The 130,705-nt window shown below is 41.1% G+C and overlaps 2 protein-coding genes, 1 non-coding gene and 1 pseudogene across 7 annotated transcripts; all 4 read right to left on the bottom strand.

Moving 5' to 3' along the window:
* Nucleotides 1–8,963: 8,963 nt before the first annotated feature.
* Nucleotides 8,964–9,744, bottom strand: LOC129641766 (40S ribosomal protein S6-like; annotated as a pseudogene).
* A 5,405-nt stretch (nt 9,745–15,149) lies between these two features.
* On the bottom strand, nt 15,150–123,263 carry POC1B (POC1 centriolar protein B). Of its 5 annotated transcripts, none has more exons than XM_055585933.1 (12): nt 123,245–123,263; nt 122,274–122,358; nt 95,542–95,713; nt 88,928–89,107; nt 75,589–75,696; nt 75,347–75,462; nt 74,047–74,180; nt 71,315–71,383; nt 70,532–70,684; nt 51,464–51,544; nt 20,481–20,699; nt 15,150–16,708 (listed from the first exon to the last, which is right to left on the bottom strand). In XM_055585933.1, exons 3-12 carry the CDS (start codon nt 95,685–95,687, stop codon nt 16,604–16,606), a joined length of 1,311 nt encoding a protein of 436 aa, XP_055441908.1. In that variant the 5' UTR covers nt 95,688–95,713; nt 122,274–122,358; nt 123,245–123,263; the 3' UTR covers nt 15,150–16,603. The 5 variants fall into 5 exon arrangements, with proteins under 5 accessions (XP_055441908.1, XP_055441933.1, XP_055441898.1 ...); XM_055585958.1 differs by lacking the exon at nt 123,245–123,263 and adding an exon at nt 123,017–123,214; XM_055585923.1 differs by lacking the exons at nt 51,464–51,544; nt 123,245–123,263 and adding an exon at nt 123,017–123,202.
* LOC129642565 (U6 spliceosomal RNA) lies at nt 33,188–33,290 on the bottom strand. Its single transcript, XR_008709820.1, has one exon. It is a non-coding gene; the product is annotated as a U6 spliceosomal RNA (small nuclear RNA).
* Nucleotides 116,646–122,223, bottom strand: GALNT4 (polypeptide N-acetylgalactosaminyltransferase 4). The gene has a single exon (XM_055585912.1). It carries the CDS (start codon nt 121,691–121,693, stop codon nt 119,945–119,947), a length of 1,749 nt encoding a protein of 582 aa, XP_055441887.1. The 5' UTR covers nt 121,694–122,223; the 3' UTR covers nt 116,646–119,944.
* Nucleotides 123,264–130,705: the final 7,442 nt, after the last annotated feature.

Genomic DNA, 130,705 nt, shown 5'->3' with positions numbered 1-130,705 from the left:
TAAACTTTTTACCCATTTTATTTTACTAACATGAAATCATTTTGAAATATGGCTGATTCACGTTGTTGTACAGCAGAAACTGGGGCTTCCCTGGTGGCTCAGTCGGTAAAGAATCCGCCTGTAATGCACGAGACCTGGATTTGATCCCTGGGTCAGGAAGATCCCTTGGAGAAGAAAACAGCAACCCACTCCAGTACTCTTGCCTGAGGAATCACATGGACAGAGGAGCCTGGTGGGCTATACAGTCCATGGGCTTGCAAAAGAGTTGGACACAACTTAGTGACTAAACCACCACCACATCAGAAACTAAAACAACATTGCAAAGCAAGTTTATTCCAATAAAAAAATAAAAGGAAATGAAACATTCCGAAAAAAAGATAACTTAGAATAAAATTTTAAACACACACACACACGAAATGAATAGGTCCTATTCTCATCCTGATGTGCCCTGGTTTTGAGTCACTGAAAGGAACAGAGGTAGAAGACTAAGACAGACGATTACTTTTCTTAATGACAGACCTTAGAAGCTTCTGTTCAAAGAAGACGTGCAAGTGAAGAGTTTCCTGTTCACAGAAGGCCAGTGTGTACTCTACAGATTGCTCCTCCTCACACTTCTTATTCCAAACCCGGAGTCTGCAGAAGGATGAGGATAAGACCGTAAAAGAAAAGGATTTGTGTCAAAAGCTACTAATGCTAGCCTGACATATCCATCTCCTGTCAACACAGAGCTAGATAAAAAGTACATACTTAGCTGCTATTCAAGAGCCACTGAAAAAAACCTTGAAATAAACAGCATATATCACATTCTATTAGATTTCTCAAAATTTTACATTCTGATTGATGCCTGACATTTACTTTAAAAATGTTCAGTAGTAGTAACCTGAATGAACAAATTTTAAAGTAACCATGAAATAACCGCGACTGTATTAATTACTCTTGAAGCCCTACAGTAACTGTGTTTTTATTTTGATTTTTTTTATTTTTTTTAAATTTTATTTTATTTTTAAGCTTTGCAATATTGTATTAGTTTTGCCAAATATTAATTACTTTTGAAGTAAAACAAGTTTTATTCTCTTTTGGTTAATGATTAACCTCAACATTTTCAAAGTGCCAACTATTTTTTTCACATTTCCTTATATAACATTTTTATATTTTCCTTTTACTTATTATGATCACTCTTTACATTTTTAGGGAGACATTTGGTTCATACTTTCATTATTTTGGCTATATCTCATCTAATTTGACATATCACATATCTACTTGCATTTAAAAATACTCTTCACTACATTTGGGAGTTTACTATCTGGCCTGAATATTATTCAGTTAAGTTTACTTTTTCATGTTTTCTGATTAGTAAATCTGATTTTATGATTTACTCTCTGGATATATGGAATACAGAGTTGTGACTTACTTATGTGTTACAGTATGTGGTCAACATTTGTATTAAATACACTTGGACAAAAAAGCAAACTTGGTTATATTTCAATATAATTTTCACATATATGTTAAATCTACTGTATTAATTTTGTATCACTTTGTGTCATGTGGATTAACTAAATTCTACTTATGAGCTGTTGATATTCCTAATTACATTATGTATTGTATTTCTGCCAATTTTTTCTATTCATGTACTTTATAAACTTAGAAGTTTAAGGTGATTGAGTTATTTTTCCTACAGCTTTGGGTTGTGAAACCTACCTTATTATGAGAAGAATTTCAAGTCAGAGGCTTTATTTTTAATATTAATAGAAACATGCTTGAGATTTGGTCCAAAAGAAAATGCAACTGATGGACTTTGCAAACAAAAAGTAGTTATACACACCCTTTCCACCCCCACTAACCTCTTCCTCTTGGCAAGCCATTGACCTATTTTCCTAGTAAGGCCAGGCTACCATTGTGTTATCTGGCTGAGTCACAGTTGGGGCCTCTAAGGGACAACCTGGCAATTACACTGTGTTCCTAGATTCAATGTACATTCATAAATCCTCTGGTGCATGAAGTCTAAGATCTTGTGACTTGCTAAGGCAGCCTATTGTATAAGCCATCAGGGAAAACGAAGCATATAGTGCATTGATGTAATTCCACTTATCTACTACAGACCTGTTTTTATCATTAAATTTGCTCATGAATTGAGCACAATTATTTGTCAGTAAACTCCAAATATTTAAATTTTTTTCCTTAGCAGCCAAATATTTCTACCCGGGGGCAGACGGTTTATCTTCCAATCCTGTTGTATGGTCTGGATACTCAAGATGGCTGTTCTCTTGCTCTCTGTACACCCCCTGTTCCATCAGTCCCTGCCTCCCCTACACCCCATGCACACGAATATCTTTCCTCTGCCCTAGCTAGTACTTGTTCTAATCCTTAGGCCAGAACGTCTCCATCCACTAGTTTATTAAAAGGAAACATCAGCCCTCGTGATGCTGGTTAAACTGAGGGGGCTGTGAGGGATGTGGCTCAGCTGCTGGTTTCCCTGGTAACTGATAAGCCAATAAGGGGGAATCATCCCCCCTATAAATGGGAGCCTCCTTCTGCCCTGGGTAGCAAAGATGGCTGCCACGTCCTAACTGCTCCAGGACCCCTTGCCTTGGATGTGTAAGCTCCCCTGTCGGATAAATCACTGATGTCTCTGTGGCTGTCTCTGGACTCTTTCTTTAGTCTCCAGGCTGGGCAAGTACAAGGCTTGCAGGGGGCAGGGTGCAGTCCCACAACTGCTGAGCCACAGACACTCCTATGAGTGCATGAGGCAGGCAAATGAGGACAGGGAATGGAAAGTTGTGGAGGTGACCCCAGGGTAGCCATCCTCTGGTACCTGGGACCTGATAATTGAGGGGGTAAACTTGAACCATCTATTCACTAGCATGTGCGGCCCAGTGACAGCTGGGTACCATGAGAGAAGTCTTTCTCTTCCATTGTATTGATATTCCTGCTAACCTCAGTCTCTTTCCAGGTTACAGTAACAGCCCCATGCTCCCGACTGCATGAGGATGACTGGTGAATACAGATGAATGCAAGGACCTGGATTATCTACAGAATACAGGGATACCCACACCCACCACCCCTAGACAATTATAGACACAGGCTTTAGGGATATAAACTCAGGAACAGGCTGGTGAATTGGGTGTTGCCAGTTACCTGGAAGGGTTTGATAGGGGCCCGAGGCAACAGCAAAATAAAAAGAATACCCTTGGGCCTCTAGTCCCAGCTGTGGAAGGGTGCAGAGCAACAACACAGAGTGATGAATAGATGGAACAGTGGCTATGTGCAGTCTATGATGCTTTCCACCAGGTGGAAGACTTTGCAGAAAGCCTGCCTGAGTCCTTGCTGCTGCTGCTAAGTAGCATCAGTCGTGTCCGACTCTGTGCAACCCCAGAGACGGCAGCCCACCAGGCTCCCCTGTCCCTGGGATTCTCCAGGCAAGAACACTAGAGTGGGTTGCCACCTGAGTCCTTGAGCAACACACAAACAAAACACTTGCTGTGAAGTTCAGGAACTGACCGACAAAAACAACATACACTGGCCTTTCCACCTGCCCTACATCCCTACTACTGCTGGGCTAATTGAAAGGATGAGTGGATGACTTAAACAACAGTTGAGATGGAAACCTGCTTTCTCCACATGGGGACTAACTTAAGCCCTATGAACTATATAACTGAACATCCCAGGAACAGTCATCTCTAACCCTATGCCATATGAACCCAGAGGCAACTAGTCAACACAACCTGATTTCAACTGTTGACCACTACTGGTCAGGACGATAGCTCACTTTTGCCCTTGTCACAGGATCTACCCCAGGGGAACACACTATAAGACGGGACTGGAAGGTAGGTCCCCGGTGGCTCGAACAGAATTAGAGAAAGACTTGCAGATTTCACCGGGGCTTCTACCTGGCCCCTCCTAAGGCCACTAAGGTAATTAATCTGGGCCCCCCACTGGAGAAAGGCACCACCACATGAACCCTGTGGGCTGTTGTTAAACTGCCTCCCCAGTACTGGGCACCAATGGTGGGGATGGATAGTGGACAGGCGGAATCATCCTGCAGGCCTAGGGCAAAGTCACAGGCAGGGTTGCTATGATCTCAGAATGCTGTTACTGCTTGCATCTTGCCTAGTGGTCATGATCTTCCCTGTACTGTGCCTGTTCAACATTTTATGTTTCTTCCTTAGTCTGAACAGAGGGAATCTGCTTGTGGACTGGGCGACAACAGTGGCCTCACTGAGAAATGGGCTTGATTGCTGGGTTGACAGCAAGGTACTGCTATCATCCTTTGGACTTCCATGAAAGGGTGATCCAATAAAGCATCTGGCTCCAAAGTCTACCCACCTGTTGGACTCTTGATCCTCTCGCTGCTGTTGTCTGTACTTCATTTGTGGTATTTGGCTGGAGGGCACCTCTACATACCTGATCCCAGGGCTATCAAGGATGAGGGGCAGACCAAGATCATAAGGGTTATGCAGAGAATGAGTAGGGGTGGATGTGGTCAGGCCACTCAGATGACCTTGACTTTCTACATCACCTGCTCCACCAATCCCTGCCTCACCTGCAAAGCCTTGTGTGCACTGATCAGGCAGGTGGCCCCCCTCGATCGTATGCACACCCTCCTTGTTCACCTGTACACCCCCTTTTGTTCACATGCCCCATCTTGGGTCACATGCATGGTTCCCCCTTGATCATGTACACACCCTCTCTTGATCACAGTGTACACCCCCTAAAAATCCTAAGTGTTCACCGTGGCTGGCATTCTGTGTGCCCTCAAGGGGACATGTTATAGATTCAGATCTTGGGCCTACAGCTGCTCTGACATCTGGCTCATAGGTGGGATTTATTTCTTGGGATCCAAAGGTGAATTTGAAACCAGAAATCCAAAAATACTCTCAAAGGAGGCTAACCAGGGTCATTCCTCCAGCCCTTGTCCAGTCCACCTCTTATTGGCAGGAAGTACCCGGAGCTGACCCAGCCCTTTTCCCTCCAGATGAAAGAATGATCCAAAGATGAGGGGCTGAACCCAAAGGTTAAACCCACTCCACTTGCCCTCAGGAATTAAAGTCGTGAAGACTTTGGGTTATCCAATCAGCACAGAGCCTAACTAACGAGCTCTTTCCCGGAGGAATTACTTTCCAGGAACTTGGAGCCTCAACTGTGTCTAGCTGGGGCTCAGCAGGTGAGACTGAATAGAACCCTGGACCCCTGAACTGGGCCTATGCCCTTTGCCGGCTGGTCTGTTGTGAACGTTTAGGGACCTGGAGCCTGCGCAGAAGGGCACTTCCCCTGCATCTTTTGCCAATTACCTTTGCCCACCCTCCTCATGCAGCCTATGCCCCAGCCCGCCTAGCAACTTTATCCTGATCCATCAGTGCCTTCTCTGAGGCAGATCTGAAGCCTGTCCTGTCTCCTCGCCTGGCTTTCTCCAAAGAAACCCTCTCCTCAGTTCTACCGTCTGCATCTGGACTGGCTGTGTATCTGGCAAGATGAACTTGGTTGTTTGGTGACCAGTTTGGAAGCCAGCGGGAGGGCACCCAGAGGGACCTTTGCCTGAGGATTATGGTCCCTGGGGGCATAATAGCCGGTGTATGAGTACCCATGGCCTTGGGTCCCTTTCTTCCAGCCCCACCCTGGAATCCTCCAGGCACCACCCATCACCTGAGCTTGGTTTGGGGTTTGGGTAGGATGACACCTTTTGGTGAGTAACCTCATTATGGAAATGTACCTGGCTCTAGGTTGTTCCATGGAGCTTCCCAGATGGTGCTAGTGGTAAAGAATCTGCCTGCAACTCAGGAGACAGAAGAGACACTGGTTCGATCCCTAGGTTGGGAAGATCCTCTGGAGGAGAGCATGGCAACCCACTCTGGTATTCTCACCTGGAGACTTTCATGGACAGATGAGCCTGGCAGGCTACACTCCATGGGGTTGCAAAGGATCCGACAGGACCGAAGTGGCTTAGCATGCATGTTGGCTGGGTTTGTTCCACAGTCCTGAGTAGATCGTAGTTGGAAGTCCCACTGGCAGATTTTGGAGGCAATAGGAAACATCTTGGCTGCTGAGGTTCTCCATGCCTGGGGGAAAGGCTCGGTTCAGCTATTTGTACTTTTGTTCTGGTCTTCTGTGTCCAGGACCCTCTATATCTGATTGTCTTGTTAAGGATTAGATATCGGGGACTGAGCTTCTTGCTGAGCACAGTAAGGACCCTGAGATTTTGGTACTGCAAGCACCTGGAAGCAAGCCCCTTCAGAATGGTGGTGGTGGTGGTTTAGTCACTTCTGACTCTCAGGACTCCATGGATTGTAGCCCACCAGGCTCCTCTGTCTATGGGATTTCCCAGGCAAGAATACTGGAATGGGTTACCGTTTCCTTCTCCAGAGGGTCTTCACCTAGGAATCAAACCTGCATCTCCTGCATTGCAGGAGGAGTATTTACCACTGAGCCAGTGGGGATTCCCCTCAGAAAGGATGATGTTAATTCAACAACTTGCCATTTCCTCTAACTTGCATTCTCCAAAATTGGGTGACTTTGAGTAAGAACAGAAACGGTATATATCTAACAGAAGCAGAAAATTTTAAGAAAAAGTGGCAAGAATACACAGAAGAAGTAAACAAAAAAGATCTTAACAACTCAGATGACCATGATGGTGTGATCACTCACCAAGAGCCAGACATCCTGGAATGTGAAGTCAAGTGGGCCTTAGGAAGCATCACTACGAACAGAGCTAGTGGAGGTGATGGAATTCCAGCTGAGCTATTTCAAGTCCTACAAGATGATGCTGTAAAAGTGCTGCACTCAATATGCCAGCAAATTTGGAAAACTCAGCAGTGGCTACAGGATTGGAAAAGGTCAGTTTTCAGTCCAATTCCAAAGAAGAGCAATGCCAAAGAATGTTCAAACTACTGCACAATTGCACTCGTCTCACACGTTAGCAAAGTAATGCCCAAAATTCTCCAAGCCAGGCTTCAACAGTACCTGAACCATGAAATCCCAGATGTTCAAGCTGGGTTTGGATACAGATCATTGAAAAAGCAAGAGAGTTCCAGAATAAATCTACTTCTGCTTTATTGACTATGCCAAAGCCTTTGTGACTGTGTGGAAGACAAAAAAACTGTGGAAAATCCTTAAAGAGATGGAATACCAGACCACCTTACCTGCCTCCTGAGAAATCTGTATGCAGGTCAAAAAGCAACAGTTAGAACCAGACATGGAACAATAGATTTGTTCCAAATTGGGAAAGGAGTAGGTCAAAACTGTATATTGTCACCCTGCTCATATAACTTCTATTTAGAGTACATCATGAGAAATGTCGGGCTGGATGAAGCACAAACTGGAATCAAGATTGCCAGGAGAAATATCAATAACTTCAGATATGCAGAAAACACCACCCTTATGGCAGAAAGTCAAAGAGGAACCAAAGAGCCTCTTGATGAAGGTGAAAAAGGAGAGTGAAAAAGCTGACTTAAAACTCAACATTCAAAAAACAAAGATAATGGCATCCAGTCCCATCAGTTCAGTTCAGTTCAGTTCAGTCACTCAGTCATGTCCGACTCTTTGCGACCCCATGAATTGCAGTACACCAGGCCTCCCTGTCCATCACCATCCATCACCAACTCCCGGAGTTCACCCAGACTCACGTCCAACGAGTCAGTGATGCCATCCAGCCATCTCATCCTCTGTCGTCCCCTTCTGCTCCTGCCCCCAATCCCTCCCAGCATCAGAGTCTCTTCCAATGAGTCAACTCTTCGCATGAGGTGGCCAAAGTACTGGAGTTTCAGCTTTAGCATCATTCCTTCCAAAGAACACCCAGGGCTGATCTCCTTTAGAATGGACTGGTTGGATCTCCTTGCAGTTCAAGGGACTCTCAAGAGTCTTCTCCAACACCACAGTTCAAAAGCATCAATTCTTCAGTGCTCAGCTTTTTTCACAGTCCAACTCTCACATGCATACATGACCACTGGAAAAACCATAGCCTTGACTAGACAGAGCTTTGTTGGCAAAGTAATAGCTCTGCTTTTTAATATGCTATCTAGGTTGGCCATAACTTTCAAGGAGTAAGCGTCTTTTAATTTCATGGCTGCAATCACCATCTTCCCATCACTTCATGGCAAATAGATGGGGAAACAATGGAAACAGTGACAAACTTTATTTTGGGGGGGCTCCAAAATCACTGCAGATGGTGACTGCAGCCATGAAATTAAAAGACGCTTGCTCGTTGGAAGGAAAGCTGTGACCAACCTAGACAGTTTATTAAAGAGCAGATACATTACTTTGCTGACAAAGATCTGTCTAGTCAAAGCTATGGTTTTTCCAGTAGTCATGTATGGATGTGAGAGTTGGACTATAAAGAAAGCTGAGCACTGAAGAATTAATGCTGTTGAACTGTGGTATTGCAGAAGACTCTTGAGAGCCCCTTGTACTGCAAGGAGATCCAACCAGTCAATCCTAAAGGAAATCAGTCCTGAATCTTCATTGGAAGGACTGATACTGAAGCTGAAGCTCTAATAATTTGGCCACCTGATGTGAAGAACTGACTCATTTGAAAAGACCCTGATGCTGGGAAACATTGAAGGCAGGAGGAGAAGGGAACGACAGAGTATGAGGTGGTTGGATGGCATCACCAAGTCTATGGACATGAGTTTGAGCAAACTCTGGGAGATAGTGATGGACAGGGAAGCCTGGCATGCTGCAGTCCGTGGGGTCGCAAAGAGTTGAATATGACTGAGCGACCGAACTGAACTGAGTTATGAATCCATGTTGGAGATACTGTTTTAATTCTTGCTGTAAAATGACAGGTTTTAGAATGGGATCGATGTGTTCATAAATGATAACTTGTGCTTTTGGGTTCAAATTTCCCACTTCAGAGTTCAGTTGGGTGACACCACCCATGTGTATCACAGAGAAGCATGCCTTGGAAGAGTAATTCATTTGGGTATGAGATGGAGACATACTGGATTATTATTTTTTTTTTTTTTGGATGTCTGATCTTATTTATTTGTTACTTTTAGAACATCTCATTTTTGACTGGGCTCAGACTTAGAAGTAGAAGCTCTCAGAGAGGACAGCCTCCATCTCTTGGCAATCTGTTCCTGCCATTTTTCTTTGGCTTCCTTCATTCTCTTGGCCAAAAGTTTAGCATATTCTGCAACCTCTTCTTTGTTTTTCTTAGTACGCTGTTTCTTCAGAGCAATACGCCGGACGTTTGTGCTGCAGAACTCGTGGAGTCAGGAGATGCTGAATCTTGGGTGCTTTAGTCCTAAGTTTCTCACCGTCTTTGTTTAGGGGCTTTCGCACAGCATATTGGTGGACATCATCTTCTTTAGAGAGATTGAAAAGTTTGCTGTTTCTGCTAGCTCTTTTGGGACCCAGGCGATGGGGCACTGTAGTATCAGTGAGTCCAGGAATATCCTTCTCCCCTTTTTTCACGATGACCAAATTGAGAACACTCAGATTGGCATCCACAATGCAACCCCATACAGATTTGCGCTTTCTCTCTCCAGTCCTCCTTGGTCTGTAACAGGAATGCCCCTTACTCAGTAGCAGGCGAACTCAGCCATGGGTCAAGACACCCTGCTTCATGGGGAAACCCTGCTTATCGTTCCCGCCACTGATTCGGACCACATAACCCTTCCATTCTTCACCCAGAGAGTCAGCAGCAATATCTGTGGCTACACGCTTCTCGCAGAAAGTACAAAGTTTTCGTTCATCGTCCACTTCATTAAGCTTCTGGCAGCCAGTGACCGGGAAGGAGATGTTCAGCTTCATTCTGAAGCGGCCGACAGCCTCCGAGGCACCATGAAAAAGACCATACTGGATTTTTATAGGCATGTGTGGAGCAAAAAACACATCATTTCTAAGATGTCTTCTCGTCATTCATGACTGCCTTTCCCTATAGCTCCCCTTCTAGGGTCCTGACCCAGAATGCAGAAAGGTGGGTCCCCCTGTGTGTTCCCTTCACTGTAAACCATGAACATGCATATTCTCTGCAGGGTTTGGTCTGGTAAAGGTATCAAAAGGCATCCAGCACGTGGGTGGTCCTGCCTTTAGCATTCTTGCTGACTGTGTATTTTACCAGGAAATCAAGTGTTGAGTGAATAATGATATCAAGTTTGCCTGCCTCTGTGAGAGTAAGAAGAACATGTATCACTTGAGTGGGCTTATCCACTTTGGCTTTCCCATGTTTAACATGCTCTTAGCATCTGTGCGTTTCTGTCTCATCGTCTCTCCCCTTTTTTCCTCCCTCCTCATCTGCCAGAAGTCTTTTGAATCAGTTATGAAAGCTACATGGTAGAGATGGTTTCTGTTCAGGTGCTTACGTGTCTAGAACCTTATGTTTATATGTTTCCATTATAGTATATGATGGTATTTTCAATATTTCCTGCACTTAAAAAATTAATACCAGAATTGCAAACAACTTAGGGGCCTTTTCAGATGGTCATCTTTCACTTAGTGATATACATTTAAGATTCCTCCATATCTTTTGATGACTGGATAGCTCATTTCTTTTTAACAGTGAATAATATTCCATTGTCTGGATGGATCACAGTTTTATTAAACAAATCATCCCTGAAAGACATCTTGTTGGTTTCCAAGTTTTGGCAATTATGAATAAAGATGCTGTAATCATTCATGTGCAGGTTATTGCGTGAGCACATTTTCAATCTATTTAGTTAAACAACCAAAGATAATTGATTGTCAGACTGCACAGTAATTGGTATGTTTATTTTTGTAAGAAACTGTCAAACTGTCTTGCAAAGTGGCTGCCCTATTCTGCATGCTTATCACGGAGCTCCTGTTGCTTCACATGGTTACCAGCTTTGGTTTTCTCAAGGTTTGCATTTTAGCCATTCTAATAGATATGTAGTCTTCTCTCCTTGTTTTAATTTGCAATTTTCTAGTGACCTATGATGTTGAAGATCCTGTTATGTGCTTACTGAGCCTGAATTTACCTTTGGTGTTTTCAATTGGTTTATTTACTTATTTTTTGTTTCACTGGGTCTTTTTTTGCTGCGCGGTCTTCCTCTAGTTGCAGCGAGCAGGGGCTGCTCTCCAGTCACAGTGCGCGGGCTTCTCCGTGCGGTGGCTTCTCTTGTTGCAGAGCACGGGCACCAGAGCTCAGGCTCAGTAGTTGTGGCACATGGGCTTCATTGCCCCGAGGCATGTGGGATCTTCCCGGATCAGGGATCAAACACATGTCCCCTGCATTGGCAGGCAGATTCTCAACCACTGGACCATCAGGGAAGTCCCAGGTTTTTGTTTTTATATTGTTGGGCTTCAATTGTTTTATGCCTATTTTCGATAGGATTCCTTTATCAGATAAGTGCTTTGAAAGTATTTTCAAAGTTCGGATAGGCCAAAGAGACCCTCCTTTTTGGTTCCCGACATTAAAGCACCCCAACAAGTTTGCTCTATTTATCCCAGATCAAAGTTTGGGAGAAAATTACACTGAGATACTTGATGAATAATTACTTGCTGCAACAGTTAGGACTAGTCAAAATCAAGTTAAAAGATTGATAAAAGGGCCTGAGTCTCTTGGCTCAACCCCTCACTGGGGGCCCCAGGACCTTTTATACAAAAACAGATGAATGGTCAGAGATGAAAAGAAAGCTTCTAGGACTCCTTGTAAAATCAAGGCTTTTTTATTCAGTCCTAAGGTAGACTAAAAGGGGCTTCCCTGGTGGTTCAGCAGTAAAGAATCTCCCTGCCAGTTAGGAGACAACGGTTCAATTCCTGGCTCAGGAAGATCCCCTGGAGCAGGAAATGGCACTCCAGTCTTCTTGCCTGGGAAATCCCATGGACAGAGGAGCCTGGTGGACTCCATTCCACAGCATCATAAAAGAGTCAGCCATGACTTAGCAACTGAACAACAATGGAGACTAAAAGCTAAAGGTGTGAAAGTTGGTAGAACTGAGATGAAATTTTATAAAAATCGGTATATTTAAATAGGTTTTATTGAAGCAGGGTTGCCTAAGTATATTGTCGAAAAAACACTTGGTCTTGCTGGGGAATGCTTCCCTGTGCTGTGCTTAGGCACTCAGTCATGTCTGACTCATTGTGACCCCATGGACTACAGCCCACTAGGCTCCTCTGTCCATGGGGATTCTCCAGACACAAATACTGGAGTGGGTCGCCATGCCCTTCTCCAGAATGCTTCCCTTGCTTGGTATTATAAGGCAGGGCATATGAATCTCGGGAAAGACACTAATTAGCATACTAAAGGAAATGGATGGGGTTACCTAAAACTGTGCAATATAAAGTAAAAACTGGGAGCTAATATTTAGGGGCTAACTTAAAAAAAAAAAAGAAACTTTACTCTGGATCTAGCCTTGCACTCTGAAAGAGGGCCTTTGTTGAATGCCTTGTGCAAGCTAAAGGCTTGATAAATTAACCCTGAAATTCTAGAACATATAACTCTTGAATTTCAGTTTAGTTGGAAATCTTCTCACTTATATTAAGAGATCAAATTAAAGAAAATATAGTTGGGTAAAACCAATCTTTTAATATCGTTTGGAGGCACACGGGTTCTTTGGAGATTTAAAAGCAACTATCTTTCTCTCCCCAGGCAAGAATACTGCAAGTTGCCATGCCCTCCTCCAGATCTTCCCAACCCAGGGATCAAACTCAGGTCTCCCTCATCGAGGGCAGATTCTTTACCATCTGAGCCACCAGGGAAGCCCATTTTTCTCTTGCAAATCTCTACAAATCAGAAACTTAGCTATAGCCCATAATGACCTGAGACTGAGCCTAATTAATCAGATAGAACCTGACAACAAGGAGAGAAAAAGTAGAAAAATAGCCTTTAAAAACTCCAACAGTTGGAAAGGCTCCTTTGCCTAGAATCTAATTCATAGCCTCCTTAAGGGTTTATCAAAGACAAGTAAAAATCTTATTTCTTTTCCAAAAGGAGTAAAGCCCTAGTCCCCGGCAAGCAAATTTAACTTATTCCAGCTATTGTTTATGAACTGTTTACGGGCTTCACTGGTGGCTCAGCAGTAAAGAATCTGTCTGCAGTGCAGGAGATGCTGGAGACAGTTTGGATCCCTGGGTTGGGAAGATCCCTTGGAGGAGGGCCTGGCAACCCACTCCAGTATTCTTGCCGGTAGAATCCCACGGAGAGAGGAGCCTGGTGGGCTATATGGGGTCGCAGAGTCGGACACGACTGAAGCGACTCAGCACACAGCACACAAGTTTATATTGTAAGTTTATATTGTTTATAAACTTACTTTATTATAAGTTTATATCTAAGTATGTTGTAACGCCAGATTCATAACTGTTACAGGGAAGCTATGAGATTTCAGAGTATGTCTGTGTAGACTGAATAGCCTATATCACACAGTCTCCAGCCGATCTAGGAGTGAAACTTCCTAGTGCCATGGGACAAAATTGATCACTAAATGCCTTCCAAATGGTTGAATTTATGATTGAGAGACATAGAATGCTGCCAGCATTTCAGTAAACAGAGAATGTTGTGGTCACCGCACCCACCCTCGACTGGGCACCCTGAATTCAGAATGGAGAAAAAATGGGATACTGGTACTAGATGGTTAAGGTGCATATCAAAGGAAGAATTTCAATAAGTCCAGACTCTTGCATCTTCTTATACACAGAAAAGTGCTAAAATTCATTAGCTCGAGATATCTAGTTTTCTTCAACAGTAATCTTTTAATGTTCTGACTACCTAGTTTGTATTTGTTTTGTTATGTTGTTTTATTTGCAAAACTTCTATTTATCCTACTCCTGTCTTACCTCTTTAGAAAAAGTGCCTTAGAGTTATCTGAGAGGCTGTATCTTGGACTTAAATCCTCCGTAAGTGCACTGAATAGAATCTTCTCAACTTTTAGGTTGAGCATTTTTTTTGGATACCTACCTGTTGAGCTCCTCCCATGAACTGTGCTAGTTTGGGAATCTAAAGATGGCCATGCTTACTTTTTGAAGAGGTCAGTTCACAGTGGAAGAGGCAGAACTGGGACGGTGTTGCAATCTTGTTGTACCAGGGCTAGGCAGGGAGTGAATGGAGGGTTACTATTTCACATAGGCTGATTAGGAAGGGCACCTCTGAAAAGGCAACATGTGAGCCGGGCTGGAATGTTATGAGGGACGCCTGGGGACAGGGCTCCAGGCAGAGGACATGGCAAGGCCAGTGCTCTCAGGTGGGAGCCGTTTTGCTTCTACAAAGGGAAGCAAAGAAGCCACTGTGACCAAGTGCAGTGAGTAAGTATGGCCCCCAAGGGGAAGGGGAGGTTTAAAATGAAGGGGTGGGGAGCATATCACCACTATCAGACCTTAGGCTTCTACTCCAAGATGGGAGGCCCTGAAGGGCTTGGAGCCGAAAGAGCCACATGTTTGAACTCCATCTTTTCAAGAACCACTCTGGCCTGCTGTCCAAAGGTGACAGTGGAGACAGTTAAGAGGTACCGCAGTCATTCTGGGAAGAGACAATGATGGTCTGTTTTGGTGGCTGATGGAGGGGTGAGAAATGATCCGGTCTCTCATATCTTCTCATAAGATTTGCTGAAGGAATGGGAGTGGAGTGTAGGATCAAGGATTCAAAGATAACTCCAACCTGAGTGCCTTGAAGGAGAGTTGGAGGTCCGGAGACTAGGGGAGAGAGGAGCTGGCTGGTGGTTGAGGGCACAGTAGGGACTGGCTTTGGGCACATTCAGAGATGGCCTGCCAGGTCTTCCAAGTGGAGATGTTGCTCACGCAGTGAATAGGCAGCTAGGACAAATGAGAGGCTGGAATCTGAAGGAAAGAATCCTCAAAAGCATAAACAAAGGTGTGGGGGAGGGAAAGAGGGTTATAAAATAGCCCTCCTGAAAACGTTTTAAGGCTTTTAAACTTCTGTCATCACTGTTTTCATATCACTTATAATAAAGGTCTATGGCCATAAAAGTGTGTGGCAACACCATGTTGCAGGAAGTGGCTATAGCTGGTCAACAGTTTCTAAACTGTCGGCCTGAGGCCAATAGCACCAAATCTCCTGTGAGCTTGTTAGAGATGCAAATTATTGGGCCCTGCCAGACCAGACCTAGTGAATCATAAGCCCGAGGAAAAGCACCGGAACTGTTTTGACAAGGTCTCTAGGAGGTTGTTACGAAGTTTAAAGTTAAGTGAGCTAGATAAGAAATTTACTATTATTTCTAGATTTTAATCACTTAAAAAGAAACAACTTTTTTAAAAGGTAAAATGTCTTTTATTGTTTGAAGAATAAAAAAGTAAACAAAAATTGGTATGACATTTCATTTCTTAGTCTTCTCAACGAGGTTATAAAATATACAGTGCCACTTAGTCTTATAAACGCGTGAAACGGTCTAGAAGTTCCTACTTAGTATTGTATAAAAAGGCACTTAAAACACACGGGATGATAAAACAAAACCACCTCATAAATACAATTGAAATGGCTTTGAGAAATTTCTCAATATAGACCCGTACGTAAATAGGACTTTTTTCTTTTCCAAAACATAGTATTTTCCCCAGGGTATGCCTGCAGGTATCATAAATGCGGCCTGTCTTCTCCCACCTTCGGTTTTTGATATAGGTTAACAGAAATGCAAGATAAATTCATTTTTTTTCCCAATTTAATCTCTTATTTTGTTTAAGATAAAATTCTTAAATTATAACCAAGATCTTTTAGAATGTTTTACTCATTTTCATTTTGTTTCAAATCACAATTAAAAGAAAGAGGTAGACAATGATGCCAATAAATGTTCTTTTAAAGTCCTTACATTCAGGTACCAAAGTCACCCTAACCATTCCTGAAGCATGTGAACACACACGTGTGTATATTTTTAAGTACTGCTGTTGCATGGTTCTGGGTTTTGAGGATTCTGCACTAATTTAATCTTCATAAACTGATATCACAGGTTTGGATATAACCGAAAACATTCAGTGCCTTCATCTTCGGAAGATACGTGCACTTCACATATTTCTAACTCTTCATTTTCTTTCAGGTTGGTCAAAGAATAAGCAATGTATGCCGTAAATTAAATCAAAATCCCTGCCATATGTCCTGTATGTGCTGTTGCTAATTAAAATAGGTGTATTCTTGCTGTGGAAATTCTGTGGTTTGAGAGTTTGTGAGATCATCTTCTCATCAAATGGCATAGGTAAGAAAGAGTAAATTTTTTAAACTGGGAAATACAAGTCAGATCATTAATTCATTCTCTGCACATAAAATGCTATTTTAGAGGTAAGTGAATTATTTCACCCTAAGGGTATGGTTCACTAAAGAGTACACTAATTGTTGAAGGAATTGCCTGAACATGGTCAATTTGAAACCAAAATGAAATCCAAAGATTTGGTTATTTTCCTGGCAGGATTTGAACTATTAACGAAAATTAACATTTAAAAAATAATATGGGGGGGAAATATAGAGCCACTTGAATGCTTATCACTTTATTACTGGAACCATAAATCGTAATGATTTGAATTAGTCCTAGACATTGATTGGTATGTTTAAACTGGTCCTTAATTATGCCCTTTCTGCCTTTTGTTCTGTTGCTCACCCTTTTAAGAAATGCCATGCCAATTTGCACATGGTTGCGTTGCATGAAGCAGCTGGTACTGCCTTCCTGAGTATATGTACATGTGTTCATTTCTCATGCCTCTGCTCATACTTTTCTGTTCAAATTTTCTGTTGAATTGCATTGAAAAGCTTTTGCTGATTTTCAAGGCAGTCTTTCAGCTTATCCTCTGTCAAAGTCAGTCGCTGCTCCAAGATTGAAACAGTCTGCAAAAAAAGGAGGACAAAGTCATCAGGGCCTGGTGACCTGGTGGTGAGAATGATGGTGATAATCTCTGCACTGATCTTTTTCAGAACTGTAATGCCTACCCTCTTGCCAGGAGGTTGGCTCAGAAATGAGCTCCAGAACTTGCTCTGTTTCTGCACCCCACCACAGGGCAAAGCACTGCCAAGCCGTTTGAGGAAAAGGGAAAAAGAGGAAGCATTTAAGAAAAAAGGAATAAATGATCAAGCCTCTATGGACAATTCTAAAGTCTGATCTTCTAAAGCATCGATGCCAGAGAAGAGACCACATGAGGCATGTTAAATAGTGTCCCAGGTAATGTGGAATGTGGGAAGTGGGACAGAATGCCACGTGCCCCACTACTACTTAAATGGCATCACTGGTCATTCTGCCACAATCAATCCATATGGGCCATATCTATATTACCCTAGACAGCTGGATACCTAGCTTACCTTGAAAATATAATGACTGCCACTCATTTCTGCACCCAGAAGATGACAACAACACCTCACAGAGTTGGTAGGAAGACTGAATGAAATCAGGGATGTAAAATGCTTAAGCTAGTGCCTGGCACAACAGAACTTTACAAATCTTAGCTATTCTAACTCCTTCGGCTAGTGAGTGAGTATTTGACTATACACACACACACACACACACACACACACACAGAGCTACTTTTAAATTGTGATTATCGATTACTTCTTTTTTTTTTAACTTCACTATAAACTTGATTCAGGAAATTGCACACTAAAAAGTATCAATGAATTCTCATGAGAAAAACACCCTTGTGACCAACACCAGGTCAAGAGCTAGTGCCTTGCATGCACCTCCCCCGTAACAGCCACTAACCTGACCACTCTAAGAATAATCTGCATGTTTTTATGGTTTTATCTTTTAAGTATGCATCCCTAGAAACTACAAATTTATCTTACCCATTTAATCTGCAGATTTCCCACTTCCTTGCTTTATTTTCTTTATAATTTGTCTATTTACAGGCTCAGGCCATCTGACCTGTAGATTCCCTACCAGACTGGATTTTAGGGACTGTGTGCTCCAGATACAGTTAAATCTGTTCTTTTACTTTCTGTATTTTATATAAATTGGAAACGGGATTCAAAGGCTTGATAAGACTCAGGCTAGATCCCTCGGTAAATCTATTCTTTCTTTAGAGGGCAATGACATTCTATTTCCATTTATTAGTTGGGATGGTTTACAAAATACACTTCTCACATATTATTTGGTTGCCTGGAAGTACAGTTCATACAGGAAAAGCAGCATAAATTCATGGTTACTTTAGTCAATAAGTTTCAAGATAATGAATTGATTCCCTATCAGTTTCTGACAGTAAGCAGTTGTTCTTTTTTTTTCCCTATTATTTAATAGTTTTTTTCCTTTCATATTCCATACTATAGATCATGACTTGTTATGATTGGCCTGGGAAATAGGCCAATCAAAACTAAAGCTGGCATGAGGTTGAGAGAAAAACTGCCTTTTAAAGGCAAGAGATGTCTGATAAACACAAAGTCACCTCCAGCACAATACTACAATACTGTTAATGATCAAAATTAACAGCAATGCTCATAATACTTTCTAATATTTCTTGGGTGCCTACTATGCTCCAAGCATTTTGCCTGATATTTACATACATTATCATAATGCAAAAATCAAAAGCTTTTGATACTTATATTATCAACACCTATAACACTGGTTAACTCCAGTTACCTACTGTCTGAAAAATTATAATGAGAAAGTGATATTGTTGGGTTGGCCCAAATGCTCATTTGAGTTTTTCTGTAACATCTTATAACTTACAGAAAAGCCCAAACGTTTTGGCCAACCCAAAACAATCTGTACTGAATTATCAACATTGCCACAGGGTTAGGAGATACTCAGTCATCTGTAATTGAAGTGAATCAGAATGTGTTTATTTCACTTGATTCGCCCACAGATTCACACTGTTCCCATTTTGCAAGTGTGCTGTGCCTGCTTTTCACTTCTTTCATATTTGAAGGGTAGTCAGTCCTTCAAAGTTAAAAAAGTAGAGACTTTCAATAAAGTTTAAAGTGATCCATTTAACCTTGAATCAGGGAAAAAGGTGAAATGGGTCACAAAGCTGATAGAGCAGAGGATGGAAAGACCCTCAAGAGAACCTGCCACTCTGTGACAGAGCAAGTGAGGAAGCCAGCAGGTGAGGAGCCAGGGCCCTCGGAAACAGGCCCAAAAACTAAAGCTGGCAGGAGGGTGAGAGAAAAACTGCGTTTTAAAGGCAAGAGGCGTCTGATAAACACAAAGTCACCTCCAGCACAATACTGCAAAGCAAAAATTGGTGATTTTCCTATGATTTTTCACTGAACAAATCTTATGACTCCAAGGTCTCACAAGACTTGTTCCCACAACCTGTCATGACCCATATCCATGTCCCTTAACTCCAAGGTTTGGAGAAGTTATCTAAAGGGTAACATTTTTAATTACTGGCTCTAAACCCAGAAGGGAAAGTTAAAAGACCCATGCCAAAGCCTTGAATTCTCTGGAGATGAGAACTGGACATCTGGACGATTCTTAATGGCCTGGGCGATTATAATGTACAGCCAGGGTTAACTGTACATTAACTTATATGCAAGATAACTTCTATACAAGAGCTATTTCAACTTGAAATATTTGTTCTGGGAAAGTAATCGACATCTCTAGTTCATGTCATATCTTCTTTCTGTATAACTTGGGACAGCATCTGCTCTGACAAATATTAGTGTCCTCATCCTATTTATCAAAGAATGATAAGACTTATTCAAAAGAAACACCAAGGAAAGCTGGAAGGACAACCTTTGATGTATCCATTTTAATACACTGCTTCCATTAAATGACATCTAAATTTCCTGACCAAGAGTTGGAAGACCTTTGGTGTGTTAAGATTCATTGTATTCCTTCTTGGCAAAGGTAAATTGGCATTCAGTAAAGCAATTATCCTTCAATAAAAAAAATAAATTAAAAAAATTGCTTAATGGTAATTAAAAGGGATTAAGCCATTACGTCTTTCCTTTTCATTGTAAAATTATTCATTACAAGCATGACCATATAATGAAATTTAATAAAAGAATGTATACAGTCTGGTAAAAAATAATGAATGCTGAAAGTCATCCTGTGCAGTAAAAAATAAATTAAAATTTAGCATCAATGAAAAAAAAAAAAAAGACTGGGTAATATTCTAAAAGGGGAATGTGAAAACCTCATCTCCAGAACAGAGTGTCCCGTAAGAAGCTTTGAAATGAGGGAAGTTATACATTGGACAGAGGGAATTATCCTCAGAGTGAAAACTAAAAGCATTGCCAATATTTCATTCTAACTAAAATGATTAATCCCAATACATTTTTTCTTTTGGCCTTAAATATTTCTTTGATAATATCCAAAATCTAAATACACTGCATTAGAAAATTCTTAGGGCAAAACATTACTGTCCAGAATCAGATTTATAGCATGAAGTACCACAGTAGCTCTTCACGGTCTCCTCCCCTCCCTTCTGGTCCGCAGATGCCAGATACAGTACAGTGTGTGTATGCACACATGTTTACATATGCATGGGCTCAGGCTTTGCCTCCACAAGATCTAGAGTACCTCAGCAGAGCATGTGTTGCTCTGTTAACTACCACCTTTGGGCTTGCTAAGAAAGAAAGTATCCCTCAGCTGCTCTGCTAGTTTTGCAGCCTGCTGTAACCAGGATTTTGTACATCTTACCTCTAAGTGTGAAACATGCCAACCCACCTGTGTCAAAACATTGAGCTGTTCCATAATATGCTCTAACGCATCAGTCACAGCAAGCGGTATGCTTCTTTGACTCTCAGAAGGGAGGTCGCTTATGTCTTCTGTTTTCTTTTTCAAAATTGTAGGTGAACATTCTGATGACATTAAAGAAGGATTCAAGAAATATCCGCAGATCTCTTCACCCTTGTCTGGCAGAGTTCTAACAGTTGCTTCTGTTGTCTTTGACATCATAGAAAAGATGGGAAGAGTTATATTTTCCAAACTTTAAAAATTATATATTAAATATATATATAGTTTCAATATTCCTCTTTTAAAAGCCCAACTTGCATTTAATTTTCATCTTCAACTACTGCAAATTACAAGAGGAAAAAAAGGCTAAAAAAGAGAATGGAGGAAATTCACAATTTTCCTTGATTTTTTTTCAGTGAAATATAGTTTGTATGTTGTATGTATCTGTCTAAAGGTGTTATACATTTAAACGGGTTGTTAAATGCTGTCTAATTCTTGATTTTAAAAGTCACGTCAATTAAGATAACTATTATTTGATTTCTGAGGGGAGGAGACAAGATGGCAGAATAGAAGGACTTGGGCTTGAGTCCTCTCGTGAAACACCAAAATTACAACAAACTGCTTAAGAACCATTGACAAAAAAGACTAAAACCTATCAAAAAAGATATTCTACACTCAAAGATGAAAAAGAAGACACAGCAAGATGGTAGAAGGGGGTGCTTTCTCAATATAGTCAAATCCCATAACCACTGGGTGGGCAATAATTAAATAATTAAACCACAGAGGTATTCCCATAGGAGGGAGAGTTCTGAGCCTCACTTGAGGTTCCCGAACCTGGGGGTCTGGCATCAGGAGGAGGAGGAGCCTCTGATTTTGAAGAGCTTAAGCACAGGAGCTCCACAGGACTGGGCGAAACAGAGACTCCACTCTTGGAGGGCACCCATAAGATTTCAAATGCACTGCGAGCCAGGGTATGGTAGTGACTCCATAGGAGCCTGGGCCAGGCCTGCCTAAGAGTCTTGGAGGGTCTCCTGGGGAGGTGGGGCTGTGGCTTACTGTAGGGTCAAGGACACTAATGGCAGAGGTACTGGGGAATATTCACTGACATGAGCTCTCCCAGAGGTTGCCATTTTCACACTGAGAACACAGCCAACAGGCTCCAGTGTTGGAACAGCTCATGACAAACAACCAACAAGGTGGGAACGCCTTGGGAACACCTCCCAAGTGGAGGGAGCCCCATCCATCAGTAGACACGCTGCCTAAAGTTGTCCTGAATGTACAGCCACCTCTAAACACACACCATGACACAGCCCTCCCACTGGGAAACCTGCACAAAGCTCTTAGACCAGACACACCCGGCAGGAGGCAGCACCAGAAGCAAGAGGAACTACAATCTTTCAGTTTGTGAAACAGAAATTGCAATCACAGACAGTTAGACAAAGTAAGATGACGGAGAAATATGTTCCAGATGAGGGAACAAAATAAAACCCCAGAAGAACAATTACGCAGAGTGGAGATAGGCAGAGTTCTTAAAAAAGAACTCAGAATAATGATAGTAAAGATGATCCATGTTATCAGAAAAAGAATGGGGGCACAGATCAAGAAGATACAAGAAAATATAAAAAGCTAGAAAATATAAACAACAGTTGAACTATACAATAACTGAAATGAAAAATACACTACATGGAATAAATAGCACAACAAATGAAGCAAAAGAACAAATAAGTGAGCTGAAAGACAGATGGGTGGAAATCACTGCCATGGAACAGAAAAACGAATTAAAAGAAATGAGGACACTCTTAGAACCTCTGAAACAACATTAAATGCACCAACATTCCCCTTATAGGGGTCCTAGAAGAAGAGAGAAAGGGTCTGAAAATATTTGAAGAGATAATAGGTGAAAACTTAACTAACTTGGGAACAGAAACAGTCACACAAGTTCAGGAAGTGCAGAGAGTTCCATATATTAATAGATAAACCCAAGGAGGAACACGCCAGGACTAATACATATTAATTAAACTGACAAAAATACAACTGACACCACAGAAATACAAAGAACCATAAGAGACTACTACAAACAACTGTATGCCAATAAAATGGATAACCTAGAAGAAATGGACAAATTCTTAGAAAGGTACAATCTTCCAAGACTGAATTAGGAAGAGATAGAAAGTATGAACAGACAAATCACAAGTACTGAAAGTGAAACTGTGATTTTAAAAAATCCTAACAAAAGTCCAGGACCAGACGGCATCATAGCTGAAGTCTATCAAATATTTGGAAAACAGGAAACATCTATCCTTCTGAAACGATTCCAAAAAACTGCAAAAGAAGAAACACTCCCACACTTGTTCTATGAGGCTACAATCACCCTGATTCCAAAACCAGACAAATTGTTGAAGTGAAAGTCGCTCAGTCGTGTCCGACTCTTTGCGACCCCATGGACTATTCAGTCCATGGAATTCTCCTGGCCAGAATACTGGAGTGGGTAGCTGTTCTCTTCTCCAGGGGATCTTCCCAACCCAGTGATTGAACCCAAGTCTCCCTCATTGCAGGCGGATTCTTTAGCAGCTGAGCCACCAGGGAAGCAAAACCAGACAAAGATACCACAAATAAAGGAAATTACAGGGCAATATCACTGAACACAGATGCAAAAATTCTCAACAAAATGATAGCAAAGCAAATCCAATGACACGTTTAAAGGATCATATACAATGATCAAGTGGGCTTTATCCTAGGGAGGCAAGGACTTTTCCATGTCTGCAAGTCAATCAGTGTGATATACCACATTAAGAAATTGAATAATAAAAACCACATGATCCTCTCAATAGATGTAGAAAAAGCTTTTGCCAAAACCCAACATCCATTTATGATTAAAAAAAAAAAACCCACAATTCTCCAGGATGTGGGCATGGAAGGAACCTACCTCAACATATTAAAGGCCATATATGACAAACCTACAGCTGACATCATACTCAATGGTGAAAAACTGAAAGCATTTCCTCTAAAATCAAGAACAAGATGAAGATGTCCACTCTTGCCACTTTTATTCAACATAGTTTTGGAAGATCTAGCCATGCCAATCAGGGAAGAAAAAGAAATAAAAGGAATCTAAATTAGAAAAGAAATAAAACAGTCATAGTTTGCAGGTGATATGATAACTGTGTGTGAAGTGTTAGTCACTCAGTCACGTCTGACTCTTTGTGACCCCATGGGCTGTAGCCCACCAGGCTCCTTTGTCCATGGGATTCTCCAGGCAAGAATACTGGAGTGGGTAGCCATTCCTTTCTCCAGGGGATATTCTCAACCCAGGGATTGAACCCGGGTCTCCTGCATTGCAGGAGGATTCTTTACTGTCTGAGCCACCAGGGAAGCCCAACATGATTCTATACGTCGATAATCCTAAAGATGCTACCTGAAACCTACTAGAGTTCATCAGTGAATTTGGTAAAGTTTCAGGATAAAAACTTAACATACAGATATCTCTTCCCTTTCTATACACTAACAAGGAAAGATCAGAAAGAGAAATTAAGGTAACAATCCCATTTACCATTACTTCAAAAAGAATAAAATACCTAGGAATAAACCTACCTAATGAGGCAAAAGACCTGTACCACACTCCAAAAACTTTAGGATGCTGATAAAAGAAACTGCAGATGACAGAAACAGATGGAAAGATATATTATGTTCTTGGACTAGAAGAATTGATATTGTTAAAATGGATATACTACCCAAAGGAATCTCAAGATTTAATATAATCCCTATGAAACTACCAATGGCATTTTTCACAGAACTAGAATAAAAAAAAATTTTTTTTTAATCTGTATGGAAACACATAAGACTCTGAATAGCCAAAGCAATCCTGGGAAAGAAAAATGGAGCTGGAGGAATCAGGCTCCCTGACTTCAGTTTATACTACAAAGCTACAGTAATCAAGACAATATGGTACTGGCACAGACACAGAAATATAGATCAATGGAACAGGACAGATGCCCAGAAATAAACTTATAACCTATGGTCAATTAATCTATGACAAAGAAGGCAAGAATATACAATGGAGAAAAGACAGTCTCTTCAATAAGTGGTGCTGGGGAAACTGGATAGCTACATGTAAAAGAATGAAATTAGAACATTTCTAACAGCATACACTCTCATAAGTCTTTGTGCCACCAGTACAGCACTTATCGCTTCCTGTTCTATTTGTGTTTTCATGTCTATATCCCCTAGCAGATTATGAGGGTTACTCTCTAGGAGACATAACTTGGTCATTTTTCTTCCTAAGGTGCCTAGCATAGAGTGTGAGACACAGACTGGGTTCAACATTTGTTAAACTAAATTCAACTGACTATCCTGCATCTGATGAGCCATCAACAAAATGTAAATATTAATAATTTGACAGTATTTGGAGAGAAGTATAAACTTAAAGTTAAGATAATGCCATTCTCTACTAAAAATTAGTCCTAAATGCCTCCTAAAGGTGTAGTCTCTTCCCAGGTTGCACAGTTGGTAAAGAAGCCACCTGCCAGTGCAGGAGATAAAAGAGATGTGGGTTTGATCCCCGGGCTTGGGAGATCTGCTGGAGAAGGAAATAGCGACCCACTCCAGTATTCTTGCCTGGAAAATTCCACGGACACAGGAGCTTGGTGGGCTACAGTTCATGGGGTCGTAAGGAGTCGGACATGAGCACACACACACACACACACACACACACACACACACAGAGGCACAATGAGGGAGCAATATAAGCATTTATCACTTACCTGAAAATCACTGCTTGATTTTTATCCCCTAAAAGTATATTTGATGGTTTCTGGTGAAATAGTATAAGGATTTTCTGACAAGCATGAACGCAAAAGGAGGCACTTCACATGTAAAGTTAAAGTGAAAGACTCTCAGTCATGTCCGACTCTTTGTAACCCCATGGACTATACAGTCCATGGAATTCTCCAGGACAGAATACTGGAGTGGGTAGCCTTTCCCTTCTCCAGGGGATCTTCCCAACACAGGGATTGAACCCAAGTCTCCCCCATTGCAGGCAGATTCTTTTCCCCTGCACCACCTGGGAAGCCCTAAAATAAGTCAGTTTGAGCTTATAATTAACATTTCTAGTTTTGCTTTAATTCTGTAAGTAGAAAATAAAACAAAGAGAGAACAGTCTATCCAAAAGTGGTCTTGACCCCTCCAGCTAAAGTGAGTTTCCCATCACTGAAGGTTCTAAAATAGACTTGGGATGGTCACTTGTCAGGGATATTGTGAGAAATATACAAACATCAGATCAGGAAATTCAAACTGAATGCCCTTTAAAAGTCCTTTCCATTCCTGACATTCTGAGAGTTTTTAAGTCACTACACGCACACTACTCTCTTATAAAATGCCTGCCTGAAATAGACTAGGAAAACAAAAAATATCTTTTGCCTGGACAAAAATAAAAGCAAAGGCTACTTTTCAAAGAAAGAATGGATCATTTATTTTCAATGAGAACATTCAGAATCAAGATTAGAAACTCCAATTATCTTTATATGGTATCTAAAACAATGAAGATATACCATTTATTCAAACAAGATTGTTTTATTTTAGCACTTATGGGTCTGGAAAATTCTAGATGCCAGAGATATAGGAGTATATTAGTTTCCTACCATGACTTAAATTACCCATAAGTTTAGTGGCTTAAAACAACACAGATTTACTCTCTTAAAGTTCTGAAGGTCCAGATTGATTTTATGGGGCTAAAGTCAGCAGAGTTCCTCACAGAGTTCCTTCTGGCGGTTCTGGAAGGGAATCTATCCTTGCCTTTTCCAGCTCCTTGAGGATGCTGACATTTGTAGCTCTAGGCTCCATCACTCTGATCTCCACTTCTCTACTTCCCATGCCTCCCTCTTCACCCTCTAAGGACCACTGTGATTGCACTGGACCATAATCTAGGATAATCCCCCCATCCCAAGATGCTTAACTTGATCATATTTGCAAAGCCCCTTTGCCATGTGCATGCCTGCTTGCGTGCTCAGTGGCTTCAGTTGTGTCTGACTCTTAGCGGCTCCATGGACCACAGGCTGCCAGGTTCCTCTGTCCATGGGATTCTCCACACAAGAATACTGGAGTGGTTGCCATGCCCTCCTCCAGGGGATCTCCCTACCCAGTGATCGAACTGGCATCTCTTCTGTCTCTTGAATTGGCAGGTAGGTTCTTTACCACTAGCGCCACCTGGGAAACACCTTTGCCATGCAAAGAAACATATTGACAGATGCTGGGGATGAGGACATGGACACCTTTTTAGCCCATTACTCTGCCTAATACAAGAAGTGAATAAACAAAAGAGACCCTGTTGACATGGGGTTATATTCCAGTGGGTAAATATACAGATATGTGATGTAATCTCAGGTAGTAACAAGGGTTATAAAGAAAAATAAAGCTGGGTAAGGTGTTACATTATGATTTAGTGCCACTGATGATGCATTTTTTAATGGGAAGAAAGGTAGAGAATAAATTTTGGGCATGTTAAGTTTGAGATGCTTATGTGATTTCCAAAGGGAAAAGTCATGGATATAACTGGAAATACATGAATCTAGATTTCTGTGGAGAGCCTGGGGCTAAAGATATAAATTTGGGAATTATCAGAATATATATGGGCTTCCCAGATGGTGCTAGTCATAAAGAGTCTGCCTATAATACAGGAGACCCAGGTTTGATCCCTGGGCCAGGAAGATTCCCTGAAGAAAGGAACAGCAACCCACTCCAGTATTCTTGCCTGGGAAATCCCATGGACAGAGGAGACTGGCAGGCTACAGTCGATGGGGTTGCAAAGAGTCGGACACAACTGAAGTGGCTTAGCACGCAGCATAGAACATACATATATTTACTAGTTTTTACAACGGATATAAATGAACAGCCAGGTGAAGAGGTACATAAGGCAAGGTCTGGAAGCGTACCACTTGCAGAAGCTTCTGTTCCCTTGGAGTTGGGGCGTGAGGCATGTGACTCTTTATAGCTATGAGTCTAGGAACCAAACAGAATAACTGCAAAGACTTTAGAAGGCCGGGAAGAAAGGAGCAGGAAAGGTGACTAGCAGCTCATGTGGAAGGAGAGGTGCTGGACTAGCAGCCAAGTAAGGAGAAGGGAGTGGTCACCAAGACCAAGTCCTGTAGAAAGACTGATGTGGCTGACCCACTGGAACCTTGACAGGAGTGGACTGGTGGGGGCAAAAGCTGAACTGGAGTGAATTCAGAAGAGTGAAAAAAAGGAAAATGAAAGCAGGAAGACTGAATGTATGCCTTTCTTTTAAGGAGTTTTGCCAAAAAGGAGAGCAGAGCAATGCAACAGGACTTGGAAACAAATGAGGGGTCAAATGAAGTTTTGCTTTTGAAAGATGAGAACTATATTACAAACGTGCGCTGATGAGAAAGATCAAACAGAAAGAGAGCGCTGATGCCACAGGACAGGGAGGAGGTAACCACTTAGTAAATGGATTGCTAGGCAGTACTGAGCGCTCCTGGAGTTTTGTATGAATAAATTTAAGGGGAAGTCAGTCAGCATGGCTGGCTAGTCAACTTCAGTTGCTTGGGTGTACAGAGTTGGCAGAAAAATTTAATCAGGCTGAAGTTTTTTGGGGTGACTACAATGGAGATAGATGGGAAAACAGTGGAAACAATGTCAGACTTTTTTGGGGGGGCTCCAAAATCACTGCAGATGGTGACTGCAGCCATGAAATTAAAAGATGCTTACTCCTTGGAAGGAAAGTTATGACCAACCTAGATAGCATATTCAAAAGCAGAGACATTACTTTGCCAACAAAGGTTCGTCTAGTCAAGGCTATGGTTTTTCCTGTGGTCATGTATGGATGTGAGATTTGGACTGTGAAGAGGCTGAGCGCCGAAGAATTGATGCTTTTAACTGTGGTGTTGGAGAAAACTCTTGAGAGTCCCTTGGACTACAAGGAGATCCAACCAGTCCATTCTGAAGGAGATCAGCCCTGGGATTTCTTTGGAAGGAATGATGCTAAAGCTGAAACTCCAGTACTTTGGCCACCTCATGTGAAGAGCTGACTCATTGGAAAGGACTCTGATACTGGGAGGGATTGGGGGCAAGAGGAGAAGGGGACGACAGAGGATGAGATGGCTGGATGGCATCACTGACTCGATGGACGTTGAGTCTGGGTGAACTCCGGGAGTTGGTAATGGATGGTGATGGACAGGGAGGCCTGGCGTGCTGCGATTCATGGGGTCGCAAAGAGTCGGACACAACTGAGCGACTGAACTGAACTGAACTGACAATGGAGAGAGAAAGGGGGCAAGGGCGTGGCTAGGATGATGACTATAGAATCTAAGCCCATAAAGAGACGTGCACACAGACACGGAACGTGAGCAATGAAAAGGCAGAGGCTCGGTGGACTGGAGCTCCTTCTGGGGCTGATGAATGATCAAAACTGGAAGACTAGAGGAAGTGGTGGCCAGGGAGTGGGAGGCTTTACACTGAGTTTACCGTCAACACAAAGGATTCAGACAGTTACTGAGTTCATCTGAGAATCCTGACCAGGAGAGGACAGAGGTATTTCAGAAGTGAGTCAGAGTGTTGCTCTGTCTTTGGTTTTTGCCTTGAGATCAAAAGCCAGTGTTAACCAAGGTGTGGATGGGTCAATCAGAGAAACAGAACACAGAGCTATGGAGTCACCCGTGTGGGCTTGTCACAGGGCCACAACACAGGCAGGACTCGTTCTCGGTTTCTAACACTCTTAGGAAGAAAAGGCTGTTCATCCTGAAAGAGAAAACCGCATCCACTTTACATCTGCACAGTGTATTGTACATCCTTGTGAGAACATACTTATCTGATCAAGTCGGATTGATTTAAAAATATTTCTAGGATAGAATCAGAGAATGTCATGTGAAATTTGTGTCTCCCAGACGAAATTCGCTGAGCTGAGAAAGCCTTCTGTTTATCCCTTGGGAAAAATCATACATCTTTTTTTTCTCAAAGAGAGAAAAAAGAGGCTTTGGGGATAACGTTTTACTGAGGGCTTTGATTTCTCTTCTTCAAACCAAATTGGAAATTTCATTTTTGTCAGAAGACTTGAAAAACACCCCTGCCTCAATGCAGCTATCAACTAGAATATCTGAATGATTAATTCGGTGCCCTTGGAAATGACAGCCAAGGCCATAAATCTGTCTGTCTTTGTTTTTAATCTTTACTATCAACTCCAGAGAAGCTTATTAGTTTTGAAGCCATGAATAGGTAGGATAGAGCTAGGAAAAATAAATCTGTGCAAAAATATCCTTCCATGTTTCATGATTAGGCAAACAAAAGCTATGAATCCCTTAAAGGAATATTTGTCTTCAAATGCCCTGTGCTGAGTCTCAAATCGTGCACTGTATCAAATAAATCTTAGTTAATGATAAAGCACTACCCAGAATTATCTAGGGGAGGTGGAGAAAGAGAGCAAGTAGTCCATGAACTAGAATTAGAACTCTCTCTTCTGAGTTAATATAAAACTAAAAATGCTATTCCCAGTATTCTAGATGAATATAAAACCAATAAAACTTTCTGTAAATTCCAAAGAGAAAACACGTAGTTATTACATCTCTTGTAAATCCTGCTGTTATACCCCAAAGGCCTACAGAGTAAGGGATTTATTTTTATTATCTCTTTCCTGTAGACTCAACAAGAACATTTTATGCAAACTGCTGAAATGACTAGGGTAGAAATCAACCATTATTTATAGCGATACCTCACTCTGTTCAAAAAAGGTGTGTGTGTGTGTGTGTGAATCTAAATTTGAGGCAGGTAGTAGCTTATACTGTACAATGATGTACTGCTTTAAGAGATGTTTTACATTCAAGTAAGGCTCACACCTTGCAAAAACTCAAGTTTGATTTGGAAGACCACATTTGGTTTAGTTGCACCCACATCATGTCTCAAAAAAAACCCCATCTGTTCATCTTTCAGAAAGCTGCCCCTTCTCTGTATGCACATCAACCATCCAGTGAAATTAATATAGACATGAATAAGAGATGTAACCTCACTGCAACACTAACATTTCTGAATGAATCTGGAATCCTTCTCTTTTCATCTCATAATAACTGATGTTTTTAAGTTCCAATTTTGCTCTTAAAATTCAATGAAAATACCAAGTGAAGTTAAGTCAAAAAGAGAAAGACAAATACCATGATATCACTTATATGTGGAATCTAAAATATGACATAAACGAACTTATCTGTGAAACAGACTCACAAACATTGAGAACAGCCTTGTGGTTGTCAAGAAGGTGTGGGGGGGAATGGTTCAGGAGTTTGTGGTCAGCAGAAACAAACTCATATATGGAATGGATGAACAAGGTCCTACTGAATACCATAGGGAACTACATTCAGTGTCCTATGATAAACCATAACGGAAACCAATAGGAAAAGGAATGTATATATATGTATAACTGAACCACTATGCTGTACAGCACAAATTACCATAACATTGTAAATCAACTGTAATCAACTTTTAAAGAAATTCAGTGAAAAGGTGTAAGAATAATAAAGCAACCCTCTCCCCAACCTTAAGAAATAAAGCATACTCTACCTCTCCCTCTTAAAGGATGCCACCATCTTGAATATGGTGTCTGTCACCCCAAGCTATGCCCTTTACTTTTATCACATAAGCTGACATCCCTAAATAGCATATTGCTTTTGCATGTATTCAAGCTTCACATAAAACAGTATTATATTAGGTCTCTTTAGTAGTTTCTGTTAACCGATATTGATGGATTTGCTACAGATAAGTCTGCTTCACTTATTTTCATTGCCAAATAGCATTCCACTGATGGATTATTCCATAATTTATGTATCCTTTGTACTGGTAACTAGCATTGAATTCCATAGTAAGCACTCTTATAAATGTGTCCAGTACACAGGAAGGTGAAGTTTCTCTAGAGTCATAGTTTTACCAGATATTCTCCCAAATGGTGGGATCAACCTACTCTTCCCTGAGCAGAAGAAAATCTCCCCTTTTTCTACAAAGTCAAAAATATTTGATAGACATTTTAAACTTTAACAAAATAATGGACAGGAAATGATTTCTCAAAGTTTTAATTTTATTGTGCATTTCTTTGATTACCGGTGACTTGAGCATATTTTACATGTATATTGACCATTCTTCTGCAAATTGCCTATTTAAGTCTTCTGTCCACTGTTTAGTTGGTCTACTTCTCTTTTTTCTAATTAATATTTAAGAGTGCCTCATATAGAGAAGTGCAAATCAGAACTACAGTGAGGTAGGTACCACTTCACACTGGTCAGAATGGCCATCATTTAAAAAAAAAAAAATAGAATTACCATGTAACATAGCAATCCCACTCCTGGACATATATCCAGACAAAACTACTATAATTCAAAAAGATACATGCATACTTACATTCATAGCAGCACAATTCACAATAGCTAAGACAAGGAAGCAACCTAAATGATCTTTCACAGATGAATGGATAAATAAGATGTGGTGCATACACACAATACTATTCAGTCATAAAAGAGAATGGTACAATGCCATTTGCAGCAATAAGGATGCGACTAAAGAATATCATACTAAGTCAGTCAGAAAGAGAAAGACAGATACCATGATATCACTTATATGTGGAATCTGAAATATGACACAAATGAACCTACCTATGAAACAGAAACAGAATTAGGAACAGAGAGAATAGACTTCATAACTGAATCACTCTGCTGTACAGCAGTAATTAACACAACATTTTAATTCAACTACACTTCAATAAAATAAACAAAAAAGTGTTCCTGATATATTATGGATGTAAATACTTTGTTTATATGTGTAATGCATCCCATACTCTGTGGATTGGGTTCACTTTTATTTTACGGGATATATTTTTACAGATGTTTTTGCTTTAAATGTAGTCAAATTTATTAAACTTTTTCTTTTATGACTTGTACATTTTATATTTTGCTTAAGTAATCCTTGCCTACCCAAAATACAAATATGTTCCTCTGTTTTCTTTTAGAAGTGTTCAGGTACGGTTTTTCACACTTAAGGCTTTAACCCATCTGTTATTAATTTTGTTTGTGGTTAAAAGTAAGAACATAATTTTATTTTTTTCCAAATAGCTAGCCGTCCCAGCAACATTTATTAAACAGTCGCTTTAGTGTCTACCTCATCTTCACGGGTCCAGAGAGTCAGGCCTTTCGTATACCAACCATCCACATTTGTGTGGTTCTATGTGTTCCCCACTGTGGACTCTGTCTCACCCTGTAACAATACCGTGTGTGCATGTGTGTGTGTGTGTGTGTGTTAGTCGCTCAGTTGTGTCTGATTTTGCAACCCTGCGAACTGGAGCCCATCAGGATCCTCTGTCCAAAAAATTCTTCAGGCAAGAATACTGGAATGGGTAGCCATTCCCTTCTACAGGTGAATCTTTCTGACCCAGGGATCAAACCTGGGTCTCCTGCATCACAGGCAGATTCTTTACCATCTGAGCCACCAGGGAAGTTCATTCTTAGAGCTTAATGAGTCCCCAACATTCAAAGAGCTTCAAAATTGCCCTGGGTATTTTTGACCCTTTGCTCTTCTGTATATGCCATGAAATCAACTTTCTGGTTTCATTACAAATCTTACTGGGATGTTTATTGGAATTACCTTGAATTTGTAGATTTATTTGGGGAAATCTAACATCTTTATGACCTTGAGCCTCCCTATCTACAAATAAAATATTCCAAAACCCATGGCACATTTAATAAATTCATGTTATCCTCTTGTGGAGGCCACTCTAGTATTTTCTGTATCTTTTCAATTTTAGTATATGTGCTGCAAAAGCAAATACACCACCACCACTTTAGTATCATGGTCATGTACACAGAGGACCAACCAAACCAACAAGCCAAACGTACTCCTCAAATAACTATCCTCATTGTTTTTGAAACATAAAATTACCACAGAATCAAAAGGATTATTTAGAATAAATTTCTGAAAAATTATTTCCTGGGCTTGCTGACTCCCTGAGATAAACAATGCCATCCCTTGACATTTTTTTACAAGCTTATCTACTATTCCTTAAAACTCTTCAAGTGCCAAGTTCAGGAGAAGTAAGCTGTGTGTGAAAAGTCATGTTTTAATTGTACACATAAAATAACTCATGCTTCATGCTTTGCTCACTTGAATAAGACTAGCTTCCTCACTGTGTTTTAATACTATAAAGAAGCAATTTTAAGGCAGGAATTCATCCAATCATTTAACAAAGCTACATTCAGAAAACTGGCAAGCTTTATAGAACATCTTTTAGAGGGCAAATATTGTATTTATTTATGGTTCTACTCACCAGCTAGCATAATGTGAACATTCTAGTATGATTAATGACAACTGTGATTGTAACAGGAATGTATATTCACAGCTGGGTACTGAGAACCACTGTTTTATTTATTATTCATATCATTCAAAAAACAGAGAGTGAGAGCTTTCTGTGTGATCTCAGTATACACAGTGCACTTTATATTAGTTGATTTTAATTTGCATTTGGAAATTAATGAAGTCATTCCTCATCTTCCCCAAAAGGATGCAATTTGTCCCTGTTCTAAATCTCTATAAAAATTCAAATTTTGTTTCTGAAAGGCAATTATCATTTTTCCTTCCATTTCTGCTATTTGTAATACTGTGTAATTATCCATGCTAACATATAATATGGCACCATATGAATGAGGCATCAAGTCACACAGACTTGGGTTTGGTCTTTTCTGTGTACTGACTGTGTGACCTTGGACAAATCCCTTGGCCTCTTTAAGCCTTCATTTCCTCATCTGTAAAATGAAGAAATTTTATTGGGCTATATTATATGGTGGCTGTGAGAATATTGGTAAAGAGTTTAATCTGTAATCTGTGATCAATTACCTATCATTATCAATATTATCATATTGTGTCCTCCCCTGCTTCCACTAAAATCTGAATTGCGCCTTTCTAGAAGACAGAAGGCATACCTCGTCTTCTTTTAGATAGTTGACCATACGGTGAGTACTGCCTGTATAAGGCATACATAAAATAATTAATAAAGTCTGTTGGATTAAAGATAATTTTCTATACATTATATTCAAAGATTAAAAAATCCTCCTATGTCTGGTTTCTCTAATTAATAGGCTATTTAAGGGCTGGTGGCAGTTGAATAAATGAATGTGTGTGTGCTCAGTCATTCAGTCACGTCCAATTTTTTGTGACCCCATGGACTTGTAGCCCACCAGGCTTTTCTGTCGATGGACTTTTCCAGGCAAGAATACTGGAGCAGGTTGCCACTTCCTACTCCAGGGGATCCTCCTGACCCAGGGATCAAACCCATGTCTCTGGCATTCAGGACAGAGAGCTTACAAGTAGAAAATCAATAACAAACACTTCATTATAAATAACCGAAGATGCCATGTATTACTGTTTGATAGACATACTATATTTTTCTTTCCTACATTTTTATATGTTTACAGTGCAGAAAGGTATGGGTGTTTTGCTCCTAATTTTGCTGGTAGAAGAAACTCAGAAACCAAAGGATAACAACCATGACTTGCTAACTAAGAAGGACCTACTGTATAGTACAGAGAACTATACTCAGTAGTTTTAAATAACCTATAAGGGAAAGGAATCTGAAAAAATATATAATATGTAAATATATCACTTTGCTGTACACCAGAAACTAACACAATATCATATATAAACTATACCTCAATTTAAAACATTAATTTTGAAAATGACTGTATTTTTAACAAATTACCATGGGGAACATAGTCCAGGAGAATTCATATTCAAATATATAATAAAATTCAAAAATATTTTTCACGCCATCATGAGTCAAAGAGAATATGAACTAGATTCAGTAACTTTATAAAAAGAGTGGTTAAGAATCATGAAAATTTATTTGCACTAAACACATACCCAGAGGAGTAAGCAGGAAGTTACTTAAAGTTACTTCCTTAAAGAGGAAGCCACGACACCACCAGAGCACGCTGCTACTTATTGCCATTAAATGCAACCCACTTTATCTGCTTTATATTTCAGTTACAGTATTTACCAAATAATCAGCATTATTCAAACAGTTATTCAAACAGTTGTCTAATGATTCCTTCGGATGAATGAGATGAGATTACTGCCGATCATCTATCAAAATCGTTACCGTATTTGGTATGGAGACCCCGGTTAGGGATCATCCCGTGGGACCTTACATCTTACTCAGTTAGAGATTCTTAGATCTGTGATTCTGCCTGGATGCTGCATACCCAAGCCTGGGCTCTCAGTGCCGTTATCTACCGAGGAGCTTCAGACTGGGAGATATTCTATACTCCTGCCTCTCCTCCTTGTCTAATCAGTAAACAGAATTTTAACTCTTTCTCTTCAGGATCTCATGGTTCAGTCTTCTCTTCTTTATTCCCCTCCATGTTACTGCTGGAGATCAAACACCTCCCACCCTGCATGTGGATCACTATTGCCCTTGCCTCCTAATGTTCATGCCTCCAGTCTCACCTCCCTCTAACCTCTCCTTTATCATGTCTCTAGAGTAACTATCCTAAAACCCAAATTTGCTCTTGCCACTCTCCTGCTTAAAATCTTTCAGTGGTCTGCCAAAAATTATTAGGGTGAATCCAAACACCTTCAAATGGTATTCAAGATCATTCATGACCCACCCTCATCTTTTCTCTCCTGACTCATCTCTTGCTATTCCTCAGCCCCAAGAGTCGGCTACTGTTCCCCACAGCCAAGCAGGAATGTTCATGGTTCCCTGAATTTGCCATCCCCTTTCAAGCCTTCTTACCCATACACATACTGAACTGTGTGTTTTCCATAATGGCAGGCAAATCCTTAAAGAATCAGCTCAAATTTCAACCCACTCCGGGAAGTTATCTCTGATTTAAGTTTTCTGTCCCCCACCCTAATTTTCTGGGCTTCTCTGGTATATCAATGGTAAAGAATCCACCTGCCAATGGAGGAGACATGGGTTTGATCCCTGGGTCAGGAAGACCTCCAGAGAAGGAAATGGCAACCCATTCCAGTATTCTTGCCTGGGAAATCACATGGACAGAGACTGGCGGGCTGCAGTCCATGGGGCCGCAAAAAGACACAACTGAGCACACATACTCTAATTTTCTAGCACTTACACACATGCACTGGAGAAGGCAATGACACCCCACTCCAATACTCTTGCCTGGAAGATCCCATGGCCAGAGGAGCCTGGTGGGCTGCAGTCCATGCGGTCGCGAAGAGTCGGACACGACTAAGCGACTTCATTTTCACTTTTCACTTTCCTACGTTGGAGAAGGAAATGGCAACCCACTCCAGTGTTCTTGCCTGGAGAATACCAGGGATGGGGGAGCCTGGTGGGAGGCTGTCTATGGGGTTGCACAGAGTCGGACACGACTGAAGTGACTTAGCAGCAGCACACACATGCACACACTCACACTTCTTATTTAACCACTCTACTGATGTACTCCCATAGCAACTTAGGTATTTATCACTATTACTGGACTGTCTTTCATCTGTGTATTCTCATTGCTTGGTATATAATAGATGCACAACACATATATTGAGTAAAAAATTAATATATTCTAACTGTCTCCTTCTAAATGTTTTCTGAACATTCAGAAAACTAAGATCATGGCGTCTGGTCCCATCACTTCATGGCAAATAGATGGGGAAACAATTGAAACAGTGACAAACTTTATTTTGGGGGCCCCAAAATCACTGCAGATGGTGACTGCAGCCATGAAATTAAAAGACGCTTGCTCCTTGGAAGAAAAGTTATGACCAACCTAGACAGCTTATTAAAAAGCAGAGACACTACTTTGCCAACAAAGGTCCGTCTAGTCAAAGCTATGGTTTTTCCAGTAGTCATGTATGAGTGTGAGATTTGAACTATAAAGAAAGCTGAGTGCCAAAGAATTGATGCTTTTAAACTGTGGTGTTGGAGAAGACTCTTGAGAGTCCCTTGGACAGCAAGGAGATCCAACTAGTCCATGCTAAAGGAAATCAGTCCTGAATATCCAGGAAGGACTGATCCTGAAGCTGAAACTCTAGTACTTTGGCCACCTGATGCAAAGAACTGACTCACTGGAAAAGACCCTAATACTGGGAAAGATTGAAGGTGGGAGGAGAAGGGGAAGACAGAGGATGAGATGGTTGGATGGCATCACTGATGCAATGCACATGAGTTTGAGTAAGCTCCGGGAGTTGGTGATGGACAGGGAAGCCTGGCGCGCTGCAGTCCATGGGGTCGCAAAGAGTCGGACATGACTGAGCTACTGAACTCAACTGAACTGAGCTGTTTCTTTGCTCACCCTGCCCCTCTACTCATTGTTCAACCCACTTCATACTGGCTTGCACTTGTATTAGTCCACTGAAAATGTTTTTCAAAAGGTAACCAAAGACATCTGCTAAATTCGTCATTTTAAAAATTCTTCTCTTAGTTTTCAGCAATGTTGACACTCCCATCTTCTTGGAAACACCCATCTCTTGGTTGCCCGGACACCACATTCTCCCACCCATCCCTTCGCTCCAGCCATCTTTTCAGTTCCTAGAGCATACCAAGGTCCCCAAAAGTCTCTGTGTGTACAATACCCTTGGCCTAGAACATGCCTGTAGTCCTTAATGTCCTCACATCAACTCTTACTGAAGCTTTAGACCAGCACTTCTCAAATTTCAATGTACACACAATGTACACATAACCTGGGGATTGTAACGTGCAGAGTCTGACTCAATAGGCCTGGGATAGAACCCAAGACTCTGCATAGATCTAAGATGCTCCCAGGTGATGACCAAATACACCATGGACCACGTTTTGAATAGCAAGGCTTTATATCTCAGCTCCAACAACTTTTTCAGGGAAACTTTCTCTGATTCTACCTCACTTACACTCCTGACTCAATCAAATGCACAATTCCTACTTTCGCTGTATCATGTAACTTTCCATGATAGCTTTGGCTTATAATAACCTATATCCATCCTCCTCCCCCTCCACCCCCTATTCCTAGCTAGTTCCTGGCATATTCATTTTTTGAAAAATGAATGAACAGTGTCTGTTGAGCCAGCCCCTGACTTAGGCTGAGTCATTCCCTTCAGGACGCTACACACCACAAGGCTCACCACTCTGAGCTCAGCTCCTACAGAAATACAGCTTATCTGTGGTTAGTAGCCTGTAAGATTTTCTATTCCTGCCAAGACTCACTCATCTAGGGTCTGCAGAGCTATGGCAGAAGAGTAATTCCATATGTACTGGTTTTTCTACTCTAACAAGCTGGTTGGCCATATCCTCCATATACACAGGCTACTAGTGCTCCAGATTTTCCTGGGCTAGGTATATAAGAAGCAGAGGAAAAAAAGCAAATCCTGGTTAATGAGGTCCGATCCAAGTCTCCCTCCTCTGTCTTTTGCACTGACAAAAAGTTTCAGTACATTCTGAATTTTTTCCACTCAAAATTCATTGTTAGATTCTCAAAAAATTCATTTTTTTTACATTTAGGAAAATAATTTTGATTAAAAATACTGTAGAAAAAAATTATATAGGTTAATAGCTGGATACAACAGCTACTAGAACACTTACATGAAATAAGTTTTGAAGTGGAATATAATGGAAGAGTTTAATTGCATAAAACATGACAACCAGAAGCATTGCCACTGTTGCCAAGAGAACTGCCTGGAAAAAGTGCCAAAGCAAAACTAAAAATAAACAAATAAAACATAGTTTGAGATAAATCCCAGGAATGTCATTTCTCTCAACTAATAAGTACATAAAAATAGTCATTGCACATAGTAACAGAAATAATAAGACCTTAATGCTTGATTAAAATATTAATCATGTAATACCTTAGGAAAGACTGTTGTTCTTTAAATAAAATGTTTCAAGTATACTTCAGGGAAGAGATAATTTATCTTTAAATAGAAATTTTTTTTTTCCAATTCTGTTTGATGAACCCAGTGGCACCCCACTCCAGTACTCTTGCCTGGAAAATCCCATGGACGGAGGGGCCTGGTGGGCTGCAGTCCATGGGGTCGGTAAGAGTCGGGCACGACTGAGCGACTTCACTTTCACTTTTCACTTTCATGCATTGGAGAAGGAAATGGCAACCCACTCCAGTGATCTTGCCTGGAGAATCCCAGGGATGGGGGAGCCTGGTGGGCTGCCATCTATGGGGTCGCAGAGTCGGACACGACTAAAGTGGCTTAGCAGCAGCAGCAGTATACTCAATTTTCTAAATGGTGATTTTTAAAAAAACATATTATTTGCTTAAAATTTTTCATGTCATTTAATTGTATGTCAGACAGAGGCTGTTTTCCCTGAGTTGGGAGGAAGAAGGTGTGACTCTCTGATAGATGAGTGGCCAAATGTAAAACAGCTATAGCCTTATGGCATTTATAAATCACAGAATATACACAAACTATTTCTTGAAAAAGAAAGAATGAAGTTTTTAAATAGTTTTAACAGCTTGATTTTTTTTTAGTAATTTTATTGTGTACTGAATTTTATAGAGAGTACTCAGAATTTTCTAAAAGTACAAATCTGGAAGACTGAATTTCTTAGTCAAATTCTTCAAAGTTTCAACTGATTTTCCAAAGCACAAAACTGTCTTCACTTTATCTTAAAAGAATGCTTAAAATGAGTAATTATTTTTCATCCTGAAATTTCATTAAATGATTATTATTCCTAAAATGTATTTTTCTGAGTTTAGAATAACATTTACTCTGGTACTTTGTCTAATGCTAAATGTCATTTAACATGAATTTATTTCACATAATATCAACCTTAAAGAATGGGCAAAATAGGGCACAGATTCATTGTACTGAACCTGTAGCGTCAAACAAGAAATTTCCAAGTGAGTTAGGAGATGTCTTTTCACATTTCATCTATGGGGACAAGGTTTACCACTAACAGGACATGATTACTCCCAAAGACAAGATGGGAACTGAGTCTAAGGAGCCGTGAGCGTGGTGGGACTGGATCCCTGTAACTGTGGGTAGTTCTGATCTGAGCAATAGCAGCAGCAAGAGAGAAAGGAAGGTTGGAGGAGACAGTCTGGGTTCTACAAATAGGTGCACAGCTGTACAAGTGCCTCAAATCACTAGAAAGAAGCCCCAATTATTACGGGTTTGAGCAAGCTTTTGAGCCTTGTTCTTAAGATTTCCAGCCCAATGAACAGAATATTTACCAAGAAAACATAGCTCAGTTAAAAAAAAAAGTCAATGGAAAATGATATTCACTTTATAAAATTCACACTGTAACCAAATCTGATGGACACTGACATTATCACTTATCCCACACAGGAAACTATATCTGTATGTATCAGAAAGAATAGCAGTAACACCAAAGAAACCTTAAATACACACAATTCTTGCCACAAAGAATACTCTGCCTTAAAAAAAGAAAGAAAAAAAAAAAAAAAGAAGAAGAAAAAAATTTTAAAAAGTTACAGAGTGAGGTTGAAGACCTCGGAAGGTCCCTGAAGTAAAAGAAAAATAACTACAAAGTCCTGCCAAGGAGGGAAAGCCCAGACTCAGTTTTTGTCAACTGTCATAATGATGTTCTATACAGTAATTTTTTCCATCATCCCAGAATCAAATCCAGAGTCACACACACACATTTAGTTGTAGTTAAACATGGTATGGATATATAATATTCTATCACTTGACATAATATGCTTTTATTTAACTAATACTCTCTTAAAGGATATTTGATTTGTGTCCATTTTTTGTTGCTGTTGTTTTCAGTAACGCTGACATGAATACCCTTTAAGTTTTTTTTCTTTACATCTTATTCTTTATTTAGGATCTTTAGTATGATCATTCAGAGCCCAGCAGGAAAACAGAAACCACAACAGCTATTTTAACAGAGAGAATTTAATATAGGGAACCCAGTTAGGTTTGGAAGTCTGCAAAGGCTAAAAGGGAGCACAGAGGTGAGAAGAAATAGTAAATGCATGAAGCAAGCCCCACTTGGAGCTGAAGGAACAAAGCAAAGAAGCTGGTTTGTTAGAAAGTTAGATACTCAGAGGCCCCTTGCTGAGCTGAGATAGTTTGTTCATAAGGAGGGAAGAGGAATGTTCATTAAAAAGACATTCTGAAAGGAAGAGGAAATGCCTGGCATTCCTTCTCCATCTCTCCTTCAACTTAAAACAAACAAGTAACTCTTACGTGCTTCAGTAAAACAATCCAAACAAATACAGGAGAACTTAAAAGAATTTTGCCACCATAAATGCTGAAACCCACCAAAATTCTGTAGTGATCTATCTGGAAAGCATTTTAAACAGCACATATGATATTAAAGTTGGGCTTTATAGTGACCATCATTATTTCAACTAAAGGAAAAAGAAAATATTGTAGGAATTAGGAAAAAAAAAATAGGGAGTCAAATGATACTAGAACATTCCTCAGTTGTAAAAGTCATTTCAAGTCAATCATAATTTTTAAATTATAGGGGCTGATGGGCTGGCTGGTTTGAAGCAGTTTTCTGTATGCTCGAGGATGTATAACAGCGCACAGAGAATGGTATCTTCTACTGAGGCCTGACTGTCTCAGAAAGGAAAAGCAAGGAGACTGAAAGACATACAGAACTAGGCAAGAACCAGCAGCGAGCATCAGTTGCCAGTTCACTCAGGCCATGGGGATTTAATCTCTTAAGTCCTAATATATTAATAGTTTACATCACCTGACGTCATAAAGCACAAAGAACTGCAGAAAAATCGATTTCAGCAGACTTGTGGACTACCTCCACCAAATAATTAGCTGTCAGATGGCTAAAGAAAGGAGCAAAGGCAACTAGCTTCACCGAATAAGCGGCACCGCATAACTCAAAAGCAGACGGGTGTCCTACACGGAACAGCTGAGAGTGAAGCCTACTATTTCCCACACAACTCTAAGGGACCCCCGCCTGGCGTGTAGCTCCCGCGCAGACCTCCCTCGGGGTCGGCAGGAAGCCAGTTAAGGGCTGGCCGTCCAGGAGACAAGCACTTGGCAGTCGTTTCCTGTGTGAAAAGCCCACTGCTGTCCTGCATTCCTCAGGGCGCGTTTCTCCTCCTCTCAGAGGATGTTGCTCTTCCACAGGAAGAGGAAGGAACCAGTTGTTACTGGATGTGTGGGCTGAGGCTGTCGGGCATTTTCAGCATGCCTCGGTCTCAGCTGTGGGAACGGGGGATGCGGCTTAGATTCCCAGGCCTGGGTCAGCCCCGAGTGCGGCAGTTTAGAAACACAGGAGCTCAGGAAGTTGGAAGGCAGAAATGATACCTGGAATTTTAACACCTCCAGTTCCCAGCAATATGCTCAATTTCTAAAGGAAATTCAAAAAGGTATTTACTCTGTTGGGCTCCCAAAGAGCATGTTTTATAAAATCCTTCTGTAAATTCACTGTCCCTCCATTTCATATAGAGAAGTTTAAGTCCTAAACCACTTTTGTCAACAGGTTATAAAGACCAGTTTTATTGCACAAATTTTAAACTAGGACTAAGCCTAAAATTTTAATTAGTATAAAATTTTTGGTAAAAGGAAACACAATGTAAGCTTTCTCTGTGACCTTGAAACTTGAAGGGAGTGAAGCTCAAATTAGTAAATCCTTAATGGACAGCTAAGTCAAACACTTAGGGACTTATGATTACTATGATTTTTATCAAAAAGTATATTTTATTTGGAGAAAAAAAAGAAAGCCTCTGACCCACATTATTAATCTCCCTTTACAGTGGTACTTAGTAAATCAGCTTTTTAAAAAAGCCACTTTCCTTTAACAGACTAAAAAGTTTTAGTTGGTTGCTTTTTTCCATAATCCCCAAACACATTTTTTTTTCAAAGGTCAGTTATCTCATTTACAACTGTTGGTAGTTCTTATAACATATGGGTCATGATGTACCCAAGCAAGGATGAAACTAATTTGAAAATAGTCTCATTCTCTCTAATGTTTTCTCTAAAATAACTTGTATCTGGAAAAAAAAAGTGTTTTCTATTCTAAAGGGTAAGAGATTTATGGAACTGTATTTTTTCTTATTTACTTCTGTTAGTTACCACGTGTGACTTTTTTTTTTTAATGCTTTGACAATTTAATTACTTTATTTCTTTTAGTTTCAAAGAGTGAGGTTTTAAAATTATTTCTCAACTCTGATAAGATTTCAAGTTTTACTCCTAATATCTAACAGTTACACAACTTTTTGAGACACTGAATTTAAAAAAAAAAAGTATTACTGTATCTCACTTGACATATTCACTATCATTTGAAATTAAGACTAAATGTCTTAATAACATGAGGCTAAATTGTGGAAAGCACCTCTGTGTCAAGTCCAGAGCTGGGTTTTACAAATGTCTGTGTTCATTTTCTTTCAAACACTTAAGAGTGGGGGCAGGAGAAAAATACTGAGGGCCACTGAACCAATGCCTAAAGATCCCATTAAAATGCCTTTTCCTAAAGCTTAGTAAGTACCAACAACAAAAATACAAACTTATTTAGTTTTGGAAATCATATGCACTAAACTAACAAGTCAAATGCTACCTTATAAACTATTGCAAAGTTTAAACACTTAAAAAAGAGCTTCACCTACCCCAAACTTTAGAAGCTGTTTATATGATAATCCAGGAATGTTATCATACAGAAAAGCAGTGTAAGCAGAAGCTTTGTGCAACATGATTTTTACTGGTTTTCCTGGAAAGGTAAATGGGGTATCTGGGGACAAAACGTTGCATATTGCCAATTTACACTTTCCAAATTACAAATTTTAATTTTGAGACTTTTAGGTTTGCATACACTATTCTTTCAAATAAGTCTTTCCAAATCTTTGCTTACACAAGCAGTTAGGAACTGGAATAACTCTGAACTAGTTATGCAATGTTGTCTAGTAACCAGGATGAACTGTTGCCACAACATCCATGGAGATATCCTCTCTGCATTGGCAAGTTTACTCTGTCTGTCCTTTCATTTTATCAATACATCAGTATTTCTCAGATAGCATGCACCATATGACAACCTCCATGAGATTGGATTAACTTTTTTCTTCCTAAAAGTAGGCTGATGTGACCATCTTTCCAGAAGGGGAAATCAATGAACTTTGCTAAAAAATGCAAATCTAAAGGACACCTTGGAAGGAAGAGAGTGTTTCACCATTGTCCTTCTCCAAGTCAAAGAAACAGTACAGTATCTCTTGCTTTGATTCAGCTGATCACTTTCTTGATCCCAGAAAAGAAGATAGGAAAATCAAAGGTCTTTTGTCTCTCAGCAACTCCTCTGGTAGAATGATGCTGAACCGGGAGATAATCTTGGCCACCCGGAGATTACTCAGGGCTGCACCTTACTGTCCCTGGAGACAGGAGACAGGGAATCCCACAGCTGACATCCAATCTGTCAGGAAATCCTCTTGGCTCTGCCTTCAAAATATCAATAGATTCAGAATCAGGTCACTTAAAACCACCTCCTCTATACCCTGGATCAAACGACTACTGCCTTCTGTCTGATGATTTCATTAGCTTCCAAACTGGTCTCTTTGCTCCCCTCCACTTCCTTTTCCCAGTTCTTTGGCCACCTGACGTGAAGAGCTGACTCACTGAAAAAGACCCTGATGCTGGGAAAGATTGAGGGCAAAGAGGAGAATGGGGCGACACAGGATGAGATGGTTGGATGGCATCACCGACCCAATAGATGTGAGTTTAAGCAAACTCCAGGAGACAGGGAAGGACAGGGAAGCCTGGCGTGCTGCAGTCCATGGGGTCGCAAAGAATTGGACCCGACTGAGCTACTAACCACCACCACCACCACCACCACCTTCGCCAGCTGATTTTCAACATAGTGGCCACAGTGAAGCTATTACAGCACTTGCCAATCACGCCTCTTTCTCTGAAGGAAGCCCACCCCCAGACGGTGGATCCTCCTTACTCTCAGTCTGGCCTTCTATCACTGCGCCCACTGGCCTGGAGTTGCCTCCCCACAGATTCTTCTCATTTGTTCACTTCATTCCTTCAGTTCCTTCCACAAACATCACCTTTCACGTGACTCCTGTCCTGACCACACTATCTAAATGCACCCCTCTTCCTCCCTGAGTTCAGTGCTATCTACACCTTTGCATTGTTTCTACTATACTACATGGTCTATTTTTAAAATCTGTGAATTGCTTGTCTCCCCCTCTAAAATATAATGTAGGCTTCCCTGGTACAGGCACCTTTTGTTACTCATGAAATGTGGATTGAGAGCTAAAACTCTGTGTGGGCAGGTACGCTCCTGGCATTCTCCCACATCTGCTAGCCCATGCGTTAGGCAACATCAGAGACTCCAGATGAGACAGACGCCCTTACCTTACTAGGGTACATATCACATTTTCAGTCACTTCTGAGGCATCTACTTATACCTTGCTTTCCCCACCTGGAATGTCCCTATCAAAATTCTATCCATCTCCAGTCAGGTCAAGACCTGGTCAAACGTTTTTTTTTCTTTAAGAGACGTCTTATTTCCTCTAGCCCATTCATGACCTTTTTCTGAATCCTTCTGTTAATAATCTTTCATTTGACAATCGTATACCCTTGGCACCTGGACTTCCAGGTGGCACTAGTGGTAAAGAACCTGCCTGACAGTATAGGAGATGTAAGAGACGTGGGTTCAGTCCCTGGGTCTGGAAGATCCTCTGGAGGAGGGCATGGCAACCCAATCCAGTATTCTTGCCCCAAGAATACCAAAGACAGAGGAGCCTAGTGGGCTATAGTCCATAGGTCATAAAGAGTTGGACACAACTAAAGCAACTTATACTCTCGCCTGGAAAATCCCATGGATGGAGGAGCCTGGTGGGCTGCAGTCCATGGGGTTGCTAAGAGTGGGACACGACTGAGCGATTTCACTTTCACTTCTCACTTTCATGCATTGGAGAAGGAAATGGCAACCCACTCCAGTGTTCTTGCCTGGAGAATCCCAGGGACGGGGGAGCCTGGTGGGCTGCCGTCTATGGGGTCGCACAGAGTCGAACACGACTGAAGCGCCTCAGCAGCAGCAGCAGCAGCAAAGCAACTTAACATGCACTCTTGGCATCTAGTATTTTGAAACCAACACTTATATTGTGTTTTCTCTCTACCTAGGTTATAAGTTTCTTGAGGTCAGGCAGACACCCTGACATCCCGTCTTCAGGATATCACGTGATGCCTCCATGCAGTGTGGCTTTAAATATTTTGACTGATGGAGCAAAAAAAAGAGACTGTAGACTTTGATTTTCTCCTGTAATACAATTGTTGATTCTCAGTTATTTAAGTAAATTTAACCCAGAAACTGTCCCTAATTCTAAAGAAAGGCATATATTATGTTCATACTCTACACAGTTCCCAGAGTGAAAACGAGAAATGCAGTTGTCTGATAAGAGTCCATTGTTTTGATGGTCAATCAATGGAACATGAGCAAGATCGACAATGCTATTGCGGTCATTTGTTGGAAAAAAAAACAATAAAATACATCAAAACCTAGGAATATAGTTTATCTAAAAATAAAAATTTTAGTAATCTTAGTATTTTAAGTAAATTTTGCTTAGTATTTTTAAGAAATGCCACTTTATATAGACAATTGCTCCTTGAAAGAAAAGCTATGACAAACCTAAACAGCATGTTAAAAACCAAAGACATCACGCTTCCCTGGCAGGTCAGTGGCTGGGACTCTGAGCTTCCAATGCAGGGGGTATGAGTTCAATCCCTGGTTAGGGAACTAGAATCCATATGTTGCATTGCACAGCCAAATAAGTAAAATAAATATGTAGTTTTCTTTCTTTCTTTTTTTTTTTTTAAAGCGAGACATCACTTTGGCACAAAGGTCCATATAGTCAAAACTATGGTTTTTCCAGTAGTCATGTACGGATGTGAGGTCTGGACCATAAAAAAGGCTGCTACTGCTAAGTCATTTCAGTCGTGTCTGACTCTGTGCGACCCCATAGACAGCAGCCCACCAGGCTCCCCCGTCCCTGGGATTCTCCAGGCAAGAACACTGGAGTGGGTTGCCATTTCCTTCAATGCATGAAAGTGAAAAGTGAAAGTGAAGTCGCTCAGTCATATCCGACTCCTAGCGACCCCATGGACTGCAGCCTACCAGGCTCCTCTGTCCATGGGATTTTCCAGGCAAGAGTACTGGAGCGGGGTGCCATTGCCTTCTCCAAAGAAGGCTGAGCACCAAAGAACTGATGCTTTCAAATTGTGGTGCTAGAAAAGACTCTCGAGAGTCTCTTGGACAGCAAGGAGATCAAACCAGTCAATCTTAAAGGAAATCAACTCTGAATATTCATGCAAGGACTGACTGATGCTGAAGCTCTAATACTTTGGCCACCTGATGCGAAGAGCTGAGTCATTGGAAAAGACCCTGATGCTGGGAAAGATTGAAGGCAAGAGGAGAAGGGGGTGACAGGATGAGAGGGATGGCTGGCATCACCAACTCAGTGGACGTAAGTTTGAGCAAACTCCAGGAGACGGTGAAGGACAGGGAAGCCTGGTGTGCTGTAGTCCAAGGGGTCACAGAGTTGGACGTAACTGAGTGACTGAACAACAGAGAAATTCCTGTCTTGCTTGCCTAGTGAGGGGAGGGGCTGAGGATGTGGCCACACCACATGTCAATCTAATGTTGAATAGCTCTGTATAATTTTGATGACAAAATCTTGGTCTATTTCTAAAGAATAAATGAAAACATTAAAATACTCAATGAGAATCTTGAACTAAATCTTCAGAAGATCAGTATTTAACAAGTGACAATGTAATTGGAATAAGATTCAGAAGTTTGAGATCATTTTTAAACTATGTCTATGTGACAGCCTTTACAGAAACATTTTTTTTAATCAACAAAGCTTTAAAAATGCAGATTGGGAACAGCTTATTTTGATCCTGAAATATTGTATCGAATTTCCTGCCTGGCATTAGAGACACAAGTGCAAGCCACAAAGATACCAGCTGTTACACTGTATCCCATAATTTCTTCTCTGTTGTAAGAAGGCATCAGAGCACAGATATCAATACACTAAGATCTAGAAATCTGCCTGAATGTAATATTAAATCAAGTCAAAACAGGAACAGAAGCCAATTATTTCTTATATTATAAAAAGTCTGCTTTTATCCTATTAATAAATTTCACAAATTAGGTTTTAAAGAGTAATCTTTTTATATCTCATCTTGTTGCAAATGAATTTCTAAAGAAATGTTCTTCCAGTCTGCAAAAACCAAACAAATCTCTAAAATATATAGTAACCACAATAACAAAAACCACCTTTAAATACGGCTTTTTTTTGGCTTCCAACATTTCTCTGGGTTTTTAAATTATAATCACATACAAAGTTCACACCACACTAGTGCTTTATGCCAGAATAGAAACAAATATCCTTTACAATTATGCTTGACTTGTTGTGCAGAAGCAAAAGAAAAGCAGCCAATATGTAGAGGAGATGACAGATTAAGAAATACCACGAAATTAGTGGGCTTCCCTGGTAACTCAAATTGGTAAAGAATCTGCCTGCAATGCAGGAGACCCAGGTTCAATCCCTGTATTGGGAAGATCCCCTGGAGAGGGAATGGCAACCCACTCCAGTATTCTTGCCTAGAGAATTACATGGACAGAAGAGCCTGGTGGGCTACAGTCCATGGGATTGTATAGAGTTCATGGGATCGCAGAGTCGGATACGACTGAGCATATCACTTTCACTTTTCAGTCTCATGCATTGGAGAAGGAAATGGCAACCCACTCCAGTGTTCTTGCCTGGAGAATTCCAGGGACGGGGGAGCTTGGTGGGCTGCCGTCTATGAGGTCGCACAGAGTCAGACACAACTGAAGTGACTTAGCAGTATAGAGAACAGACTTGTGATGGCCAAGGCAGGGAGATGGATTGGGAGGTTGGGGTTAGCAGATGCAAACTATTATGTGTAGGGTGGATAAAATAACAAGATAAAAACACAGGTTTCTGTGTAACACAGAAACTATATTCCCTGTGATAAACCATGATGGAAAAGAATATTTTTAAAATGTATATATGTATATAACTGAATCACTTCGCTGTACAGCAGAAATTAACACAACATCGTAAATCAACTACTCTTCAATTTGGAAAAAAAAAAGAATTGTCTTCTTGAGGTCCTACCTACTCTGTATTCCTGAGTCAGTTGCTCAGCCGTGTCTGACTCTGTGATCCCATGGACTGTAGCCCACCAGGCTCCTCTGTCCATGGGATTCTCCAGGCAAGAATACTGGAGTGGGTAGCCATTCTGTTTTTCAGGGCATCTTCCTGATCCAGGGATCAAACTGGGGTCTGCAACGCAGGCAGATTCTTTACCCATCTGAGCCACCAGGAAGCCCTGGCATTCCTGAGTTAAGGTCCCATAATGTAGACGCTTGACTCTGATGCTTCTGCAACACCATCCAGGGACAGACAGCCTGCTATCACTTGCTAGCTGGCATTTATGCGCATCTCCATAGCATACTATCGAGAACACCAGGATTCCTCAGATCATGAGGCTTTGCAAAGTTTGAAGGGTACTGGCAAGGAGAGTGAGTCTCAAAGTTCAGACCAAAGACTTTTGATGATCTCTTGTATCTTCTAGGACAGAAATATCCCATTTTAGTCTACCAACTACCTCATAAGAAGGCAGCACATCTCAAAAGCCACCTGTCTTTTGCTCCTCTCACTACTGGGGCAAAAACTCATCAGAATTTATAAATTTCAACACGGGCCTTTTGAGTAATTCATTGAACATTAATGTATTGAGCACCTACTATAAGCTGAGCACTGTGGCAAGAATTTGATGTCTAGTTAATTTTTAATCTCATAAGTAACTTACTAATGCAGGAATGCTCACAGGTTTATTTTATCAACATGAACATTGTAAGAGATAAGACCACAGACCTGCTTGAGGTCCTAGTGCATGCGTGCTAAGTCACTTCAGTCGTGTCCCACTCTTTGTGACCCTATAGACCCTATAGGGCCCATCAAGCTCCTCTGTCCATGGAATTCTCCAGGCAAGAGTACTGGAGTGGGCTGTCATTTCCTCCTCCAGGGGATCTTCCCAACCCAGGGACTGAACCCACATCTCTTATGTGTCCTGTACTGGCAGGTGGGTTCTTTACCACTAGCACTACCTGGAAAGTTACCAACAATTCTTGGGATTCTCTTTGACAACCAGCCCCTAGGTTGACCCTCCAGCTGATTTCCTGTCTCTGGAACTTCTTATGACTGATCTGGGAATCTTTTGTGCATGGAATTCACCCTGAAAAGACCCTTTAGTAAGCAGACTTCTTTCTGACACAGGATAGACTCAGGATAGACTAGTTCTCTGCAGAATTCCTCAACAATAAATACAATTCTTGAGATCTACTGGAAAGTTTATAATATTGTAATGTCAAGAGTTTTTCTTGCTTGTTTTCTTTTTTTGGCCACATATGAATAATTTACCCCCAATATTTAACTATACTGACACTATTTCAGTAGTGTTGCCAAAGACCATGCCATTCCTCCCATTTGTTTTTAGGACTAGTTTTGCTTTAACAGAATTGATGGCAGAAATGATCTGCCTTGCAAAGATTAAGCACACTCAAAGTGAAAGGCTAAAACTCTCAATTTTTTAAGACTTCAGATACACTGATAAATTGTATGTATGCAAATACACCTTAATTTTTGGATTATCCATCAAGAGAGATGAACAAAGGAAAATGACTACCTTTCTTACAGCTTCTAAGGAGAACAGAAGTAAGTTTAGCACCTCTGAAAGGTAATTAGGAAAAAAGGAAATCTGTTCTCTAACAGCACGTGAAATGTCACGTGGACTACCTTAAGAGGAGATGAGACAGCATGGATTCTCCTGCCCTCAAGGTCCTCAAACTACTTTTCTGGAATCTGGTACTGCTCCCCCTGGTGGCAATTTAGACACATTGTAAGTTGACTTTTCATACAAGGTTTTTTCTAAACTGTTAGGCTACTTAAGTCAATTTTACAGTCTTTTCTCCCACACACTTTTTAAGGAAAATGGATTATGCCAAACAATTAAATACCACTTAAATGCCAAAGGAAACTTACTGTGGTAGAATCAAAAGAAAGGATGTCCACAACAGGGGGAGTAGAGGTCTGCAAATCGATTACATCAAGCTTTGGATTAATCTGCATATATACATTAAAAAGGCTAATATTAGATTTTTATACCATAAGAAATTGGATGCCATTTGTAACAATCTAGAGGGTATTTCCTAATATATTCTAAAGTTAAATATATTTGTATATTTGCATGGATACAAAATTTTTAAATATTAGCCTATCAAATCTATCAGTATATAAGAAAAGATCACTGTGACCAAGTTGAATTTATCCCAGGAATAAAAAGTTGCTTTTACATTTGAAAATCAATGGGATTCACCTAGAAAGGGCTATTAAAAATAAAATAAATGACCCACCTTAAAAGATGCAGAAAAAAATCCTAGCCAGTTCAGTAAGACAAGAAAAGGAAATAAAAGCATTAAGATGTAAGAATTGGAACAGAAGAAATAAAAATTGTTATTCATATATAATTATCTATAAAGAAATCACAAAAGAATCTACCACTAAATCATTAAAACTAACAAGAGAGTTTACTAGATCCAAAATTGATACACAAAATCAATTACATGTCTGCACTTTAGTACACAGAAAATGTAAATTTTTAAAAATCATAATTTACAATATTATAAAAATTTAAAAATACATCAGAGAAAAACCAAGATGCATAAGACCTTTATGGAAAAATAAAATCATGTGAAGATATTAGAGAAGTTTATTGAAAGTTATACCATAAAGAGCTCAGAAGCAAAGTCCTATATAAATGAAAAACAAATACAAAATAAAAACGGTGCCACGAATCAGTAGAGGGAGGATGACTTGTACCTGAGACACAGGCTCACTAAACAGATCCCTAACACGTCATAAAAGATGGGCAGCAGATAAATTATAAACCTAAATGGTATGTTAAAACTATAAAGTTAATAGGAGTAAATGTGTAAAAATGTCTTTCTGACATGGGGTAGAGAAGGATATCTTAAACTAAAGCTGCAAAAGTAAAGCCATAAGGCCGAAAAAGGTAAAAATGGGTCCATCTTATTTACACCAATATTAAGGATTTCTGTTTCACAATGGATACCATAAAGTTAATAATCAGATAATGGAACAGGAGGAGATATTATGTTTGAAACTGGAAAAGGACAAATATCTAAAATATATAGGAAAAAACCTACAAATCAATGTGAAAAGAAGTCCTAAGAAAACATCACAGGAAACCTAACAGTTATCTAGACTATGAAGAGATTTTCAGAAACAGTAGTAGTAATTAGAAAAGGGAAGAGTAAAGCAAAATCCCACTTACTACCTATCAGGTTACAAAAGCTAGAAAGCTCAGTGGTGTGCTGACCTTGTTTATAGAGCATTTTTTGTAATGGCAAAAACAAAAACCACAATCTTAGAGAAACTAACACTACATTGTAAATCAACTATCAATAAAATAAATAAATTCAAGAAACAAACCACAATCAGAAATCCCCAAATGTTTATCTACAGTGGAACAGATACATAATCATGGGAATTTCTGTCTTAAATTCATTGGAATCCTATACAGCGGTGAAAATGAATGAAATACAACTATGCATAACAACATATGAAAGCATGAATTCAGAATCCATACATACAAATCTCAGGATTTTAATGTTAAATAAAAAAGCAGGTTGTATAAAAATATACATAGTATGATTCCATTATATAAAGTTTAGAACTGTCCAAAATTAAATAATATCTAATTATTGATTCAAACATATATAGTAAAATTTAAAAGAAAAGCAAGAGAATAATAGAGTCGTGACTACTTTGGAGGAAGATTATTTCAGAATTTTGGGGAAAAAAAAAACAGGAAAGAAACCACAAGGTCACTAATTATTTACACTAAACATTATGAATGCAAAAAAATAAACAAAGGGCAACAAAGATAGCAGAACCTGGTATCAAACAAATGCTACCAACAATCAGAGTACTGGCGAACCTCAGGAAGGGACTGTTGACTGAGAAAGGCTTCCCATGGGGAAAAGAGAGCTTAAGATGACTTCTTTAGAAAAGTTACGAAAACAAAAGCAGAGGGAGAGAGAGAGACGGAGATGAGGTTATGAGCCTCCGCGAGCAGAGGCAGAATGCTGACACAAACTGTTGCACAAGGCGGCCACGAGAGCGGGTGGCAAGGGTCAAACTGTGAGGGGTGAAGGCATCTGGGGAGGCACAGAAAAACTGCAGGCTAAAACGTGCGTTAGAAAGATTATGCTGGCGGGAACATGTCGAGTATCCAGAATAAAGTAGGGATGTAACAGTGAGGAGAACTGCAGCAGTCAGGGGCTGTGGTGATAGGGGCTGAACCCGTGGTTAAGAGGAGTGGAATGATTTCAAAAGCACGTATCATGTTTGCTCGGTACAGCTGTAGCTTTGGAAACATTATGAAGTATTTACATTTATCCAGCCACTTGAGTTACAGGCAGAGGGGTACACACCCAATAATCCCCATACCGCAATAAAGAAGGAATCAGAACCGTACAAGACAATCTGTTTGGCCGCCTAGGTTTTTTCTGGCCACTCCACAGAGCAGAACACACAGCCTCCTTCCCATCAGCTCTGGGTCCAGAGTTGAGGCAAAGATAAGAAACCTGAGGTGGCTTGCTTTCCTTTCAGCGGTGAGCTAGCTGTCCAGAAAGTGCTTGCAGACGCCTTATTTTCTTTTATCTACTGCCACCTAGTGTAGATATGAAATTGTTTACCAGGAAAAATTCAATCTGCTTTTGCCATATGAAACAAGAACTGCTCCAAAAGATGAAATCATATGGAAATGATTAGCGTCTCTCATAGAGAAATCCTTGAGCTTCTACGAGCTGGGAAATTCTTGCTATAACAATATTTTACTGTATCGTGCTACAAGTTGCTGCCACAGTGATTAAGTGAAGCAGGAAAGTCTCACTAAGTAAAAGTTTATAGTCTTTTCCACAAAGAAAATATGCTGAGACAGTGACACTTACAGGTAAGTTCCTTGAGAGCTCATCTCCATGAATATTAACAGCACCTTCTAGCTCTCCATTTTTATTAAAGGAAATAACGCTTCAATAACTATAGTTGCCTTGAAATGGGAATCAGCTGCCTCATGAGAGGCTGAGTTTTCCATCATCGTGCAAGGAATTCATGCATGATGGAGGATTAATACAGGTGCCCTCACAGATTCCATCCCATGCCGAGGTTCTGGACAGTGAGGCATTCATGAGCTAAAAAATTCTGAAGAGCAAGAAGCATGTCCATCCTGTCCATTGTTGCATAATCTAAAGCTACTATGATGTCCAGTATTTGTTAACAGGATGAAATCAAATTTCGATTCTACTGAAGCACTGCATGAAAATAGTTAAAGGTACAGAATGGAACCAGAGTGACTGGTTGCAGTTCTCATGTTGCTGCTTGCTAGCTCTAAGATTTAACTTACATGGACCTCAATTTCTCATAGAATAGAAATGGTGCTTACTTTATAGTTTTTAGGAAGACTTAAAGGGAGAGGGCGATGGCACCCCACTCCAGTACTCTTGTCTGGGGAATCCCATGGACAGAGGAGCCTGGTGGGCTGCAGTCCATGGGGTCACAAAGAGTCAGACATGACTGAGCGACTTCCCTTTCACTTTTCACTTTCATGCATTGGAGAAGGAAGTTGCAACCCACTCCGGTGCTCTTGCCTGGAGAATCCCAGGGACGGGAGAGCCTGGTGGGCTGCCATCTATGAGGTCACACAGAGTCAGACACGACTGAAGTGACAGCAGCCGCAGCAGCAGCTGGGAGACAGTAGAGGACAGAGGAGCCTGGCGTGCTTCAGTCCATAGGGCTGCAAAGAGTTGGATGCAACTTAGAGACTGAACACCACCACTACCAACCCTTCTTATAATATCCTGCAACTCTCCTAGAATAGCTATTTTGAAGCCTTTCTGTCTCCAAGATCTACCATCATCCTTTAGAATGGCTCTATGTCTTCCCATCAAAATGTGCAAAAATGTGGGGAAGAAAAGTGTCAGGCACACACTAAGTTCCTCCTTCAAGAAGGAAAGTTTGGTTTCGTCTGGGGGTTTGGACTATGTAGCCCAGCTCGTGACAGTCTGAAAAAGACGAAGTCAGCATGAATTAGTGACGTGCCATTGCACAATGTGGACAGGGTTAAAATACCTTGTATTAAAAATGAGCTTCTTTCCCACCAAGAAAAGAAAGAAGTTGTTCTTATGTTTTAATTAAGACAGTGTGCCCAGGCCAGGAGCATTAACAAAGGCTCTGCAGTTAGATGAGCAGAAAGGACAGAGGAGGGGTCTGACACAGTGAAGAAGAAGATTTTATGCTTTCTGCCTTTCATGTGACCTTCATCTCTCATTTATTCTAAAAGCAATCTGGCCATCACCCTCTCTATCTGTGTAGGAATTAGTAATTTTTATGTGTAGTCAGCTGGTACCCAAGGTCTAAGACTCCATAAGATTCCACACCTTCAAACAAGTGGTGCCTTTAAAAAGACTGGCAAATGGATGACTTTTGTAAAATGTCAAATAATTTCACTGAGAAGATTGAGATTATGTGATTCAAATCAGCCTAATAGAAAACATAATAAAATACAAAACAGGAATACGGTGTTGCTTCAAACTCAGAAATGAAACCCTTCTGTTACTAAAAAAAGAGGAAGCTGGGGAAATTAGATCATTTAGATGCTATTTATTTCACATTTTCTAATAATATATTTTCAGTCTTTTAATTAGGAATTTTGACCTCAAAAAAAGGGGGTTGCTTGTTTTCAATTATTTCCAAAGTAACATATTACTTTGCCTAAAGCTTTGGAAAAAAAAGTTTAATCCATCAAATTTAGTATTTCAAAGTAAAATTTGCTTATCTTAAATAATACACAGTACAACTTCTATTCTGACTCACACTATTCTAAGTGACATTTAAAAATTAACAGCCTTTTAGCTATGAGAGATTCACAGACATTAGTTTGAAGTCTTTAAAAAATAATTTGATATTTAACAATTATTTATTCATAATGTTAAAGATGTTCTCTGTCCAGAAAACTTTATACCCTTGCTTTACTTTAAGAGATTTTACAGGAAAAAAATGAACAGTTGGTTGTTTTTATGCAGAATCCTATATCACAAAGTCTCTGGCATTTTATGTCACAAAATCTGGATTTTGACAAATGTAAGCCATACTGTATACTTAGTTTAAGCAGGTAATAAATGCAAAGTGCTCAGGTAGTAACTGATATTTAGTAAATGTTCAATACTCACTGGGCATCTAGTAAGAATGAAGCCTTTTGCTAAATATAAAAAATAAAAACAAATTGGAGTTGTAAGAATATCTTTTTGTACAATCTATATACTCTCTCAGGAAATGGCTCTCGTCACTATCCTATATACAAGCCATACTTAAGAATGTTAAATCATAATTACTTGTAACACTTAGGGAAACAGAACATTAGTTCCCCCAACCATCTTCCATAACTAAGAAAAGAGAAAGAAATGGATAATGACTCTATGAATTGGTCTCTGATCTGCTAGTATTAGAAACTGAATTATGTATCCAGACATTCACTTTCTCAGAAGTGCCATTTTCAAAAATTTTCTTGGTAAATAAATGATGGATGACAATTGCTACTGAAACTTTATTTCAATCCCCATTTAGTAAATATGTATGAGTACTTACAGGCTTCCCAGGTGGCTTAGTGGTAAAGCATCCACCTGCCAAGCAAGAGACATGGGTTTGATCCCTGGGTTGGGAAGACTCCCTGGAGAAGGAAATGGCAACCCACTCCAGTATTCTTGCCTGGGAAATCCCATGGACAGAAGAGCCTGGCGGGCTACAGACCACAGGGTCACAAAAAAGTCAGACATGACTCTGAGACTAAACAAGAGCAACAAGTATTTACAGAAAATTTAAACTATACACAAAGGTTGACTTTCTCAAGGCAACAAACATAATCATTCAGTCCCAATGTTCAAGATTCTGCACCAAGTAACTGAGCTGTAACTCCAAGATGAAAAGCCAGTTTTTAATAGATTTTTAAGTGTCTATGTGAAAAATATGGGTATAGAATGGTTCTGCATGGCCTGGGTCATCCTGACCTAGCCATACAAAGCAACCCAGCTAGTTTTACTGCTTTCTGGCTGGACTGCCAGAGCAGAGCTACTGACAGAACTTGTTGACATCTTAAAGAAAGTCTAAGCACTCTTAAGTGGGCTATGGGCTAAGAGTAAATCACAGAGAAAATGGCTTGAGTCCCCAGAGCCGAGGCAGTGTGACATGGAAGTATCACTAGATTAAGGGTAAGGAGACCTGGGCTCAGCCTGCAGCTCTGTCACCTACCACTCTGGAAAGGCAGGTGTCTGAATGGATAAAAGGGCAGCAGCAATGCTGCTGATCAGGCCCAGCCAAGCTACAGAAATACCAGAATGAAAAACACCAAGAGTCCATAAGATCAGCGTGGGTGAAACAAGGAAACTCAAGTTAAAATATATTTCACATATACTTGATGTGAATGCATTTGATCACAGGGGATCAACAAATGCATCTATAATTGTAGAAACTGAAACAAAATGTGATAAACCAGAAATTACAATATATTCTTTCTTTCAAAGAAATAAAAGTGGTAGAACCAAGATGGTGGAAAAGTAGGTGGATGTGGAGTGCATCTCTGTACACAGATGGATCAGGAGTACATCTAGAGATACATCAGTTCTCACAGAACACTGGCTGAATACTAGGAGTCCTTGGCCACAGGAAAGGACTATACAGATCTGTGCGTGACTGGGAGGGATGGAAGGAAGGGGGAGGAGAGCACACAGGACCAGACCTGCTTCTAGGGGTGGGGGAGCTGAAGCAGGGGAGAGACTCCTGCTGTTGGTTCTGGGTTTCTAGGGTTTTTTCCTTTCCTTTTTCTCTGATGTTGTGGTTGTTGTTTTTATTATTATTATTTATATTCAGGCTTTGGGGATTTTTTTTTAAACCATACTTTTTACTTCTTTTATATATTTCTACTTCTACTTTGGCTTTCTGCTACACTGTCTTTTTAAAATTTTGTGTTGTTTTTTGTTTTCTTTTTGGGGTTTGTTTGGCTCTTTTTGGATCTTTTTGTTGTTGTTTTAATATATACAGTTTGTTTTATATATGCTTCTATTTCAAATTTGCTTTTCTGAACTTTTTTTTCTTTTACCATTTTTGTCTTTTTTTCCTTTGCTTTATTCCTCAGTTGGCACTCTGCTTTGGTTCTGCTTTGTTTTGTATTTTAGTTTTTTTTTTTTTTTTCCTCCCAAATCTTCCCACCCTCTCCCTCTCCCACAGAGTCCATAAGACTGTTCTATACATCAGTGTCTCTTTTGCTGTCTCGTACACAGGGTTATTGTTACCATCTTTCTAAATTCCATATATATGCATTAGTATACTGTATTGGTATTTTTCTTTCTGGCTTACTTCACTCTGTATAATAGGCTCCAGTTTCATCCACCTCATTAGGACTGATTCAAATGTATTCTTTTTAATGGCTGAGTAATACTCCATTGTGTATATGTACCACCGCTTTCTTATCCATTCATCTGCTGATGGACATCTAGGTTGCTTCCATGTCCTGGCTATTAGAAACAGTGCTGCGATGAACATTGGGGTACACGTGTCTCTTTCCCTTCTGGTTTCCTCAGTGTGTATGCCCAGCAGTGGGATTGCTGGATCATAAGGCAGTTCTAGTTCCAGTTTTTTAAGGAATCTCCACACTGTTCTCCATAGTGGCTGTACTAGTTTGCATTCCCACCAACAGTGTAAGAGGGTTCCCTTTTCTCCACACCCTCTCCAGCATTTATTATTTGTAGACTTTTGGATCGCAGCCATTCTGACTGGTGTGAAATGGTACCTCATAGTGGTTTTGATTTGCATTTCTCTGATAATGAGTGATGTTGAGCATCTTTGCATGTGTTTGTTAGCCATCTGTATGTCTTCTTTGGAGAAATGTCTATTTAGTTCTTTGGCCCATTTTTTGATTGGGTCATTTATTTTTCTGGAGTTGAGCTGTAGGAGTTGTTTGTATATTCTCGAGATTAGTTGTTTGTCAGTTGCTTCATTTGCTATTATCTTCTCCCATTCTGAAGGCTGTCTTTTCACCTTGCTAATAGTTTCCTTTGATGTGCAGAAGCTTTTAAGGTTAATTAGGTCCCATTTGTTTATTTTTGCTTTTATTTCCAATATTCTGGGAGGTGGGTCATAGAGGATCCTGCTGTGATGTATGTCAGAGAGTGTTTTGCCTATGTTCTCCTCTAGGAGTTTTATAGTTTCTGGTCTTACATTGAGATCTTTAATCCATTTTGAGTTTATTTTTGTGTATGGTGTTAGAAAGTGTTCTAGTTTCATTCTTTTACAAGTGGTTGACCAGATTTCCCAGCACCACTTGTTAAAGAGATTGTCTTTAATCCATTGTATATTCTTGCCTCCTTTGTCAAAGATAAGGTGTCCATATGTACGTGGATTTATCTCTGGGCTTTCTATTTTGTTCCATTGATCTATATTTCTGTCTTTGTGCCAGTACCATACTGTCTTGATAACTGTGGCTTTGTAGTAGAGCCTGAAGTCAGGTAGGTTGATTCCTCCAGTTCCATTCTTCTTTCTCAAGATCGCTTTGGCTATTCGAGGTTTTTTGTATTTCCATACAAATTGTGAAATTACTTGTTCTAGCTCTGTGAAGAATGCTGTTGGTAGCTTGATAGGGATTGCATTGAATCTATAGATTGCTTTGGGTAGTATACTCATTTTCACTATATTGATTCTTCCAATCCATGAACATGGTATATTTCTCCATCTGTTAGTGTCCTCTTTGATTTCTTTCACCAGTGTTTTATAGTTTTCTATATATAGGTCTTTAGTTTCTTTAGGTAGATATATTCCTAAGTATTTCATTCTTTCCGTTGCAATGGTGAATGGAATTGTTTCCTTAATTTCTCTTTCTGTTTTCTCATTATTAGTGTATAGGAATGCAAGGGATTTCTGTGTGTTGGTTTTATATCCTGCAACTTTACTATAGTCATTGATTAGTTCTAGTAATTTTCTGGTGGAGTCTTTAGGGTTTTCTATGTAGAGGATCATGTCATCTGCAAACAGTGAGAGCTTTACTTCTTCTTTTCCAATCTGGATTCCTTTTATTTCTTTTTCTGCTCTGATTGCTGTGGCCAAAACTTCCAAAACTATGTTGAATAGTAATGGTGAAAGTGGGCACCCTTGTCTTGTTCCTGACTTTAGAGGAAATGCTTTCAATTTTTCACCATTGACGATAATGTTTGCTGTGGGTTTGTCATATGTAGCTTTTATGTTGAGGTATGTTCCTTCTATTCCTGCTTTCTGGAGAGTTTTTATCATAAATGGATGTTGAATTTTGTCAAAGGCTTTCTCTGCATCTATTGAGATAATCATATGGTTTTTATTTTTCAATTTGTTAATGTGGTGTATTACATTGATTGATTTGCGGATATTGAAGAATCCTTGCATCCCTGGGATAAACCCCACTTGGTCATGGTGTATGATCTTTTTAATGTGTTGTTGGATTCTGATTGCTAGAATTTTGTTAAGGATTTTTGCATCTATGTTCATCAGTGATATTGGCCTGTAGTTTTCTTTTTTTGTGGGATCTTTGTCAGGTTTTGGTATTAGGGTGATGGTGGCCTCATAGAATGAGTTTGGAAGTTTACCATCCTCTGCAATTTTCTGGAAGAGTTTGAGCAGGATAGGTGTGGGCTCTTCTCTAAATTTTTGGTAGAATGCAGCTATGAAGCCATCTGGACCTGGGCTTTTGTTTGCTGGAAGATTTTTGATTACAGTTTCAATTTCCGTGCTTGTGATGGGTCTGTTAAGATTTTCTATTTCTTCCTGGTCGAGTTTTGGAAAGTTGTACTTTTCTAAGAATTTGTCCATTTCTTCCACATTGTCCATTTTATTGGCATATAATTGTTGATAATACTCTCTTATGATCCTTTGTATTTCTGTGTTGTCTGTTGTGATCTCTCCATTTTCATTTCTAATTTTATTTATTTGATTTTTCTCCCTTTGTTTCTTGATGAGTCTGGCTAATGGTTTGTCAATTTTATTTATCCTTTCAAAGAACCAGCTTTCGGCTTTGTTGATTTTTGCTATGGTCTCTTTTGTTTCTTTTGCATTTATTTCTGCTCTAAGTTTTAAGATTTCTTTCCTTCTACTAACCCTGGGGTTCTTCATTTCTTCCTTTTCTAGTTGCTTTAGGTGTAGAGTTAGGTTATTTATTTGACTTTTTTCTTGTTTCTTGAGGTGTGCCTGTATTGCTATGAACTTTCCCCTTAGGACTGCTTTTACCGTGTCCCACAGGTTTTGGGTTGTTGTGTTTTCATTTTCATTCGTTTCTATGCAAATTTTGATTTCTTTTTTGATTTCTTCTGTGATTTGCTGGTTATTCAGCAGCATGTTGTTCAGCCTCCATATGTTGGAATTTTTAATAGTCTTTCTCTTGTAATTGAGATCTAATCTTACTGCATTGTGGTCAGAAAAGATGCTTGGAATGACTTCTATTTTTTTGAATTTACCAAGGCTAGCTTTATGGCCCAGGATGTGATCTATCCTGGAGAAGGTTCCATGTGCGCTTGAGAAAAAGGTGAAATTCATTGTTTTGGGATGAAATGTCCTATAGATATCAATTAGGTCTAAATGGTCTATTGTATCGTTTAAAGTTTGTGTTTCCTTGTTAATTTTCTGTTTAGTTGATCTATCCATAGGTGTGAGTGGGGTATTAAAGTCTCCCACTATTATTGTGTTATTGTTAATTTCTCCTTTCATACTTGTTAGCATTTGTCTTACATACTGCAGTGCTCCCGTGTTGGGTGCATATATATTTATAATTGTTATATCTTCTTCTTGGATTGATCCTTTGATCATTATGTAGTGACCATCTTTGTCTCTTTTCACAGTCTTTGTTTTAAAGTCTATTTTATCTGATATGAGTATTGCTACTCCTGCTTTCTTTTGGTCCCTATTTGCATGGAAAATCTTTTTCCAGCCCTTCACTTTCAGTCTGTATGTGTCCCCTGTTTTGAAGTGGGTCTCTTGTAGACAACATATGTAGGGGTCTTGTTTTTGTATCCATTCAGCCAGTCTTTGTCTTTTGGTTGGGGCATTCAACCCATTTACGTTTAAGGTAATTACTGATAAGTATGATCCCGTTGCCATTTACTTTATTGTTTTGGGTTCGAATTTATACACCGTTTTTGTGTTTCCTGTCTAGAGAATATCCTTTAGTATTTGTTGGAGAGCTGGTTTGATGGTGCAGAATTCTCTCAGCTTTTGCTTGTCTGAAAGGCTTTTGATTTCTCCTTCATACTTGAATGAGATCCTTGCTGGGTACAATAATCTGGGCTGTAGGTTATTTTCTTTCATCATTTTAAGTATGTCTTGCCATTCCCTCCTGGCTTGAAGAGTTTCTATTGAAAGGTCAGCTGTTATCCTTATGGGTATTCCCTTGTGTGTTATTTGTTGTTTTTCCCTTGCTGCTTTTAATATTTGTTCTTTGTGTTTGATCTTTGTTAATTTGATTAATATGTGTCTTGGGGTGTTTCGCCTTGGGTTTATCCTGTTTGGGACTCTCTGGGTTTCTTGGACTTGGGTGATTATTTCCTTCCCCATTTTAGGGAAGTTTTCAACTATTATCTCCTCAAGTATTTTCTCATGGTCTTTCTTTTTGTCTTCTTCTTCTGGGACCCCTATGATTCGAATGTTGTAGCGTTTAATATTGTCCTGGAGGTCTCTGAGATTGTCCTCATTTCTTTTAATTCGTTTTTCTTTTATCCTCTCTGATTCATTTATTTCTACCATTCTATCTTCTAATTCACTAATCCTATCTTCTGCCTCTGTTATTCTACTATTTGTTGCCTCCAGAGTGTTTTTAATTTCACTTATTGCATTATTCATTATATAGTGACTCTTTTTTATTTCTTCTAAGTCCTTGTTAAACCTTTCTTGCATCTTCTCAATCCTTGCCTCCAGGCTATTTATCTGTGATTCCATTTTAATGTCAAGATTTTGGATCAATTTCACTATCATTATTCGGAATTCTTTATCAGGTAGATTCCCTATCTCTTCCTCTTTTGTTTGGTTTGGTGGGCATTTATCCTGTTCCTTTATCTGCTGGGTATTCCTCTGTCTCTTCATCTTGTTTAAATTGCTGAGTTTGGGGTGTCCTTTCTGTATTCTGGCAGTTTGTGGAGTTCTCTTTATTGTGGTGTTTCCTCACTGTGTGTGGGTTTGTACAGGTGGCTTGTCAAGGTTTCCTGGTTAGGGAAACTTGTGTCGATGTTCTGGTGGATGGAGCTGTATTTCTTCTCTCTCCTTTCGAAGAGTTGGGTTGCTTTTCTGGGTGCCTGATGTCCTCTGCCAGCATTCAGAAGTTGTTTTGTGGAATTTACTCGATGTTTAAATGCTCTTTTGATGAATTTGTGGGAGAGAAAGTGTTCTCCCCGTCCTACTCCTCCGCCATCTTGGCTCCTCCTCGGATCATTTATTTTTGTGTTTCAGTATTTCAGCTGAGTGTTCAGCCGAAGGTCTTGAAATAGCTCATCAGCAAAAGTACTCTGAGTGCTTATACACAGAGACTGGAAACTTCCTTTTCATTTTTTTTGCAGAGGATGAATTTTCAGATTGCTTCTCCAAAGCCAAGCCTTCCTGTTTGGTAGACCCTGTACTATCTGCTCCTGCTCCTGCTTTTTAACAAGCATGAGCGAAAGCAGCTGGTCCCAATCCCCTAGTTTTGTTTTTAATTGGTGGATTTCATTTTTGCTTTCTTTTGTTTGTCCGGTTGCTCTCTTGTAATTTGCTTTCTGTTTTAGTTTCGTGTGTGTGTATGTGTGTTCTTTTGTTTTTGTTTCTGCTTGTCTAATTTTGCTTTTACCATTTGTCTGGAGTTCATTTTTTGTGTTTTTTTTTTAAATCCCCTTTATTGCCATGACAAACGGCTTATGGGGTCTTGGTTCACTAACCAGAAGTTGGGCCTTAGCCTCTGGGTGGGAGTGCTGAGTCCAGGACGCTGGACCACAAGAGTACTCCTGATTTCAAGCAGTATTATCAGTGAGAACTCCCACAAAAGCCTCCATCCAAATCCAAGACCCAGCACCACTCAACTGTCGGCAGCACCCAGTGCTGGGTGCCTCACCCAAAGAATAAGCAAGACAGGAACACAATCCCAAGCAGCAGCAGGCAGGCTGCCCACAGATACCCCAAACACAGCCCTGCCCATCAACAGGAAAAAACTCACTCCCACTGACCAGAATGCGGGCACAAGCCCCTCCCAACACGAAGCTTACACAAGCCACTGGACCAACCTCACCCACCAGGGGCAGAGACTGGAAGCAAGAACTATGACCCTATAGCCTGAGGATAGGAGACCTCAAACACAATGACACAAAATGAAAAGACAGAGAAATATTGTACAGTTGAAGGAACAAGGTAAAAACCCACAAGACCTACAGACAATGGGGCTGCAAAAACAAAGAGGAAATAAGCAAACTACCTGAAAAAGAATTCAGAGTAATGATAGTAAACATGATCCAAAAATCTCAAAAGTGGAAAGGAGAAAATGCAAGATTCTTTTAACACATTTAGCAAGGACCTAGAAGAAATAAAGAATAAATAGTAATGAACAACACAATTACTGAAATTAAAAATACTGTGTATGTTAAGTCGCTTCAGTCATGTCAGACTCTTTGCAGTCCTATGGATTATAGCCCACCAGGCTCCTCTGTCAATGAGATTTTTCAGGCAAGAATACTGGAGTGGGTTGCCATTTCCTTCTCCAGTGTATGAAAGTGGAAAGTGAAAGTGAAGTCACTCAGTCATGTCCGATTCCTAGCGACCCCATGGACTGCAGCCTACCAGGCTCCTCTGTCCATGGGATTTTCCAGGCAAGAGCACTGGAGTGGGGTGCCATTGTCTTCTCCGGACAAGAGACTACTATATGCCAATAAAATGGACAACCTGGAAGAAACAGTCAAATTCTTAGAAAAGTAAAACCTTCTAAGACTCAACCAGGAAGAAATAGAAAATATGAACAGACCAATCACAAGCACTGAAATAGAAACTGTGATAAAAAAAAATCTTCCAACAAACAGAAGCCTAGGGCCAAATGTCTTCACAGGCAAATTCTGTCAAATATTGGAGAAGTGCTAAACCTATCCTTCTCAAACTTTTCCAAAAAACTGCAGAGGGAGGAAAACTCCCAAACTCATTCTAAGAAGCCATCATCACCCTGATATCAATACTGAATATACCACACAAAAAGAAAATTATGGGCCAATATCTCTGATGAACAACCATCCTCAACAAAATACTAGCAAACACAGAATCCAATAACACGTTAAAAGGATCATACACCATGATCAAGTGAGGTTTATCCCAGGGATGCAAGGATTCTTTAACACACACAAATCAATCAATGTGATACACCATATTAACAAATTGAAATATAAAAACCATATGATCATCTCAATAGATGTAGCAAAAGTTCTCAACAAGATTCAATACCCATTTATGATAAAAAATTCTCCAGAAAGTAGGCACAGAAGGAACCTACCTCAACAAAATAAAGGCCATATATGACAAACCCAGAGCAAACATTCTTAATGGTGAAAAAGTGAAAGCATTTCTTCTAAGATCAAGAACAAGACAAGGATGCCGACTCTTGCCACTATTATTGAGTATTGTTTTGGAAGTCCTAGCCATGGCAATCAGAGAAAAAAAGAAAAGAAATAAAAGGAATCCAGACTGGAAAAGAAGTAAAACTCCCACTGTTTGCAAATGACATGATACTATACACAGAACACTTTAAAGATGTCACCAGAAAATTACTAGAGCTAATTGATGAATTTAGTAAAGTCTCACTCCAGTACTCTTGCCTGGAAAATCCCATGGATGGAGGAGCCTGGAAGGCTGCAGTCCATGGGGTCGCTAAGAGTCAGACACGACTGAGCAACTTCCCTTTCACTTTTCACTTTCATGCATTGGAGAAGGAAATGGCGACCCACTCCAGTGTTCTTGCCTGGAGAATCCCAGGGACGGGGGAGCCTGGTGGGCTGCCGTCTATGGGGTCGCACAGAGTTGGACACGACTGAAGCGACTTAGCAGCAGCAGGATACAAAATTAATACACAGAAACCTCTTGCATTCCTATACATTAACAACAAAAAGTCAGAAAGAGAAATTAAGGAAACAATCCTGAAAAGACAACCCTCAGAAGAGGAGAAAATAATTGCAAACAAAGCAACTGACAAAAGATTTATCTCCAAAATAACAGTTATAGCAGCTCAATATCAAAAAAACAACCCAGTCAAAAAACGGGTGGAACACCTAAACAGACATTTCTCCAAAGAAGCCATTTCTCCAAAGATGGCCACCAAACACATGAAAAGATGCTCAACATTGCCCATTATTAGAGAAATGCAAATCAAAACTACAATGAGGTATCACCTCATGATGGTGATATGGGCATCATCAAAAAAATCTACAAACAGTAAATGCTAGCGAGGATGTGGAGAAAAGGGAACCCTCCTGCAATGTTGATGGATATGTAAATTGATACAGCCACTATGGAGAGCTGAATGAAGATTCCTTAAAGCACTAGGAAGAAAACTACCATATGACCCAGCAATTCTACTACTGGGCATATACTCTGAGAAAACCATAATTCAAAAAGACACATGTACCCCAGTGTTCATGGCAGTACTATTTACAATAGCCGGGACATGGAAGCAAGCTAGATGTCCATCAACAGATGAATCAATAAAGAACGTGTGGTACGTATAAACAATGGAACATTATTCAGCCATAAAAGGAAGGAATTGAGTGAGGTGGATGAACCTAGAGCCTGTTGTACAGAGTAAAATCACTCAGAAAGAGGAAAAACAAATATCATATATTAACATACATAAATGGAATCTAAAAAATGGTACTGAGGAACTTATTTTCAGGGCAAAAATAGAGATGCTGACATAGAGAACAGACTGGTGGGTACGGGTGGGGAAGGAGAAGAGGAGGCGCATAGATAAGTGTAGCATTGACATATATATAGTACCATGTGCAAAACAGCCAGTGGGAAGTTCAGCTTGGTGCTCTGTGACAACCTAGAGGGGTGGGATGAGGGAAGTAGGAGGGAGGCTGATTCACATTGTGGTATAGCAGAAACCAACACAACATTGTAAAGCAATTATCCTCCAATTAAAAATGTATAAAATTTATTTTAAAAAATGAATAATGATTTCAGTGCAATACAATCTATTGCATAGAATTAAATTCCATGAGCCATCCTCATGTAAATACATAGATGACTACAGTTCATCAAGCATTCATAGTTGTTTTTAGTGGGAGGTATCCATTTAATCACACTGGTGAAAATGGAACTTTTTACAATCCATTTTGAAGATCTAAAACATATACCACCATGTATTTACACATAGTATGAACTTAATAAATATTGGTAGAGTCTAGGAATATATAATAAAAAAAAGCAAATGATACATTCACTTAATGTTCTGACCTGCCTCCTGAGAAATCTGTATGCAGGTTAAGAAGCAATAGTTAGAACTGGACATGGAACAATTGACTGGTTCCAAACTGGGAAAGGAGTATGTCAGGGCTGTATATTGTCACCCTGCTTGTTTAACTTATAAGAAGAGTACATCATGAGAAATGCTGGACTGGATGAAGCACAAGCTGGAATCAAGATTGCCAGCAGAAATATCAATAACCTCAGATATGCAGATGACACCACCCTTATGGCAGAAAGTGAAGAAGAACTAAACAGCCTCTTGATGAAAGTGAAAGAGGAGAGTGAAAAAGTTGGCTTAAAACTCAACATTCAGAAAACAAAGATCATGGCATCTGGTCCCATCACTTCATGGCAAATAGATGGGAAAACAATGGAAACAGTGACAGACTTTATTTTGGGGGGCTCTGAAATCACTGCAGATGGTGACTGCAGCCATGAAATTAAAAGACACTTGCTTCTTAGAAGAAAAGTTATGATCAACCTAGACAGCATATTAAAAAACAGAGACATTACCTTGCCAACAAAGGTCTGTCTAGTCAAAGCTATGGTTTTTCCAGTAGTCACGTACAGATGTAAGCTGCTGCTGCTGCTGCTAAGTCGCTTCAGTCGTGTCCGACTCTGTGCGACCCCATAGACGGCAGCCCACCAGGCTCCCCTGTCCCTGGGATTCTCCAGGCAAGAACACTGGAGTGGGTTGCCATTTCTTTCTCCAATGCATGAAAGTGAAAAGTGAAAGTGAAGTCACTCAGTCGTGTCCGACTCTTAGCGACCCCATGGACTGCAGCCCACCAGGCTCCTCCGTCCATGGGATTTTCCAGGCAAGAGTACTGGAGTGGGGTGCCACTGCCTTCTCTGATGGATGTAAGAGTTGGACTATAAAGAAAGCTGAGTGCCCAAGAATTGATGCTTTTGAACTATGGTGTTGGAGAAGACTCTTGAGAGTCTCTTGGACAGCAAGGAGATCCAACCAGTCCATCCTAAAGGAAATCAGTCCTGAATATTCATTGGAAGGACTGATACTGAAGCTGAAACTCCAATCCTTTGGCAACCTGATGTCAAGAACTTACTCATCGGTAAAGACCCTGATGCTGGAAAAGATTGAAGGCAGGAGGAGAAGGGGACAACAGAGGATGAGATGGTTGGATGGCATCACTGACTCAATGGACATGACTTTGAGTAAACTCTGGGAGTTGGTGATGGACAGGGAGGCCTGGTGTGCTGCAGTCCATGGGGTTGCAAAGAGTCGGACACCACTAAGTGACTGAACTGAACTGAACGTTCTTATTTTCAACACATTATCCTATTATTACATTTTACAATAAAGTTGAAATAATTGATTAAAGAAAAAGTGAGGAAATGATAATACAATAAATGGCACAAAGATGAGGTAAAGCACAATGGTAAATACTTTATTTAGAAGGTCTGGAAATATGGTTGCAAGTTGAAAAGGACAAAAATCATAGCAAAGAACTGAAAATAAACACTACCATGGAAAAACAAGGGAAGAAATCCCAAAGATGTGGCCAGATTAAACAAAATCTAGAAAACTGTCCAAAGATATCATTTTTTTCTGAAAACTTACACATGAGTGTACACACACACACACACACACACACACACACACAAAAGAAAAAAACCCTGAGACTTACAGAAACAGCTGAGGTAAGAGAAAAGACCAAAACCGACGAAACCTAAGTTAAAGGACCAACAGCGGGTGAGGGACCAGGAACCACGGAAAGGAGTCGAACCACAGCATGAATAATAATCATGAAGTGGCTGGGAACTGCTATTCAGGAATAATATCTGAAAAATTCAAAACATCTACTCTAAAAACAAAGAGAGATTCTGCCAATGATTGGGGAAAAAAATTCAGATGAACAGACAATAGTGATTCCTGATTTCAGCTCTTGCTGAGAGAAAAAAGAACTTAAGAAGAATCATGCAAAATCGAAAGAAATAGACTAATCCCAGCTAAGTATCCAGCAAAGACAAATGTACAGCTAAACAGACAATTATATATATGAAAATATATGTTGGCAAACAGTAAAATGGTCTCAATTACTAGGTGTAATGCTTAAACCTCTTCTTACTGTTCATAAGACTTGCTTCAAGATACCCATTTCAATAATTGCCCTAAAAATTCTTGCCTTTCAGCTGTTCTCATGACAGCTATCACATGAGTTTCCTAAACACATCTAGAACACCAACTAGCTCAGACTTTACCGTCAGAGGCCTTCGATTTGATTCTTCATTTCCCATTATTATTATCACAGTTTTTAAGTTTTATTTCTAAATCTTCAAGCTGCAAATATGAGGCTTTAGCACTTTATATACTACTCAATTTATAGTTTTATTAGTGAATATAATTGTTTCTTAAAGTGCTATTGTTTTAAAGGAGGGCTAGGCTTTATATAATTAAGTGTAATTCCAAGCATATAGTTCGCCAATAGTCCCAAAGTATACACTTACAAATGGCAGGGCAAATACTCAAGTACTCACCTCAACAGTTTCAATTCTTCCCTCATGGGGATGTGGTGTCCTTGGGTAGATATCGAGAAGATGTGGTGGTGAATCAAAGTGCAGTCTTTTGAGGTTTCTTTTACTAACATCTTTGTAATTCAGTTCATCAAAGTTAGTCCTCCATAATAAGACCTATAAAAATTAATCAAGTTGGCAGTTACTGATTTGCAAGTACAAGTAGTAGAAAGAATTTTTAAAAAAATGAACATATAGAATAGGCTCTCAAAATAATTAGGAAGGCTAGATATATTTTCCTACAACATTATATCTCAATACTTTTTAAAAGGGTAATAGGGAGAGATTTCGTATTCTGAATTTTATGTCCACCTTATTCCAGAAATGTGGCTCTGAATGACTTTTGGTCATTTCAAATAAATACAGACGTGTTACAATTTAAATGTACCATACTCAAGAAGTTTAATCAACACTTGAAAAATAAAACACACAGACAATAGATTAGGCAACAATTCAAGTGAAAAGGCCCACACCAATATTAGGCACTCAGTGTTAGTTTTATGTATAAGTAAGTATAAAGATGAGCAAAAGAAAACAACTGCTATTTGAGTTCCACAAATGATCAGAACTGGTACCATTTCAGTTATGAGACAGCCGATTCCCTGGTACTAACAAAAACATAAACTCATTCATAATCATCTGAATATAGACAAACTCAACAAACTAGCTGGTTGTAAAAATCTCAGCTGAAGTCTCAGATCCCATTTCCCCTAATCAAATCAAAGAGGAGCAGAGAGCTTTACAAACCTGTGCATCTGCGCCTCCTGATGTAAACAGCTCTCCACCTTTTGAAAATGAAACAGTGAAGACAGGCCCCTAAGAAATAAAGGGAGATAAAAGGAAAAAAGCATTTGATAACGTGTTTCCGTGGCCAAGAAGGCTGTGAGTACTAATTTTTCATCCTAATTTGTGCAGACTATTTATGCAGTAAGTGTGAGGACATATTCAGCGGCTAGCAACCAAGGCAGGCAAAGAGAATCAAAGAATCAACTCAATTATCTGAAGACATCTATAAACAATACTAACTGAAAAAGAGATACTAATAAAAATGAGAAAACACACGTTTCTTTCCTTTAAAGAAGTTCGTGCATAGGTCAGTGAGTAAGAATTTCTTCTGTTAAGATTTTCTGGCTTTGGAATCTTATTCAACAAATCGCTAGCAGAAGCTGAATGATGGGAATGAGGCTGTACGAAGAGAAGTCATTCCATGAACCCCAACATGCTTCACCAAGTTCTTCACGTGGGCAACAGTGAGCCACTTATGGTTCTGAGAGCAGGACACAGATAGGAGAAGAGCTGTGACTGATGACAACTGATACGACGACTGTGAGAATGATGAGCTGGAGTCTGAATGAACGGTTGGAAGCCACTTAGGAAGCTCCTGCAGTTATCAGGGTGGGAGGTAACAGGAGAGAGAGCGTGGTGAGCAATGGCTGCGGCGCGGGACGACTCGGCACAGTCACAGCATGACCTCTGGGTCAGTTTTAGTCAAGAAGACTCATTTCTCATCTCAGAAATGCTAGTATACTGTTTGTTTTTTTAATAAGTTGGTAATCTATACAATGGAAACAGTGAGAGACTTTATTTTGGGGGGGACTCCAAAATCACTGCAGATGGTGACTGCAGCCATGAAATTAAAAGACGCTTGCTCTTTGGAAGAAAAGCTATGACCAACCTAGACAGCATATTAAAAAGAAGAGACATTACTTTGCCAACAAAGGTCTGTCTAGTCGAGGCTATGGTTTTTCCAGTGGTCATGTATGGATGTGAGAGTTGGACTATAAGGAAAGCTCAGCACCAAAGAATTGATGCTTTTGAACTGTGGTCTTAGAGAAGACTCTTGAGAGTCCCTTGGACTACAAGGAGATCCAACCAGTCCATTCTAAAGGAGATCAGTCCTGAATATTCATTGGGAAGACTGATGCTGAAGCTGAAACTCCAATAATTTGGCCACCTGATGCGAAGAGCTGACTCATTTGAAAAGACCCTGATGTTGGGAAAGATTGAGGGCAGGAGGAGAATGGGATGACAGAGGATGAGAGGGTTGGATGGTATCACTGACTCAATGCACATGAGTTTGAATAAGCTCTGGGAATTGGTGATGGACAAGGAAACCTGGGGTGTTGCGGTCCATGGGGTCGCAAAGAGCCAGACACAACTGAATGAATGAACTGAACTGAATCTATACAAGAAAATCTATGGGGGGAAACCTCTGTATCTTTCACGTAGACCAGCCCACAGTCTAAGGTTATTAACACCTCATAAACACCTTCACCTCCAGACTGTGAAAAATTCCATCTTCATGTATCGTGCTTTTCTCCTAAATTATTTTATTTACCTTTTTTTCCAGTACTCAGTCCTTCTTCCATGGATATTTTAATCCATGGCCACTTTTATTGGTTGTTAATCCAGCCCAATTCCATGGGTACACATATATCTGAGCTGGTTAATTGTCTTATTTCTGCTTCCCTCTAACACAGCTGTGAAACAAATGATAAAGCAAGCAGGAAGTCTGGCAGGATATATGAAGGCAGAAAAAGAAAAGTTTTCCCTTAGACCACAAAGCCCATTCTATTTCTGGATATAAATAGCTTATACTTGGTTAAAAGGAAGTACCTAGTACATCTTATTAAAAAAAAGGAGGGGATGTATTCTAAAAAATTTAGAGAAGTTTGAGCATTTACCCAGAAAGGAAGAATAGTTTTTACACTTGAAAAAGTTTTTCTTTGGTATATTATACATCAGTACGTGCATGTGTGTGTGAGTGAACAGGCTCAATAAATAGCACCCCACTTCCCCACTGGGTTCCTAAACTAATTAAAAAATAAGACAAAGAAATATTATCTTTCTTACTGATGAGGGCTTGTAAAGAGAATATGGCTTCATCTGTGGGCAAACGGGCTTTCTAGAACTGAAATCCAAAGTGAGTCAGACTTGAGTACCCCGTCACAGGCAAGACTGGACAAGGGCTGGCCTCCCACAAGAAATACCAGAGGAAAACCATGAGCACAGGCTCCTAGGAGCTGAAGGTGTTAGGCTCGACTTGTCACATTTCTCCTTCTAAACTCACCCATCAGTTTAGTGGAAAGCGAGAGTGAAAGGGTGTGGAGGCTGAGAGGGTCCGAGCTGGCGCGTGAGCGGAAAGAGTAGAAGTCAGAAAAACACGGATCTGTCGCCATTTAACCAGTCAGATCCACACTACATACTGAGGAAGACAGCAGTGGAGGATATGTTACCGGCCAGTGAAAGAGACATATTGATTTTGACAAAAACTACAATAAATAATATTTTGAAGAGTTGCTTCCAGAGGATGAAAACACAGCCTTGCAAGCAAAAGAAAAAAAAAAATTGTAATAGCAGCAATGTGTAGTACACTTGGAAAAATGTAATAAAATTTTCACATATATAAAGTTTATATTTTAGTTAGTGCCATATGCTACAGCGGGTCAGAGCTAAAGCAAGTATCTTAGGGCTCACACCGTGTGTCCTTGAAGTGTGTATATAAGCCTTCCTTCTAAGAGGTCCAGGATCTTCAGCGTGCCATCTGAAGAAGCAGTGATGAGATAGTTACCCGAAGGATGGAACGACACACAATTAACTCCACCGCTGTGAACTGATTTGTAGAAAATAAAAGCAAAAAGTTCAGAGAATAGTTCGTAATTCTAAAGATGCCCCTTCACCCTACTAGCACCATTAGGTTGAAAGCAAGAATCCATTAGAGGCAATGTCTCCATAGCACCAAAACTCTACATAGCTCACTAAAACAAGCAAGCAGTGTGGCACCAAACAGCTTAAGCTTCCAGTTCATGAGACAGAAAAACTTTACAAATGAGACTCTGTCATGGAAAGATGATCTTATTAACTATGTAACTATAAAATCTTAGGGTATATTACCAATATAAACAACCACTGTCTACCACCAGTTCACGTAAGGTATACATCCTAGCCTTAAACTGAATTTAATAACCAATTAGTTGCTTGGGACAAGGGGCGAAGAGTATGGAGATGTCTTTGGAGAAGGGCAGCCTTGCCAGTTTGAGAATTCATTTCTGGACACCATCCTTCCAACAGGAGGCAGTATAACACAGCGATCAAAAGTTTGTTGATCACTGTACTTTGTAAAAAACGTACTTTGTAAACAGAAAGACCTATGTCAGTGGGAGCAAAATTTTAGCAAGTGACATAGGCTCCTTCAGCCTCAATTTCCTTGTCTTTAAAGTAGAGGTAACATACCTCTGAGGGCTGATGTGAGAATTTAGCACAGTGTCTGCTACATTATGTTTATTAAGGGACGGAAATTTGGATTTAATATAAATCTAATACACATTAAGAAATCAATTCATTTCTCTTTTAACTTCAATAGACAGGCACAGTAGGATGTTGTTTTCTGCCAGTTATAACACCTATTTGTGCTCACATATCTCCTTCTGAGTCAACTTCTATCCTGGATTCTTATACAAAGCAGATAACCAAAGTCTGAAAATCTTACAGTAACCTTTTTTCTTTTCTTTTTCCTTTTTTTCCCACAGCTCTCGCATCCTCCTCCCTTTGCAGGCTGGCACCTACGCCAGCTCCCTTTGCAGGCTGGCACCTACACCAGCTCCCTTTGCAGGCTGGCACCTCCGCCAGCTCCTTGGACCATGCTGCTGATGGCGGCTAACTTTTCTCTAGTCAGTCCATCACATTTAGTAAGAGGGCCAAGCCACACTGAGAAGAATAGCCTCTGCTAGTGTAAGAGAAGCCCGTTGTACAATTCAATTCTGTTATGGAAGTCATTACCTTGATAATGCTGGAGTAACTTGTTCACTCTTATATCCCAGATTTTCACAGTATGGTCAGAACCTGCTGAAGCTATGCATGTACCATTAGGGTTAAAAGCCACAAAATTTGCAAACCTGGGAGAAAGGAATAAGATGGTCTAATATTTCAATTTCTCTTTAATTTCTTTATATGAATTGTAATAATTAAATACCTCCTTAGCAAACTAACCTATATAAATGCAAAAAGAGAAATGGACTTACCCTACAAAATCTGAGAAGTTGTTAACACACTGCTTATTTGTGGTATCCCAGATTTTAATAGTTTTATCCTCACTGCATGATACAATTAGTCTGCCATCAGGTGAAAACCTGGAGAGCATAAGAAAGATCATTCTTGTGGAAGGCTCCTGACAATCACAATCAACTCTACCATGACACACAAGTCAGGCTGTATGTATTAAATGATACCACAGCATGCAGCAGAATCATGTTCTGCCACCAACATCTTTCCAGCTGAAAAGAACACAATGAATGACATTAATAAACCATTAAAAAAGATCATAATATATGATATAGACTAACCAAGTTTCTCTTAACCTTTTATTCTTCTATTTAAATAATTTACTTTTATGGTATCTGTTCTAGGTCTGCACTGCTTCCAAGCCAAATATCTTATGCTTTTTTTTTTTTTAAAGTATTCTCTATTTCTGTCATTTTCTGGTGTTATCCATACGACCCAAGAGAGTCTCTATCACTCATCTAACCAACCCTGCAGTGACGCTCTTTGTAAGAAAACGACTGGTATCTTAAGAATTAAAATTGAATGCTATCAGCAATAGAGGCATCAGTGGCTCAGTCAGTAAAGAATCTGCCTGCAATGTGAGAAACCTGGGTTCAACCCCTGGGTCGGGAAGTCCCCCTGGAGAAGGAAATAACAACCGACTCCAGTATTCTTGCCTGGAGAATTCCATGTACACAGGGGCTACAAAATGTGTCCATGGGGTCACAAAATGTCGAACACAACTGAGTGACTAACTTTATCATTGACAGGTGAACAGATTCCCCAAGCCTGTAACTTCCTGGATGAGGGGAGGCCAGAGAGCTTCAGCGGACTGAAAATAGGACAATTCATTTATACAAAACTGAAGTTCCTTCATGGACTACTATCCACACAGCCCATTAAAAAACAAATGAGAAAATTCTCAGACACCTTGTCTACTGCGTTTATGCTCTCTCTCCCTTTAAGATCCTTTCCAAGGTTGCTTTTCTGCCTTAAGTGCCTTTTTAGAATGGAGACAGAAGAGCAGAAGATCAAAAACAAAGTGAAAACTATTAGGAAACTATGAATACTAATTTTGCTATTAATACTTCAGCAATAGCAAAACCCAAAAAAGACAGATTTAGGTCATAGACTGATTATGTTTCAATTTTATTTGTAGTTTCCCTCTCGGCCCAGATTACTATAAAAGTCATCAACTAAGTAAGGGTGTGGATTATAATTGAAAGCTTTTCTTTTTGTTCTCTGACCATCCCCTCCTCCCAACTCCTGTTCTTAAGGCTGGCCTAAAAATAATTCTTCCTAACAGAAATTTTCAATCTAGAATTTATGAATTCACCATATTTTAAAAAGGACAGAGATAATTAAATTCTACATGAAATAGTCCTTAAAAATTCAAAGAAATAAACTTGCAAGGAAATATCTTCCACACCGGGCAGTTCAGCTTGATTTTATAATAACGTATTAATCTTTTCCTTTAGAAAATATGTAAGGAAGATTCAAATATGAATGACAGTATTATAGAAACGCTCCAAAGAGATGAAACTTATTTTGTATAGATTCTGGAGAAGAAAAACCTATTCAGTATCCCCATGAAAATAACCTTTGCATAAAATTATAAATAATTAGTGCAAGAAATCAAAGTGTGTTTCTTAATATGATATCTTTTAAAAAAATTACTTAATGTGAACATTTTAAATTTTATTTCTAAGAGATGACTCAGTTCTTACATTTTAAGAAAGCAATGATGAAAAATGTAATAAAATGGAAGGATTAGGTGAAAGCAAAGTGCGAAGTACAAATTCACACTATGACATTATTGGCCAAATACTACCACTGCCACAGCCGCCACCACCACCATTCTCATTTATCCTGCCAATATTAACCGCGCAGCTATGTGCCAGAATGGTTCTCAACACTTTACTTATAACTCATTTAATTCTCAAAATAACCCTACCAAACAAGGGCTACTGCTGGCCTCCATTTACAGATGATTAAACCAGGGCACGTAAAGGAAGAGGAACTGCCCGTCACACAGCCGGGAAGACCTGAACTAGGAAGTCTGGCTCCAGAGCCAGTTGCTCAGCCACTCTGTCGAAGACTCTGACAGCAAGGAAAGTTTCTCTTACTGGCCAAAGTAGAGCACAGGAAGTTCTGTGTGGCTTCTTTGTAACCACAGAAAGTTCTAAAGTGGAAGCAAACCACAAGGCCATGCTCTTAGGAGGCTAAGTGCCTGGGTTCTGCTTGACAGGCTGACCACCAGACTATCTTTTAATAAAAGTCTCTGTGTCTGCTGCCATGCCCCATCAGTGCCCTTGAGGAGTTTGTGGGAAAGACATTCATTCATTGACTCATTCAAATATTTACTGAGCACCTGCAGGAACCAGGCATTGGGCACTGACCCGGGTTATAGGAATATCGTGGTGAATGAGATTTCAGGAGGCTTTCATTCTAGGTGGGAGGAAAGGCACACAAATAACATAATTTTAGATAATGGTAAGAAAAAAGTTTTTAACAAAAAGGTGTCCATTAGTCACTAGAAGCGCCCCAGAGAAACTTGTGAATAAGGAAAAGAATGTTACCTTGACTAGCCAAAAATTCATCCTGAGCAGCTGGAATTAAAGCCTGGGAGAAATTTCCCCAGCGATGAAGAAATGAAATGAAGAGAATGTGAACTTCAGATAAGTGGGGAGTGGAGGAGCTGGCTGGGATGAAAGGAGCCAGTGCAGAGAGGATGTTTCTATCTCCAGCTCGGCAGGGCTGAGGCGGGGCTCAGGTACATGCTCTGGACACTGTATTACAACCCCTGCATATACTCTCTGTAGTTTCTTTTTGTCCACGTGTGTATGCTGTCCCTCAGCCATGTCCAATGCTTTGCAGCCCCATGGACTACAGCCCACCAGGTTCCTCTGCCCATGGAATTTTCCAGGCAAGAATACTGGAATGGGGTGCCATTTCCTTCTCCAGGGCATCTTCCCAACCTAAGGATCGAACCCGCATCTCTTGTATCATCTGCACTGGCAGGCAGATTCTTTACCACTAGTGCCCCCAGGAAGCTTTTTTGTCTTTGGAAGGGTTGAAAGTGACAATGGCGATTTGGCCTTCTCCTCCCTTTCATTTTTACTTAGATACATCAGAAATAGTTTCGCACCAATAAAAGAGGCTACTCTTTGCCCTGTCTTTGATCACAAAATGACAGTCCTTTTTTGTGTGTGTGAGGGTTTAAACAATACCTAACAGGGTTATTTGGAGAAGGCAATGGCACCCCACTCCAGTACTCTGGCCTGGAAAATCCCATGGATGGAGGAGCCTGGTAGGCTGCAGTCCATGGAGTCGCTAGGAGTCGGACATGACTGAGCGACTTCACTTTCACTTTTCACTTTCATGCATTGGAGAAGGCAATGGCACCCCACTCCTGTACTCTGGCCTGGAAAATCCCATGGATGGAGGGGCCTGGTGGGCTGCAGTCCATGGAGTCACTAAGAGTCGGACACGACTGAGTGACTTCACTTTCACTTTCATGCGTTGGAGAAGGAAATGGCAACCCACTCCAGTGTTCTTGCCTGGAGAACCCCAGGGGCAGGAGAACTTGGTGGGCTGACGTCTATGGGGTCACACAGAGTTGGACACGACTGAAGTGACTTAGCAGCAGCAGCAGCAGCAACAGGGTTATTAATTTTAAGAATATTAAGAGGATATAAAATTTCTACCAAGACATTAACAAATTTCTAACTCTCTAATTCAGTACCACCCAACCACCTTTTAAGACTTCCAGCAAGTGTGTCACCAAGATGGATATTAGTCAGTGGTGACTAATGGATCACCAGATGTGAACTGTCTGTAAGGCGTATGAGACGTTAACTACTTCTTATTCAATCCCTTAAAATATACTTTGGAGAAAAGGAGGAAATTCTCAAGCTTTTTGCTAGAAAAACTGGTTCACATGTCCTTGAGAGTAGCCCAAGTTATATAACAGGAGTTCCTTAACTTTGAATCTATAGAGTTCCTAAAACTACACGTAAAACTGTAGTCCATAAGCACAGTGATTGAGTTACTTCTTCATCAGTGAGCCAAACAGATCCGTGAACCCTGAGAAGTTTTAAAGTGCGTTCATAAGAAATCAAAATTCTCATTTGGATAATTCTTATCATTAGACTAAATATTCTATAAAAACCACTATATACATGCATGTATCAAATCACCACACTGTACACCTTACCCTTACACATGGTTATATGTCATTATATCTTAATAAAGCTGAGGGGAAAAAACACAAGGGCACACAGTGTCCACCCCTGCCAGACAATTAGCTGCATGGAGGAAGGGCTAGGCCTTCTGAGATGAGAGCTTGTGACTCAACTATCAGCCCTCCATGCAGGAGAAGGAAATAGTTTAATTTGAGAGTTAGATAAGCAACATTTAGGAATTAGTTATGGTCCCTGAGGACCAACCTGGATTTCACAGGCTGAAGGAGATTTACTAAGCATCCAGTATCAGCCACACCCAAGGCTCCAACTGCATGCTGCTGCTAAGTCGCTTCAGTCGTGTCTGACTCTGTGAGACCCCAGAGACGGCAGCCTACCAGGCTCCTCTGTCCCTAGAATTCTCCAGGCAAGAACACTGGAGTGGGTTGCCATTTCCTTCTCCAATGTATGGGAGTGAAAAGTGAAAGTGAAGTCACTCAGTCATGTCCAACTCTTCGAGACCCCATAGACTGCAGCCAGGCTCCCCTGTCTATGGGATTCTCCAAGCAAGAGCACTGGAGTGGGGCGCCATTGCCTTCATCCAATTGCATAGGGGATTAAAAAAAAAGAATTTAAAATAAGGGAGGATAGAAAGGAAATAGTGGAAGAGAAGGAAAGCATGAAGAAAACATAGAAAGAAATATATTCCCCCAAACCAAACTTACATTTCTGGCCCTCAGGGCTCTGAGACCAAAGTAGGCATTGTTCTATGTCCCTTAAGAAACAAATCGTTAGTAAGTGGTACTCTGAAGCCAGCAGCTATTCAATAGGAGGGAAAAGCAGTGAAAAGCAGTGAAAGTAAGACTGCCCGGTGAGTACAGAGTCTGAATTTTAAGGCCATTTCTGCGGCTGCCCAGATATGTAACCTTATGAAGCTCCTAACTAACTACCCGAGCCACTGTTTTCTGTCTGGATAATAAGAGAGTCTGAACTGCATTCAAGCCTAAAACTTTCATGTGGTGGTTTATTTGCTAAGTTAGGTCCAACTCTTGCAAAACATTCATAGACTCATTAAAAAAAAAAAAAAATTGGCAGCCTCAAAGTTTGCTTTGATGGGATTTGGGCTTTACATACTGAAGGTGGAGTTCAAGGCAATAAGCAAAACATTCATGTTTTTTTAAGTGTTGGGCAGCATTAGAAGAGAAACCATCTGTTGATTGCAGTGATAGAATTCATTCCTATAACTGCTGAGAGACAAAAAGCAGATGAAAGAGATGCAAAAAGATTTAGGTGTACTGTGAAACACGCTAATTATTGCTGGATCATTTACCATTTACACGCCCAGACTCCTCTCCTGGGATTTCCACCCGTAAGAACTGCCTAGTAAGCGCTTCCTCTTGGATATGCTGCGGGCACTCTGTACTTGTCCCAGTCTGAACTCATCTTCCTCCCCAAACTCCACTGTTCCTTTTCTCAGTAAATGACTTCTCAAGCCAGAAACCCAGGAATCAAGTGCGATTCCTATGTCTTCCACTCACTCTCACTGTCACATTCCAGTCTATCACCAGACCCTGCTTCTTCAGATCCTAACAGGCCCCACTGAAGTTCCATTCTTCACAATCAAGAACAATCTGTAAATCTTTTTTTTTTTTTAATTAAAACCCTTTGGTGGTTTCACATGTTTTCATGGGAAAAACTGCCTGCAGGATCTGCCCTCCTGTCTCTTCATCATCACCTTACACTTCCTGGCACCACACCCCTCTTCTCTCTGTTCTTACCCCAGGTGTTCCCCCATACACTGTTTGCTTTGCTTCAAACAAGGCTCCCTACTCTTTATCTTGTTTCAAATACTGACTCTTTGTGACCCCATGGACTATACAATCCATAGAATTCTCCAGGCCAGAATACTGGAGTGGGTAGCCGTTTCCTTCTCCAGGGGATCTTCGCAAACCAGGGATCAAACCCAGGTCTCCCGCATTGCAGGTGGATTCTTTACCAGGTGAGCCACAAGGGAAGCCCCTAGTACTGAGTATTCAGTTCAGTTCAGTTGCTCAGTCGTGTCCGACTCTTTTTGACCCCATGAATTGCAGCACTCCAGGCCTCCCTGTCCATCACCAACTCCTGGAGTTCACTCAAACTCATGTCCATGGAGTTGGTGATGCCATCCAGCCATCTCATCCTCTGATGTCCCCTTCTCATCCTGCCCCCAATCCCTCCCAGCATCAGGGTCTTTTCCAGTGAGTCAACTCTTCACATGAGGTGGCCAAAGTATTGGAGTTTCAGCTTCAGCATCACTCCTTACAATGAACACCCAAGAGTGATCTCCTTTAGAATGGACTGGGTGGATCTCCTTGCAGTCCAAGGGACTCTCAGTCTTCTCCAACACCACAGTTCAAAAGCATCAATTCTTCTGTGCTCAGCTTTCCTCACAGTCCAACTCTCACATCCATACATGATCACTGGAAAAACCATAGCCTTGACTAGATGGACCTTTGTTGGCAAAGTAAAGTCTCTGCTTTTTAATATGCTATTTAGGTGGTCATAACTTTCCTTCCAAGGAGTAAGCATCTTTTAATTTCATGGCTGCAGTCACCATCTGCACTGATTTTGGACCCCAGAAAAACAAAGTCTGACACTGCTTCCACTGTTTCCCCGTCTATTTCCCATGAAGTGATGGGCATGATCTTTGTTTTCTGAATGTTGAGCTTTAAGCCAACTTTTTCACTCTCCTCTTTCACTTTCATCAAGAGGCTCTTTAGTTCCTCTTCGCTTTCTGCCAGAAGGGTGGTGTCATCTGCATATCTGAGGTTATTGATATTTCTCCCAGCAATCTTGATTCCAGCTTGTGCTTCTTCCAACCCAGTGTTTCTCATGATGTACTCTGCATATAAGTTAAATAAGCAGGGTGACAATATACAGCCTTGACTTACTCCTTTTCCTATTTGGAACCAGTCTATTGTTCCATGTCCAGTTCTAACTGTTGCTTCCTGATCTGCATATAGGTTTCTCAAGAGGCAGGTCAAGTGGTCTGGGATTCCCATCTCTTTCAGAATTTTCCACAGTTTATTGCCATCCACACAGTCAAAGGCTTTGGCATAGTCAATAAAGCAGAAATAGATGTTTTTCTGGAACTCTCTTGCTTTTTCCATGATCCAGCAGATGTTGGCAATTTGATCTCTGGTTCCTCTGCCTTTTCTAAAACCAGCTTGAACATCTGGAAGTTCACGGTTCACGTATTGCTGAAGCCTGGCTTGGAGAATTTTGAACATTACTTTACTAGCGTGTGAGATGAGTGCAAGTGTGCGGTAGTTTGAGCTTTCTTTGGCATTGCCTTTCTTTGGGATTGGAATGAAAACTGACCTTTTCCAGTCCTGTAGCCACTGCTGAGTTTTCCAAATTTGCTGGCATATTGAGTGCAGCACTTTCGCAGCATCATCTTCCAGGATTTGAAAGAGCTCCACTGGAATTCCATCACCTCCACTAGCTTTGTTTATAGTGATGCTTCCTAAGGCCCACTTGACTTCACATTCCAGGATGTCTGGCTCTAGGTGAGTGCTCACACCATTGTGATTATCTGGGTCATGAAGATCTTTTTTGTACAGTTCTTCTGTGTATTCTTGCCACCTCTTCTTAACATCTTCTGCTTCTGTTAGGTCCATACCATTTCTGTCCTTCACCGAGCCCATCTTTGCCGGAAATGTTCCCTTGGTATCTCTAATTTTCTGGAAGAGATCTCTAGTCTTTCCCATTCTGTTGTTTTCCTCTATTTCTTTGCACTAATTGCTGAGGAAGGCTTTCTCATCTCTTCTTGCTATTCTTTGGAACTCTGCATTCAGATGCTTATATCTTTCCTTTTCTCCTTTGCTTTTCACTTCTCTTCTTTTCACAGCTATTTGGAAGGCCTCCCCAGACAGCCATTTTGCTTTTTTGCATTTCTTTATCTTGGGGATGGCCTTGATCCCTGTCTCCTGTACAATGTCATGAACCTCCGTCCATAGTTCATCAGGCACTCTATCTATCAGATCTAGTCCCTTAAATCTATTTCTCACTTCCACTGTATAATCATAAGGGATTTGATTTAGGTCATACCTGAGTGGTCTAGTGGTTTTCCCTACTTTCTTCAATTTCCGTCTGAATTTGTCAGTAAGGAGTTCATGATCTGAACCACAGTCAGCTCCCAGCCTTGTTTTTGCTGACTGTATAGAGCTTCTCCATCTTTGGCTGCAAAGAATATAATCAATCTGATTTCAGTGTTGACCATGTGGTGATGTCCATGTGTAGAGTCTTCTCTTGTGTTGTTGGAAGATAGGTAAAAAACTTTTCAACGGGATTGGGACTAACTTCATATTATGATCAATGACACGACTGAGCAACTGAGCATGCACACACGCACACAGTCAGTGAAAGCTGATGTGTAAAACTTTTGTTCACTATTTGCACAACATGAATGTACTTAATGTCTCTGAACTATATACTTGAAAATTGGTTAAACGGTAAATTTTATACTATATATAGTTTACCCAAATACAGAAAAGCCTTTGCAATTCACAGGATCAAAGATCACTTGTAACACAACCAAAACCTGAAAATTAAGGTCAGATTTTCCCCGTAAAAATTAATGCTAGAGAAACAATGTTGGAAAAGTTGTTTCGTTGGCCTCTACTTATTTTTGACTTATTTTGAGGATACCATGAAAAAGGTAGAAGAAGAAGAAGAAGGCTGAACGCCAAAGAATTGATGCTTTTGAACTGTGGTGTTGGAGAAGACTCTTGAGAGTCCCTCGGACTGCAAGGAGATCCAACCAGTCCATTCTGAAGGAGATCAGCCCTGGGATTTCTTTGGAAGGAATGATGCTAAAGCTGAAACTCCACTACTCTGGCCACCTCATGCGAAGAGTTGACTCATTGGAAAAGACTCTGATGCTGGGAGGGATTGGGGGCAGGAGGAGAAGGGGACGACAGAGGATGAGATGGCTGGATGGCATCACTGACTTGATGGACGTGAGTCTGGGTGAACTCCGGGAGTTGGTGATCGACAGGGAGGCCTGGTGTGCTGCGATTCATGGGGTTGCAAAGAGTCAGACACGACTGAGCGACTGAATTGAACTGAACTGAACCATAAAAAAATACAAGTTAGCCCACAGCACACATTATTTTTAAATATTGAACTTTTAGAAAAATTCTTGTGCTGCTAAAAATAAGTATTTCTCACCCCCATATGTAGATATTTCAAAGAATACATGTTTTTTTCATTACTCCTTAAACAAATTGCATGTTTAAAAAAGCTGGGAAATATAGTAAGTAAAACAGCCCATAGCACCATCACTCAAACAAAATCATATAATATTGTGTCTATGCAGGAACTTTATCTTTTGTTCATGTATAGATCTTTTATATTATATGTACGAGTTCTGAATATTGCCCCTCTTACCTCAAACACAAACATATTTTCAAGTCACTACTTATGTATCTTCTTTTAATAGCTATATAATCATTTACGTTTATTTAACCAGCTTTCTCTACTTGGAGAACTTGATTATTTCCAAGTTCTCATCATTATAAATTACACTGAAAGCAGTATCTTTAAATACAGATTTTTTTCTTTGAATAAGAATTTGAATAAATCTACTTAGGATAGATTTCCAGTTGTGAACTCACTGTAATAAGGACTCCTGATATACTTTACAAATGGATTTCTAAAAAGACTGTGCTAATTTCTATTTTTAAAGCATGAATATATCTCCCAACAGATAACATATCTTAAAAAAAATATTTCTGTGAATCAAGATGTATGATTGAAACAATAGGTTAGCCTAGAAAACACAGCTGTTCATCTGTTCTTACACTAATGGGCACTACCTCTATGCCACGCGGAGTGAGTCTGGGCTCCAGGGACAAACTCATAGTACGGGGCCCAGAAACAAGGCATTGAATTTAAATTACTTAAGTCAACGACACACTTAAAATTCAAATACTTAAGGGAGAAATAATTGCTCTGTTAACCCTCTACATTCATTTAAATATATTGTCAATGCATTGGAAGGAAAAGCAGTATCACTTAGAGTTTTTCTAATGTTAAGCTGTCTAATTCATCTGTAATTTTTGGAAATGTGTGGTGTGCAATACAGATCTAACTTAAAAGTTTTCCAAATAGAAATCTAATTATCTGAACTACATACATACATTTTAACATATTAAATAACTACTTAATATTATCTTAATATTTTAACAACTATTCATGTACTTCACCACTGATTGGAAATACCATCTTTATCAGAAAACATATGTGGATGGGCACCTGAACTTTCCATGACCCATTTTCCTAATCTGGTACCAGGACTGTCTTATTTTAATTTCTACGGTTTATACTGTGTTCTAGAAGCCGATTACACAAGCTTCTTTCAATTTTTTCTGGTCATTCTTTTCTTGGTTATTCTTGGACATTTAATTTATACATACGAATTTTGAAATCAGCTTGTATAAGTTTCCACTAAATTCCTTTGGCAAAACTTCCCTTTCTGAGTAAGGGTAGTAATGATTATCAGACTTACTCCCCTACTATAAAAAAATCATACAACACAGCAAAATATATGAAGTGATTGTTTTTAGGCACTGGATGAAAGACAGAACAGGGTTGTGAAACTTGAGAGATAGAAAATAAAGGAGATAAGCACCAAATGCATCCCAAATTTCTACCTGGGAGCATTTTTCAGACATGGCTTACAGACACAGAGCCCAAGGAAACAGCTGCAGTCTCACTGGGCAAACAGCAATTAGAATGCAGAACTGTTGAAGGGCTCGAATTTTGAGGGCAGGATTGACAAGAGGACCTGTGAGGAGCAGAAATACCTCCAAATCTGCCCGAGTCTTGAGTCTTTGACCAAATGCAAACCTGATAAGGCTCAGGACAAGAAGGATTCTAAGAAAACAACAGAGGCTGTGAGTCAAACAAAGATTCCTGAGGTTACACAGTACCGAGGCATGTCCAAGTTCTCACCAGATCTGGCTGAACATTCCAGGCATTCAATGGAGGCCCTAGAAAGGCCACTAGTACTAAAGTCCAAGAGTAAAGGCCACTCTAGATCCACCCTAAAAAGTCTACATTCAACACAATCTAGCTAGGCCAGCAGAAACGTAACAGCTTACCAAAACAAAACTCAACACTTTTTAGATGATAGAGTAACTCATACTCTCAAACATTTAGTCATGTTTGAGCATACAATAAAACATTTAAATATAAACAAGCAAAAATTTTGACTCGGATATGACATAAATATTGGAATTAACAGACAAGGACTTTAGAACTATTATTATAAATATGTTCAAGAATTTAAAGGAAACAATGAGCATAACGAGCAAACAAATGGAAAATCTCAGAGAAATGGATAAGCTTATAGTACACTGGACACGGCCAGGAAAAAATACCATTGAACTTGAAAAAAGGGCAATAGAAACAATGCAAATTGAAGCACAAAGAGAATATAAGTTTGAGAAAACGAACAAAGCCTCAATAAATGATGGAGGTTTATTGCAAAAGTCTCCGTAAGGGATAACGATGCTGAAAACGAAGGCAGTGTTGGGGCTGGAGATACAACAGGTATTATGAGTGCATGTGACTGTATGCAGGGACCACTCCCGCTTTTCCAAACTCTGCTTCACTATCACTTCCTATGGAAAGTGCCTTTTAAAAAAAGAGTGACAGGAAATGTTTTAAGGCTCATGTCTCTGTCCCCCTCCTCCTCTCTTCCCATTCCCTTACTAATAATTCTAAGTATGGCTTTATCCCGAAATCACACCATGTAATTAGACAGCAACTTCTGTCTTCCTCTCACAGTTCCACTCTCCTTTGAAAGAATCAGCATCATTTTCAAATCAGTATTTTGAGCACGGTGTCCCTCAGCAGTACAGATTCAAATAAGACTTGGACTATCTCAGGCCAGCCCTCTAAATGCAAAGTCATGCCAGTAGAACAGATCAATCAACAAAAAAGAGCTCAGATCACACTTTAAATAAGGAATTTAAAACAAAAGTGCTTCCCTCCAGGCCAATTTCGATAAGGAAAGAAGATAAATATTAAGTATTGTAGCAGTGTGTCTTAGGAATAGAAGGCTCCCTGGCTGTTAGCAGATGCTAATAACACTTATAATAGCACTTGTCCCAACAGACTGTTGCCAAAGGTTATGGAGTCATTCTTGGTTCTTCTCTTTCTCATCCCATCCAATTAGACACACACTTTTGGTGGTAACTTAACCACAGTAGACCACTGAACAACATGGTGATTAGCAGCACCAACCCTCTGCACAGTGAAAACTCCATGTGGAATTCAGTTTACCCTAGGAATCCAAGGTTCCTCCATACTCACAGTTCTGCATCTGTGGATTTAACCAACCACCCCTGCAGCTCAAACCCACGTTATTCAAGAGTCAACTGAATAAATGATCTAAGATCCAACCACGTCTCAAAATCTCCACAGCCACCACCGTGGACCAAACCGGGATGAGAACTAGTGCAATAGCCCATACTTCCCAGCTCTGTCCTGACTTTTGATGGTCTACTCTCCACATGGTAGTCAGGGAGATCCCACTAAACTGTCAGTCAGAGAGATGAACAGGCTCCAATGGCTCATCTACTCCGCCTGTCCATCAGAGCTATTCCTCTACTCTCCCACACTCTCCACCACCCCTGCCTTCCTGCTCTTCCTCACATGGCCACCCAGCTCCCGCCCGAGGGCTTTCACTCTTGTTTCTTCTATGCAGGACATTCCTTTCCCAAACATCTTCAACTCTCACTCCCTGCCCTCCCTCGGGTCTCTGCCCAAAGGTCACCCTCTGTGGGAGCAATTGCTGAACACCCTATTTAAACCAGCAGCTCTGTTTTTCTCCATAGCACTTACCACCATATCGAGTTTCCTATTTGCTTATTCTCTGTCTCCCCTCCCCAGAACATAAACTTCATGAGAGCAGCAGGTTTTGACCATTTTGTTTATTATTATTCCTGGCACACAATAAACATTTGATGAATTAATAAATAAATGAATGAATGAATTTGCCCTCAATCCCCTTTTCTGGGATTTGGGGGTAAAATTCAGACTACAGCAGGAAAAAACATATGGAAACGTTATGGTGAAACTCTGCACTTACTTGGCACAGCGAACCCAGTGTGTGTGTCGGTACAAGGAATATAAGAAGCGCTGGCGGTACATGTTCCATACTTTGATAGATTTGTCTTCAGAAGCTGAGGCAAGAAACTGGCCATCGGCTGAAAAGTCCACACTTCGAACTGGAGCTGTGTGAGCTTTAAATTCAGAGGATTTCCCTCTCCTGGAAATAAATAGTTTAATATTTATAACATGTGATTTAATTATAATCACGATCTCATCAGTATACAGACTTTGAAACATATACAATAGTTTAACTCATAAAAACTGACAGAAAGTGTGGAAAGGATGTTTTGAACTGCACTCCGCATCACAACCGTTTAAGCCGGTTATGTTCACTGAAGTCACAGCTGATACTTAACAAGAGAGAACCCTGGTGGTCACGACCCAGAAATTCATTTGCTGAGTCTGTTTTAACAGGAAGCTAGGAAATAATATTTTTTTTTTTTGGAAATAATATTTTGAACCAATCTCTACCATGTATTTTAAGTTCCTGTTGTTCCTCTAGAGACCGCAATATACAGTTTAAATAAACTGCAACCTAGCAAAGCTAAGATTTGTTTAAATAAGGAGCTCTAAGGCAGTGTTTTCAACTTTCACATGCAAGTTGTGTGGGCTGGCAGTCTGGGTTGGAAGGAGGAAATGTCCTCTGTGTCATATGCCTCGGCAAAGAACGTCCCTGGGTGATTTGATGCTCCTGTTTTGACCCACAAGCAAGGGGAACTGAGACCCCTGGGGTGTACCTACGACCCTGCTCACCTCTGAGCCCAATCTTACATTCATAAGCAAAACAAAAGATAAATGGTAATAACATACTTCGATTCTCAACACCTTGAAATTTCAGATACCTTCTTTCTTTTTCTTGGCTAGGGTGCGGAAAAGAAAATAGAAAAAAAAAAAAAAAAAAGATGAAAATAATGTGTGGCATTTAAGGAGAAGCAGTGGGAAAACAACTGAAATAATTTGGGGCAGGCCAGTAGATGGAACTGGAGTTAAATGGTGACATTCGGGAAATGCTACTTTGTGTCAGCGTTTCCACTTTCCCAAGGTACTTTCACTTTATACCACATTTAGACTTAGCAATTTTTTCCATTCAGAAAGTCACATTTATACAGGTGATGCCTTATGGGAAAAACTGCCACAAATGTGTTAAAAAGATAAGGCAGCAGAACCGGCAGAAGCCTAGAAGTTACACCCAGCTCCTCCTCTTCCCCAGTATCCAAGGGGTCAGCAGACCTATTTAGTGACAGTGAGATTGCCATCACCTCCTAAGTATCTTCTGAATCCCTTCTCTTCTTTGCATCCCAGCTGTGCTCGTATTAAGGTAGATATACACACCTTCTGTATCCTTCACCTAGATTACTGCAAAAGCCTCTTAACTGGTCTCCCCGCTCTAATCTTTTATCCCCCTCCAGTCACCTACATACTGTGTTTATACACTTGCTAAATGTGTGATTCTAAGCATGTAAATCCCAGTGTAAATGTGTCATAGGCTGCTCTCCAAGAAAAAGTACAATGCCCAAGCTCTTTGGCAAGACCTCCTGCCACTGCACTGACCTTTGTACCCTTAAGACAAGCACACTGCCTCAAATACTTCTCTGGCTTTGTACTTGCTGCTTTCTTAGCCTGACTGCCTCCTCCTACCCTGCCTTTCACCAACCCGGATAGGCTTACTTGTTCTCTATCTGCTGTGTCTATTTTGCTTATTATACAGTAATTTTTGTATAAAATAGACCTGCTTCTCTCCTATTAGGCAGTAATTTTTCTGAGGACAGGAATCATGACTTACTTATCTCTAAAAGACCACCATCTAGCACAACGTCAGGCATGTGAAAAGAGCTCAATATGCTTTGCTGAATTCTGCTGGGAAGAGTCGAAACTTAAATGGTTCTAGATCCATCCTGGCTTTCCCTTCCAGTGGTCTGTAGAAGGCAGAGGCGACTTTGTCATAAATCTCCATCATCTGATATGTGGTATTTCACCACGAATAATGAAAATAATACAGGAGGCAACATTCAGGGACTAGTCCAGTGAGGTTTCTAGGGAATGTTCTATGAGTAGAAGTCAGGAGGCAGCATGGGCTGATTTTCAGCATAAGGCCTACAGTAAACAAAGTAAAGACTTGGCATCTAATGTGACCAGGAAGCCAAGGGTAGTCAGTATCATCAAATCTGCCTTGATCTTTATTGGGCCCTTCACACTTCAGAATGTCTATCCTGTCTGCAGTCTTTGTAACAGCTCCTCCTCTTCGCAATCAGTACAGTTCAGTTCAGTTTAGTCGCTCAGTCATGTCCGACTCTCTGTGACCCCATGAATCACAGCACACAGGTCTCCCTGTCCATCAACAACTCCCGGAGTTCACTCAGACTCAGGTCCATCAAGTTGGTGATGCCATCCAGCCATCTCATCCTCTGTCGTCCCCTTCTCCTCCTGCCCCCAATCCCTCCCAGCATCAGAGTCTCTTCCAATGAGTCAACTCTTCGCATGAGGTGGCCAAAGTATTGGAGTTTCAGCTTTAGCATCAGTCCTTCCAAAGAACACCCAGGGCTGATCTCCTTCAGAATGGACTGGTTAGATCTCCTTGCAGTCCAAGGGACTCTCAAGAGTCTTCTCCAACACCACAGTTCAAAAGCATCAATTCTTCGGCACTCAGCTTTCTTCACAGTCCAACTCTCACATCCATACATGACCACTGGAAAAACCATAGCCTTGACTAGACGGACCTTTGTTGGCAAAGTAATGTCTCTGCTTTTGAATATGCTGTCTAGGTTGCTCATAACTTTCCTTCCAAGGAGTAAGCATCTTTTAATTTCATGGCTGCAATCACCATCTGCACTGATTTTTTGGAGCCCCCCAAAATAAAGTCTGACACTGTTTCCACTGTTTCCCCATCTATTTCCCATGAAGTGATGGGACCAGATGCCATGATCTTTGTTTTCTGAATGTTGAGCTTTAAGCCAACTTTTTCACTCTCCTCTTTCACTTTCATCAAGAGGCTCTTTAGTTCCTCTTCGCTTTCTGCCATAAGGGTGGTGTCATCTGCATATCTGAGGTTACTGATACTTCTCTTAGCAATCTTGATTCCAGTTTGTGCTTCTTCCAGCCCAGTGTTTCTCATGATGTACTACTCTGCATAGAAGTTAAATAAGCAGGGTGACAATATACAGCCTTGACTTACTCCTTTTCCTATCTGGAACCACTCTGTTGTTCCATGTCCAGTTCTAACTGTTGCTTCCTGACCTGCATGTAGGTTTCTCAAGAGGCAGGTCAAGTGGTCTGGGATTCCCATCTCTTTCAGAATTTTCCACAGTTTATTGCCATCCACACAGTCAAAGGCTTTGGCATAGTCAATAAAGCAGAAATAGATGTTTTTCTGGAACTCTCTTGCTTTTTCCATGATCCAGCGGATGTTGGCAATTTGATCTCTGGTTCCTCTGCCTTTTCTAAAACCAGCTTGAACATCTGGAAGTTCACGGTTCACGTATTGCTGAAGCCTGGCTTGGAGAATTTTGAGCATTACTTTACTAGCGTGTGAGATGACTGCAAGTGTGCGGTAGTTTGAGCATTCTTTGGCATTGCCTTTCTTTGGGATTGGAATGAAAACTGACCTTTTCCAGTCCTGTGGCCACTGCTGAGTTTTCCAAATTTGCTGGCATATTGAGTGCAGCACTTTCGCAGCATCATCTTCCAGGATTTGAAAGAGCTCCACTGGAATTCCATCACCTCCACTAGCTTTGTTCATAGTGATGCTTCCTAAGGCCCACTTGACTTCACATTCCAGGATGTCTGGCTCTAGGTGAGTGTTCACATCATTGTGATTATCTGGGTCATGAAGATCTTTTTTGTACAGTTCTTCTGTGTATTCTTGCCACCTCTTCTTAACATCTTCTGCTTCTGTTAGGTCCATACCATTTCTGTCCTTCACCGAGCCCATCTTTGCCGGAAATGTTCCCTTGGTATCTCTAATTTTCTGGAAGAGATCTCTAGTCTTTCTCATTCTATTGTTTTCCTCTATTTCTTTGCACTAATTGCTGAGGAAGGCTTTCTTATCTCTTCTTGCTATTCTTTGGAACTCTGCATTCAGATGCTTATGTTTCCTTTTCTCCTTTGCTTTTCACTTCTCTTCTTTTCACAGCTATTTGGAAGGCCTCCCCAGACAGCCATTTTGCTTTTTTGCATTTCTTTATCTTGGGGATAGTCTTGATCCCTGTCTCCTGTACAATGTCACGAACCTCCGTCCATAGTTCATCAGGCACTGTATCTATCAGATCTAGTCCCTTAAATCTATTTCTCACTTCCACTGTATAATCATAAGGGATTTGATTTAGGTTATACCTGAATGGTCTAGTGGTTTTCCCCACTTTCTTCAATTTAAGCCTGAATTTGGCAATAAGGAGTCCATGACAATAGTTCTTGGCAATAGGCTGGCCCAGCTGATGAATCCAGACCCCGTTCCAACAGGAAGTACATAAGAACCTGAGACAGGAGTGCCCAGTGTTTGTTGTGCTGGTGCTTGGCTGGTTTCTAGCTCCTCACCGGCCTTAACAGAGTCTGTCCACCTCCCACACAGGTACCTGCCCTTTCGGTCCGAATTCTCTTGACTGCCCACTCTGATGAACGCCAGCCACATCTGCCTCCCAGCTCGCTCCTGCTAGCCTTTCTCAGCCTTCCGATCACCAGCTGAGGTCCGTCTGCTCACCTGGCTGCCCACAGCTCCCCTCTCCCCCGAGCACACACACCACTCTTCCCCACCGGCGGCAGAATCCACCAATTTCTCCTCCTTCAAATCTCGAGTTGCAGTCAGGCTACTGTTGTGACTGACTGACCGACAGGGTGTGGCAGGAGGCACCCTGGGCAGGTGCCTTTAAGAAGGCTAGCAGCTTCGGCTTGATTATCCCGGATTGTCCTATGGCTGCCATGCTGCAAGGACGTCCTCTTATGCTGCTGCAGAAAGGGCACGCGGAGGACAAAGGTGCCCAGCCGATAGCCAACACCAAGGCCACCGGCATCTGAGGGAGGCACTGGGCCTGCCAGCCCAGCTGCCAGTGTAATGAAGCTGCGTGATGGCCCACATTAACAGGGCAGTGGGATAAATCGTCCAGACAGCCCCTAAAACTGGGAGAAATGATAGTTACTGTCTTAAGCTACTAAGTTTGGGGACTGTTATGCAGCAACAGATAACTGGTTCATCAGTTTCCTTCTCATTGCCATGATCCACTATTGCCCTGGCCTGCTGAGATATGATTTAGGAAGAGGAACTAGACGTGTCTACACAAGCCTAATTGTGGTGCTTAGATCAGGCAGTGAAAATGAATGATCCATGTGCTTTTAGCTCATCTACCCAGTGCCTTACTCACAGAGCTTTCCCCAAAATAGCAATTGGAGACGGAGGCTGTGCTGGAAACAGCAAACCACTAGTCCAAAATTCTCAAAGTCAAGGCTTTTAAAAATGCTTTCGCTTTTAGACCCTGAGCTAGTCTCTCTTCCTTACAACTCCCTCTTACACTGCTATCCGTAGTGTCAGAACATGTCAACACGTCACTTCTCCTCAGTAGTGTTTCCTGCCTTGAGATAATCTTCAGATTTCTCCATTTGGAGTTTCCTTTAGGCAGTGGCAGGGAAAAAAAGTGCCCACTGGCAGGGAAATGCTTCAGGAACTTTCATTTATTGGGGAGTGCCTGGGGCCATTGAGGCACAAACCACAGATCAAATCCCGCCCCCACAGAGTGAAGGAAAACATTTCTTATTATCTGAGGAGAAGTGATCTGATGTGTACATATCCCAGAAAACAAGGGGGTGAAGGACAGATGAAACAAGACTGATGGAACACTGAAGAACCACTGAACCTGGTGGATGGTTATGGTGGGGAGCTGTCACGCTATCTATTCTATTTTCGCATATGTTTGAAATCTATATAATAATAGTTTAAAAACTTAAAATAATCAAGGCTCAATAACTGCTTAAAATAGATGGACTATCAGCTAAGGTTTGAAAAGGTAGTAGGCTGAAAGTGAAAGTGTTAATTGCTCCGTCATGTCAGACTCTTTACAACCCTGTGGACTGCAGCCCACCAGGCTCGCCTGTCCATGGAACTCTCCAGGCAAGAATACTGGAGTGGGTAGCCATTCCCTTCTCCAGGGGCTCTTCCTGACCCAGGGATCGAACCTGGGTCTCCTGTACTGCAGGCAGATTCTTTATCATCTGAGTCAACATAAACTGTAAAATCTTGGTTAGGCAGTCCGATGTGTATCTCTCTGGGGAGATGATCTAAAGCTTACATGAGACTGATAAAGAGATTGATAAAGAGATTGATAATCACCCTCCCTAACCACCTCTCCCACAAAAACACTTAAGACATTATTAAGCATATTTCCATGGTTAGAAATAATTTTCAAATAGAAGACACAATTATGAGTTCAAGATGAGGAAAAAATGGTATGAAGTAATTTTACCAGGCCAGTACGCCTTGTTTGTGACTTAGACTAAAGATGTACAGGTAACTGGGGGGTTAGGCAACCCAAGAGGGACACAATGCACAGCTCAACCCCAGTTATCTTTTACATTTCTAAACCCACAGCATAGCAGCTGTTCTCTTACTTATCAGGGATCCAGAGTCTAACGGTCCTGTCTCGTGAAGCTGATGCCAGTAAGTTTCCAAGTGGAGAAAACTGCACGCTGGTGATAACATCCTTGTGACCCACGTATCTGAAAGCTCTAGCTTGAGGCCTGAGACTCCACAGCATGAGAAATGTATCCCAAGAGCCGGTAGCTATTAAGAAACAGAAGAACAAAACCACTGTGTGTTAAAATGCAAACATAGGCATGTCTAATTACAATGGGCGGGGTGTCTAATAACAAGACGTCCAGGTAACAGAGAGGCTGGAGGTGGCACGACAGGCCAGGTAATGGCAAAATATTTTAAAAAGAAACCCAAAGCCACATCACTAATCTGCAAGCGTGGCTGTGTCCTATGTAGCCGTACAGCAGGATTAGTGGCCCCTGTATTTGGTTAGGACTCAATGACTATTTACTAAAAAAAGGCAGCTCAGTACAACAGAGACATAGGACTGGGGGTCAGTTCTCTCTCTCTCAGGGTGACTGAGAAAGTAACTTAATCTCTGTGTCATAAGCACTGCATGCTTCTCCTGAGAGGGCTGGAGGAGATAATTTTTTTCAACTGTTCATGCGGAGATAATTTCACAGTTGCAGAACAGTTATATTAACAGTATAATGAACATTAATATACTTTTTACCAGATCCACCTGTTGTTACTATTTTTCCCCCTTTGGTTTATAATTTGCTTGTGGGCCCACTCTCTCTTCTTCTGAAGACAAGCATGCATGTGCACGCATGTGCGTGCGCACACACACACACACACAATTTTTTTCTTAAGCCATTCTGGGGTAAGTAAATTCAACACCATGGCACCTTTATTCCTAAATACTTAAGTGCATATTTCCAAGAATAAAGCTATTCTTCTACATACCAATAACACTGCAATCAACTTCACAAAATTTATCAGTGACAGTACTTTAACCGACCAAATGTTTTCCAGTTTTGTTAACTGACCAGTAATGTCTTTTATAGCTAGATAAGGTAGGCTTAAAACCCACTTTGTGCTCTGTTATGACATCCTACAATTAATAAAAGAATCATGTGTTTCAGACATCACCTTAAGGCTTTAAGAAAAGGAAGACAAATGGAATCAATAGTGGAAATAAATGCCTTTGATCAAGAAGTAAACAAATGAAAGACAGATCTAACTCTTGCCACAAAACCAAATGTTATATATGCATTGAAGTGAAGTGAAGTGAAAGTTGCTCAGTCATATCCGACTCTTTGTGACCCCATGGACTATATAATCCATGGAATTCTCCAGTCCAGAATACTGGAATGGGTAGCCATTCCCTTCTCCAGGGGAATCTTCCCAACTCAGGGATTTAAACCAGGTCTCCTGCATTGCAGGCAGATTCTTTACCAACTGAGCCACCAGGGAAGCCCATTATATATGCCTGTACCCCCAAAATAGCCCCAGTGAGAGAAACCAGGTCAGTGAGAATCATTGTTTATATTATAGAATGTTTAGGGAAAAATACCTTGAAACACAATTAGTATTACTGTTAGAAGAGAAAAAGTCTCTGAAGCTCTGAAAAGCTTCTAAGTTCTTTAGCCATAGATAAAATTCATTTGAACTTGGTCTATACATTGTTTCCATGTAAAACAGTTAAAGTGAGTTTATAAGCTGCATACTACCCCCCTTTTTTTCTTAAAGTACAAAAGCTGATGTTCCATCACAATTCATCAAATTATTAAATAAATCAGGTTCAAATTATTTGTGGCTAATGTGACAAAACAGGGAAAACCATGAATTATCATATGTGTTATATTTAGGACTCGAGTTCTAAGGTATTATACTACAAACAAGAGCTACAAAAGGAAATAAGACACAATTTCTTGGAACTGCAATAGAGTAGGAGATAGTTCATCAGTAATGTCATACATATTCAGAGGACTTTTATATATTATTTATTCTTTTCTTCTTCCAGTTATGAGATATACATCATAAAATGCTTACTGCAATAGATTTAGCAAACATCTATCATCTCACAATTCTTATTAAAGAAATAGAAAAAAAAATTTTCCCTTGTGGTAAGAACTCTTAGGACTTACTTTCTCAGCAATTTTCATATATAGCATTACAGCAGTGTTAATTAATGTTATACATCATGTCTCTTGTACTTATAATGGAAGCTTGTACCTTTTTCCCATTCTTAATGTTATACAGAGTGGTGAGTGGTTCTGTTTAAGGAAAGGACATCCCCATTTAAGCAGAGACTTGAGTGAAATGAGGAGTGATTCAGGCTAAGACATGAAGAAAGAGCACTCCAGGCAGAAGGACTCCACCTGTAAGGGCCCGAGACAGCAATGCACTTGGCAGCCTGAGGAACAGCAAGGAGGCCAGCAAGTCTGCCGAGACAGGGAGAAAAAGACAACCAGGGATGGAAGCCCAGAAGGAAGCAGATGCCAGCAAGGAGCCCTGTGAGTGGTGTGTGTTTAGTTCTAAGCCACTGAAGGATTCTGAACAGGGGCATCTTGTGATTTAAGAAAACTGCCATTTGACAGTGAGAAAAGGATGGGCTAGCCAACAATAATGGTGGGTCAACTGGGTATTCACAATGAGAAGGACAATGTCTCCTATATTTTATACTATACATAAAAATAATTCCATATGGATTACAGATTTAAATGCGATAGGTAGAACAATAAGCATTTAGAAGAGAACTTCAGTTCAGTTCAGTTCAGTCACTCAGTCGTGTCCGACTCTTTGCGACCCCATGAATCCCAGCACACCAGGCCTCCCTGTCCATCACCAACTCCTGGAGTTCACTCAAACTCATGTCCATCGAGTTGGTAATGCCATCCAGCCATCTCATCCTCTGTTGTCCCCTTTTCCTCCTGCCCCCAATCCCTCCCAGCATCAGAGTCTCTTCCAATGAGTCAACTCTTCGCATGAGGTGGCCAAAGTACTGGAGTTTCAGCTTTAGCATTATTCCTTCCAAAGAACACCCAGGGCTGATCTCCTTTAGAATGGACTGGTTGGATCTCCTTGCAGTCCAAGGGACCCTCAAGAGTCTTCTCCAGCACCACAGTTCAAAAGCGTGAACTCTTCGGCGCTCAGCTGTCTTCACAGTCCAACTCTCACATCCATACATGACCACTGGAAAAACCATAGCCTGACTAGATGGATCTTTGTTGGCAAAGTAACGTCTCTGCTTTTGAATATGCTGTCTAGGTTGGTCATAACTTTCCTTCCAAGGAGTAAGCGTCTTTTCATTTCATGTCTGCAGTCACCAGCTGCAGTGATTTTGGAGCCCAGAAAAATAAACTCTGACACTGTTTCCACTGTTTCCCCTTAGGGGAATATATTCATGGCCACTGGGGTAGGCATGACTATTTAAATAACACATGAAAATTACTAAAATACTAAAAGAATGATAATTTATACTACACTAAAATTAAGAAATTTTATTCACTGAAAGCACTAAGAGAATAAAATGGCAAGCCACAGAGAGGAAAAAGATGTTCACAATACAGTTATCCAACATATAACAAAGAATATATAAAGAACCCTACAAGTCAATAAGGAAAGTCAAGAAAACACAGTAGGCAAATAGGCAAGGGGCTTAAATAGGCACTTCATAAGGGAAGATATACAAATGGCTAATAAATGTATAAAAAGGTGCTCAAATCCATTAGTCACAGGAAAGTGCAAATTAAAATGACAATGAGATATTACTACACTCTCATTAGAATGGCTACAATAGAAGACATCAGTTCAGTTCAGTCGCTCAGTCATGTCCGACTTTTTGCGACCCCATGGCCTGCAGATCATCAGGCTTCCCTGTCCATCACCAACTCCCAGAGTTTATTCAAACCGATGTCCATAGAGTTGGTGATGCTATCCAAGCATCTCATCCTAGGCTGCCCCCTTCTCCTCCTGCCCTCAATCTTTCCCAAAATCAGGGTTTTTCTAATGAGTCAGTTCTTCACATCAGGTGGCCAAAGTATCGGAGCTTCAATTTCAGCATCAGTCCTTTTAATGAATATTCAGGACTGATTTCCTCCAGGATTGACCAATTGGCTCTCCATGCAGTCCAAGGGACTCTCTAGAGTCCTCTACAACACCACAATTCAAAACACATCAATTCTTCAGTGCTCAGCTTTCTTTATAGTCCAATTCTCACATCCATACATGACTACTGGGAAAAACCATAGCTTTGACTAGATGGACCATTATCACAAAGTAATGTCTCTGTTTTTTTATTATACTGTCTAGTTTGGTCATAACTTTTCTTCCAAGGAGCAAGCTTCTTTTAATTTCATGGCTGCAGTCACCATCTGCAGTGACTTTGGAGCCCAAGAAATTAAAGTTTCTCACTGTTTCCATTGTTTCCCCATCTATTTGCCATGAAGTGATGGGATCAGATGCCATGATCTCCGTTTTCTGAATGTTGAGCTTTAAGCCAGCTTTTTTACTCTCTTTCACTTTCATCAAGAGGCTCTTTAGTTCTTCTTTGCTTTCTGCCGTAAGGGTGGTGTCATCTGCGTATCTGAGGTTATTGTTATTTCTCCCGGCAATCTTGATTCCAGTTTGTGCTTTATCCAGCCCAGTGCTTCTCATGATGTATTCTGCCTGTAAGTTAGATAGGCAGGGTGACAATATACAGCCGTGACATACTCCTTTCCCTATTTGGAATCAGTCGGTTGTTCCATTTCCAGTTCTAACTGTTGCTTCTTGCCCTGTATACAGATTTTTCAGAAGGCAGATAAGGTGGTTTGGTATTCCCATCTCTTTAAGGATTTTCCACAGTTTGTTGTGATCCATATAGTCAAAGGCTTTGGCATAGTCAATAAAGCAGAAGTTTTTCTGGAACTCTCCTGTTTTTTTGATGATCCAACGGATATTGGCAATTTGATGTCTGGTTCCTCTGGCTTTTCTAAAACCAGCTTGAACATCTGGAAGTTCTCAGCTCACGTACTGTTGAAGCCTCACTTGGAGAATTTTGAGCATTACTTTGCTAATGTATGAGATAAGTGCAACTGTACAGTAGTTTGAACATTCTTTGGCATTGCCTTTCTTTGGGATTGGAATGAAAACTGACCTTTTCCAGTCCTGTGGCCACTGCTGAGTTTTCCAAATTTGTGGCATACTGAGTGCAGCACTTTTGCAGCATCATCTTCCAGGATTTGAAAGAGCTCCACTGGAATTCCATCACCTCCACTGGCTTTGTTCATAGTGATACTTCCTAAGGCCCACTTGACTTTGCATTCCAGAATGTCTGACTCTAGCTGAGTGATCACACCATTGTGGCTATCTGGGTCTTGAAGATCTTTTTTGTATAGTTCTTCTGTGTATTCTTGCCACCTCTTCTTAACATCTTCTGCTTCTGTTAGGTCCATACCATTTCTGTCCTTTATGGAGCCCATCTTTGCATGAAATGTTCCCTTGGTATCTCTAATTTTCTTGAAGAGATCTCTAGTCTTTCTCATTCTATTGTTTTCCTCTACTTCTTTGCATTGATCACTGAGGAAGGCTTTCTTATCTCTCCTTGCTAGTCTTTGGAATTCTGCATTCAAATGGGTGTATCTTTCCTTTTCTCCTTTGCCTTTAGCTTCTCTCCTTTTCTCAGCTATTTGTAAGGCCTCCCCAGACAACCGTTTTGCCTTTTTGTATTTCTTTTTCTTGGGGATGGTCTTGATCACTGCCTCCTGTACAATGTCACAAACTTCCATCTATAGTTCTTGAGGCACTGTATCAGATCCAATCCCTTGAATCTATTTGTCATTTCCATTGTATAATCGTAAAGGATTTGATTTAAGTCATCCCTGAATCGTCTAGTGGTTTTTCCTACTTTCTTCAATTTAAGTCTGAATTTGGCAATAAAGAGTTCATGATCTGAGCCACAGTAAACTCCCAGTCTTGTTTTTGCTGACTATATACAGCTTCTCCATCTTCAGCTGCAAAGAATATAATCAATCTGATTTTGGTATTGACCATCTGGTGATGTCCATGTGTAGAGTCTTCTCTTGTGTTGTTGGAAGAAGGTGTTTGCTATGACCAGTGCATTCTCTTGACAAAACTGTGTTAGCCTTTGCCCTGCTTCATTCTATACTCTAAGGCCAAATTTGCCTGTTACTCCAGGTATCTCTTGACTTCCTACTTTTGCATTCAAGTCCCCTATAATGAAAAGGACATCTTTTTTGGGGTGTTAGTTCTAGAAGATCTTGTAGATCTTCATCGAACCATTCAACTTCAGCATCTTTAGCATTACTGGTTGGAGCATAGACTTGGATTATTGTGATATTGAATGGTTTACCTTGGAAATGAACAGAGATCATTTTGTTATTTTTGAGATTGCATCCAAGTACTGCATTTCAGACTCTTTTGTTAACTATGAGGGTTACTCCATTTCTTCTAAGGGATTCTTGCCCACAGTAGTAGATATAATGGTCATCTGAGTTAAATTCACCAATTCCAGTCCATTTTAGTTCACTGATTCCTAGAATGTCGATGTTCACTCTTAGCATTTCCTGTTTGACCACTTCCAATTTACCGTGATGCATGAACCTAACCTTCCAGGTTCTGATGCAGTATTGCTCTTTACAGCATCAGACTTTACTTCCATTACCAGTCACATCCACAATTGGGTGTTGTTTTTGCTTTGGCTCCATCTCTTCATTCTTTCTGGAGTTATTTCTCCACTGATCTCCAGTAGCATATTGGGCACCTACTGACCTGGGGGGTTCATCTTTCAGTGTCCTATCTTTTTGCCTTTTCATACTATTCATGGGGTTCTCAAGGCAAGAATACTGAAGTGCTTTGCCATTCCCTTGTCCAGTGGATGGTGTTTTGTCAGAACTCTCCACCATGACCTGTCCTTCTTGGGTGGTCCTACATGGCATGGCTCATAGTTTCACTGAGTTAGATAAGGCTGTGCTCCATGTGATCAGAGACTGAGTCAGACCTGCCTTTGAGTGTTTCAGTGTCTCCTGTGGAGGTACGGGTCAGAAATTCTTACACATGTTCAGCAGAAGATATATACAGTAATGTTTATGGAACTACTACTCAAAGAAGACCAAAACTAGAAACCCAATTGCCCATCAAGATAAAACGGATACACAAATTGTGGTATATACATACTGTGTTACCTGTGTAATTAAAATGTACTCATGAAGTTCAAGAAGCAAAACTGATCTAAGGAGTTAGAAGTCAGCATAGAGATTATGTAGGTGGCAGGCAGGGAGGACAGTGGCTAGAAGGGAGATCAAGGGTACTGGCAAACAGGCAAGTCACATTGTGGAGATTCAGCAAGCTGTTCAATGTTGGTACATATCTTATACTTCAAAAAAATGTTTAGACAAAACAAAAAAATCTCAGTCTGGCTGTTGTTTGGAGTGCATACAGAGGGAAAAGGAAATCAGTTTGGAGGCTGTTGCAATAGTCCAGCCAGAAGGAGGTGGTCTGGACCAGGCTGAAGGCTGTGCAAACAGGAGAAGTAGTCAAAACCAAGGTATATTGTAAAGACAGGTCCAAAAGGTTTGCAAACGCACTAGATGTCAGGGGGAAAGGCAGAAAAGAAAACAAAGGTGCCTGGCTGCTGGCCTGGGCACCCAGGTGAATGCTAGAGAAATTTAATGAGATTAAGGCATTTAAGGTATTAAGTGAAATAATACTCATAAGCCAAGCCTGGCACACAGAAAACACTCAGCTGTAGCTATCATTATGGTCGTTTTAGTTTTTGCTACCGTCAGCAGTGGCAGTGTGGATAATACATTAAAGACTAGAAACTGGATGGGGTCACTCAAGCAGTAAGTAGATACAGAAGCGGATGAAGGCACTTAACCTGGAGAGAAGGAAGTGAAAGGAAGGAGCCATTCGTGGAGTAGGAGGGGCCAGGAGACTGCGCTGTCCAGGAATAGAGTGTGTACTCACAGGGGGTGATAGAGCTGTTGTCAAAGGCTTCAAAGAGACTTGGTAAGATCAGGCCTGAACACGACCAGCTACATTTGGGATCCAGTATAAGATATAAACGTGGGGTCTCTTGTAGGAAATCAGTGAAAATGTCAAGACCGGGATGGCAGGGCCTTAAACTAAATGTGTGACTTATGCGACCCCACAGGTCAACTGCCCAAGAAGCCAGCTGTAGGCCCGAGGATCAAAGGCTGGTTTGGCAGCAGAATTGTTTCAGTGGAGTGGTGGGATCAAAGCTGGAACGGTGTGGGTTGAGGAGAAAACGGGAGGGAGGTAGTAGAGAGAGTTAAGACACACAACTGACCCACGAACTCACTGAAGGTTCATAGGGTCCCTAATATTCAATATGACAAGGACCAGGAAAAAACGTTATTACAGGATCAATGTGAAGTGACAATTAACTGGGGCTGGTGGCGGGGGTGGGAGAGACACAGAGCCAGAGGTATAAGAATATGACACAACCAAGATGGTGACACAGGAATTGAGCTTTTACATATTTCCTCAGAAAAGGAAAAGGGCACCTTAACAGTTAGTGTTAGCTGCTCAGTTGTGTCCAACTCTGTGATCCCATGGACGGCAGCCCACCATGCTCTCTGTCCACGGGATTTCTCTAGGCCAGAATACTGGAGTGGGTAGCCATTCCCTTCTCCAGAGGATCTTCCCGACCCAGGGATCGAACCTGGGTCTCCTGCATTGCAGGCAGATTCTTTACTGTCTGAGCCACTACGGAAACCCTTACCCTTAACCAGAGTGGATGCTCAAAAATTGTTAGCTTTAGAGTTGACGGCTACTTACCTGTATTACAGCAATACTTGCTGTTATCAGCATGAGGCCTGCTAAAGAGAAGTGACAGAAAGCAGGATGAACACTTAGTTTAAAGGATGTGGACAGCTAACCCTGAGAGCCAGGTGGCAGTTCCGAGCCCTATTAATGATGAAACACTAGCAGCAGAGATGTCCCACTTAAAACTCTGTGGCTCAGCATACATGCTACATTGTCTTCCAATTTTCGAGAAAACAGAAAAAGGACTAACAATCTACAAAACGCTCACGAATGCATTCTTCTTGGAAACTATGAAAACCGACACTGAATTTCCCTCCTTAGTTCCTTAACCGTGCATGACCCACCAAACCCTAACACCATCATAATAAAAGGTATTTGATTATTGGTATCCGTGCTGTACTGTGTCAACTTGGAATTTGTGTTCATACATTTCCAGTGAACCACACCCTCTATAAACATTACCCCATCATTTAAAATGTCAAAGCTTGTACCTAAGCACCATGTTTGAGATTAACTATCAGAGGGAGGAAGCTAAAAGTTTAATAAGTCTAGCCACTAAAAAAAAATCTTTAAATCCTATTCTATAACAGTAGTCCATTGTTTCAAGAAATCCTCATTAGGACAAAAGAAAGAACAGAGTCCACACTCACCTGGAGCTGACGACAAAGAATATACTAATGGTTTGCTCTCCATAATGTCCAAAAGGGTATCAGTTGTTGTGTTGAATAGCAATAACTTTCTTTAATCAACCCAAGCGCTCTCACTGATTTAACCAAAATCAACTACGGTTAATTAGAGGCTTGCTTTGTGAGGAATACCTTTTCTGGAAACTACGGTATTGCCTCCGGTTTTTTACATTTGTTGTTAAATTCCTTTATCTATTCTGTTGTGCAAGTGTGTATGATACAGAATTCCAATATTACAGGAGTATTTACTGAATTTCCCTCCAGCCCTTGGCCAGCTGGTTCCCCTTCTGGGAGGCATATTTAACACATTTGTTTAAGCACAGAGGAGAGAAGATACTCATTTTCTTGAGTATCCTCCTATGTGCTTAAACAAATGTGGGTGTCTAGCCACATTTTTGTCTGGATTATTTATAATCTTTTCCTCCAGTTTTACTGAGACATAACTGACATACTACACTGTATATTTAAGGTGTACAGCATAATGATTTGACTTACATGCCTCAAATGATTACCACAATAAGTTTAGTGAACACCCATCATCTCATATAGATACAGCAAAGGAATAGGGAAGAAAAGATTTTTCCCCATGATGAGAACTTTTAGGATTTACTCTTAATTTTATATATAATGTTGGTTGGTTGCTCTGTTTTGATCAGTTGCTCAGTCGTGTCCCTATCTTTGTGACCCTATGCACTATAGTCCATCAGGCTCTTCTGTCCATGGGATTTTCTCAGCAAGAATACTGGGGTGGGTTTCCATTTCCTCCTCCAGGGGATCTTCCCAATTCAGGGATCGAACCTGCTTCTCCCACACGGGCAGGTGGACTCGTTACCACTGCACCACTTGGGAAGCCCACATATAACGTACAGCAGTGTTAATTACACGTCTACCCCCCTAGTAGTATGTCTCTTACAGCTGGAGGTTTGTACCTTTTGACCGCTTTCATCCAATTCCTCCTTCTCCTACCACTGCCTCTGGTAATCACAAATTTGGTCTTTTTTTTTTTTTTTGAGTTTGTTTTTTGCTGATGCTTTCTTGTCATTAGATTTAGGATACATATATTTTGACAAGAATGCCACAAAAAGTTACGCTGTGCCCTTATCAGTGCACTGTATTAGGATACATTTGATCTGTTTGTCCCAATATTGGTGAGATTAACTTTCATCATTTGGTGTAGGTAATTTTTGCCTTGTAAAGTCAGTATTTTTTCCCCTTTGTAATTAATAAGTATTTTGTGGGGGAGATAGTTTAAACTATGTAAATATCCTCTTCCTCAATAAACTGTCACCCACTAATTTTAGCATCCTTCAATAATTTTTGAACCCATTATTCTTTAATTTACTAATTAATGTTTAATTAATGAACTAATATTTAATTCGTTCATTTATTATTTTAAGAATCTCTTTTTCTCCATCTACTTATTCAATTGCTCGTTTACATCAGTATGGACTCAGATTATTTTACTCAATGGGCTATTATCCAGATTTATCATTACTTATTCTGATTCTCATATTGTTCCAGATTTGGCTAGGAAGAGCCCCTTAAAGCTCGCCTCTGTGTCCTTCTGATATGTGTCCATCATTCTTTGAATACCTCCTTACTTCCATAATTACAAGGTATTGCAAGATGTACTTTCCCTGCTCCAGCCCTGGTGCAGGTCTTTTTTTCCCCAAGAAGTTCTGATTCCTTTTCATAGAGAATGGCAAACTTAGAAACCAAGATCTGGCAACTATGTTTGCTCATCGCTACTGGGCTTACCAGGTGGCGCTAGGGGTAAAGAACCCGCCTGCCAACACAGGAGACGTAAGAGACATGGGTTTGATCCCTGGGTCGGGAAGATCCCATGGAGGAGAACATGCCAACCCACTCCAGTATTCTTGCCTGGAGAATCCCATGGACACAGGAGCCTGGAGGGCTACAGTCCACAGGGCTGAAAAGAGTCGGACACTACTGAAGCGACTTAGCACGCATGCACAAACTGCTGTGACAGCTGACAGAACTAAGAAATAAGATATAAACAGAAATCTCAGAACTAAGAAATAAGATATAAATAGAAAGCTGTATCTATCCATATGCAGAAATCAAGATAAAGATATTAAGAACCATGTGTTCATGTACTGGTAACTCCCATTTCAATCTAACAGCACAGAGTACATTTCAGCCCTTCGTCTTCTAACATTTATAACTCTCCTTGCCCATAGTAAAAAGAAAAAAAAAAAAAAAAACCTGGCTCACATTACACTCCATATATTTTTGTTCAAGTCTAGAGCACACAAACAGTTTCAGAATCACTAACCCACATCCCTGCCATAAGCAGTCCTACTAACTAGAGTCAGGGTGCAGTTTTACATTTTACTCCCTTTGATCTTGTCAGACTTGGTTTTATTCTTTGTTAGAGTGAAACTCCTTCAGTTGTGAACTGAGTTTTCGGGCATACACTGTATTTCAGATGTGGTTCTGATGCCTACGGCCTGGCCTCCCTGGTGTCTCGGCTGAGGTGCTGGGAAAGATCTCCCCTCTGCCTGAGCTACAGCTTGGTCGAGCTCTACCTCGCATGGTCCCTGGGATCACCAGCCTCTTCCTCATTCTCCTCCGCCTCCTGCCTGGCAGGAAGGGATCTCCTCTAGACCTCACACCCTCTCAAGTACACCTCAGCCAAAACTGCAGCGGCCCCACAGAATCTGAGGCCACCCACCTGACTCAGCAGCTTGGCCCTGACACAGCCAGAATTAAGGCCTCTGCTGCCTCGGCTCAGCCAGGCTCACTCTGCTCAGCTCCACCTGCCGTGGGCAGCAGGGAGAGTGCCCCTGGGAGAAAGCCAAGGCCGTGTGCGAACGGGAGGGGCTCACCTTGTGTTTCCTTCTTGCAAGGATCACCAGTTTACATTCCCTGTCACTCAACATCTGAAAACAGTTGCCTTGTATATTCTGTCTCATCTCACAGTTGCTTTCAGCTGGAGGGCAAGTTTGGTTCCTAGTTAACTACCGTGACTGGAGGCAGAAGTCAGCCTCAGTCTTTCTTGTAGCCGAATAGTATTCTACGGTGGTGGTGTTTAGTCGCTAAGTTGTGTCTGACTCTGTGACCCTGTGAACTGTAGCCTGCCAGGCTCCTCTGTCCATGGAATTCTCCAGGCAAGAATACTGGAATGGGTTGCCATTTCCTTCTCCCGGGGATCTTCCCAACCCAGAGACTGAACCCACATTTCCTGCATTGCAGACAGATTCTTTACCACTGAACAACCAGGGAAGCCATTCTATGATGTACCTATATCTTCATTTTTTCAACCAGGTGGCCATATTTAGGTAGTTTACAAACAACGCTGCAATGAACATGTGTCATTTCTGATATGTACAAAATATCACTGTGATAAATTCCCTGAATAATTATTGATGGGTCAAAAAGTACATATTTTAGCAGGCCCATGTTCACCATCTAGTATCCTTCACAACTTAAAAAATTTGGATTATATTCCTCTCAGGCCTTTTCATTCCATAGTCAAGAGGGTCTGAAAAACTCAATCACCTCCGTATAGAAACTCTTGAATTTTTCAATTATTTCAGAAGTTCCTCGATATACTTTGTACCTTCATTATGTCTGCTTTAAAACCCCCTACGAGGATGAAACTCAGCTTTCTGGTTTGAGGGCACCACGATTTTGGACTTTCTGTTGCATTTCTAGGTTCATATTGGTTTTGGGTTACAACAGAAAACACTGGATCACCTTCTTCAGGGAGATATAAACAAGAACATTTTCTAAGGAAATCTAAGAGAAGGAATTCACTGTAAATATTTTTTTTCAAGACAAGAAAAATAAAATGTAATCCCCAAACACACCACAAACCAAGAAAGAAGTAAGAGAGAGGGTTGCACAATACAAAGACAATATTCTAACCATAACTAGATAAACTTTGCTGGGAGAAATACCAATAACCTCAGATATGCAGATGACACCACCCTTATGGCAGAAAGTGAAGAGGAACTAAAAAGCCTCTTGATGAAGGTGAAAGAGGAGAGTGAAAAAGTTGGCTTAAAACTCAACATTCAGAAAACGAAGATCATGGCATCTGGTCCCATCACTTCATGGGAAATAGATGGGGAAACAGTGTCAGACTTTATTTTGGGGGGCTCCAAAATCACTGCAGATGGTGACTTCAGCCATGAAATTAAGACGCTTACCCCTTGGAAGAAAAGTTATAACCAAACTAGATAGTATATTCAAAAGCAGAGACATTACTTTGCCAACAAAGGTCCGTCTAGTCAAGGCTATGGTTTTTCCAGTGGTCATGTATGGATGTGAGAGTTGGACTGTGAAGAAAGCTGAGCGCCAAAGAATTGATGCTTTTGAACTGTGGTGTTGGAGAAAACTCTTGAGAGTCCCTTGGACTGCAAGGAGATCCCACCAGTCCATTCTGAAGGAGATCAGCCCTGGGTGTTCTTTGGAAGGAATGATGCTAAGGCTGAAACTCCAGTACTTTGGCCACCTCATATGAAGAGTTGACTCATTGGAAAAAACTCTGATGCTGGGAGGGATTGGGGGCAGGAGGAAAAGGGGACAACAGAGGATGAGATGGCTGGATGGCATCACTGACTCGATGGACGTGAGTCTGAGTGAACTCTGGGAGTTGGTGATGGACAGGGAGGCCTGGCATGCTGCGATTCACGGGGTCGCAAAGAGTCGGACACGACTGAGTGACTGAACTGAACTCTTTCAGAATCAGCTTGTCCAATCCAAGCACTATTAAGTGATGGCACTAACTCAAAATTCCTCTTCCATGAATAGGGAATAATTTTCCTGCTAGCTGACACGAAGTAATTAGCCTGTTAGTAGTGTAAACAGAGTCTCATAGAAACTGTGGCTGCTTTAAAAATAATCTTTAGTAATGACAATGTGGAGAAATTTAATTTATTCAAGCTCTCCATGAGGGCTGAGGAGCTTAACAACACAAACCCTTCCGGAGTTGTCACTAAGGGCCAAGTCCTTTTAAGAACTTGGTAAACATTCTTTTACTTAATCCTCACAAGGAGGTAGGTGACTATCATTATCCCTTTATGGATGAGGAAATGAGGCTTGGTGAGGTGAAGTAACTTGCCCAGGGTCATAAACATAGAAGGAGTAGAGTTTAACCCAGATCTATCAGACTCCAAGGGCTTCCCTGGTGGCTAGGTGGTAGAGACTCTGCCTGCCAATGCATGAGACGTGGGTTCGATCCCTGGGGTGCGAAGATCTCCTGGAAAAGGAAATGACAAACCACTCCAGTATTCTTGTCTTGGAAATTCCATGGACAGAGGAGCCTGGTGGTCTACAGTCCACCCACTGGGGTCTCAAAAGAGTCGGACACAACTTAGAGACTGAACAACAACAATCAGACTCCACATCCACATCCGTTTAACCAAGAACCCAAGCCCTGGGGATTTACGTATTATCCCCGCTGGAATTCCTGGGGACCCTGTTAAAAACGTGTATTTCTAGTAAGCTACATTCTCCAGAGCGAAACCTAGGAACCTGAGCTTTGACCACTTTCTCCGTTAATTCTGATGAATATGGAAATCTGAGAAAGACGGCACTCTACTTCTGCCTCTCAGTGCACACCTGAGATCACTTTGGCACTTGGGAGCAATATTTAAAAACTGTAACAGGAGGAGGAGCTTCAGTAAAAGCTGCTACACAGGTTGCCATCAAGAACCAGAATAACAGGCTTCCCTGGGGACTCAGGGTAGAAAAAGTGCCTGCAGATGCAGGAGATACGGGTTTGATCCCTGGGTCAGGAATATACCCTGGAGTGGGAAGTGGCAACCTGCTCCAGTATTCTTGCCTGGAGAATTCCATGGACAGAGGAGCCTGGTGGGCTAGAGTTCATGAGGTCTCAAAAGAGTCGGACACAACTCAGCAACTAAGAACCAGAAGAGAAAAAGAATTTCTGGCAAACTTCAATTATGGTTTCACTGTCAGGAAAATAACTTTAAAAATTCAGTTTCATTCTGCCTCTATTCAGTAAGAAAAGGGGTAAATAAAATTGTTCTACACCATCATTTATTCTACAAACAACCCAGAGATTAAACAGGGAATGAGTCGACGACAGAGCAACCCTGAACACAAAGAGAGGAAAGGCTGATAACGTCAATGCTAAAATACATCATTTTAATTGGAAACTTCTAACATGCAGCTTAGATTGTGCACATCATATGGAAATGCTCTTAAACTCATCTAACGTTTGTATAAACTCGAGTGCGGCCCTCTGGGAAACTGAGCTAAGGGGAAAGAGTGTGGCTCCAGAAGCTGACTGGAGATTGGACTCAGCCAGGCTCTGCTGCTTACCAGCTACACCGCTTCAGCTAACTTACTCAGCTTCCAGTTTCCGCCTCCATAAAGAGGGATGACATTCACAAGTTATCATCTGCTCTTATTCTCTCCCCTCTGATTGCCTCCCATCCTGTGAAACCCAAGAGCCCACCACCTTCTGAGAGGCTACTCCATATACATAAATCCACCACACCTCCCGTTCTGTTTCCTCCAGTCATGCCTTCAGCCCCACTGCGTCAATCACACTGCACTCTCACTCTCATGACGCTCGAGATGCTCCCTGGGCTGACCCTGGTACCAGACTTGCTCTCCTTCCCTGAAGCTAGCACCTGGCCAGAGAAACACCACTTACAGGATCTCTCTTGTACACACATCCTCCTCTCTGAAAGTCCCCCCTCCTACTTACGTACTTACACATTGACTCTGCTTGGGGACATCAAGCTCCCTGAAACCCTCCCAAGCGACAAGCATTTTCACACTTCACCTACCTGAGGTCACAGTCTTTCTCTCTGTTCCAAGTCTTGGTATTATTAGTTCACTCAACAGATATCTCAGCCCTACCACATGTAAGGGCAGGGTGGCTGGGGTGGGGGGAGTCCTGAGTCACAAAATAGGCAAAAACCTCTAAACAGGGAGCTTCAATTTAAGCAGAAAAGAGGGCAACAAGTCAACAAGCAGGCTAACATATCAATTTAAATTGTGCCAAGAGGCATGAAAGATAAAAGCAGGATGTCATATGAGAATTTTTCGTGGGCACAGAATACTTAATTCAGGTGAAGTGAGCAGTGGCATTTTAAGCGGAGGTATGAAGGACACAAAGGAACCAGCCAAGCGGAGTGAGGTAGTGAAGAACATTTCTGATGAAGGGGACAACCAGGCCTCTCTGAAGACCTTTCTTCCATGTGTCCTCAGCATCCTGTTCCGGTGGCCACACCCTGGATGTTACCACAAGCAGTGCCAACACTCCTCTGATTACTGACTGAAACCCACTATCCTTAACGACACGCTTTCCTTATAGCTTGCTTGTTCACAGCTTCTATCTCATCCAGGACTCCAATGCACCGACCTACGTTCTCCACCGAGGCTCTCTTTCACTATCTTCATTTCACTATCCAATCTGTGGTCTTCATTTCTTTCCTTGCCCAGTTTATAAACCCTTTCTTGCACATACATTCAGTCCTTTGACTTGTCTTCCTCCCTTCAAATTCCTCTGGCAAAATCTCAGTCACTTGGCCTTTTCTGAGACTGTATTTGTGACAGAATTGCTAGACACACTCCAAGGAAGACCAGGAACAATACAAATTCAAGACTGCTCGTTTCACAGGGACCTGTCTACACTGCTCAGTGGCGCTCAATTCTGCAGTAATTCCCTCCCCCACTCTAATGACTAACATATTCTCTCTTTTCAACGTTTTTACCCTACTCTATCTACACCTTGGCTTTCATAATACCCTGCTATAGAGGCATTCCCTCCTATTCTTCTAACCATTCCTTCTTGGATTCTTTTGTTATTTCCCCTTCTCAGCCAAAGGCTGGAGATCTTTGCATGTGTGCATACTCAGTCGCTAAATTGTGTCTGACCCTTTGCAACTCCATGGACTATAACCTGGCAGGCTCCTCTGTCCATCAGATTTCCCAGACAAGAATACTGAGGTGGGTTGCCATTTCCTTCTCCAGGGGATCTTCCTGGACTAGGGAATTAACCGAGTCCTGCACTGGCAGGCAGACTCTATGCCACTGAGCCACCCAGAAACGGGCCATTTGCACTCATTGTTCTGTTTTTCCCAGGTGACTTTATCTATTCCATGACTTTAAACACCATTCAGATGCTAGTAACCCTAGTTTGAAGACCACCATCTTAGTTTGAAGCACCACCATCTGCTGATATTACTATAATGGCTCCTAACTGGTTTTTCTACTCACAGTAGTTCAATCCACATAGAAACCTGAGTGATTGTTTTGAGGTGTGAATCAGATTGTGTCATTCTTTCCCTTAAAATCCTTCAACAGATTTCCATGACTCTCAGAACAAAAGCCTAAAACACGGCTTCTGTTTCAGCTTCCTGCAGCTGCTGTAACCAAGTACCGTAACTTTGGAGCCTTAAAACAACAGAAATTGATTCTCTCACAGGTCTGGAGGCCGGAAGTCCAAAATCCAGGGGGAGTGCTGGCAGGACCACACTCCCTCTAAAGGCTCTAGAGGTCTCATTCCTTGCCGTTTCCGGACTCTGGTGCCTTCAAGATCTCCTTGGCTGGTGGCTCTATCATTGCAATTTCTGCCTCTGGTTTCCTGTGACCTTCTCCTCTTATCTCTCTGTATGTCTCATTTAGGGCCCACCCAGATAGCTCAGGAGGAGCTCTGCTCAAATCCTGCAAAAACCTTTTCTTTCCAATGAAGTCACACTTACAGGTTCCAGGCATTAAGACAGGGATACATCTTCAGGAGGGTCGCCATTTAACCCGCTGCAGCCTCCAAAGACTCAGTGAGCTGCTTCTGCCTCCCCTGCAACCACACCTCCCGAAGCTTTCTTCACCTCCCAAAGCCTGTTGTTTCTAGGCTCTACCCATCCGGGCCGCCTTTTAGCTCCTTGATCAAGGACAAGCTCTTTCCCCCTTGGAATTTTTGCTTATGCTAATCTCTCTCCAGGCTTCGTTGGTGGCTCAGTGATAAAGAGTCTGCCTGCCAATGCAGGAGATGCCGGTTTGATAGCTGGATTGGGAGGATTCCCTGGAGAAGGAAATGGCAACCCACTCCAGTATTCTTGCCTGGGAAATCCTATGGACAGAGGGCAGGCTACAGTCCACAGGGTCGCAGAAGAGTTGGACACAACTTAGTGACTAAACAACAAATTCTGCCTCTAGTCTTTGCTTAGCTAGCTCCTCCTTCAAGTCTTGAGTTGACTCTAACACAGAGAGACGTGTTCTTTGACCCCCATAAACTTAAGCATATTGCCCCAGTTATCATCCTTCAAAGAACCCTGTTCCTTTTCTTCACCACAAGTTATATCTGCACATAATCTGTGCTTACATGTTAATATCTGTGTCTATCACTGGACCATGAATTCTTCGTACCATTTTAAGAAGCACATCTGTTTTGTACACTTCTGGATGAACACCCAAGCATAGGATAGCACCTGGCAAACAGCAGAACTAAATTAAGAAAAAAGAAAGAAGTAAGTAGAATACCTCCTGTTCCTTTTTGAAAGAGGATCAGATAAGTATGAATAAATGAGTTAGAATGATGCTCAGGCAGTGGAGGACACTGCTGGCCCGCAGGAGGCATCCTTGCCCAGCCAGCCTAGAAATGGTCAAGCTGGGCAAAAAAAGAAAAGCAGTACCCGACTACTAGAGTTAGGGCTTCTCTAATCTCCAGTTCTGCCACAGACAGCTATATACTCTGTCTGGAACGCATTTCACTTTTTATAATAATCTCTACTTCCTGTTCAAAAGGATTGACTGAGGTTTTTCTGAACTTTTAGGGAAAAAAACTCCAATACAAACTAAGTTCTACCTGTAGCCTAATTCTAAGCTAGGAGGTGCACAGATTTATCTAACTTCCTTAATTATGCTGAATTACAGCATGACTCAAGCATTAACAACAAATACTGCTGGGCTGGTTTAAAGTCTAGTATGCACGGAGGGGCTTCCCTCATAGCTCAGTTGGTAAACAATCTGCCTGCAATGCAGGAGACCCGGATTTGATTCCTGGGTCAGGAAGATCCTCTGGAGAAGGAAAATGGCAACCCACTCCAGTATTCTTGCCTGGAGAATCCCATAGACAGAGGAGCCTGGCAGGCTATAGTCCATGCGGTTGCAAGAGTCAGACACGACTTAGGGACTAAACCACCATGCACCGAAGGACAGAGAAGGGAGCAGTCTTTTCTGAGACACGTGAAATTTCCCAGCCACTTTTTCTCCCCTAAAGTTTTGGTTTTTTTTCTGAGATACAATTCACACACCACAATTCATCCTTTTAAAGTGCACAATTCAGTGTTTTTTTCAAAGTTATACAACCACGGTCACCATCTAATTTCAGAACATTCTCACCACCACCATCACACCCTCCAAAAAATCTACCTTCATGAGCAATCAGTCTCTATTCCTGCCTCCTCCAGGCCCTGGCAACCACTAATGTTCTGACTCTAAGGATTTTCCGGTCTTTTTTTTTTTTAATGTTAATGAAACTGAAACACAGAGAGATGAAATGATTTGCATAGGGTTGGAGCCACTTAGAAACTTACCAGCAAGATTATTATTACTCCTTATTAGGAAGATCACAACACACATGTGTAGCGTAAGTTTTTAAACTGTATATAAAAGAAAAAACCAAAAGATCAGTGGAAATATATTTAGCTTGACTATGTGCACGCATGCTTAGTTATGTCTGACTCTTTGTGACCCTATGGACTGTAGTCCTCTAAGCTCTTCTGTCCATGGAATACTGGCAAGAACTCATGTCCAGGGAAGAATACTGCATCGAGTTGCCATTTCCTCCTCCAGGGGATCTTTCCGACCCAGGGATCAAACCTTGTACACTGCGTCTCCTGCACTGACAGGCGAATTCTTTACATGAGCCACCTGGGAAGCCAACTTGACTACGAATGCCTTAAATAAGGCTGCAAGACACCTGAAATATAAGGCAGAGTCCTGAGACTGGTGATGCCCAGGCAGTGTGTCATGCCAGGGATTAGCAGGAGTGGAGGGTGTTTGGCAAGGATTACAAAAAGAGGAAGAAAGATACTACTGGTGGACAGGACTTGTGCTTAGGGACAGGGTAATACAGATAGAAGGTTGAGGGAAGTGTGACGCTATGCAGTTTACAGGACAGACATATTTCTTTTTGGCCCAGGGTTTTGAATGTTGTGTTAGTGTGCCCACATGTCCACTTGCTTCCTTTTATAGTGCTCCCAATTTGTCCCAGAGATTTCTGATCATTTCTAGTTTGTTTATGAGTAGTTAATGCATACGACTTCCCTGGTGGCTCAGAAGTAAAGCGTCTGCCTACAATGTGGGAGACCCGAGTTCAATCCCTGGATAGGGAAGATCCTTTGGAGAAGGCAATGGCACCAGTATTCTTGTCTGGAAAATCCCACGGTCGGAGGAGCCTGGGAGGCTACAGTCCATGGCGTCACAAAGAATTGGACACGACTGAGCGACTTCACTTTACTTTAGTGTATGAACAGTGTTAGAACCACTACAGAATCCTTGCTAGTTAATGACACTTTGCAAAATAATACATGGAATCCAACTTTTTAAATATTCTACTGTCTGCATTTGTCAAATAAGTAAAATGATAACAAGTTTACCTTACTCCTATTACCAGCCGTAAATGTGTACGTAGAAAGAGTGTCCCCAGAGACTAAAACCATCAGAATCCATTTGCAAAAATAATTAGGCATATGTTTTATTTTACATGTCTTAATCAATATTGCAAATATCATTAACAAAAGGAAAAAAGGATAGAAATCGCTCATCATACACCAAAAAATTCATTGTTCAAAAGAGATTAATCTGAATCTCAACATTCTTTGTGCTCATTTAATAATATTATTAAAACATCAATTCAAAAGGACAAATAAGTCAAAACTAAGTATTTTATTAACTAAAATTGAGACCCTATATCAACTACACAACTGAAAAATAACCTACCATCAACTAGAAAAGTTTTATTTGCTGACATATAATGAATACTCAAGAGCCTACTATTGGGTGCATAGACAAATTTTCTTTTACAAACAAGTTATTTTGAGTTATAGAGACTCGGTAGATGACTAGATCATTGTTTTTAAATGGCTGCTAAAAATGACTAGAGTCAACCTATTCACAGAATTGAACACTAAATAATATCAGTTCAGTTCAGTTCAGTCGCCAGTGATCATTTAAAGTTAAAATTCTTGTCTACCAAATTTTTATAACACTTTTTAAGCACGTAAATTAACTTAAAAGATCTGTTAATTATATACAGCAAAAGAGCTTTGGTACCAATAAATTAGAAGTAGGAAATCAAATATACCTTGTAGTTTTACAGTGTGTTTTAGGAATTAAATTGGAAATGGCTACATATGAAAATATAGAAGTCTTTCTTCTATTAACTACATTATTGTGAAGAATGAACCACTCGCTTATTCTGAATTACTGATATAAATAAAACACGAGCCTAAAATTTCTTCCAAAAAGATGAATGGGTCACACCCTACAATTTAGGCAAAAGGTAAATAAAGAATTCAGTGCTTTACTTTTCAATGCTCCCTTTTTCTTTTGATGAGAGCAGAAAGATTCTAGGATAAAAATAATTCCAATAAATACATCTAGAATATATCAATCTTAGCACTCCCATCTGATAGGGGGCTAAGAAGAACAACCACCTGCCAATGCAGGAGACACAGGTTCAATCCCTGGATTGGGAAGATCCCCTGGAGAAAGAAATGGCAACCCATTCCAGTATTCTTGCCTGGGAAATCCCATGGGCAGAGGAGCCTGAAGAGCTACAGTCCATGGGGTCACAAAGAGTCGGTTATGACTAAGTGACTGAACATGCATGAAGAACAACAAAAATAAATAAAAAGAGAAAAGTGATTTTTAAAAACCAAAAGGCAGATTGAGTAAGGGGTGAGGGTGGGTTTAGTAGAATATCTGCTGCCAATGAACGAATTCAGAGGACTATTACAAATTCTTCCTAAATTACACCCAAGGTCATGCACATTGCACATAGAATCTAAACAATTCTTTGTTACATAACATATGGAAAATTATTAACACATTTTTATTTTAAGAAAAAGAGAAACAAAATATACAAAGCAATATTACTGTTTGAAAAGGTTATTCTAAAAACTTTTGTTGAATTTAGATTTTGCCAAGTTCCTACTCTCCAAGTAGTCAAGCAGACACCAAAAACAACTTCTGAGTACTGTGGACTGATCGTTTATGGAGCATGCATTTTTCACAAATCTACAGCAAAATGAACTAGTTAAGATTTAATTCTGAGTTCAGCCTGTGATTGATTTCTGGATATAACATTGGAATAAAAACAGTAAAAGTAACTTTTTAAAAGTATGTTTACTTCTCACATAAATTAGTTTGGAAAATATTAATATTCTTAACCCAAAAGATTCCTTTCAGAGTTTGAAAGATCAAACAATAAAAAACAAAATTGATTCAGCAATTCTCAAAATAAAATGAATACAAACACTGGCCACAACTTTTCACTCAATCCAAAATAAACCACTTCAGTTGGGCTCAGCTGACTTAATTTTCAAAAACCATTTCTTTTTTCCAGCTTCATACCTGGAATAACTGTTCCTCAACAACATTATCTGCGTTAGCAGGGAGGAGATAAAAGTGTTCTAGAGATTGCATAGTCACTGAATGTACAAGCAGGACATTCCAGTGCTGGAGGGAATCTTCAAGACCTGCTCCAGCACCCACATTTTACAGATGAGGAAACTGAGGCCCAAAATGAGTCATTTAATCAAATGACTTGACCAAAGCCACATTGTTTGGCTGAGCCATTCATTCAGCCAGTCATTCATTCACCCACAATTACTGACAGCTATCTAGGCACCAGGCCTGGGACTCCGTGCAGAAAAGAAGCTGGAAGGCCCCATCTACCATTGCAGAGGCTATCCTTCCCCTTGGAAAATCTTAAGATCAACCCTTAAAAGTCCTCATCAGCAAGAACTCTGTAGGAGAGTTTCACTGACTTTGTCCAACAGGGCTCACTTTCAGTTTCACACGTTTCAGTAAACACAGTTGGCCTCTGCTGTGTTTATTTTAAGCGATTATTAAGCGTTTACTTTAAGTGATTAAGCATTAACAAAGAGAAGCACAGTATTCTGAATGAGTCCCTCTCTGATACATTCAAAGTTTAAGGAAGTGCAATCAGAAAATACCCCATACACACAAACAAGTTCACAGAGAGGACAGCTTACAAAATCAGAGCGATCTGAGGTATCAACATAGAGCAGTTAAGTCTAATAGCTCAATCCCCTCAATTCCGCAAAGTGTGGAATGTAAATGGTTCCCATTTCATTCAGATGTGGGTATATTTTTCTGAGATGTCTGTATGTTAGGAAGACCTCTAAACTCAATTCCAATTCACATCCAGTGACAATATAACTAAACCAGGTCTTTTTCCTGAAGAGTAACTTTCCTTGATTTCTATTTGAGTAACAGAAAATTAGAATAAAAAAACGAAGTAAAACCTAAAATTTCATGTGCTGACTAAAGGAAATTCAAATTCTATGTACAACAAAAATAGCAACAGCTTGAACTGCACATTTCTGAGTTTTTTGTTTTTTTCTTTTTAATGAGATGCGCAGTGAACTTACCCATCAACATAAATCATCCCTCATTTTGCTTGGACTTTTATATTCTTTTAATATTAAGTCTGGCACTTAAATGTTTTGTGTATCTCAAGTCACAGTCGAGTCGACTTCTTTAAGAAGTAAGAGAACATATTGACAAAGCTCTTAAATAAAACAACCCCAAAATAAGGCACTTTGAAATATTAAACAACAGCTGTCTGTGTACCCAGTTTCAGTGTTTTGTTTTTTTAACCAAAATGCTCCACTGCTTTTACAGAGCTCTTGCAGATGACCACTGGGTGAATGCTGATGAAATAAATCTTCACTGAGGCTTTCTGAAGGCTGACTCCCCTGAAGCTATTGTCAGTTCAGGACCAAAGTGCTGTTATGCTCCTCTATGTCTCAAACTTCCAGATTTGATTTTTATCCAGAGCATCACAAGTTCTCATCTGAACATCGGGCCGGCCCTCGTGTGTCCGGTAAGCGCTAAGACACAGTCCTGAGTGGGGATGAAAAACAGTTCCATCTTCTTTAAAATGCCAAATAATGTTTGCTGGGATAGGAAACCCATCTTTGGGACAATTTTGCATTCCCACATGTTTTCTTAGCTCAGGAACTTCTGCACATAACTCCGTCACCGAATTAAACCTTATTTCTTTGTTGGAGGTATATTCAAAGAATTGATTGCCTCCTTGACCGTGGCATCCAAACAGGGAAAGGTTAGCACTTGTGGGGTTGTTGTCAGGAGCATTATAATCTAAACATTCAGAAGAGATCCCAATACTGCGAATAGCTCCGTGCCAGCCTGGCCTATCCTCTGGAACGTGCAAAGTAGAAAACACATTTTTCAAATACCAGTCAAAGCTCTTGCACCTCAGCCTTTCCCGTAGTAATTTTCTTTCAGAAATATCGCCATAAGCTTCTTTCCTTGCTGGAGGGTTTCGGTTGTAGAAATGCTCTTTGTACTTGTCCATCCAGACTTCCGCTGCCCGAGCAGTATTCTGCAGGAAATTGGGCCGAGCATATGGTGCCCGCTTAGGGAATACATGGCCCACGTGGGAACATGGGTGGATCTCCAGTTTACCTCCACACTGCCACACCCTGAAAGACAGCTCCAGGTTTTCACCTCCCCACACTTCCATCCCAGTGTCATAAGTTCCAAGGTACTGAAAATACTTCTTGCTGACTGCAAACAGTCCTCCGGCCATGGTGGGCGATCTGAATGGTTCAATTCTCGATTTACGCCTGTCCCTTTCATGTTTGGGAACAGAATGCCACTGGAATGTCAGACGCCAGTCGAACCCACCAATCATGGGCTCCCCAGTCTGCATATAGAATTCAAAAGTATTCCAGTCGATGGTGTCTATAACAGGACAAATGACCACTGTTTCATCCTTATGAATCCTTTCCAAAAGTGGCTCCAGCCAACCAGTATTACACTCACAGTGACAATCCAGGAAAGTGAGGACATCGCCAGTGGCAAAAGTGGCCCCAATCAGACGGGCCCTCACCAGCCCTTCCCGCTTGTTTGTTCTAATCAAGCGGACTCTATCCAGATTGCTGACGTAAGTTTCAAGCTGTGTCTTCAAATATACTCTGTCGCTCAAGTCATCGACTAAGATGATCTCCTTCAGAAGGACTGCGGGAGAAGTTTCTAAAACACTGTGGATGGTGCGAAGTAAAGTCGACCAGGCTTCGTTATAGAAAGCGATGATGACAGAAGTGGTCGGAAGTCGCCTGTAGTTAAACTTCTTGGACTTACACTCATACATTCTTTTATCCTCTATGTGGCGGTGCAGGGAAATCCTGTCACTGAGGTAAATGTTAATGGCATATCTCTCAATGAGTTCCTCTTGCTGCTTCAGTTCACTCTCGCTAAGCTGGAGTTTGCTGGCTTTCCCCCACTCCCCAAGGGCATGGGAATCTGCAGGGGGCTTCTCATACAGCGGTCGAGACAAATCCACTGCTTTCTTCCCCGGCTCTGAGAGCTGTCTTGACCCCGGTTCCCGGGCACCGCCGGCTCGTAAGGAGGCATGGAAAGTGGAGACGGAGAGTTCCACCAGGAGGTAGGCCACTGTTAGGAGCGCCAGCAGCAGACAGCTTCTGCGTGCCCACGTCCACCTTACGGCCATCCGGATCTTCATGGCTGGGGCGCGGACGCGGCCACCAGAGTCACCGCGCGCAGGGGAAGGGCTGCGGGACCCGCCGCTTGAGCTCCGGGCTCAGGTAGGAGCGAATTTCCGAGCAGGTCCCTCCTTTCATGCAGGCGTTCGGCTCCTCGGCAGCCGCGGGGGCTTCCTGGGGGTCACCTGGGACCTCCGCGGGGCTCGGCCTCCGGTGCAGCCCCAACTTCTCTCTCCCCACTTCCTCCTGCCTGCCTCACAACTTTTCACAAACTCTGCAGCCAACAACACCCCACCCTCCCCGGACCGAGGACAAACCCCTCCCCTTCCCACTTCCTCCCCCTGGTGGCGAGTTCGCGCCAGTGGTCGGCCAGGCCCGGGCCCAGGCCTGTGGGCGACTCTGCGGGGCCGGGGGGCGGGAGCACCAAGGTGACCCCGGACTCGGGTCCACTCCGGCTCCAACTGCATCTCGGCCGCTCTCCACACGATTCCACCCATACAGGTCCTCAGTCGTGATGCTCCCGGGGACCCAGCGTGGACGAGCGGCAATCCTACCGATTGAGCGTCTCATCACAAAAAAAAAGAAAAAAAGAAAACTTACCAAGTTGTTTGCCGTTGGGGCTAAAGTCCACGGAGGTGATCGCAGCTTTGTGGCCCTTAAAGTAACGCTCCAGAACCGGGTCCTCCTGGGAAGGAAAGTTGTCAAGTTTTGAAAGCAGGTGCAGACCTCGAATGTGAGGGGTCGGAGAGGAGCGCGGTCCCCTCCTGAGGGAGCCGGCCCGGGAACGGCCATATCGGTGGAGGGTTGTGGGGGAGCAGCAGCACCCCGAACGGGCACGCGCGGCCGCAGCTAATTGGGGTGTACGCCGAGCACCAGTCTCCCCCCGCAGAGCCGGCGGAATCCCCGCTCGCGCTGCCCAGAAGCGGGCGCCCGCCGGAGAGCACCTGGGCAGAGCGATTGAAATGCACGTTCCGGGGCCCCGCCCGCAGGCTCGCGGTCACAGGTGCGAGGCGGAGCCCCCCGGCTTCGGTACTTTTCAAAAACCTCCCAGGTGATTCTGACGCAGGCGCTCCACGGAAACCCTAAGAGAATTCTGGGGGGGCCATTGGGCCGCCGGAGCTCGGGGAGGAGCGCCCGGGGCTCCGCCAGGGCTCGGCGGTCCCGGTGCCCCGGGGGCAAGGGATGAGTCACGAGCGCCCCGGGGCGAGGGGCGCGGAGCTCGCGGCTCGGGACTCGGCTGCGGACTCCTGCCTCCATGTCCCGCCAGGTGCGGGTGTAGCCCCGACCTGGCTCCCCAACCAGCGGGACCGGCTCCAGGGAGGCGCACCGCAGCCCGTCCTTACCGGGGAGGAGGCCATGGGGGAGCGCTCAGCTCCCGGCTCCTGCCCGCAGGGGGAACCGGGGGGAGGGAGGGGGTGGGGTAGGAAAGGGGACCGTGCGGTGCCCGGAACCGTCTGCCCGGAGCGGCAGCGCCTCCCGGTCACTACAACAACGGCGCCCCAGTCAAACCCCGCGCTCCAGGCGTGGCCAGCCGAGCCCCGAGGCTGCGCCCGCGCCGCGAAAAGCCGGACCTCCGCCACCTGGCAAGCCGGGGATCAGGTGTCGCCACACATCAAAGCCAACGTTTGCTAACACCTGAGCTCCCCACGGCTTGATGTCAGAAGAAGGGTAGTAACCAAGATAGGTAGGAGACCGATGGTTGGGAGAGGGTAAGGAACCTGTGATCGATGCAATCAGAATTCTATTACGCGTTAAAGAGACAGCGCGCGCAAATTTGAAGCGGGTCCCGCACAGCTTATTTTTTGATGCTGAAGAGAGTTTGATCTGAAATGAGGCGGCTTGCTATTTATTATTATACACAGAAGAACTAAATCTCTGGAGGATAGACTTGAGTTTATTTAATCACTATTTTTCACACACGCCCAGCATGTTATAAATGTAGATGCTGGATAAACGTGATGAGTGAATGAACGGATGTTTTCCATCCACTTAAGGTTTTTCTGCTGTGTTTCTGTTTCAATCTCGTTTGCCTGTGCTTTAGAGCTGCAAATTGATACAGTAGCATATTTGAGGTCTTTAGGAAGAGTTAGAAACATATTTTTTGTTCTGTTTAAATTATCCGGGCACATGGTAACTATAGCCATTGCTACAGTAGACTTTCCTACATAGAATATCATTTGAGCTTCAGCAACACTGTGAAGTCGATAAGAAATGTTGCCGACCTTTAGAGATTATAAACTTGATTCTGTATTCATGTGTCCAACAGATAAATCAGTAAGTAAAATGTGATACATACTTACAATGCACTGTTGCTCAGTCAAAAAAAGGAATGAAATTCTGATACATGCTGCAACATGCTATGTGGTGCTTAGTCGATCAATCGTGTCCGGCTTTTTTCGACCCCATGGACTGTAGCCCGCCAGACTCCTTTGTCCATGGGGATTCTCCAGGCAAGAATACTGGAGTGGGTTGCCATGCCTTCCCTCCATGGGATCTTCCCCACCCAGGGATCGAACAGAGGTCTCCCACATTGCAGGTGGATTCTTTACCATCTGAGCCACCAGGGAAGCCTGCTGCAGCATGGGTGAACCTTAAAACATTATGTTAAGTGAATAGACCAAACACAGAAGAACATATATAGTATGATTCCACCTATTGAGGTACCTCAAATATGTGGATTCATGGAGACAGACAGTAGAATGGAGGTTAATAGAATGGACTGGGGATAAGGAAGAATGGAAAGTTATTGTATAACAGATGTGGAATTTCTGTGTGAAATGATGAAGTTCTGGAAATAGTGGTGATTGTTACAAAACATTGTGAATATACTTAATGCCATTGAACTGTACACTTACAATAGTTAAAAGGGCAATACTTATGTATATCTGACTACAATAAAAATAAATAATAAAATACATAATAATTCTGAAAACTCTGAGGACCTCAAAATTTCTCACAGTCAAGATATATCTAATATTGGGTTCAGCAGATTAACAGAAAAAGTTGGAGATGTAAAAACTAGCTCAAAAAAAGAGAGAGAAATTTTTTAAGTATGGATTTTTCTCTAAGTCTCTTAGTTAAAAGAGTCCCAGGTGACAGGCTTCCCTCGCGGCTTAGGGGTAAAAGAATCCATCTGCAAATGCCGGAGACATGAGTTTGAGCCCTGATCCGGGAAGATCCCACATGCTGTGGAGCAACCAAGCCCACATGGCACAACTACTGAGCTAGTGCTCTGGAGCCCGGGAGTCACATCTACTGAACTCACGTGCGCCCTAGAGCCCATGCTCCAAAACAAGAGAAGCCACCGCAATGACAAGCCCCGCGCACCCCAACTAGAGAGTAGCCCCTGCTTGCTGCAACTACAGAAAAGCCCATGCAGCAACGAAGACCCAGCATAGCCAAAAATAAATTTAAAAAAAAGTTTCCCAGGTGATGCAGTTGGTAAAGAATCCACCTGACAATGCAGGAGACCGAAGAGATGCATGTTCAATCCCTGGATCAGGAATATCCACTGGATGAGAAAAAGTCAACCCACTCTAGTATTATCACCTGGAAAATCCCATGGACAGAGGAGCCTGGTGGGCTACCGTCCATAGGGTGGCAAAGAGTCAGTCATGACTGAGCATGCACACTTGGTTAAAAATAAATTTAACTTTTTTCCAATTATCAAAAAATAAATATGAATAGAAAAAAAAATCACAGATTGTCCCATCACTTTTTTTTTAAATTTTATTTTATTTTTAAACTTTACATAATTGTATTAGTTTTGTCAAATATCAAAATGAATCCGCCACAGGTATACATGTGTTCCCCATCCTGAACCCTCCTCCCTCCTCCCTCCCCATTCCATCCCTCTGGGTCATCCCAGTGCACCAGCCCCAAGCATCCAGTATCGTGCATCGAACCTGGACTGGCAACTCGTTTCATACATGATATTTTACATGTTTCAATGCCATTCTCCCAAATCTTCCCACCCTCTCCCCCTCCCACAGAGTCCATAAGACTGTTCTATACATCAGTGTCTCTTTTGCAACAGCATTCTTCACAGAGCTAGAGCAAATAATTTCACAATTTGTATGGAAATACAAAAAACCTCGAATAGCCAAAGCGATCTTGAGAAAGAAGAATGGAACTGGAGGAATCAACCTACCTGACTTCAGGCTCTACTACAAAGCCACAGTTATCAAGACAGTATGGTACTGGCACAAAGACAGAAATATAGATCAATGGAACAAAATAGAAAGTCCAGAGATAAATCCACGCACATATGGACACCTTATCTTTGACAAAGGAGGCAAGAATATACAAGGGATTAAAGACAATCTCTTTAACAAGTGGTGCTGGGAAATCTGGTCAACCACTTGTAAAAGAATGAAACTAGAACACTTTCTAACACCATACACAAAAATAAACTCAAAATGGATTAAAGATCTCAATGTAAGACCAGAAACTATAAAACTCCTAGAGGAGAACATAGGCAAAACACTCTCTGACATACATCACAGCAGGATCCTCTATGACCCACTTCCCAGAATATTGGAAATAAAAGCAAAAATAAACAAATGGGACCTAATTAACCTTAAAAGCTTCTGCACATCAAAGGAAAATATTAGCAATGTCCCATCACTTAAAAGCTGCTTTAAAAATTTTTATTCAAGTACCTATGATAGGCTCACCACATGCCAGGACTCTTCTAAGTACCTTAAAATTTTTGACAAATCTCATAAGAATCTGATTCAGTTCAGTTCAGTCGCTTAGTGGTGTCCGACTCTTTGCGACCCCATGAATTGCAGCACGCCAGGCCTCCCTGTCCGTCACCAACTCCCAGAGTCTACCCAAACTCATGTCCATCGAGTTGGTGATGCCATCCAGCTATCTCATCCTCTGTCGTCCCCTTCTCCTCCTGCTCCCAATCCCTCCCAGCATCAGAGTCTTTTCCAATGAGTCAACTCTTTGCATGAGGTGTCCAAAGTACTGGAGTTTCAGCTTTAGCATCATTCCTTCCAAAGAACACCCAGGACTGGTCTCCTTTAGAATGGACTGGTTAGATAATATAAATTTTTTTCTTCCAGTTTTGTTGAGATATAACTGAATCACAGCACTGTATAAGATTAGGGCATACAACATAATGAGTTGATTTTCATACATGATGAAATGATTACCACAGTAAGTTTAGTGAACATCCATCATCTCATATAGATACAACATTTAAAAAAAATTTATTTTCCTTGTGATTCTTAGGATTTACTGTCTTAACTTTCATATATAATATACATCAGTGTTAATTATACTAGTCATGTTGTACATTATAGAGAGATGATATTTTTCCTATTTCCCTTGTATAGATGAGGAAATTGACATGCAGAGACATTAAGTTGCTTAGTCACAGGCACACAGCTAGGATGTGGAAGGATTTTAGATTTTAGTGGGGTGCTTCCAGACTCCACCTCTTAATCACTAAGTCATGATGCCATTTTTTGTGATTGCAAGCACATTAAAAATATGTAAAATTCTGTATCCTACCTAACACTTTTCCCAGGAAGTTTTACAAAAAGCAAGAAATATAACACCTCCTTTATTTTCATTCCACTGGCCTCATTTATTACTACAAACTGCCATGCCCATTATTTTCCATATTTAATTTTATTTCTTTTTTGCTATTCCTAAACTTTGCAAACAGAAAAAGCTCAAAGGTCAGTTCAGTTCAGTCACTCAGTCGTGTCCGACTCTGCGACCCCATGGACTGCAGCACACCAGGCCTCCCTGTCCATCACCAACTCCCAGAGTTTACTCAAACTCATGTCCATTGAGTCAGTGATGCCATCCAACCATTTCATCCTGTGTCATCCCCTTCTCCTCCTGCCCTTCAATCTTTCCCAGCATCAGGGTCTTTTCAAATGAGTCAGCTCTTTGCATCAGGTGGCCAAAGTATGGAGTTTCAGCTTTAGCATCAGTCCTTCCAATGAAGATTCAGGACTGATTTCCTTTAGGATGGACTGGTTGGATCTCCTTGCCATCCAAGGGACTCTCAAGAGTCCTCTCCAACACCACAGTTCAAAAGCATCAATTCTTTGGCACTCAGCTTTCTTTATAGTCCAACTCTCACATCCATACATGACCACTGGGAAAACCATAGTCTTAACTAGACAGACCTTTGTTGGCAAAGTAATGTTTCTGCTTTTTAATATGCTGTCTAGGTTTGTCATAACTTTTCTTCCAAGGAGCAAGTGTCTTTTAATTTCATGGCTGAAGTCACCATCTGCAGTGATTTTGGAGCTCAAAGGTGGACATCTGGAAAAGTGGCCCAAGTTGGGGATTTTTTCCCCTTAAACTCAAGCCTGCTTGAGTTCATGTAATTCTACTTGCTACAGTGATCATTTGGGACCTTCTCGGATTACAAATTTATTAATCTGAATAGGAGCCACAATATTTAAAAATTTGCAAGGTATCATTAGAAGCCCGATACAAAGGTAGGACAAAATGGATTCTTTATTTAGCCTTCCTTTTCTAGATCCCCCTCAAATCAGAAATTGAGTTGATCCACGTTGACACTCTGAAGGGTTGTTATTTTAGCACCAGTCATTGCGAGGTCTGCTGCTGCTGCTGCTGCTAAGTCGCTTCAGTCATGTCCGACTCTGTGTGACCCCATAGATGGCAGCCCATCAGGCTCCCCTGTCCCTGGGATTCTCCAGGCAAGAACACTGGAGTGGGTTGCCATTTCCTTCTCCAATGCATGAAAGTGAAAAGTGAAAGTGAAGTCGCTCAGTCGTGTCCAACTCTTCTCGACCCCGTGGACTGCAGCCTACCAGGCTCCTCCATCCATGGGATTTTCCAGGCACCGCGGTTCCCTTCAAAGGTTGAGAATTCAGGCATAGCACAGAGGTGCCATCTGCTGTTCATTTCCCTTTATGGCACTTGGACTGAAAAACTGAGCTAGAGAGTCGGACATGACTGAGCAACTGAACTGAACTGAACCCTTGAACAACATGGGTTTGAACTGCACAGGTCCACTTACAAGTGGTGTTTTTTTTTTTCAATAAATATATTGGAATTGTTTTTTTGAAAATTTGCAACAATTTGAAAAAACTTTTAGACAAACTATGTAGCCTAGAAGTATTAAAAAATTAAGAAATTTAGGTATGTCATGAATGCATAAAAATAAGTAAGTTTCTGTCTATCCTTACATAGGCATAAGGTAAGTGATATTTCATATTAAATGAATAGTGTGTTAGCCTTCTTTTGTTTTATAATTTTTCTTTCAAAGAATTACATCATAGAGTATGCCTCTCCCTTGTAATCAGAGAAACTGCATATCAGCCTAGCATCACAGGTAAGTTTTTTTTAATGTAATAATGTTTCCAATACTGCACTGTGAATAAGACTGTGATACTGTATGCTATAATAGTTTCCCTGGTGGCAGTCAGTAGAGTCTGCCCACAGTACGGAAGACCCTGGGGTTCAATCCCCAGGTCAGGAGGATCCCCTGGAGAAGGAAGTGGCAACCCCTCAAGTATTCTTGCCTAGAGGATTCCATGGACAGAGGAACTTGGTGGGCTACCGTCCATGGGGTACAAAGAGTCAGACATGACTGAGTGACTTGCACTGTATGCTATAAAAATTTTATATTGATCATTCGTGAGTGTATAGGCTAGGCTATCATGAAGCATTTGTATTGATTACACCAGGCTACAATAAAGCGATCATATTGCTGCTACTTCATTATCAATGCAGAAACTGTTATACCTATAAACAAGTGTGGATTTCTTTTACATGTTACCTTTCATTTTTGATGTCTAGTGTTAGTAATGTGTATAACACCTACAGTGTTTTGTATTATACAAGACAATATTGATGTAGATAGAGGCAGATGATTCACTTTGTAAACAGATGATGTAAACTTATGGTATGGATAATACAGTACAGTACTGTAAGTGTATTTTCTCTCCCTTATGATTTTCTTGATAACATTTTCTCTAGTTTGTTGTAAGAATTCAGAATATATCAAGTATAATATACAAAATAGATGTTAATCAACTGTGTGTGTTATCAGTAAGGTTTCCAATCAACAGTCAGCTATCAGTAGAAGTTTTCCAGGAGTCAAAAGTTATACATGGATTTTCAACTGCCTAGCATTGTTCAAAGGTCCCTGATGCTGGGAAAGATTGAGGGCAAAGGAGAAGGGGGCAGCAGAAGATGAGATGGTTACTTAGCATCACCGACTCAATAGACATGAGTTCGAGCAAATTCCAGGAGATAGTGAGGGACAGGGAAGCCTGGCCTGCTGCAGTCCATGGGGTCCAAAGAGTTGGATACAACTTAGCAACTGAACAACCACCTGTAGCCTGTTGCCCGGCAGTTTAACTCTTCTGGATACAGTTGCTTCATAGTAGCAGAGAATACATAGAAAGCGAAGTACCAGATCCTTCTGAACCATTAAAGCATTAACCTTTTTTCTTTTAAAGACTGTGAATGATTTATATCAATTAACATTAAGTCACCAAGTCCTATCAACTACATTCTCACAACTGATTTTCCCATCTTTCTGTTCTTTTGGCTCCAGCCCTTCTATAGATCCTCTGCTTCTGCCTCCTGGAGTATTTCTGTAATCCCAACTTACTTTCCGATTTCCAAACTTACCTGTGTCTGTCTATCCTTCATGGTGCTAACAAATAGGTAAGAATCATCAGAGCAGCCAAAGTACCAATTCCCAGCCCAGAGATTTTGATTTAGAAAGTCTGATGTGAATACAAGAAATCTATAGGTTCTCAAACAAGCTTTCCAGGTGATTATAATGTGCATCAATATTTGGGAGCCACTGGGCAAATCATGCCACAGGACTTCTTTAAAATGAATTTTGTGGCTACCTGGTCTAAGCCTCAAACCAAGTCTTATTTTATATTCAACCATCACTTCAAGGGATTCCCTGATAGCTCAGTTAGTAAAGAATCTGACTGCAATGTAGGAGACCCCAATTTGATTCCTGGGTTGGGAAGATCCGCTGGAGAAGAGACAGGCTACCCATTCTAGTATTC

The sequence above is a fragment of the Bubalus kerabau genome, chromosome 1 (assembly GCF_029407905.1).
Source record: "Bubalus kerabau isolate K-KA32 ecotype Philippines breed swamp buffalo chromosome 1, PCC_UOA_SB_1v2, whole genome shotgun sequence".
Lineage (NCBI taxonomy): Eukaryota > Metazoa > Chordata > Mammalia > Artiodactyla > Bovidae > Bubalus > Bubalus kerabau.
This window is presented reverse-complemented; position numbering and strand designations above follow the sequence as displayed.

Bases quoted from the DNA above. Each gene is read 5' to 3' on its own strand.
- GALNT4 (XM_055585912.1), bottom strand. From the start codon at position 121,693: ATGAAGATCCGGATGGCCGTAAGGTGGACGTGGGCACGCAGAAGCTGT.
- POC1B (XM_055585958.1), bottom strand. The intron at 75,463-75,588 runs GTAAGTCCATTT...CCTTTCTCCCAG, and splicing joins AACTTCTCAGATTTTGTAGG to GTTTGCAAATTTTGTGGCTT. The intron at 70,685-71,314 runs GTTTGTAAAGCT...TAATTTTTATAG, and splicing joins CAGGAGGCGCAGATGCACAG to GTCTTATTATGGAGGACTAA.